Source organism: Centruroides vittatus, unplaced genomic scaffold, assembly GCF_030686945.1.
Source record: "Centruroides vittatus isolate TY-2023 unplaced genomic scaffold, ASM3068694v2 contig_357, whole genome shotgun sequence".
Lineage (NCBI taxonomy): Eukaryota > Metazoa > Arthropoda > Arachnida > Scorpiones > Buthidae > Centruroides > Centruroides vittatus.
In genome coordinates, this window is record NW_027122180.1 from 390,198 (window position 1) to 534,376 (window position 144,179).

The following is a 144,179-nucleotide window of genomic DNA, read 5'->3' on the forward strand; positions in this document are numbered from 1 at the left end:
ATCTTACAAAAGATTAGTTGATGCGAAAGAAAACGAAAATCACCAAATTGTTCACCGAGCGGAAGATGGTCCGGTCACTGCACATATCTTTAGTGTTACTTCTCCATCTTTTTTAGTGTCAATATTACAATGACCCTTACAATATAACAAAACAAAAATTTTAAGAACATCAAAATATTGATATTTTTCTTTTAATAAAAATAATAACTATTAAAATTTAGAAAGTAGACGTCATATAGTATTAACGGTATTGAGTTAACTATAAAAATACTAATACAGTTGAACCTGTCTATCTCGATTCTTACGGAAACGAGAAAAAGTTCGGGATAGACAGGTTTCGAGATATAGAGGTAAACACAGTAAACAGTAATAGGTTTGATTGGAAGTACAGTACGGTATTTTATTAATACAGTAGTAAGTACAGTACATAACTGTATTAGGTATAAAAACATTTCGACATGTATTAACAAAAATAGTTTGTCGATAGTTTAATGCCTGACTTTCTTTAACCAATAAGACGTAGCCTAAGCAAAACTCTTAGCCAATCGCGAAAAGCAGCGTTAATTGTAATTACTGTATGTACTGTATTGCAAGAGATGAATTCTCAACTGCAATTTATGCTATCAAAATGGAGTCGCTGAGCTTTGAATCTGTAATTGACACTTCAGTCCACAATTTGAGATATAGGGGTTTTGGGAGAAAATTATTTGAGATAAACATGGAAAATATATTGAATTTAAGCCGAAAATTCAGGGAAGAAAATAAATTTCGAGATAGAGGTTTTCGAGATAAATATGTTTGAGATAAGTTCAACTGCATTATTTATAAATATCTTATATAAAACTTCAATTATTCATATTAAAAGTTATATATAATTTAACTAAATGTTAAGTAGAAATAAATATAAAATTATCTATTTTTAAATGTAATATTGATGTAAATGATATGACGTGTTATAAATTTTATTAAATGAAATTAGCCGCACCTAAATCTAAATATAATACGAGATTTATTTTATTATAATTAAGAACGTATTTTTAATGTAACGTAATATATGATATGATATAAATGAAAGTGATTATTACTCTAAAAACTATTTTCTTAAAATATTTTTATTTACGTAAATTTTACAATTTTATAACATGTAAGATACATTTATATTATTATTTATTTATTACAAGTGTTTAGTGCAATTAGCCTAATTCAAAGATAAATTGCATAAATATATAGGCCTATTTTATATTTTAAAAAATGGCATTATTTTCTCTTCTAATGTGCTTTTAATTAAATTAACTTTTGACTGCACTAAGAAATGCAGTCAAAAGTTAATTTAATTAATACTATGATTACAAATGTATCGTAATATAAATATCGATATGCTCCTAGCATTAATGTATTGTATAGTAATGTATGAAAAACGTAATTTTCTTTAAGAAAATTAAAATATTTAAAATTTATACATTATTATTTATGGATATTAATTCATAAAAAGTGAATTTTAAATATGTAAAAATTTATAATTAAAATTATACTCTTGAATTTGTATAGAGCTGTATAGCTTTCGTTAATGTTCAACACAATTTTTGATAACATCTTATAAATGTTATATTACTTTTTTGCATATTTATATGCTTTATTACTTTGATAATTGTAGATATAATATGGATCTATAAAAAATGTAACTAGATTACTAGAGCAAAATTTATATAATTTTATATAAATAATGCATTGCATAAAGTTGATAGGTTGATAGATATGCGTAATGAAAACTGCGCTTAATATTAAAATAATCTAGTTATTTAAAAAGTGGTATAAGCAATTAATAAGCTTTTATCAAGCAATTTAAATTTTAATATTAAAAGAGAGAGAAAAATATATGGAGGAACAATTCACAAATCAATAATAAATTTAATTCTTTATGAATTGAATGAAATTCTACGCATTTCTTGAATTAAAAATTCATGTTGATGTAGATATCGTTTTATGATAATATGATGTCACTATATAGTTTATATATCATAGAAAATATAGGCCCTATATCTAAACTACACACTAAAAACAAACACTGTACTATTTATACCTTTTGCTTATTTAGTTATCGATCATAGAATTTATAAAAATGAAATTATAACTTGTAATTATAACTTTTTTCTTCATCTTTAGTGAAATTATATTATAATATAAATTATGTAATACACAAATTTATAGAATAATAATAATAATTAGATTTATATAATTTATATAGCATATATAGTTCATAGGCATACAAGCTAATTATAAAAAATAAGAATTAGTCGAGGATCTAATATGCATAAAATATTGAACTAAAATTTTTCCAACTCTGAATGATACCGTTAGTTATCCAAATAAAATTTTTATTTAAAAAGTTATTTAATATTTTGATATAGAAAAACGCAAGATAATAAATTGAATGAAATGAAATAAAGAACAATATAAACAGTTTGCAGGCAACAAGAAAATGTTGGTTATTGTCATGATTTCTGACTTCTGATGCAACTTATGTAAACATATTTTAAACCTATACATTATATATTTATTTATTTTATTTATATACAATGACATATCTACAAATCTTAGTTTTTGTACATCTAATTATAGCTAAATACATTTTTTTCTTTGTATAAGAGATCATTAGGATCTATTATATGCTAATGAATAGATCCTAATAATGGCAGGTTTCTGTAATTTATATGACTGAAAACTGAAAATTCTTTTATATATTTTTACATAAATTTTGATTTTAGAACAGTTATTTTTAATGGTCATCTCCAGCTACTAAAAAAGATCTTAGGTTCCGACTCTCAACCTTTGTTGTTTTTGAAATACAGTAACAATAAAAAACATATAGCCCATATGTTAAAAATTATAATAGTTATTAATTTAAATAGCTAACAATTAATTCAAAGATAAGTATTAATATTTACAATAACTCATTACATATTAATTCAATATTTATCAATTTTCTAATATAATTAAGATTGGAGTGTCTAAATTTTGATAATAGTTTTAATGAAACAAAGCTTCTATTTGAAATTTATCTTAATAATTTAAAATAATAAATCGAATGTTAAATAATGATAAATATGTTTTCATAAATATGTATATTAAGCATATGAAATCAAAATACGCATGATAGCCATTATTTTCTCTTTGTTGTCTTTTCTTATAAAGTTACACTTTATTAAATATTCTTTATGCGTTAACGTTAAGTGAGTATATTTAATATGCATAAACTCTCGATTATCCGGGATAAATGAGAAAAATGTCTTTCTAGGTAATCTGGTATCTGGTCAACAGAACAGTTAAATTTTTAAAGAAACGTAAAAAGAACGAGCAATTATTTGTTTTTTAATATGCGTTGTTAGGCTGCAATTGTTAAACACATTTTTTTAATTTATTGAATTTAAAATATATGCTCTTTACCCAAATTAGTAGTGCTTTTTCCCCCTGTACATCATACTTTTCCTGTTACAATAGAGTTGTTCCGGCTCTATCTAACTTCTTTCAGGAGAGAATTTTGAATTGAAATGACGTGACTTTTGATGCAAATCAAAAGTTCATATATAGTTAATCGGGCCTCCTGTCCCTAAGGTTTCCATATCTGTTCTCAGATTACATCTATCTAACTCCGTTCTCGAGATTAAGAAAGGACAGACAGTGGGAATTTATAGGTATAAAACTTTTTCAAATTGCAGCCTAACAACGCATATTATCATGTTACATAAATTATCATAATAAACTGGACACTTCAGCAAAGCAGTAGTAGGCTTATATCATTCTTTATCACTTCCGCTCTCTTTCTTCTGATGAATATCCAGCAAAGCAAGAGTTATAAAAGAACTTTGAATAATTTAATGACTCATCCATAGGCATACTTTGTCATACCGGTTAATTCGCTTCCCGGTTATCCCGGACATCCCGAATAATCGAGATTACTGTATTCTGTTGTTTTGACAATATTAAGTGAAACAATTATCAAGTCAGTACAAAACATTTTTTCAGAGATATATCATGTTTATCGCATTTGAGAATAATTGTTATTACGAACATAAATCTTGTATTCATTGAATAGAAAGTAGGCCAGTTGTCATTTCCTGAGATTGAAAATTAACAATGCAAATTTTATAATATATTATTCTTTTTACTATGTATAATTATTTGTTCTAAACGGAGTTATTTCCTATGATAAAAATGAAATAAAAAAAACAGAATCTAACAATTGTGACGTAAGTCTATCTCGTTTCCGTTATCTAACAACTTTCTATCTTATTGACAGAGTGCATATTTTATTGTTCTTTTTCTTTTTTCTATATTCTAATTACGTCAAAGTATGTTGTGCCAAAATGTCATTAAGCTGCAAACACATGGTTTTTCGTTACTCAACAGATTAAAGTGGCATTTTTTTTTAACCGTCCAAATTTTAACCATTTCCGCTTTACTACCATAAAAAGAAAAAACAAAAAGCTAAGATAAAACATTCAACTCAATTTGTGACTATATATATAGGCCTATATAATGTATAAAATTAAAAACAATAATTTAATATTGTTTTTAATTCTATTGTAGAAATGTAGAATAATGTTACGCCTATTATGGTATATAAAATAGCACTCCAAATAGGAAAAACAAGCTTATTTAATTCCATTTATTAGAAATTAATTAATTATTAGTTATTAATAATGTAATAATAATGTATAACCAATTACTTTTAATACTACTAATAATAATAATTTAATGACTGGCATTTTTGAATTTATATGAGAAATGTGAACCTTTTTAAAATATTTTTTCAAAACAGTTTAATAGAAGAAAATAAATTATTAATAACTTCGAATAACATATATCTAAGCTTTTTATTTTAGATAACTTTTACTTAATCTAATAAAGTTAAGTAACATATGTCTAAGTATACGCTATAAAATGTTGGCTTTATACACCAAACTTTACTAATAAGAAATTAAATCAACATCGTATTTAGGTGTTGTTAATAATTTTTAATAGAAAGTTAACATCAAAAAAGATAGTTTTCTTTAATTCCTTTATTTATTAGATTGTTGTTAAATGTTCATCAATGCTTAGACAAGCAGACTTAATAAAAATGAAAGTTTTTCTTTTGTTATTTTTTTAACCCGGTTAACTATGATTTATTACAGCCTCAATCATATTCTGAAAGTCGCCTGCATTTGTAAAAAATTCAGTTCAACAATTTATATACTGAAAATTTTTAAAAAGATCAATTATTTGTTTTAAAATACATATTTTTAGTGTTAAGGCGTAAAACGTTTCGTTACTAAGTCAAATATTAGTTCGTAAAATTAATAGTTAACAACTAATTATCTAATTTACGTCAGATGAATTTTTTTTTTTTTTAAGTGTTTAAATATTGCTGGGTTGAATAAAATCAGTGTGACAATCTGAAACTTTAAGATTTCAATGAAGAATATAATTCGTGTCGCTGAAATTCTAATGACACTGTGCTGATTAGATTACAGATCATTACCTAAATATCAATTCTTCGTTTTTCTGATTCCAATATGATTTCATTTTTTAAAATATAATTTCTAGATAATATGCAAATTATATACATTTTTATATACAGAAAAATATTTATTTTAATTTAAAATATTTTTTTCTGAATATTAATTGCGTATATTATTTCCTTTTATGCAATAATATCTCAGAAAATTGTTGTTGTTTGTATTTAAAAATCGTAACAATTTCATCGTTTAAACTTTTCTGGAAAATTACTAATAAATTGAAAATCTATAAAAATTCCAATAGTAAATTTATTCTGGCGTGTTAAAATACTTATTATTAGAATAAAGTAAGTTTTTTTTCCTCCAAAACAAATACAAACCCCACAGCCACAGCCCGGAGTACTTTATTTTTCTATGGTGCCACTTTTACGAAATGCATTTCGGAACTTTTGCACAGATGCCCCTATATAATACATTAATTTGTATCACATATTTAAGATTTTCTTTAAAATTTTTGAACAGGAACCGCTGCGCGACTGACGAGAGACTTGGAAAGTTCTATATGTGATTTTTCTTTCTTTTTTTAATTCACTTCTGTAGGTAATATTGATTATCAACACGGCACGGGAAGGGGATTTAAAATGCACTTATTACACAATAAAATATATTTCATTTAAACCATTTATTCTAATATTTCCATCTAACTTATTTCATAATTGCTTAATTGAGATTATGTGGTATTAAGCTGACAAAAATATTTGGTAAAGTTTTCTAATAATCTTTAGAGAATTTCCAAATTGCTTAATAATCTTAAAATATTTTCTCACTTAATGAAACAAATTTTTATCCATTTTTGATTTCCCTTTCATGTGAAATGAAATTTATTGTTTGATATAGTAACTGGTTTTTCTCCTTTCTAAAGCAAAATTACACGATACTTTTGCTTACGTAATATTAAATATGGAAATGAAATAGCATTCTATGCAATTTATATTAGTCTATTACTCTTTATTTTATCTATATAACAATAAAATTCCAAAAATTATAAATTATTAATTAAATTATATAAAAAGTTCAATATTAAAATTAATCTGTAGAGATGCAAATAAATGATAATTGCATTATGAATTGTTTATATTAGTTAACCTAGCTACATAAATATAAAGGATTTGCATAAAACAAATTATAAATTAGGCACACTTAATTTATATGAGATATTAATAACAAACTTACATCTTTGTTATTAATATCATACACAAAACACGATTTATTACATAACTATATTTCAATATCACAAGCAATTTACTACTAACTTGTTAGATAATAAAATAATTAAATAAATGACATAATTAATCATATTATTTTCTTTGTGTGATTTATTATTTTATTTTTTATTCACTTCACTTTTTCATTCGCCTGGTATTTAAAATAACGAAGCTTGATGTTTTATAAAATTTACTATATTATTAAATAGGTCTAATATTAATAATAAGTAAGGTTGGAAAACATACATAGTACAATTATGGTATTATATCATATATAAGATTCATTTGAAAACTCTACTCTTTAAACAAATGCTTATGAAATAAATTTTGTTAAACATCTTTTAATTTAAAAAATATTTGTAAAATTATTTATAATAGTTTATAACCGAAATTAATTAATTTTCAAAATTCTGTGATCTTTTTGAAAATCCTATGTCAGGTTAAGTGAAAGGAGTGTACAGATGACGTGTACTGTACAGTACGTTTAAGTCAATTAGGATGGATTAGATTTCAGATATATCTGTAACCAGTGACGCACTCAGGATTTAATCTTGGGGGAGACGAGTTAAACGGATAAAAATATTTTATTTATAAAAAATAAAATTTGAATACTATGCTATCGCGTCATATAGTTACAGTCGCGATCCAAAAAACCCAGAGGGACTAACTCAAAATTAAAACTATTTCATTTAAATAGTTTTAATTTTGAGTCAGTCCTTACTTGCCAATAAAAGATACTTATTAATTAATAAGTATCTTTTATTGGCACATGTTCGAATGCTTCGTTTCGTAAATAAAAGTCTGCAATTTGTGAAAATGAGAACAATTATTGATTAATCTACTGCAGTTAAGATAAAAGTACCTAAAAAGAAAGCACTGGAACTCTCAAAATGTAGTTTGAAGTTTCATTTCTTGGGGGGAAAAACAATTTACTAAATTCTATTTTATTAATTTATTAATACAGTGGAACCTCGGTATACGACCTTAATCAGTTCCTGATGTTTGGACTTATACCGAATAGGACGTATACCAAACCAACCTTTCCCATAAGAAGTAATGTAAAAATGATTAATCCGTTCTCATGTAAAAAAAAAAACCTCCTCTTGATATGGTATATTAATGGGGTTGTAAAATAATTGAAACACTGAGCACATTAATAAAAAAATAAATTTTATTATAGATTTTTAAAATTATTACAGTAATAATCGCAAATAATTGCTTCTGTTACGCTGTCGCCAGCACACTGTTCTTCAGTTATCCAAAGCAAAAGCAATTTCTCAGCATGATCTAATGTCTCCGATCTCTGTTTAGAAATTTGTTTAACCTCTTTCGCAACGTTAGCAGATTTAATGATGTCTTTATTTTTCACGATTGTCGATATCGTCGTTCTTGGAATACAGTATGCAACAGTTACATCTCGAACACCCATGCCACCTTCATATTTCTCAATCTCTTTTTTCAGTTCCATTGTGATTCTAGTCATTTTTTTAGTTTTCTGTTGCTTTTCATTTGCATTTTTGCAATTCATGATTAATAAAAAGTTTTACTTACAAATTAAAATCAGAAGAAATTTATAGACCGTGGCACCGCGAACGTCTAGTCTGGTCTAGAACACCGATAGTGCTACTTGTTCATAGATGGCGCGTATAATTGAATTAAGTCGTATACCGAGCAAAATTTGTTTCGTCCAAACAGGACGTATTCCGAATTGGACGTATTCTAAAGCAGACGTATACCGAGGTACTGTACCACTGTATATCGAAAAAAGAAAACAATTTAAATAATAAATATTAAATGAAATTATTAATTAAATAAGTTATAACCTAATTAAGTTCGTACAATATTCGAAGTATTCGGGTATTCGAGATCCGGTTAATATTCGAATTCGACAAAAGTGATATTCGTCCATCTGTAGTTTAAATACAATAATACTGTATAATTCTTTTGAAAACAGATAAAATAAATTTATTTTAACCAGCAAATAATTAAATCTAATTAATATAAATATTAATAAATATTAATTTTAATATTAATTTAAACTAAAATTAATTTAAAATTAACTTAAATATTAATTTTTTGATCTACTTTTTTATTGGAATGATTTGTTAATTTTAAAAAAATACTTAATTAATAAGTAGGCATATGTTAATAAACACTGTATTTTTAAAATCGACGCACTTTAAAGCTGGTCTGCAATATTAATCAAATACGAAATGGTGGTGAAAAAAATAAAAAATTTATTACGATATTACAGCACAAGGATACATTATTAAAAAATAGTTTCGTCGGAAAATTGCAAAACTCAGTCTGGCAATTAATGCAAACTAAACAGAGATGGAAATGTTAGAGCTGGATTTACAATTTGCTAATAGGTAACACTTGCAGTGTAACTGTCCTTCAATGATCTAGCCTTAGACCAGGAACACACATGCGTAAAATTCGGCGTAAAATCTAGCATAAAACAGAAAGCGTAAAAATTTTTCTGAAATTTTGGCTGAAACAGAACTGAAAAAAGAGTAGAGCATGTCTCTACTTTTTACGCCATAAAATTTTTACGCCAAAATTTCTCCAATAAAGAGAAGTCTTTTCGTGACGTCAAAGTAGACACGTGGTTTTTATTCTAACAATGGCGGAAATGAGGGTTAACCCTATAATTGTGACGGTCTCGAAAAAACGAAAAATAAATGAAATAGAGGGGTTTATTGAATCCGTTCGACCACATCAGTGTCATGTATAAAGACACTGTATTTAAACAACATTTATGGATGGCTATAGATGCAAAATTTCAAATAACAGGTAGGTCTAGTAGAATCGATATATAGGCCTAGTATTTAGATCACACATTCTTTATTTGAATTCGGAATACAAGTGTATTAATTTAAATTTTCTATATTATAGCAGAGGAAGCAGAGAAAAAATGGAAGGTAGAAAGGGATAAATATATGAGAGGAAAAAATTAATAAAATTAGCACTGTTAGTGGCAGCGGTGTTTCCTATTCCGCCAGAATTTTTACGTATGTGTGTTCTGGCATAAAAGCGTAAAACAGAAACTGAACTGAAAGCTGATTTCTGATTGAGTTTTCTGCCACACAATTTTACGGATGTGTGTTCCTGGCCTAATTCTTATATTGTTTCTGTGAATTTATTAAATTAAAACAAGTTGAAACAAGCGTCAAAGTCAAGGGAAGCTTGTTTATCTTTATATGAACTTATATATATATATATATATATATATATATATATGTATATATGTTATATATATTTTTTGGACATTATTTAGAAGCGAAGTGCCTATAGCCTATTCACATTATTATTTTCAATGCTTGTCTTAATCGTAGAGGAAATTTTCGGAATTTTTTTATTTGTTATTTTTATTTTTGCATCTTTTTAGTTTTAGAGCGATTTTTGGTTTAACAAATGATGGTATAAATATATTTAAGGCTTTTATATGCATTGTCAAGAGGAAAAAAGGCTATGACTCGCTTTAGGGTGATATTCGCTGGTCTGGAACCTAATCCGCCTTATTAGCTAGTTATGCTAGTATCATTAAATATTATCAAGCTATTAATTTGATATAAAATCATATTTTATAATAATATAAATTGAAGAATAAATGAAAATAAAGAACATTGAATTTCCAAAAAGATTATAGTAAACAAATAGAAATTTTTTTTTATTAGGATATAAATAGGATTTGAATATATTTGATTTGTGGGAAAAAGATGGAGAGATTGAGCTTCTCATTTATCTAGCATGTTATTTATTACATATAAAAATATTCGAAATTCAAATCAGAAGTAAAGCGTACAAGTAGCTCATATGGTTCGAAAATCATCGACAATATTAACGACAATGATATTAGAAATAATTTATGTAAATTATTCAAATGAAATTAAAGTTACAGTTAATGTGTTATCAATTTAAGCATTATTTTGTTTGTTTAAAAGTTTGTTTAGATTTAGATCTATGTTCTGATTATTCCCTTGATTAACTTCAGTCATATATATATATAGATACGACATATTCTATTCTTCTATTTTATTACTCCAGATTAAAATTTATTCTATTTGCGTAGGAACATTTTCTGTTATTTTGTCTGAAATGTCATAATGTATATTCTGTATTGTTTAAACTAAACAATTCTCTATAAATAAATTTATTTATTACGTTTTAGATACGCTACTTCTAATATCGTTATTCTTCTAATTAACAAATAGTCTAAATATTGCATGTTTCAAATGATTGTAACACACGAAAATACATAAAATTATTTTGATTATTAGTCAAATACCTAATATTAACACGTTATACTCTAAAAATTTGTCTTTAAATTAATTTCATTATGAATGACGATAATAATATCGAAATTATTTGATAAAGTCATAAGTTACATTACCTTTGCGATTAATTTCGGATTTGTCTTTCTATTGTTTTAAATGAATGTGCTGCAAAATCTTATTTGACTATTAATATTGGCATTAACGTTTTACAACTTAGATTTAATAGAGTTACCATAATAGCTGAAAACAAAATATGGTCAGATTAGCATTAAAAGTACTCTGACAGCGAGGCAAAATATAAAAAAAGATTATTCATATTTTTCAGTCTAGTAAATGTAGGCATATAATATAAATTTTCAATTTACAGTTTCCTTTGAGGCACAAAATGTAATTTTAAATATAAGAAAACTATTTTACCACTTACAAGTTTGATAACAAGTACTATCTTAGATAGTACAGTAGAGAGTCGTTAATCCGAACCCCGGTAATCCGAATCGCCGGTTATCCGAACGATTTTCAGTCGGACTGTGTCGTGCTGAATCGAACGTTTTTGATACTAGATTTACTTCTAAAGTATAATTTTCATGTTTTTATATTCTTCAATATATTTATTTTGTTTGTACAAAATAAAGAAATAATTTTTATCGATACAATAGCCTCGATTATTATTATAAAAATTTTCGTTAGGCTTAAAATCGACGAAAATTCAACACGAAGCGACACGTAACGGAGAAAAATTCAACACGAAGCGACACGCAACGGAGAAAAATTTGAACACCGGACAGGTTAATATATTTTTTCGTACATAATCGGTTATCCGAACAAACCCTGTCCCCAATTGATTCGGATTAACGACTCTCTACTGTACTTGTTATCTAAGTGGTAAAATAACCATTAGTGTTACAATCGTCACAATGAATATTTGAACGCATGTTCTCTAAGCAATAGAGTCATTACATTTGCTTATTCATGTTGCCACCTAGCCGACAAATACAATAGTAATTATCGAAAATTTAGCACCTTTTGTCAGCTTTAGATCTAAGTGGTTATGATTTAACTATTAACTGCGCGAACAGTTAAAAAGTGAGGACATTTTGTTTATTTTTTCTAAGTCGGTACGGACACGGACAGAGCCTTTTAAGTACGGACGTATGGTAATCCTAGATTTAAACCAATGTTGTAGTTTTAACGTATTTTAATTTTAATGTTGACTCAGGATAATTCGCAAAATACTCTTATTACATTAAAGTTTTTATAAATAATAAAATATTTATTTTTATTAATACTAAAATAATATGATACTCCTTTATTTTTTGAAGATATCTATTTTTTCTCGAGTAGGCCTATTTAATAATAATTTATTCTTTTTTTCAATATCATATCTGATCATTTAAATAGCTCTATAAACGAACAGAAATCTTATCGAAATTTCAACAGATATTTCTGCTTATTTAGATACGATTAGATTTCATCTGTGAACTATAAGGCTCAAATGCATAGGCTAAGAATTCAGAGATAATTTATAACTAATAAATTAATTCGATTATCAAAAATTTATCAAATGGTGATAAGTAGTTTCTCATTTGTCTCAAATCAGGAACAAACGTTATAATGATTAACTAGGAAACATAACATTTTTAATATAAAAATAATATTTTTACTTAAAATGTCAGACACGTATTCATTTAAAGCAGGACTTGTATTAAGTTAGAATTTGGAAATATTAGTGAAATTAATTTGTTACATATTAAGAATTCTTTTTTTTATAAATACACGCAAACCTTATTTATTAAATAAGTTTTTCGTGCGTTCAAAAATAAAGCTTAGTAGAGTTTAAAATAGGCTATAGAATCGTCATGATTAATTTTATTGTCCAAATTCTTATTTAAAGATCTAAATCTTTATATACATGAAATTCCCTAGGAAGGTTATAATTAAATTGTAATTTACAATAAAATTTATTTAAATATATGATGAAATATTTAAGAAATAAAGATCAGTTCATTTTTTATATTGTTTTCAGACATTATTTTGAAAACCATAGACTCGGCTTGTTCGTAGAAGATTCTAGTCACTGTATATGAAAATCAGAATTTTACCAAATCCTTTACATTTAAAATATCTCTTAGTCTGCATTCAGTGGCGCGTTATAGCTTCATGGGCCCCAAGCGAATTTGAATTAGAGGAGCCCAAGTATAGTGTTGATTTCAGACAGTTTTCTTCAGGAGAAGTATTTTCTTATAAAAGATTGATTTGGGGCCCCTGTTAGTGGGGCCCCTGTTAGTGGGGCCCCACTAACAGGGTTTCTGTTCTTGCCTCTAACAGATAGTTTCTGTTCTTGCCTCTAGGATAACGCGCCATTGCTTGTATTGTTAGTTTAAAGTTTCCAAAGTAAACGAATTCGCCAGAAGTCGTAAACTTAATCGACTAAATGGTAAATGGACCATGTATGATGTAATCTGTGTAATTTTCGTATTAGTGAATTGTTTCTTCGATTAATATAAGCTTATAAATTAAATAAAATATTAATTTATGTAGCCGTTTGGGCATCAATGGCTTACATTAAAATATGTTTGGAAGTTAAAATTTTTTATCGTCTCCTATCGTAGGAAGTGTTTTTCAGCAGTGTATCCAGCAAGGATATTTTAACTATCCTCAATGACGCCTCTGACTCAGCTTTTTTTCCGCATAGTTAACCAAATTCTGCATAACTAATTAGTATGTTCGTTATTTCCGGTTCTTATTGTTTCTCAAATAGCACTGTTTATCTGTTGGTAAAGGCATTAATCACAACCCCTGAAATTTTCGGGGGGTGGTCCGTTCTAATTAAATGCGTGAATATAGTATTTGATGTTAACATCCAATTATATATTTAGGTGTGATATGACTTCAATTAACCACGAGAGCTTCCCGTTGTTATTAGATGCCGAATCTTCGATATTGAAAGTAGTTAAACTCTGGCACTAGAAGACACAAACAATGAATCTTCTAATGGAAGGTCTTTACACGAAAACACGTCTTAAGTTCATTGAACATTTCAGATAAATATTTTCAAAGATATCCGACCGTTACCATATAATTTACTTTAAATAAAATTTTAATAATTTGATTTGTTATTGATACAATTTTACAAATAATTCGATTTGAATAGCTTTGCTATAGATTTATCTGTTTAAAATTTAAAATAAGGATAATCCCGGACAATTAGACGTTTCTAATAATTTTCAAGCGTACTGAAAATTATTTTTGGTTTTATTTCATTATTATTATTTTGAAACTGCGTTGTCGTTTATTTTGTGTCTTTTATAACAACGCATGTCTTTTTATTTCCCATCTTTATTTCGTATTCATATCCGCGTTTTTCGAAAGTTTTATTTCTCCTCATCAATATGGTACCCGTTCATACACGTATTTATTTTAGATTCTCTTAATTTTACATTAATTCAAGGCACCAATTACTAAAACGATAGTACAAGCCTTTGAAAACAATACCAAGCATATGGATGTTTCGAACTGAAAGAAATGTAAGCAAGCACTATATTCATTGTAAAATTACTAGAACTAATATAAAATTAAGTAAATGTAAAATAAATATGTTGTACAACTGATATGAAGAGACGAAACTTCTAAAACGTGTATAAGTCTGTGGAGGGGATAACAAAGATGGGGAATAAAAAGGCATGCGGCGTTGTTACGGAGCATTAGTTTACATAAAAAGGAACAAAAATATTATTTTATATTTTAATAATAATTATTATGTAAAATTCTTTTATTAATCTTAATAAACAGTTTAAGTTAATTTAAACTCATAAAAGAAAATTACATTAGTGTGAAATTAAAGATTATTTTTGTTAATCGTGTTATCAAGACGATTAATTTGTCTAATCTTTTCTTGACATGAAAATTAAAAATTGTGATCGCTATCAATGATTTTATGAATTAATATTTATCAGATATAGTTTGCAGAGTATAGCAAAGATAAAACAATTCAATTGTTAAATTATGATTTTATATTTTATTTCTATCTTTATAAATTATTTAAATTAGGACGTGTTTCGAAGAGCTTAGTGTGTTAAATATGCTTTGTTTATCAAGTAGCTATTGTCTGATTCATTCATAGGCTATTGACAATGTAGTTAACTTACGTTTAACTTCTAACGATTTTTTAAACATCCGTAAATCTAGTTTATTATTCAGGACTAAGGACCATAAGCTAAGGACTTAAAATCCATTAAAGTTGTTTTAATTATTATTTAAAATTCTTTGTATCATTAATTTAAAAATGATTTTAATATCTAAATTTTTAAATGATTTAATTAATAAAAGACGAAATTTTATTACTAGTAAAAATAAATTGAAGTAAATATAACATATTATATTCAAAAAGTAAGCTTATTTGTAAATGTATTGATACTTGACTTTTGTTCTATTGATTTGTTGTTGAAATTGTAGATATTTAACACTTACTTCAAAGCAAAACAATATTTTATATAGCTTTTCGATTTTTATAATGTGCTAAAATGTAATTAATGTTCCCTCAACTCTCGGTAAACATTCTGTACCTAAAATCAAATCATTTCATTTGATAACAGCCATTGTTTACGGCAACCAATAGCGAGTGGCAGCCGACACTGTGACAGTAACTCGACGAACCACAGTTTAGGTCATTGTTTGCTTTCAGTCCTCGTCTGTCATGAACATCGCGCTCACGTTTTGCAGCTTTCAGATTATTTCGCTGTATCACTTGAACATTGGATAAATAGTGCAAACCACCAGGGTCCTATTACTGATTTTTTGGAATGGCAGCAAGCGCCAGCGCCACCGCAAAGTCATCGGGTAAGACTTTTTATATTCAAAAGTTAAATTATGGTTAGGCCTATATTACACGAAACACGTGTTACATGTGTGTTTAGCCTAATTTTTATAGATTATCAAGAAACTTGAACTTAGTCCAATTTTCACCTGAAACAATTACAATTTTCATCAAAATCAAAATAAGATGTGGGTTAACGTTATAATTTGTTCTTTATTGTAATTTATTGTAAATGGTATAGTTGAGGATAGTGAGTGTTTGCTTAAATTCTTGTTTACATTTGATCTATTATTCTGGTAACTTTTATTTACCAAATTTATGTTAATATTTAAAATATTAGCTTAGCAGTTAATATTATAGCAGTTATAAAAAATTAGCAGTTAATAAATATTATCATGCTGTCTCGCGTACCCTTTAGACATTAACTTTTATATAAATGTTTAGTTTGGTTAAAAATATAAGTATGTGGCAATTCATAATTAATGGATTATAAATTGGAAATTGTCTGATGCCATAAAATAAACTAATAAAAACAAATAATAATTTATATTTTCCTTTAATGCTTAAACGCTACGTAAATAAAAATTAGGCTTAACGTCAAAGCGGCTAAACATGTAGCTTCACTGCAATGTTTACGTATATGACAGTAAACTGTTAAAAGTTAAATATTCGTTTTTTAGGTGTTCAATTAATACATAATCCATTCATAGTAAACATTTTAAACATTTATTAAAAATTGAATATAAATTCCGTGTAAATTGATCATAGCTAAATCTTTGTTTTACGTGTTAAATCGAATTATTTTTTGTGGTAAATCTAAAGAAATTATAAATTATAAATCGACTATCTATAAATATAATAATTTAATGAACTAAATTCATATTAAATTCGTTTAGCATATTGTCAATCTTACACTGATTTTTTTTCTTTATGATTAGAATACATGTATTATTTGTTGTCCAAGATTTAATGTTTTAAATATACGTGTAAAAATCAAAAATAATTTAATTTTTAAAAATATTTTACTTGAGTTTTAAGTATTTATGATAATGTAATTATTGTTGTTTATTTGAAAGTTTGAACAAACAAAATTGATTTTTTTTATTTAAACAGAAAATATTTACATTAAATATTTTTATTAAACATTTCATTTAGAGATACAAAATTATACTGTTTAAATCTGATTTCTACAATGGAAATAGTGATTTTCTACAGTAAGAAATAATTAATGAAATTATTAATAAAACTTTTTAAAGCATTAAGAATGTTTTAATTAACTACATCTTTTTAAAATATTACATTAAACCATTATAGTCTATAAAAATTAATTCGATTTTATCTTATAAAATTCTTAAATTTGGAAAAATATTGCCTAAGCTAATTATATGGCATTTTAATTTTATTACCGAAAGTAAAATTTCTAATATTAATAAAACTTTTATTAAATAACTAGAACAAATGAAAAAAATTATTTAAGAAAACACTAAATATGAAATTTTATATAAAAATATTCAGTTTTCTTATTTTAAAAAAAAAGTGTTTCAGGCTATAGATAGGCAGCAGTTGTTGACTATTAGTAACATTTTCCCGCAATAATTACCAACTCTTGATTTCAAAGGAAAAAAATCAAATATCGGAAATCAGTTCCCGTATCTCCGGACTAATAGGCGCTCTGCCCCATTTCTGCTAGATGAATTGAGCAGATGGTCATATTTAACCATCCGAAACTCTTCTTTACCTGACTGTGTGCCTTACCGTGAAACGTCAGACAGGGAGTAGCACATCTGTGCGGAAGTTGGTAACATCCCGTAACATCCGGTAAAAATTAATGAAGCATATTTCATCAGATGCTTTTTTTAATGAAGCTGTTTATTGATATTCCGAATCTGAAATTTAAGTAAAAATGCTTAGAAGAACGTATCCGATCCTAAAGTTATCATCTTTGTTTATCTCCAGCATCAATTTTAATTTAATTACCCGTTTTTCCATTATTTAGTAAAGTTATAGGTCTAAATGTTTGTTTTAACTAATGAAATATATCGATTTATTTATAAATATTTAATTAGAAAATTTGTTTTTCACATAGCTAAATTAGCAAAATATAATTTAACATAATATAATTTAACATAATATAATCATTTATTGCATTTTTATATTTAAGAAGAAATGTGTTAATTTTTTAAAATTACCTGGCTGTAGTTTACATGCTAAAATTTAAAATGTGGACATATCACAATCCTCCTATTTTAAATCGGGGGGGGGAACCTCGAATTAGAATCTTTCATGATAATAAAAACGCTATAAAATATTTGTGTTATCGTTCTAAATATGTAATATTTATTATAGTTGATATATTTATTAATCGTTAATGAAATTTGAACATATATTTTAGAAAATAGTAAGTTTAAAAAGTTTTTAAGCTGTAAATTATCTTTAAAGATTATTAGTCATTAAAAAATATAAACTAGATTCCTATAATAATCATAACCACAGGCTATTTAATTATTTGAAATATTAGAATATATGTCGAAGCTTATTTAAAATTCCTTCTTTCCATTTTCAAAATTCTGATAGATTGTGTAGATAACTTCATTTTATTAAGAAAGCATGCTTTATTATATTTTTTACGTTTTTATAGAATAACAAAATATAATCTTTAATCGTATTGATAGATAATTTATAAAATATTAACTTTAATAAAACTATTTGGAATTATTCCAATGAAATAACTAATATGACTGTTCCATTTTATTACAAAATTTCTATTTAAATAAAGTAATATTTACCTAATTTTTTAATATTGTTATCATAAATGCTTATATTTCCCATATGAAATATTGTGATATAAATATTAATATAGCTTATCAAGCTGTGACTGTAGAATATTTCAGAATTTTCACTTATGACAAATTAGTTAAATTTCTACTCGGTTTTTTTTATAAATTATAGTAGAGCTATTTGAATTCAAATTCGATAAAATCTATAAAAAGTTGTTATTAAAAATAATCATTTTATATGACTTATAGAAGGTTAAATCTATTTACATTTTATTAATTTCTTCAGAAATTATATTCTTTTGAATGTAGGCCTGTAAATACATCAGAAATTAAGTTCTATAAAATACTTAGACTTTAAGTTCGATATTTTTTCTAAATAATCTTAACTTTTTTAACAATAAATATAAATTATATAGTTTAATTTATAACAGCTAATACCGAAATTACTTTCTAAAATTAGGTAGAATATTACTAGATGTACCCTGTAAAGTATGCCAAGATCATTCTTCTGGCAAACATTATGGAATATTTGCTTGTGACGGGTAAGCTAATTTATTTAAAATTGTGGAACGAGAATATAATTTAATATTTAAAATATTAGTGTTACTTTGATCTATCAAATGTATTATAGATGCAATCTAAATTATTTTAGTAATTATATAATTAATTAATCCTTATTTTTGAACGATTAAGCCAAAAATAAGAAATAGGCCTATATATATATATATATTTCTTATTTTTATTAGTTTGATCTGTGTACAGTACCAAATTATTGTACACAGATACATAAATTTTATGTATTTTAACGACAAAAATTATTTAATAAAATAATCATTTTTTATTTAATTGAAAAATTGAACTGTTTGGAATTATAATGCGTGTTTTTTTAAGAGTAAAGCTGATCCTTATCTCGAAAAGTTAATTTCTCCAAGACGTGCTTAATCATATTCAGATCAATAGATCTGTCATATAAACGGAGACTTTATGATTATTATTATTATTTAACAATTTAACTTGCCGAAAATATTTTATATTTATCCATAAAACTTATCTACGCTCTATTAGGCTATAAACTATAAAATAAAGTTTGTCATAAATTAGTTTAAGACTCAATCTTTACGAAATATAGAATTTAATCCAAATAATTTTTCAGTGTACAGTAATATTAATCTAATGTTATTTTAGAAATTTAAATTTATGCAATATTATGTAATGTATTTATAATTTAATAAAATTGTTTAATTTCTTCAACTCTAGGTGTGCGGGATTTTTTAAAGTAAGTAAATATGCATATTAATATGAAAAACATAGTTTATAAAAACGTTTAAATATTAAATTACGAAAAATTTTAAAAATAGAGATCTATTCGACGAAATCGTCAATATATTTGTAAAGCAAGAGGTTCTAATTCTAACAACTGTCCAGTTGATAAAACACATAGGAACCAATGCAGAGCGTGCAGGTTAAAAAAATGCATTGAAGCAGGAATGAATAAAGATGGTAACAAAAATATATGTAACTATTTATATTATTAACTTTAAAAGACCAAATTAATCCCTTTTTATTTGTTTCTGTAAAATATAAAAAGTTTGTAATTTTAAAACTGTCTGAAATATCTAGAGATGGTATTGACTTCTTTAGATATTCTATAAACTTTATCTCAGGCCTAAAACGCGTGTATTGAAATTAAGAGATATTTACGTTTTGCTATGAATTTAAATATTAATAATAACGATCAAAGAAGGCCTAAGATAAATGAATAACTAAAATGTAAGTTAAATTTTTTAAAATTATTAATCTATCACTCTGAGTTTTGTACAGTACAAGTAGAATCTTTAGAGAATGCATGTTTTAAAATTATTTGAAACAAATTCGTAAACAGGAGTAATTGACTTAAATTAATTGCCTTCCTAAGATCATTAATAATTTTATGTTCAAAGGCCAAAACATATATAGTAAAAATATTCCTTTTCATTTTAAGTTAAGCGAATGGCAAAAGAAATATAGCATGCTAATTTACTAACATCTGTTTGAGAGTTTTTATTACTTTAAATTAAAAAAATTAATAAGCTCTCGCAGAATTTGATGTAGCTGTTAAAATACGTTTCTGTTTAACGTACTAAGAATTTTAACTTTTAAGTCTTATAAATGCAAGTAGTCCAATTATTTTATTGCATTAGGTCAACCGTTACGACTAAGCCTTTACTGCTTCGTTCATACAGTAGACATTAGTTAAGGCTTATAAACTTACAATAGACCTCCTATAGTCTATTGTTATCAGTTTCTATCATTTAGAATGTTAAGTCTCACACGGTGTTAAGGTGCAGTCTCTTTCAAATACTAGTTACGACTCTGTAGAATACCAAATGAACAATTGTGAATGACTTCAGATGTATACAAAATCTTCAATTTCGATCCTTTTTCAATAGCTTTCTAAAATCGAAATTTTAGATGCGATTACTGTGAGTTATATCAATAATAAATAGATTAAATAATTTTATAAAATTAAACTTGTTATCATCATAGCTGTTCAGCATGAAAGAGGACCAAGAAATTCGACTATTCGACGTCAAATGGCTTCTTTCATGTTCTACAAAGAAACCTCAACTCCGGAATCATTGCCTCCTATTCCTACAGCCACTTACACGGCTCACAGTCAACCCATTACTCCGACTCTAACGAACGAAAGTAGACCGACTACGCTTCATATTCCAGCATTTCGACCAGCGGGATTAATTCATCCTACGCCCAAAGTAATTTTCCTAATATTGAAATTAACTTTTAAGACGATACTTTAATTAATTAAAGTTTTATATTTTTACAGTATGCGTACGAATTGCCAATATTCCAAACTCCATTTTGTGATTCAGAGACAATTTGCGAATCAGCAGCGAGGCTTCTATTCATGAACGTCAAGTGGGTGAAAAATGTTCCCGCCTTCATTCGTCTGCCATACAGAGATCAGGTAGGCGGAGTTATTCCCAAGATCAATAGCGTCTATTGGTTTATTTTGAATTAGGCGTGGATACTTTGAAATGGACTAAAGTCTATGATTAAAGTAACTATAATAATAATCTGTTTATTTTTAAATTTTGAATTAAATACTTAGAAAAATTTTTAATATTAATTGAACTACATATTTTCAAATCCGAATTTTTTCGATTAATAAACAAAATATGTACTGTACAATTCTGTAGTGTACTGTAAGCACTGTACTGTACATGTAGTTTTGAATATAAAATTAAAAAATCAATGTAAAAATAAATTTACAAGCACTTAATATTTATAATAATTAAATTCTGTTCAGATTTTCGAATATCAAAAATACTAGCGTAATTAAAAAAAACAGTACTGTACTTATTTAACAATATATAGGCTTCTCGCTCATACATTTTCGAATGAGTTTGGAATTTGGAAAACATTGGAATTTTGCATAATTTATATAGGTGTTATATATATACACATACATAGTATATACCCTATTTGCAATACTTTTTGCAATATTACCATATCGTCACTTAAAACTGCTGTAGTTAAGAAGAGGTTATGTTCCTTGTCATGGTATATTTTTATATGAAAGTCTTATCAAAATAGTTCTTATATGTGATAGAATACATTGTGTTTTATCTAAAATCTGTAATCGCAGTTTTATTTATTTTAATATTATACTTATTAGAAGTTTGTATTTTTTATTCGCGAAATGTTAATTGGAAAAATATTTGTAAACAAATTAAATACATAAACAAGACAAAATTTATTTTTATCTTCCTTAATGTGTAAGATAAAAATTCTAAATAAATTAAAAGTATTTTAAAAATAAAAGCTATATTTATTTTTAATTTATTATGTTAAAATTTATTTATTTATTTTTAATCGATGACGAACTTATTGAATTTTTCATATAAATTACGTTTAGCTTATAGAAGTTAACTAGACTTCAAATTAAACATTAAATCTATTTAGTTATAATCTGAAATTAGTGATAATTTGAAATAATATATTCTATCTTAAGATATTTTGATAGTTACCGATGTTTGGTTTATTAATAATATCAACCACTTATTAGCACATGATCAAAACTTTGTGCTCAGTTAATAGTTTTATATGCTTATGTATTAAATTGTTTTAAATATTCTAAATTTTACTATATTTTGAAATGAATTAAATTAATTATTTTAATCTTATTGAAAAAACTTTTAAGGAATCTTGAATATTTAAATAATTTTTTATTAACATGTACAGTACAGTACGTCATTTGAATTGTCGTTATATATGTACAGTACCTGTACAGTAGTACAGTAGTACAGTAACATTACAGTTTAACGAAATAACGATATTTTACTTTCTTAATACAGTAATTATAATCCATAATTAGAGGTATTAAATATAGCCAATTCAACAGAATTTGCTATATTTAGTACCTATATATTAACATACTGTACTGTACTATAGATCTATTTATCTAATAAATTTATATTCTATGAGTTCTACTGCAATAAGTCCAACATTATCGAAGTTTAGACAATGAAGAAAATTATTCACATTTTCAAGTCTATATTTTAATCCATTTTTCACCAACCACAGAAGTAACAGTTAAAAACGTTTGAAGATAAACTTCACGAAAAAACAAACAGTAAGTAGAAAATTCACATGATTAAAACGATATCAACGTCAGCCTTTCTATGGAGGATCTGACGTTTTTACATTAAAAACGGAAGTATAATCTTCTTACCATACCGTCAAGTCCTTAACATATTTATAACTGGTCTGGCCCTCTAGTGGTGGTTCTGAGTATTCCAATTTCATTTACATGTCGTTACATAAATAATAGAAGATATATAAAATAGAAGATATAAAGAAGATATAAAAGAAATAAAATAGAAGATATAAAGAAAAAGAAAAGATTCGAAAATAGAAGATATCCAGAGTTATGTAACGACAAGTCCAACATTAGTTCTTTAATTTTTTTTTTTTTGTTTTAATTTTTCCTTCGTAAGGAATACATGATATTTTCATCGTTCAGCGACGAAATTTAAAAGGCATTTATTTAAAGAAATATTTGCTGTTAATAATAATCAGCTATGTTTTTGCATTTATTATACCATTAACTTATAATAAAGAAAAGAGAAACTGATTAAAGTGATATTTTACTAAAAAGAAATAAAAATAAAATTTGAATTAATAAATTACAAATATATTTTTGTATATTGCATATTAATAGATTATATTCTGAATGTTAAATTTTTTATTTACTGTAGATATTTAAAAGTAATATAAGCTTCTTCTAGAAAAATACAGGCTTAAAAAGTTTAAGAACAGGATTAAAATTTACAGATTATAAAAGATTATTACAAAAATTAAGCTATTCCATTCACAGCTTTTATCCAAATATTTATCTTAAGAACCCACCATCCTATTCATTCAACTCTGCCAAGAGTTATTGAGTACTTATACTCTAGACTTTCATAAAAACCAGTTTTATTCAGTCATACTCTAAAAATGCAAGTTAGGCTTTTTACATCTCGTAACATCTAGCAAAACCATAAAAATATTTTGTTTATAATGATGGATGGTATTTTTTATTATAATTTGTTACATTAGATAAATATATTGTCAATATTTAGATAAAAAGAGTGTAATTTTAAATAAATGAAATTTTACTTTAGATATTATTACTGGTAGAAGGGTGGAGAGAAATGTTTGTATTAAGTGCTGCCCAGTTTAATCTTCAACTTGATGTTAGTTTGATTTTGGCTGCTGCAGGTAAGCTATTATTATCAATATATTATTAAAATATAAAAAAGTTTATAAAATATATGCCAAAGCTGCATGTATAATAAAAATCTGTTATATATAAATTTGAATTTTTGGTTATAATTTTCATGTTTATCTTTTGATTAAGAAAAATTTTGGAAAATTGAATTTTTCACTGTATCGATGAGTCTGACACAAATCGTGTCGGGTACAGTCGAACATGGGCATAATGGTTGTCAAAGCCATACGGGTATGGACAAAAGTATTGTGCTTAGGCCTTAGCTATAGCCTACTACCTCCTACAGAGGAAGTGGGGACATCGTGGGAATAAACGAAACCATTAGATTATCCGTTGGATGAATCCCGAAGAGTAAAAATAACTATTTTTAACTAAGAATGGATTGATTAAAGGAATTGAAGGTTTTGTATTTATAATGCATTAAACGATTCGTATTATTAGCTGCAGTAATAATAAATTCGTTATTCTATAAAATTTAAAATTAATCATTTATTTAAGTGTTAAATTGGGCTAAAATTTAATTAATAGTTGTAATCCATACAGTTAAAAATGTCGGCTAATCATCTTTCCTAAAACTAGCGAAAGGAAAGTGTCTGATAATGTCTGAAACATTATAATGAATAACGATCGATCTTTTCATGTACAGCCTATTGAAAGATTGATGTTATTTATTATTATACTTCAGACTTTAAAAAATCCCACAATAACATAACTCACTTAACTGGGTAAGTTTTTCATAATATAAATTTAGAGACCACGAGTGACTAGAATAGTTTTCAAAAAAAGGAACAGGACAGAATGGAAAGAAAATATGAGTAAGTCAAAAAGACCACGGGGGTTCAATTAAACGCACTATCAATGTCTGTCTGCAAGAGAGCAGAGCAACTGGCGTTTCCAGCAGCGCATAGAAAAATACTAAACCAACAGGAGACAGAGTTCCTGCTTGGTACTTTAAATGTTGAAAAGAGATGACTGGTATGAAGCTAAACTGCAGCTAATAAGTTAAACTAAATTTGAATACGTCTGCATTTTGCACCCCACAATTTACTTAAGTAGACTTAAGTATAATGATAAATCAAAATTTCTAACTGGTTATAAATTCGAAAATTAATAATTTTTAAAATATTTTGATTCTGATACGCAATAAATTTTTATAAAATATTATCTTCGAAAGATACTAAATCTGTAATAAAATTGCATCGTGCTACAAACATACTTTAAAAATAGATTTATCTCAAAGTATAATTTTATATAACATCGGCAATATCGTATTTTAAATTCTGAATATGGTTTATTGCATTAATAATATAAAAACTAAGCTAACGAACTCAATTATCTCTATACACAGATTTTGTAGATTCACTTGTCAGTTTAAAGTTTCAATTACAGTACTTTGATTCGTTAGATGAACTAATTTTCTGGAGATTTAAGAAAAGGTGGGTGTTCCAGTTGCATTCCAAACACGATTATGTTCACTCCTTTCTGTACTGGAAAGAAAAACGGTGTACGTGTCAATCTTCAAATTTCCGCTTCACCGAACTCTCAAAATCCTCGTGGGAATACAACTTATGTACTGAACATCATAGTTTAAAGCTTTAAACCATCATTGAATTTGTTTCAGGTTTTAACCTTTATGGTAAATATAATGTTTTTTTTATTTACAGCTAAAGAAAACTACTAATGTGCTATTATAATTTCTTTGTTAAAAACAAATTTTTGAAGATTTAGATTTTAGTTTGCAACAATACAAAAAAATTAAATTCGTTTCCATACCCAGAAGGCTTTAAAACATTTTAATGAGTGATTTACTTATTCATTTTAATCGATAAATAAAGATTTAAAAAATATTTGCAAATAACCAAACTACAGACAGAAAATAATTTAATCGGAATAATGATTTTTTAAAATTTAATAAAATATGAATGAATTGTTCTATAATTATAGATTTAATTATATTAATAATAATAATTATTATTATTATTATTATTATTAATTTATTTATTTATTTAAATTGCTATATATTAATTATTTAATTCCTCTCAATTTATTTGATTGTAAAATGTAGATCAATCCTGGACGTTTTATTTAAAAATTTTAAAAGAAATTTTAGAAATATGTTTGAAATATTTTAGCGAAAAACTTAGAACACCATCCAGTAATATACTGTGTTTTAAAATATCATTTATCAGAGAAGCCAGATTAAATTCAGTGGAGCATCTATTGATTATTCCGTGTATATTGTAGCAGTCTGATTCATTGCTGATTTTGACTAACTTGTAAGTGTTAACATGTGTAACTTAACTGAATGAACAACTGTTTTATTTTTGTTAAAATGAAGATTTCATTATTGAAACTTATTTTTTTTAACCACAAAATTTTCCGAGAATTTTAAGAACAAGTAGAAATAAATGTATGGAAATCAAATTCGATATGACCATAGGAAGTTGGTTGGCGGACGTTTTTAAGATATTTTGTAATATCATAAACCTGTACTGTAAAAAATAATGTCATATCGCATATTTGAATTTATTCCTGCTGATACTAAAAGTTTATTAAACAATATTTTTCACAGTGTTTGAATATACTGTATATTACGGTAAGGAGATTTTTGTTAGCTTTAACGCCTAGATTTGTCCGTGGATTTGAACGAATTAAATGTTGGCAGATAGGGGTGTCCTTGCAAATGTGCAATAAGCTTTGTTTTCGGATCCTATGATCTATCTGTTTCAGAAATATAGGATTTCAAAGTTATGAACAAAATGATACGAAAGGTATCAATTTGTATAGGAAATCGAAAGAAATTCATTGAAACAATTTCGTGTCGTGTTTATCTGGTTTACGAAAGAATATGTGCCCTTGATAGATAGCTCTGACCGGCGTGAATTTCCTATACTTTGTAATTGTCCACTGGTCATTTTGTAATATATATATTTTTTTATGTCACTTCAAAGTTGCACTCTATCTCATTTATTCTTTTCTTAACGAGAATTGTGCAGCATTTCAGATAATCTGCATTCTCTGCAGATTATGAGCTAAACATATCAACATCAGAGCCGCCATTATAGAGAGAATAGGCGGGACGTACTGTACTGTACGTTATAATGTACTATTTCTTTTATAAAAGTAGCGATGAACAGTACCATGTCACTGAACATTATCTTGGCATATTGAGCCATGCATATTATGGAGCATTTGATTTCTCTGCGGAAACTTCAGCGCAGTGTTGCCGCCTCATGCATCAGTCTGCTATGCTCATATCCTCTCCTGTCTTTGTTCATGGACAACTTTACATTGCTACAATTTATCTCAGTAGCCTCAGAGTCTACAAAAACACTATTAAAACAGAAAAGTTGTTCAAGTGGAGCAAGTTTTGTACGACCACCTCGAAGGATCCGTGGGGCTTCGTTACAAAGATGTGTATGAATAGATTACGCAAGGCCCAAATTATGACAGATACAAGCGTTAGTGACCAACCACTAACCATAATTCAGACTTTGACTAACCAGTTTAACAAATTTTGCCCTGAAGACAATTCCATGACCGACAACGACTGGCAGCGTAAAATCCGTGCTGGAAAGATAATCTAGTGGACAGCGAGAACATACCGCTCTTCACTCAGGAGGAGATATGAATGGCATTTTATACACTAGGAAAACGCAAGGCCTCTGGCATGGATGAAATTAACGCAGAGATTGCGACCAATCTGTGGGAAATAATTCCAACGCACCTCACCGATCTTTATAACAACTGCCTAAGTCATGCCATATTCCCAAAGGCCTGGAAAAAGGCCAGAGTAGTTTCCGTGCCCAAACCGGGTCCTAGCAAAGATGTCAGACCCATTTCCCTGCTCCCTATATTAGGGAAAATATTGGAGAAACTAATTAAAACTAGATTGGAATGGCATGTGGAACACTACCGTCAACTAAACGACAATCAGTTCGGCTTCCGTCACCAAAAGTCAGCGGAGGAAGCCATAAACCACACAGTTAACAACATAAATAGCCTCCTGCAAGTCAATAAATACGTCCTAGGGGTCAGCTTTGACATCTCCAAGGCATTTGACAGTGCCTGGTGGTCCCTAGTGACATTTCAGTTGCGTAATATCAGGTGCCCACGCAACTTACTGATTCTACTTCAGGATTATTTTCGGGACCGGATAGCCGTCCTGCAGTACGGGCAACACGAGGTGCAAAAACAGATAGCTAGAGGCTGCCCGCAAGGGTCCGTGTGCGGGCCCTTGCTCTGGAATATCACCTTCAACGCCTTCTTATGTGAACATTTTGGGCAAGAATCCTGTACCGCATATGCGGACGATGTCTTTCTGTTGGTGGGCAGCAGGTCGAGAGCAGATCTCGAATTAAAAGGAAACCACCTCCTCCAACTAGTTAGCACTTTGGGCACCAACCATAAACTGGACTTAACCCGGCCAAAACAAAGGCAATAATAATCAACAAACCGAGGGAAGGCAATCTCTACTTCAGGCCGCCCGTCCTGAGGATGAATGGCAACTCCATTAAGGTGGAGAAACACCTCAGGTACTTAGGTACCACTCTGGATTTCAAACTTTCTTGGGCTCCGCATATTGAGCATATCTCTAACCGCACGGGCCTTATTTTCCAGGCGTTTGTCCAGGTGGCCAGGAGAGACTGGGGCCTCTCTCCTGAGGCCCTCTCGACTATATATGACGGTATCTTTATCCCAATCGCTACCTATGGGTGTGGCACATGGGGCAGAGCCGTCTCGAAGGTTCACATCAGAAGAAAACTGGTTTCCGCACAGAGGCGAGCTCTTCTGTTATTAACTAAGGCCTATCGCACCACTAGTAATGTTAGCCTACAAGCGATCGCACGGAAATTACCTATAGACATTGAGATCTCTATGAAAACGAAGATGCAGCAAGCCAAATGGGGAACGAATATTCAGATAGGCGACATCACAATTGAATCTGCGGATATTGAAAGGCCTCACCCATTCGGTGATACCATAACCCCCACTTACAACTTCTCAAGTAGCTGTAATAACCTAAACAATGCCAGTATCCAAATATACACCGATGGCTCGGGTATTGACGGTGGTGTAGGCTACGCTTATGTAGTTTATGACAACAGTGAGGAAATTCACAACCAAAAATTCAGATTACATCCGCAATGCAATGTATTTCAAGCGGAGCTTCTGGCAATCAGCAAGGCCACGAACTGGATTAACAACACTTACTCGAATTTCAAGATTGACATCTACACTGACTCGTTATCTGCCCTTAACATGATCTACAGCATCAAGCTCCATCCACTTGCAGTGGAGATACGGAACAACATCAGCGTATTCAATAATAACATTCAAATCTTCTGGGTCAGATCACATCAGGGTATGGAGGGGAATGAGCGGGCGGACGCCCATGCGAAAGAAGCTGCCCTCGACCCAAACATCTCTTACGACTACTGCAAAATCAGCCAAGGGACTCTTAAACGGCTTCTGTGGGAGGAACCATAGATACATGGCAATCTTACTGGAACGAGCTTGGGCACCACATTACTAAGCAATTCATTCCTGACCTCCGGCAGCACAACAAAATAAAGTGGTTTACCCCTGACCAACTATACTACTCAGTTTTTAGTAACCACGAGAAATTTGCCCACTACTTGGCGAGGTTTGTCGATAGAACGTCTGACGAGTGCCCCACCTGTGGGGTTAGAGACGGAGCTAACCATTACCTATACGACTGTACTATAACTGCGAAAGGGAGAACTGAAATGAGTCTTCTCCTGAATGAAATTAACATAGACTGGCCCTGCGGCCTTACCGACATTTGGAAAAGTCAAGAGATTTTCCACGCCTTCAAAAGGCTCGCAAAAAAGACGATTCTTTCTAACAATCAGTTGCTCCAAGATGGGGGCAGTTGGGGTATCAAATAGTTCCTGAGGGGTTACGATTTCGGCTTTTCCTTTCCCCTGCTGGGCGGCAATGCCGCCCTTCTCCTTAGGTACAGGGGTTGTCAACTTGTACTTTCTCCATGCGCTACAAGCTGTAACGCGGTGATTTCGTGAGGCTGTATTATATTATTGTTTTATCCACTCTATGTTTTCATCTTGTCTCTTCAATGTAGCATTCTGTAACGCCAATTATATTGTTTCCTACGCCCTGGTTGTGCCACTGGCAGGTACAGGGCATGTAAAAAAATCTTTACGTTCAATAAACAATGTAACTCTAATTCGTTCACGATATTTTGTAATCTATTTTTGTAATTGATGTTAGGAGTATAAATCGGCCTATATTTCATGTAGTCCAGACTACAAGTAACTTAATAGATGAGATTCCAATTTTTAATCCTACATTAACTTTTTACTATTTAATGCCTTATCTCGCGAGTCCGCTAGTATAACCAAAGGTTAATGTTGCAGATTTTATTTGTGACAGACTGAATTTTTTTGAATAATGTGATAGGTTTATTTGTAGACATCGAAATCTTTTGATTTGATTTGTCATAATTTATTACTAAGTAAATTAGAGATAATAGGTGTTCGTGAAGTACAATTGAAATGGCTTAAATCTTATTTGAAATGTGTCAGTTTACACACAAAAATGGTAGATGAAATGTGGTGTATCCCAAGTATCTGTATTAGGTCCATTACTTTTCTTGATTTATATTAATTTATTGAAACAAGAATTTAGAGGTTATATAAGGGTATAATATGCTGATGATATGTCCATACAGAGAATCCTCGTTAGTTCAAAATTCAGGAAACGAAATATTCGCGACTTCGAATTATCGAATTTTGAATTATCCGAGATTTACATATTTCTGTATATTATGCAAAAGTCCATGTAACTGATGTAACTTATTAAGCAAACGGAATACTGCTACCTATACAGAACGCTATTTTCGTTAATTAATAATAATATAAATAAACTGTAGTCAGTGAGAACCTCACAGGTCGCCACATAGGTTTTATCAAAAGTAAAGCAGAAATCTTCGAAATGTAGTTCAAATTATTTTTAAAGTTTCCCAAAAATAGTAACCTAGAATTCTACAAACATCTCTATCTCCAATTTTGCAATTCCGAAAACCAGCCTTATTTTATGAGATAAGAGAAAAAAAATGGTAGTCCATGTGTAAGGTGACACACGAAAATGTGTTTTTGTAAAAGCAAAGCCATATTGACCAGATTAGAGTTGTTCTTGGTCTATTGTTTTCTTATAATATGGAGTCAGAGATCTAAACGAGTTAGCATACGCATATCACAGTTCGGACGGAATTTTCACTTCGAATTTCGAACTAACCGAATTTGACCCTGGCCAGAACAAAAGTAGGGGAGAGCGGGGCTACAAGTTCCGTTTTTTAATCAACCTTATATTTTGTTAAGGAAACATAATTCTAGCATAAGTATTAAGAGATTAAAATTTAGTATTATATCTAACTTTGCTATAAATACAGTTTTTGGGGTTGATTTTTTGTAAGTTTTTTATAATTAATAATACAATACCTAAAGTCGGAAAGTAACAACTTACCCCGGTTCGGGGCTAGTTGTTAACAGGATGGGGCAAATTGTTACAAGATCTATGGAAGGTGTAATATGTAAAAAAAACAATAATTTATTTAACTAAGTATGTATTTAAAGACTAATCAATAATATCTTATCAATAATTAGTTGTTTTTCTTAAATTTATTATAAAGAAAACATTTTTACGTTTCAACATTTATAACTTTTACTTAAAGAAAAGGGGAGAAAGGAACATCCTTTCCAAGTTCTTGTATAACACCAGAAGTTGCAGGCAAATTTACAACTCCTGATGACCCTGACTGATCCAAGATTTGTCTTTCGTCAGTAAAGCTTACATTTAACAAATACTCTGCTAACTTGTTTTCCTGTTCTTCAATAAAGACCAATCTTACTTTTTTGTAGCCAATCGCAGCGTTTTCTACTCCAGATTTCAACTTCTTTACAAATCTATATAACGTCATATGACAAATATCTAATTTTCTGGCAACAGTTTTTATTTTTTAACCATCTTTAATAACTGCATCTGCAGCTCTTTGCATCAACTCCCGAGATACAGAACCCCGCGTTGTTTTTCGAATATAAGTCCGCATACTGCAAAAGGAAAAAAACGTTATTTTTACTGCATTACCGGTACAGATGAACTGGGGCAAGTTGTTCCAAGGTCACAACATGCCCCCAAAGAAGGGAACATCTAGCCCCGATAACACATGGGTTCAAAACAGAAACTACTAGATTAGGTTACGAGACATTACAGTTTTAGCGTAGTATATCAAGATACTCGATATATTTTTGAATAAAAATACCAAACAACTAATCGCTAATTATTTAAATTCGCCAGATATACCAAAAATATCAAACACGAAAATATTTACTTATGTGGATCAGCGACGTACAGGCTCTCTTTCCAATGTACCGGACGTCACTGGCCTGATTAAGATAGCTGCCGTCGGTGCGCAGAAACGTTCGATTTCATGACATATTTACTAATTATATATATATTTTTTCCTTGTGGAGCTATTTCAATCGGAACAACTTACCCCGGGAACTTTTAGCCCCGCTCTCCCCTACGGTTACAAACTAATGGGATTTCGAACTATCCGAGTTCGAATTAACGAGAATTTCTTGTATTATATGACTATCAAGAAGAATGTAAATATATTAGAGGCAATATAATACGATAGAAACTTAACAAGTTAAGAAATTGGTTATTGAGAAATCATTGTTGCATTTTTATGTAGCTTAAATAAATAAATTTAGTGTAAAATATGATGTCTGTTCTAATGACTGATTGTGTGATTGTAAGCCTCTGTTAGAAAAGGTCAAAGTTCTAACAGAGTTAAATATTTTGGAGTATTTTTTAACGAACGAACTCGATATTAGAAATTATATAATAGATTAATTAACTGTTGAACTATATTGTATTTCTCGGGTCAATTTTACTCAATAACGTATGTTCTGTATTTAAGGCAACTTTTCAATATGTACTATCATATGGTATATAGATTTGGAATGGAACTTATTATTGCTATTTGTCAAAATGAATACAGTTGCAGAGGAAGATTGTTGCACATGAGGCTCGGGGACAGTGGGAATAGAATGATTTAATAATAATGAACAATAAATCGGATATTACTTTTTTAACATTTGTGTATTTATTATGTGTTTAAAAATTTTTATATTTGCTTGGATCTTATAATTCTTTAATTAAATACGAATCCAGATAACTTGCTGAATCTAAATTATATGAACAAAAAATTTGTTTTCAATAAAATTATAGCTCGATAATAATAAGTATATTAAACTTCTTCCTGTTACTGTAAGAAAGTTATATTTAACAGAAGGACTTAACAATAACTTATAGAAACAGATAATGATTTTGATTTTGTCAGTTGACAATCTTCGTATAATTTGTTTAATATGTAGTACAGTACAGTACTAGCACTACATTGATAGTCGATGTAAGGTTTAATATTTGTTATTAAATTAATGATTCCATTGTAAATATTTGTATTTTTGCTAAATGATTGTTTAATAGCAAGGTTATAGTAATGCTGTTTGAATCGTAATTATATTAATACTAATAATGTGCTTCTTCGATTTATCTATAAAATATACATTTTTGCATTATAATGCATGAAATTTAGCATAACGTCTGTGTAATGGAATTCTGTTATTTCAGACAGAATTATATATCGTATAAGTGATTTTATTTATGATCAGTATAATTTGTTTGAATGAGTAATAAATCTTGTTTTCTTCTAAATATTCGTTTGTGATTGCTAACATCAGTCATACAAAAACCTATAAAATCCAGATTCGTGGAACTTTAACCTTTCTGGCTTAAGCAGGTTCTCCTTAGTCAGATTAGAACAAGAAAATTGTCACTGCTTCAAAATGAGGACATACTCTCTTACGAAGTTTCAATCCAGATAGAGAATTTGCTATATTAACTTATACCCGTATAGTAATTTATATATAGCAAATGCAATAGTAGAAAATATTACTATGGGTGTACCAAATACACATGTTTTAACTGAAACTTCTTTACCAAATACGTTCTAGCACAAAGATACAAATTTTAGACGCTATCTTAGCCGATTTATTTGCTCAAATTTGAGATCGATACTCTCGAGCTCTGTATTTGTCACGGGATCCTATCTCAATTGGAAAAATTGAAGATACTCTTCGCTGGCACGTGAAGAAACCGAAAAGTGTTTACTTAAGTCTTATAATAAATTTAGATTTAATCTCGATATGCACGACGATTTTTAATATGTTTTATTGCGACAAGAAACTAAAATCGAACAACGATCTTTATTGTAGTTCAGCCCATCAATGGCCGAGTGGACAACAACAACACAGTTAGTCTCTCGCGACAAATTGACCGCGTGAATTTCCGGGTTTTCTTCACGTGTCTAACACCTATATAGCTGTCAATTTCCCATAAAAAGACCTCCCAGGAAACATCTTCCCCTTGACAGATCATCCACGTGTTACATTGCCTTATGCTATTAATCCTTAAGTGTAGTTCGTGTATAAGCGTGAAATTATGCTTATATTATGTATATTATGGTGTAGTATGTCTTTGAAACAATTTACGAACGCGGTGATGGCAATTATAAGCGAACAGATCGTCCAAGCGAAAAAGGCGTCAATTTACCGCTCTAGGAGGCCTGGAATAGAATCCAAGAGAGCAACTCCAGGAACTTATCATGGGCGGTCTTGTTCCGGGAATGTCTGTCCCGGTCTCTCACCATCAGGTAGCCCCATTGTGGGCCTGACGAAGTAATGATAGCATGGGGAAAAAGCCTTCTTAGTGTCTACAGGGCGGTGAGACAAAAGTGAAAAAAGATCAATTATGATATTATATAACCAAGTTATTTCCATTATATACATCATTATATACAAAATAAATATTGATAAATTTGATTTCATCTCTAATGTTTTGTGTCAAGCTTTTGATTCAATACTTAAGTTTCTACCTTTTAATAGGTTTTACTACGAATTAATAACAAAGGTATAACGTATAGGCATAACTTTTCGCTTACGTTTTTCAGTTTTCGCCATAGACAGAGTAGCTTGTGAGGAAAATTTGACTGTTAATACCGAATCACTGCAAATTTTTGGCTTTCAAGATTTTTCCGCTTCTTGCGGATTTTACTCTATTATATCTCTCTTTTAATGAATTTCGAGCTTAATATACAGAAACTTGTGTTTTTATGAAACTTTCTAAGTGAACATTTACAATTTTGCATTTAATGTAGGATGGAAAAAAATCAAAAATTTCCAAGTAAAGCACTTAAAATGGCATCTAAAAGCCTACACTTTTGCTGAGAAAACCCAAAAGTTTTTTAGAAGACGTGTGGTTGACGTGCATACATAAGTATACATAAACTTTCTTTTTTTTGGTTGAGAATTGAGGCCCTATATAAATGAATGCAGATTTTACTTTCTGCGCCTTTGTTTTCGTTTCGTTTTGAGATCTTTACATTTACTAAATTATATTAATTTGAAACTTCGTTTAAAAAAAGTGTTTACATCTTAAAATAATACAGCATTTTCTTGTTCCATCCTGTCTAAACGGCAAATTATAGAGTCCATGCAATTCCGGTTTTCGTGATTTTTACTATACAGAACTATTTTTAGATTTTTCAGATATTTTCACGCGTTCAATTTTGTCAACAAAAAAATCAGCAAGGAGTTGCGTAACTTTCCGGGTAAAAATGTGAAATTGCGAGTAGCGCCATCTGTTATGATATTTTACTAAAAAGACTTTTAATAATAATAATTGTTATGAAATAGCAAAAAGGTTAGTTTTGACAGCAGGAATGAGTTTAATAAAACAAATTGTAAATGTTAATAATGAGTAAAATCTTCATTAAGTTTGACCCTACTCGAGATAAAAAATGTGACCCCTCTATCTCACCACCCCCTTGATTTTTAACCACCAAAATTTAATGACATCAATCCCCTAACACAAATCTCCCTGCAAAATTTTATTTAAAAAGCACAGAAGTTATTAAGCTTTAAAGTGGATGAACAAAATCGTCCCCCCACATATTCACACACAGAAAACCCCCACCTTGAAACGTTTCTCGACATTTCAGTGTCCTAAATCCAAAAATGTAAAAACTTGGAAGAGGGAAGTCTTTTTTTTTTTTTTTTTTTTTTTTTTTTTTTTGACCGATTGCCATACATTTTCTCTGTTATATCCCTATATAACAATATAACAGTGTATAACAGCCGGGAAAGTAACAATGTCACTGTTAATTCTCGATTTAATTTAATAAAATTTAATTTATATTCATTGTTTAAATGAAAATTGAATTTCACTGAACTTTAAAATTATATTATTAAATCTTTGGTATTATTTTTTAAATTTTGATACAAATTAAGTTTTTACTACTTCCAAAACATGCAAACCTATTTCATTCCCAAATTTTGCATAGTTTAATAAGTAATATATGTTAATATAAATGACTGTATAGAGTAAAATCTTAATTCCAGTAAAATATTATTATTAATTGATGCTTATAAAAACAACAAATACAGTACTTGCAAAGGAAATGTGTTAAAATTGAAAAAATCCAGATTATTTTTCAAAATTTCATTCACATAGGCCCATGTAGAAAGTAATGCTTGAAACGATTTATTAAACCTTATACGTTTATCAAGATTTTATAATTAATATTAAATTTAAAAATAAATTAATCGATTACTATTTTTGGGTTAAAATCGATTAAATATGACGAAACATACACCAAATCAGTAGCCTTGTATCCTACTTATACTGTATCATGAAGGACTTTAATAATACATCTCTTACGCTATTGACAGCATTAAAGGAATCCAATTAGTAAATAGCTTTCGTCAATACAATGAATTGATAATTAAATTTACTAAAATACTCATGGGAATCCAGTAGCTAACAATACGACTTTCAATCTCTCCTGGCTATCCGATTTTGACTACTTGAATTTCCCCTTTCAATTGATTTTCAGAGTAAATAAATTTGATCTGATTTAGATTTAAAAACTTAAAATAAGCTTCCTATATTTAAAAATTAATATTGAATAAAAGTTAGGATATATACAAAGTACAATGGCACAATGACTACTTTAAAATAGTGATTAGTTGCAAAATAGCAACTTTTTCTGGATGAGGGAAGGCCTCAACGAAACTTCGTAGGCTACAGGCCAGTGGCGTAGCGTGGATGTCAGCCGCCCGGGGCGGAAGAAAATTTCGCACTCTCCCCTTAAATAAAATGCGGGGAATCCCTACAAGTCAGTACAGACGGTGTTGTCAGTCGCTACAATGAGCGAGATGTCATTATTATACATTCATTTAAAGAAAGGGGATTCCCTAGTTTCGTCACAGAATAAGTAATGAAAAATTCCGTGCTCATTTCAATCGGTCCGAATCGTAGGTGCGACAAAAATATGAAATGAAATGGTTCAAATTTTTACAAGATATTATTATTATTTATTGTGAAAAAATGCCGTCCCCTAAAAGTGCCGCCCCTGCCGCCCCCACTATGCTACGCCACTGCTACAGGCATACTTTTCTCTTATGGAATTGCAGACTGAGTATTAACACATTTCATAACTGCCAGTATACTAGATACTAAAATAATGTATTCTAATGATAAGCAAACTAGTAATATATAGTTTATTCTCATCTTTTCACTAGTCAAGTTTAGTTTAATGTTCTTTGTCACAAATATCAGCTTAATTAGGGTTGCATCATGGCAAGAGAAAGAAAACAGAATAATAAAATTGCTTTGCTACGTATTAGAACCTTGCAAGTTGCTCGTGACTAAGGAAGGGCCAGGTTTAAAATCGCAATATATGCGCAAACATGTGCATTTTAAATTGCTCGAAATATGCATTGTACGTGTTAAAGTAGCCAGTAAAATAGACTAAAATATGTAAGTTGAAATGCGTACGTACTGTACTTCTGTGTGAGCAAATCTTATTAACGTCTATTACGTCACACTTTTCAAGTAGGGAGGGATAAACACGCGACAATAGATGATACAAGGATTTCAAATGATGACGTCACAAAACACGTATTGGAATAATGTTTCATGTAGGTGACAATCAAATCAATTACGAATAAAATTACATGTTCAATAAAATTTTATAACTTCCTATATTATCTAATCAATCATTATTGAATTTATTTTTATATACAAGTATACAATTGTTTATAAGATGTTTGAGAATGAAATGACTGGGTTAACCTAAAGTAGTCGTAAGTCGTATACTTTTGTAAGAAATGAATAAACACTCGTAATACTATATTCGACCATTGAAGATTTGAAACAGAGAACGAGATTTATTTCAAAGCTAAAACTAAGAATATTTGAAACTCAGAATAGGTTTTTGGACAAATAAAGCAAAATGTCCTTCGGTGGTCTACAAAGCATTTATTTATTCCCGAAAATGGTCAAAGCGGCAAAATATGTAATAAAATCATAAACGCGCATTTTATGTGCTTTTTTAAATACGTGTATAAAATATGTATTGCCGGACAACCTTAATTTTATCCACTTGGACCCAACTATTGAGATTTTAACGTTATAGCATCTAAAGCAAGGGTCGCCAAACTTCTTTGATTGTCGACCCCCTACAAGTTTTCGAAACCTCACATCGACCCCCACGAAAAAGTTTGTGTTACAAGCAAAACAAAGCACTTACTATTTTAATACATTTCTTTTAATTTTGCAATTTTTTTTTCATTTATTGTATATTTGTTAATAATTTTTGTAACACAATCAGTGAGACAAGCTTATCCTTAGCTTAAGCTTGATAATCGACCACTTTGGCGACCCCTGATCTAAAGAAAAGGCATGCACGTGCATCCAAATTTGCATGCTTTGACTCGTTTAAAGCTTAAGGTTTCTTAGAACATAAAAGCTATTTAACGATTTCAAAGAACAGTAATAATACTTTGGGGAGTAACAAAAGAGAATTTAGAACTTAATACCAGCGACTTCTTTTGTGAGTTTATCTTGTCAGTAAACAGGTTGACATCACTAACTAATCTGGCATCAGGGGACTTGTAGGTGTTGGGTTAGTTTTTCCGGTCACATGGAGTCCGGAGTTATAATATATTTAACCCAACAGCTCTACCTCATTCTACCTTTTAAAATACTAGTAAATCAGTACAGGTTGGTTAAAGAAAAAAAAAAAAGACATTAATTAAAAATTCCTTGTTAAATTATCGTACATCTGGCAAGTCTGAGCACCACCAAACCGTAACGGCAGGCGACCCCCGGTAAATTTGTAATTGGAGATGGTCGACATGTACTTAACTTCTAGCCTTAACTTAGAAACATGTCACAACTAACAATGAACTAAAGGTAAATTTATCATTACAGATAAGGACTTCGGGCAAAATTTATTTTTACCTTACCGACTAGTCCGTTAATGAACAAACATAGAAGCACTAAAATATTTAAATTTCAGAATGAGTCATTAGAAGTAAGTTGTAAAAACATTCATTATCCATCCTAATTAATGATAAACATTAACGAAAACAAATACAACACATTTCTTTTAACAGCTTAATGGGATTTTAAAACCGTTTGAAAAAGCTTAAATCAGTAATTTCTCAAAGTTTCTCGGACCCCTAAAACCTCCATACCGTGAAGGATCACGGACTACCGGTTGAGAAACGCTGAGATAGTAATTATAACTTTCAAAAATCCAAGATATAGAACTTATTCTAAGTATTTACTTCATATACGTGTTATAGAATAGATTTTGAGATGCTGTAGCTACGATTGTATATCAATTTCTAATCATCCATTAATTGTTTTTGAAGTTTAGTATGCTAGTCATATTAAAGTATCATAGTCAAATAATATCTCGATAAAATTTTGAAGTTATATAATGGACATAAATTTATCAAACAGTACAATTCTTTTAATAAATCTTCACACGTTCAATATTTTATATTCCTTACTCGCATCTAACAGTCAAATGATAATATAACAAAATAAACTATTTCGAATGATTAATTAAAGACTGAAAACAGTGTTAAGTTTAATATTTGAAATTACAGAATTCCTTTGGGTGTTATAAATAAGACATTTGTTTTAATTAGGCACAATTGTACACTAGGGAACAATTCAACCACTTAACTAAAGTATAGTCATTTACCTGTTTTATGGAAGTCACACCTGTATTCCGTTTTTAGTCTCTAAACTCTTAAGAGTACACCATAAATTCCTGAAATTTTTAGAATGTACTATTAAGACTGTTTTAAAAATTACGTAAGAATCAATCCTTCATAATTTTTAAATTCAGGGAGAATAAATTCACGATTTTGATTTACTATTTTTTGTTTTTTTTTGTATTATACATTTCGATTTTCTTTTCAAAAGAAACTGTTTGTTTACACTGCATTATTCTAGTCCATTGAACGTATGTAATTACTGACGATTTTTAATCCAGTAACTTAAAATTTTAGTTTGATTCGACATTGTCTAATGTTGATTTTACATAAGAATTATTGAAATCTTTATCTGCATTATCTCTACCATTTTCATTTGTATTAGTTATGTAAGATTTCTTGTCTAAGTTATTTTTATTCTTATACAAAATACTTTTTAATTAGGTCTAAAAGCAGATACGTCTCCTCTTACCGAACAAATGACGAGGATCATGAATGAAATCAGAAGTTTTCAAGAAATCATAGAAAAATTCAAACAAATGCAAGTCGATTCAACAGAATACGCTTTCCTCAAAGCCATCGTTTTATTTAAAACCTGTAAGTAACTTTACCATAATTAATAAATTTCATAAAGTAAAATATATTTCATAAACCAACATTATTATTATTTTGTAGCATTTCAAAATACTTCGGCAGATGTTCGTGGACTTCATGATATTACGGTGATTGCTTCATATCAGGATCAGGCTCAACTTACCCTGAATACTTACATCCAAACAACTTATCCTATGCAAAAATTTCGATTTGGGAAATTACTCTTAATGCTCCCTTCGCTTCGTTCTGTTAGCAATACGACTATAGAAGAATTATTTTTTCGAAAATCTATAGGTCATTCTCCCATGGAAAGGGTTTTATGTGATATGTATAAATCAGGAGATTTTTAATATTAGTTCGTGTTTAGACTTCACAAGTCTAAACACGAATTAATATTACGTTGGTCATATGTGCAATGATTATAAATGTGTCATTGCTAAGCGAAAAATGTGAAAACTCAGCTCGACGTATTATGGATCAGCAAGATGCCCATGGCGCATTGGCCCTCTGCTCTGGGGGCCCGGAATCGAGTCCGGGCTGCAACTACCTGGATTTTCCACGAAGCAGCCTAATTTGTGTGGCTGCTGCTGGACCCAATTGAAGAGGCTGCGACTTCCTCCCACACTAAGCATAATATATTTTAGAAGCATTCCATCACGCATCTTACACGTAAATGAATATTTTTTCTTTAACGAATTATATTTGGATAATAATTAAGCACACTTTAATTGAAAAAGTTATCAACTATAAACAAGCAACTTACCTGGAAGACATTCAACTTGGGCGAATTTTTCACTCTACGATATAATGCGAATTATGTGAGAATTGCACTTGTAAATATATTTTTTTAATGATTTAAGTACGTTAACTGAACCGGAAAATGTAAGCGAATAATTATTCAAACTAAATATAAATTATAAGGATTATTATTGGATAAAATATCGGAATTTATTGTTTAATACTGTACCTACGAGATATAATGTTCATTTAGATTTTTAGAGAAAAAAAAAAATATTACATTCAATCAAGGGAGTAGCCAGGATTTCGTTTGGGGGCCCAAATTAGAGCTGACACATCGGAGCAGTGGCGTAGCGTAGTGGGGGCGGCAAAATTTCACAATAAATAATACAGTAGAATGTCGTTTATCTGAATCAATTGGGGACTGGTGTGTTCGGATAACCGATTATGTACGAAAAAAATATATTAACCTGTCCGATGTTGAAATTTTTCTCCGTCGCGTGTCGCTTCGTGTTGAATTTTCGTCGATTTTAAGCCTAACGAAAATTTTTATAATAATAATCGAGGCTATTGTATCGTTAAAAATTATTTCTTTATTTTGTACAAACAAAATAAATATATTGAAGAGTATAAAAACAAAAAACTTATACTTTAGAAGTAAATCTAGTATCAAAAAAAACGTTCGATTCAGCACGACACAGTCCGACTGGAAAGCGTTCGGATAACCGGTGTTCGGATAAACGACTCTCTCTGTAATAATACAATACACAATAATGATGCTTGTACTTGCCGAAAAATTCTTTAGTATTACTGTATATTTTAGTCTTAAATTGAGATACCTAAATAAGGGGTCGGCGAATTTTCCTTCGCTCCGGGCGGCTGACACCCACGTTACGCCACTGCATCGGAGACTTCGAACGATATTACTATTCTGGAAATAGTTGGCGGACATTGAATTTTGAAATTGCATAAATTTATTTTTAAATTTACGGGGCCATCCCTTCCGACTACGCCCGTGCATCCAATTGCTATTTAATTTATGATACAACATAAAGGGCGGTGTACAATACAGTAAGTTAGAATCCTGTTCTCGTCCGCAGAGCGGAAAGTCAAAAAATTAAAAATAGTTAAAACTATTTCAAGAAATATAATCTCAATTTAAAACATTGAGTCTACGTAACAGGGCCGGATTATCGAATAGGCAAAGTAGGCAAATGTCTAGGGCCCGTAAGTCGGAGGGGCCCCGGCTTCAGTGCAGAAAATTTCTCTGTTTGAAAATGAGTTAAATTTAAGAAATTCGATAGGACAGAAAATGCTGTACTTAACTATTCTTTTGTTACTAAGCTCCTCTCGACTAGCCATTGCCAAAAAAAAAAGGTCAACAGTTTCCCGTGGGTCAGAAGTAACGCCACGGGATCTCGCGCCATCTAGATATATTCCTAGGTCCGCGTCTCGTGGTAGAACCGATGTATGGATGGTTATGATTTATTTTCTAAATCTACACCTATACGTCGCGACATCGCATATTCGATATAGCGTTCAAGTTGTTCGAGTGCGAAGATATTACAATTCAATAGTGTTTTATGAAAGAGTTTTAAAGGGTGATACTACAGTGTGACTTGGGGTGACACCACGATATCCGCACCACCGGGTGTCACCCATGCTAGCTACGCTAATGTCACATTATATAAGATTTGTTTATAAGCAACTTATTTAAATGGGGCCCCAATTTAAATTTTGTCTAGGGCCCGCTAGAGGCTTAATCCGGCGCTGCTACGTAAAATATGACAGTTCCTTAACCGATAATTTCCAGAAGCCAATTAGATCGTAAAAGCTGGATTCTAAGTACAACTTTGCCATAGAATATACAAAATTAGTGGAGTTTAAATAATGTACAGATGTGAATATGACTTTCACAATATGAAATTTTTGCCTTTGTTTTGTATCAATAATTTTAAAAATTTATTCGTTTATAATTTCTGGTTCTGTTTCACTAGTTTAAGTACAGATGTATGAAAATTAATGTAAAATCTAAAAAGCGATATTAATGAAGTATGGAAATTAACAAATTTCCAATTACAGTGGAATCTGCTTATTGTAATATTACATGGCTGATGATAATATTAATTCTGATAATATCAGAATTAATGTCGAAAATATGTGTATTTTGATTTAATCAATGATTTGGCTATAATTATCATTAACTTCACGTAAATAGATATATTTTAGTTATTTTTTCACATTACCAACCACTGATAACAAAATTATTCAGTTATATTTACAGTTTTAATTGTTATTTTCTCGCAATTTAAATTTCTAGTTTTCTTATTTCAATTGTACGCTGAACGAATTACTAATAATTAATAATTATAGTTAATTAATCTTCAAACTATACATTTTTAATTGTAGTTTTATTTACTTATCCGGATAATTTTATTAGCCAGTTGTTACCAGTATAAGAAGTTACAAAGTGACAATGATAAGCAGATTCTACTACATTGAATAAACATAAAAATCGAATAAATGTTATGGATAAAGTTCTATATTTTTAAATTGTAAAAATTGTAAAATGAAAAAGAATTTATATACTCTAGCGAAAAAAAAAATGTTTTGATGATTTAAATTTGAAATATGGCTAGAAATGTAACTTATTATTTATTAATAAAATAAAAAAATTAAATATAAAATGGATTAAAAACGAATGTGTTCTAAATTATGTTATATTCAACAACAAAAAACATGTTTAAAACTTTTTATAACAATTTAAAATCTAATTAAAAAGTATTTGTTTTAATAATAGGCTTATGTATTATGAATATTATAAAACTTTACTTGTATATAAAGCACATGTTAATTGTATTGAATGAAATCAAAAAATCGGAAGGAAACATGCAAATAATTCATTTTAAGTAATAATTGACGAATTAAAAAAATTAGAAACTCAAAATTCTCGAATCTTTCAGGATTTTTGCGATTTTTTTTTTTTTTTTTTTACCTATTGGGGTCGTATTTAATTTGACAATATATCTGGCCTTAAACTATTTAAATAATGACGTTTCCATCATAAAAGATTTCCGAAATATTCATCTAATAACGATGCGATCTATCTATCAGGACACAGATGTTTCGTTTAGCTGGTTAGAATAATTGATACGTCATTGAGAGATTTTGTTTCATTTCTCATGTTGCATCACTTATTTTGCCTGACTCGATTTATTTCGTTGATAAAACACTTGAATTGTTTGTTTTAATTTATTCTCTTATGTATGCAAATTAATAAGAGTCTTTAAATAGTTAATTTTCACAAAGAAAATGCAGTCATAAAATATTGTTTCAGTCACATTCCGAGATAATATAAACATTTTAATGATCTCTGGTTATACTCGATATGCTATAATAATCTGTTTTATTTATTAAAAGCTTATTTTACTTGGTTTATTCTTAGCTATCCAACTGTACTGTACTTACTTCAAAAACGTTGTTTACCGACGTTCGTCTTAAAGTCACGTTAAAAAAAAAGAGGACGAATTAGCATTAAGACAAATTTTTATAATGATTTAACCAATTATAAATCCAAATTATGTTATTACCATATTTATATTGATTAGGTAAGAATTTATCTAACATAGAGGCGATTGGCAAAAAGCTAAAAATGACTATGCTTATAACTAGGATTACAGTGGAGATTTTATCGGTTCGCGCAGTTCACAATAGAAGAAGAGTACACTTAAAAAAAGGCTTTTTCTTTACAACTTTAAAAAGAAAAGTTTAGTAACCGGATATGTGTAACAAAAATTAAAGTAAGGCTCATTTACTTAGTATAGGATAGAGTAAAATGGAAGTAAGTCAAAGGGCCAAGATGATTTCGGTAAAGAATCAATTTTGATTTTTATTAGCTAAAATGTTTAGAAAAACAGAAATTGTAGTTTCAGTTTTTTTACAAAAGACACTTATTATTGGCAGTGAGAAAGAACAATGCCTCAATTCCATTACAATTGTATCCCTGTATTTACAGTATAAAAAACATCATAAGTGTATGTTCTTCGCGTATAATGATAGTGGTTATTAATTAAATTAAAAATCGTAATATTTAGATATTAATTAAGCCTTTTATGAATTCTTTTATGATATTCTATTTCCTCTTAATTTACTACACTGCAATTCGTAACCAAACATTAATCTATATGGATGGAATTTTTAACAGAGTCGTATAAAGTTTCATATTAATCATATTTTAATACGAGAATACGCTATAACTTATATTACTCTTTAATAGAATATAATAAATTTATCTTTTTTATTATTTCATTTATATTTTAAATAAGCGGAGGCAGCAATTTATTTCTTTATTATTTACATTTTTAAATGATAAGAATAGTTATTTAACACGATAGAAATGAAGAGTGATAGACGAGTGAAAATGTTGAATGAATACCAATAAATTATTTAGGTAATTTAATAGCATTGGTATATATTGAATTCTTACTCTATAAAGTTATAATAGTCACTATATAATGATTTCTAATATAAAATTTAAGTTGAGAGAGATTTAAATTATAATTATGTCTATATCTTAAAGTTGATTAATAATAATTCAATATGAAAATTCATGATTTAAGGATTTAGTCATCGCTTGATAGCTGCAGATTGTTATTTGAATACGAAACCAACACTTTTCCAGCTGCTGCTATTGTAGTTGCACCATCTGTAGGACAACGCTCTTATTCGTTCTAAGCACTAGATAATCTTTCCAAACGGATATAGAGTTGGGGTGACTCGGCTCAAGAGACGTTGACACATCAAAAGCATGAATGAAAATGAACATTTGGGATCATGGGGCTAATGAACTGATGAAAATTGACACTTTTGATGATATCTACAGTCGCAAAACATTTTTTTTTCCATCGGTCTATCAAACCATTGATATAAGTCATTCAATAGGTTAATGACTTTATGTACATTTTGAAATAAGTCAGAATTATTTAATTAACTTGACAAAATAGAATACATCAATTATTTTTCGTAAATTTGTACTTACAATAGTTATTTCATACGTAAAAAAACAAATATTGATAATTAGCCTTAAAATGAAAAATCCATGTAAAGAATGATATGATAAATAGCATTTATTTTAAAAATAATTATTGTATATTCATTAAAATTCGTAAATGTATAAAATAAATAAATAAATATATATATAGGGCCTATATAAAATACATTTATAATATTTTAATATATATAAATAATAATAACTATAACAAATAAGTACTAGTAAATGATCAATCAAGTATATTGTTATTAATATATACTGTATTAATTTCAAAACAGTTGAATTTCAAATGGATAACTGCAGATATCATTAACATAAAGTAATTCTTAAAACAAATTCGCAAAAATTTTTAGACTTGTTTTAATTTAAAATATTTAATTATTCATCTCCATGCTGAAAGCTGGAACTTTTAATATTTGGTAAAAAAAATATTCTTTCAAAATCCAATTAATCGTTAATAATCATTTTTCCACTCGTAACATCACATATATAGTCTAACATTTTGACAAGAAGTAAGTTAAATAAAAAGTTATTTCGATTTTGACTAATTATTTCAATCCATTTTTATCATTATAAATGAAAATTTTTGAGTAATAAATTGTTATTGTATTTATATCTTATATATTTATTTCCATTCTTTTCAAAATTGTCAAAATTGGGGTATTAAATTACTCTCCTTTTTTGCAACAGTAGTTGTTATCAGTCTACCAAGCAGCTTTTATCAGCTAAGTAAACAACTAGATATTGTAGACGTGTTTACTCGTCTTCTAGTTTTGCCAACAGACAACTCTTCTAGCTGTTTAGCCCCTTGGTCAAAGAAACTAATAGGTTTTCGTAATGCTATATGCTAAACGCATAAACAAAGTGAAACAATGTAAACCGAATGTGATGATAAAATACTGTATAAGGAACAACCAGTATTTAGTTAGATTTATGAAAACACATGCTAAGTTGCTATCGTTTTGTCCCTATACTGTACACAATTATGTCAATTTGACATCATTCTTAGTTTTCTTATTAAAAAAAACGTATCACAATTACGTCAGTTTGACGTAAAAGTGTATATTATTTAGTCAAAACGAGTGCATATCTTACGTCTCCGAAGTAATCGGCAGTGACGAAGACAACGAAAAACTTATCCCCCTGAAAATCTGGCAAATTATATTATAAAATGAAATAAAACCTAAATTAATTTTTTAGATTAATAAATACTTTAATAAATAAATTTTTATATAAAATAATTAACTTTTTTTAAACTTTGCTTGATTTTTCTTCGTGAAAATTAGAAAAATTTTGAGTGAAATTAAATGTAAAACACATATACATCATCCTTTGTCGTCTCGTTCCCTATAAGAATTTGTACTATAGCGTAAACTTATTGAAGGCACTAGTCATTAAATCGTCATCATCATCGAACAAATTCTTTATTTATAAAACTATTTAATTTTAAAATAAATTTCTATTTATTTCATTTTCTGTTTAAAACAATAATAAGTTATATCACTTTAATTTTTAAAAGTAGCAATAATTATATAAGTTAAGTGTTTCAATTATTGTTTAGAAATGTTTTTTATTTTAAAGTACAACAAGATTAGAAGTTCTAACAGTTATAATCTCGATATAAATACAATAATAAATTTATTTGTTGATCATTTGTTACTTTATCGATATTACAGGATACCACAATGCATTGTTTACTATTCATGAATTTATAATGTATAAATATTCTACATAAAAACTTAATTAAAAATTATTCAGATAGATTATTTAGATATAACATATAGGCCTATATAAGTTGCATATATAAAGGCATATAGATGAATAATAACTGAAAAAATCATTATTCAACATCTATAGATCAATTTCATCTATAAAATCTGATACAAGATCTGCCTAAAAATTTATAGTATGCCTATGAAATTATGATTTCTGGATGAGATATAGAGTTACATATTGGTCTGTTTAATCTATTTAGATTATCTATTCTAAAAATAAAACACAATTCGTTCTTCCTTTCTTAAGGCTGAACTATACAATAAATAGAATAAAATGAAATGTGAGTAAGAAGAGGAAATTTTTGTTGTTGATACGATATAGAATTCCAAAAGTGTTTTTGAATCGAAAAAAGCATTATTTATTCTATGGAGAGAAACGAAAACGAAACAAAGCCATCTAGAAGTTGTTGTCCCTTGTATCCACAGATATGCAGATAATGCAGTACTATAAGAGCTGGCTGATGTATCACACATGTTCAAAAATATTCCTAAATGCCTTTGTTCGGTTTTTCCTTACATCTATTGGGCTGCGGTCGTATTTCGCTGCCGTCACCCCTCCAACTTTAGTTGAAGGATGGGACAGGAGATCCGAACACAACGACCGATTTTCACAGCAAAAACCAACCCACTGTCCTCCCTATTTGTCGCGATCTATTGTACTAACCGTGGGGGTTTACCCCTGGTTGGGTGCATAAGGTGGGGGAGCCATGTCAATGGAGACCAACGTTCAGTCCCTCCCCTGTCATTTGCGATCTCTTTGTAGACGTGTTTTCATTCTTTGGAAGACTTTTAAGGGGATTTTGATGAAGTCGTGTTGAAAGGGAACCTTCACAATACCCGGCGAGTCAGAAAGGTACATAGTCTCTCCCTTCTTTCCCCTCTGATTCCCCTTACAGGAGGGAAGTGCGAGACATATTCTTCGTCACAAATGGGCTAGCAAATCCAAAGTCTCACTCCCTCCGACTCACTAACCACTCGAACAGCCGGACGTTTGTATCGCGTTTTGTAGCTCTCAGTAATCCCAGCACCATCACAGCATTGACACGCATTGGTGGAGTTGGTTAGTTAGACGGGCTCTATAGAGAGTAAGCAGCAGAGACCAGTTAGCCAGATGGTCTTCAGATATTCCATTGTTGATTTGACGTGTATCCTAAGTCAGTAGGGATAATGTTTTCGTACCGGGAGAGGTTAAAAGAAAATAAACTGACTGAACGTTCAGAATCTTGATCTCAGAAATTTAAACGCTCTGCTTAGTTAAGTTATCAATACGATTTAACTTGTAAATTCTCTTTGTTTTTGGCAAATGATTGAAATATAAATCAGAGATTAAATTCACGATTTTACATAGAATTGTATCAACTGATTAGCAGAACATTCTATGAGCTTGGTAAACTTATCAATTATGGGTATGTATTAATACATGTCATACATTTTTAACATACAGACGACGAACGATTCACAAGTTACGTGTAATCTTTTGCTAGTTAAGTGAACAACGCAACTTTACCTGATGAACTGTTAGAAATTCTTCCATAATTCACTTTTCCCACGCTTCATCTACGCACGAATAGCGCCAGATGGCAAAATAACACAGAGTATGTGTCAGATGATACAAAACTGGCTAATCAGCGGATAAATCGTCAGCGATTTTCATATTAAATTTCATCGATTGGCGATAACACTCAACCGTAAATGTCGATTTGACAAATCAGATAACCGTCAGCTGCATTTTTACTCCGGATATTGTTTTCTGGAAGACTAAATACATATAGACCTACAAGGTAATGTGGGAAACTAAATGTGTGGTTTGCATCGCTGATTGAGAGATTAATTATTACGTTGAATGCACGGAAGTGATTGAACATTCTTTTTTTTGAACGTCCATTCCGACAGATGGCCTCCGTTTGTTACGCATCACACTCATAAACGGTTGCATCAAGTGGGAAATGTGGTGGAATCGATTTGTCTAATCGGCCTAAGCAGAAAGTTTATTGTAATTATATTTCCTGTATAAAATTCGCATCTAAACAGCTTTGTTTATTTAATAAAACTCCTACTTTAGCATTTTTCTTTCTTTCCAAAAATGTGAATCTTTAGTGAAATTATCATAAGTGTGTATTGAAAGTGTCATATATGGAAAAATTTGTATATTAGATTCTTTGTTAAATGAAATTTAAGATAAATCTGCACAAATTTAATCACTTTATTCACTTTCATCTAAAGAAAAATATAAAAATGACATACCGACTTTTCGTTTTAAGTTACTTGATTATCGGAAAGTGATGAAAGTTCTACATCCTTCCACACAAAAAAACTTTAAATATCCTCTTGAAAAATAAAAAATAAACTTTTAAAATGAGGAAGCGGAAACTAACAATTTTTAATTTTAAATTTCTTACCTCCTAATGAAAGTTTTATCCAGTTAGAAAGCGTTCTTAATATGTAAAATGCTGTAATGTCCCTTGGTGATAAGGTTAACGTAAAATTCATCAATTAGAAAAAAAATCTTGAAAAAGATATTTATATTAACTTTAAGAGTAAAATTTAAGAGTATTAGTAAAATTAGTAAAATTTAAGAGAATCAGCGAGCTCGGAGTTCCAAGAGTAAAAGCGAACAAAGGAAACTGAGTTCGTGCGAATTTTTCTTTAATTCTGCTGAAAGTATATTTGAGATTAATCAGAAAATCTATCACCAGAACAATCTAAATTTCTTCATTTTTGGCACCTTAATTTCAAATATAATTATAATGTAGTATTTAATATTGTCATTTAATTACATATCAAAATAATAATTAAACAATAATGTTATGTTTATTATGAAAAGCAGAGACTATATGAGAAAAATAAAGAAATGGTCGTCAATATTCGAAATTAGACAGTGAATTATTTAATTATATATAAATAGGCATAATTACAAATACAGTACTGTACATTCGAATTTTTCATAATGCATATTTTTTAATGCATAATCTGTTAGTATATATTCACGGGCATCCGAAGAGAGAGTCAAACGGGTCCTTCGCCCCTCCTTGGAATAGAGTAAAAAATTCCACAAATTATAATTGTAAAAGTAATCGAGAATGTCGACTAGGTACTTCTATTTTATTTGCTTTATTGATTAGCAAATTATCAAAATCATAAACAAAAGTTCTTGCAATAAATAAATACATAAAAAAATCTATTGCTTTGAAATGTGATAAGCATTAATTTATATACATTAAGTCAAAAATTTTATGATAATGTGGTGAAAGAGAACGGAAGGAGACAAGAGATAGACAAAACTTATCTGCTATTACTTAATTTTAGTGACAATTTCAGAACTAGATTTGGATTTACAAAATGTTTTTATAGCTTAATCAATCGACAATCAAAAATAAATAAGATTAAAATATTAACTTTATTTGTTCACTATTTATTTTTTGCCTGCGAAGTATAAAAGAAATGAGATGAGACCAGCTCACCCCTCTCGATGAGTTATAAATATAAAAGAAATAAGGAAATTTTTCTATTATTTAGCAGAAAAAAACTTTAATTTACATATTTTACTATAATGTCAAATTTTTATAATTATAAATAAATCTTAATAAATTAAATCTTTGTAAAGTTTCATATAATTTATTTCTAAATTATATTGTACAAATCCTATTAAAGAAGGCAGTGAATTTTCTCCAGTGCAATAATAAAATTATAGACATTAATAAATATTTTAAAATATTATTTTTTCATGTTTAAACTCAGGTTTTATATTGAAAAAGAAAAAAAAAAGAGCTTTTGGACTTCATTATAATCCAACCGTAAGTTCGAACTGTTGAGTACTGCCATCTAGTGAAAAATTAAAAAAATAAAATAAAAATTAAAAACTTAAGAATTATTCATTCATCTGTAAAATATAATTTTTATTTTGAAGCTTCTAGTTTAAAAAATATTGTTTGTAGAATAAATTAATGAATAATAATAATTATGATTATTATTATGAAAAAACATTGTAAATAAAAAATAATTTATATTGCTTTTTATTTATTAAAATAAATTTAGTTTAATGTAAATATCAATTTGCAATTTACTTCATTTAATTAAACGTTCCAAAACACAATTTAATAAATTTTAAATAATGAAATGATATGTTATTCATTATGATCAGCAGATGGCAATGTTGTTCTCTTTCACGAAGTTTAGCAATAGTTAATTTTGAATATTTGAATATTAAAAAAAAATTTATTTTAATTTTAAAATATTTAGTTTATTACAAATAATGAGAATTCAATCTAAAACTAAATATTAAATTTTATAATATAATTGTAAAAAAGTCCAAAATCCAAACTTAAAAAGAAAAAGACTACTATGTTGCCCTCTGGTGTCAAAAATAAACATTAAAAAATTATTTTAAATGTTTTTAGATTTAAAAAAAGTTATTAAAATTAATTATTTTTATTGATTATATATGTTATATTAATATTTTAATATTTTATATAATAATATAATATAATAATATTTTAAATAACTATTTATAATTTATAAAAACATGCGTATATTTTTTTAAATTAAATATATTTCTATTTAATTTAATAAATTATTTTAAAAAATGTATTTATATTTTATTATCAAAAATTATTTTTACATTTAAATTATATTAAACGTCGTAAAAAAGAGTTTTCACTTTTAAGAACTTATATACGTTATAACTATTTATATTTTATAAAGAATCAAACGTATAAATCAAACGTATCAAATTAAATAACTATTTAGTTTTAATAATTTTTAATTAAACAATTAATTAATTAGTTAACGTTCTTTGATTAATAACTTCTTAATAAAACTACTGTATTATTAATTTCACTTTCTCTAGAAATTTTGTTGATGTTTTTACTTATTTATTTTTTCCACTAAAATTATTAACCTAAAGAGAAAAACCTAATAAATTATAAGAATTTAAACAGCTTTTTAATTTATATAACTTAAATATTAATTTATTCGGTTTATATAGCGTATTTATCATCATAAAAAATTATTAATTGAGTTAAATCCTGTAAAACTGGTCTATACTTTAATGTCAGATAAGCTACTAGTTTAATATGTTTGTTTGGAATGCTAAGCATTGTGTAGAATTAAAGCTAAATTATCTGTTATTTAAATACAATTTTTTAAAATATTTGTTTAATAAAATTCATTTTCTTTAATTCACGTTTATATTGATTGGATTTGATGCATGGGTGAAGAGATTTTAAGATTAAATGAAGCAAAAATGGAAGTTATATACAGTGCAGTTTCAAGGATATCTCACTATGTACGCTTTTTGTGTAGGAAGAAAGTTATTCAATTGAGAAATAGAAAAGAAAATATTCTTAAAATAAACATGATTTTCAATATCCAAACTACAATAAAAATATATGTAAAATTTGATTCGGTACATTCACGTGGTTCTTTTCTTAAAGAAGATAATCTTTACTTGGATTGGTTTTCATGACAAAGTACAGTGTATAACTGGGTAAAGCTGCATCATTCGTTTCGAACTTTCTACATCCAGTCATTCTAAAGGCATTCAAATTGTCCCCAGTCAAAGACTTATCCCATATGCTCTTTTTTATTACCCATCGACAGCCACAATGACTTATCGTAGAGTGGGGTGAGTTTCTCATAATATCTACTCTCCTATATGTCACCAATTGATCGTGTAATGAGATTTCCTGTAATCAAACAAGTATGTGAGGGACCTATGCACATGCAGTCTCTGTGATAAGTGAACAGATGAGAATTGGCACGCGCTATTTCGCCGCCTTTTTATTCTCTCCGTCACCGTTCGAATTACTTGCTTGAATGAGTTTTAATGCCTCTCTACTTCCCGTCCACCTTTCATTTTTACTATCTATTCATGAGAGTGATAGATGTTCTCAAGTCAGGCCCACCCCTTATAGACATATATATATATATTTATATATGTATGTGTATATAAATATGTTTATTTTATATACTATAATTCGCATTATTCGTACGATCATTTTATCATTGACATATATTAGTATGAGAAATAATATTTCTGAAAGTTTTTAATACTTAAAAAGCATCCTTTAGATTTCCACAAATGGACTTCCTGTTCCTGTCCGTGGCATAAATGTATAAGTTATATTCGGATGAGGTAGAAGGCCAAACATGCAAAGGCTTTCATTCATTGGACCATAAAAATATCATCTAAGGTTTACCGTGAGCTTTACAGGACGGGGATTTAGCGAAAAACTTTCGATTTAGTAACTTATAAAAGAGGAAATCCCGTATGTTTTGTGTAGTGAACAACTAGTAAGTAGTCGTCCTTACACTGTCTTGCACATGACGTCGATAAATTTTCTTCCCGAGTTAAACATACCCCCCTTTTCTCCTAACAAACACATGACAGTTATTTTTCATCCAAGTCAACTCATCCTGACCGTGTTCACTTCAAATAACAGCAAAAACGGACAACTGTGTTTTTCTAACTTTCCCCGTTTTGAAAATACTGAAGAGTACACTGTATATGTTTTTGATAATATAATCTTTAAAGCAATATATCTTCATATATTCGACTATTTTGCATTACGCGAGAATAGCTTACACAGCATTTAACCGTCTATTCTGCAGGCAAACGCCTCAAAATCTTCGAACTGAACAAAAATTTCCAATATATTAATTAAGTCACAACATTTTTTTCTACGAAGGAATTGGTAAAGCTAATCTAAGCAATTTCGAGTTCGGTTTAAATCTTTGTATCCTACGAAACTCGGTGTAGCTTTTAAGAATGAGGAGTAAATCCGAAAATTTGTCATTGTCCATTGTTTTCTGTACAAACAATATAGCTTAGAATAATTATAGTGTTAGTGTATTTCCTATTGTTCAAAAAGAATCAATGAGTGCGCTCATAAAACTAGGAATAGTTTAGTGGGTTATATCACACTTAACTCCTACTTCTGAGGAATTTTTTAAAGACAAAATTCGCACTAGGCATAACAACATAACGGGAATTTTCACATTGTTCTTTGTAGTTTTAATGCTTTTTTCCCCCTCTACTTTTAATAAACCAGTAGAAGTTACTAGGAAAAGGCGAGAATCTTAAATTAAAACAGTACTAATTGGATGTGCAAAAAATGTAAGAGAGGTTAATTTTCTATATTTAACCGTACACTAATTAGGCCATAACTCCTTTACCGGATTGACATATTGATCTTTTTTTTATATCAATTAATCTTTCAAAATGAACCTCTAGGTGACTAACACAGGCTATTTTCCTTCCTATAACGGTTTTCATTAGACCGTTCGGTTTCAGCTAATTAAGTTTATATAAATTAGATTTAATTGAAAAAACTAAATTAAATTATTTATTAATGTTTTCATTTTTCATTTAACCAGAAAATCTATCCATTAGAATCATCGAAATATTTCATTAATAGAGCCTAAATCTTTTTATATAGAATCGCCCACATTTACGTTGATTATAACTTTTAAATTTTAAAGTAATTTTTTTTTAAAAATAGATATTATAGATTATTTTCTAATTTAACGAAGATCGATCCATTGAATATATTTTAAATCAGAAACCGTAATTAAGTATTCATTACATGGTTAGAAATTTGCATTTGAGAAGTGCTAAAATGCTTTTTTATTAATTAAATTTGTTTTATTTACACAGTCAAACCTCGGAAAAATAAAAATGGCCGTTGTTCGGAGGTTATTTTGTATGCATTTTTGTTCATTAAGAAAGTTCCTGAAAAATGGCTACTGTTTAGATACGGTCGTTGTTAGAGGTTAGACTGTATCAAAAAATGTAGGTTTATTAAAGGAAGAGCAGAGCGTATTCTCTTCTTTAACCAAAAATTAAAGATAAAATGTAACAAAACAGTAATTTTTTTCTTTGTAAAATAGATTTTTTAATGTATATGAGTCTCGAGATTTATGTAAAAAAAAAAATTGTATGCAGAAAGAGCCTATGACATCTCACTTAACCGGATACCCCCGATAGCCGGATACGCTACTGTATGAGAATGTCATTTTCGCTGTAAATTATAGCATTTTATAAGTTCTCCGTTATCTTCATTTCTATTTATTTACAGATTCTATACATTTTTTTTTTTATTCACTAAATTGTGTAGTCGTTGCTAAATCAAACTTAAACTAAATCAAACTGAATTAAATTATATATTGAGTGCGATTTTATTTATAAATTAAAAAATATATATACATTAACTCATAATATTTCATTTTAAACCGTATATTTTTGTAATTGCACATCTAATTTTAGGTAAAAACAATTATATTTTTCTTTATTTTAACTCTCTAATTTTTAAAAATTTATTATCAATTTTCGACTTTTTCAAGTAGATTTATACTATTAAAATAAATAAAATTTCATTATTATTTCTTGTGTGATAATTTAATTTCTTTCAAATAATTTGCTTTTTTTTCCCTTCTTCTTCTTCTTTTATAAAACCTGAAAACAGCTGTATTTTGCGGATAAAGTGATTAAACTTTATCGTAATTATACACAAAGTGAAGCCAAAAATAGAAGAGAGAAAGAGGGAAAAAACTATATAATTAAAATTTCTAACATTTTCTCGAAAATTGCATAAGCTAAAATGGAAAAAGGAAAAAAAAAATATATTCAGAAAAAGATAAAAAGTAAAATATTAGTAAGAGAAAAAGATTAATTTAAATGACAGGAATGAAATAAGAAAATCAATTAAGATGTTTCTTACTTGGGGAATTAATAAAGAAGAGCATTTTATGTAGTTGCCATACAATTTATTCGGAAATATTTGAAGATCATTTAAAGCATACTTATTTTATTAATACCAAAAAGATCTCAGTTTTTTTATTTTATTTAAAAAAAGCATTTTAACATATTATTACAAATTAATGAGTTTTGAACTTTTGTATATAAAACACTTCAAATAATCCTCAATTAAATTAAGAATTTTTAATTAAAAATATAAAATAATCATCAAATATCAAATGTAGTTTATAATTACTGAGATAATTGTTATAAATATAAGATTGTCTTTTCTTTAATAACAATACTCGTTATTTACGTTCATTATTTTGATTATAAAATACTCTAATTAATTTAGGATAATCCAAGAATAGACTTCAAGATAATTGTAAGATGAAATGGAAATAAAATGTGGAAATAATATAAAATTTTCTTAAGACAGTTTTTAATTATAGTGTAATATAAGCTGTTGTGTTATTATACACCATATTAAAAATATTTGATGAGAATTATTTTTAAGGTTTTGAAATTTATTTATAAAATTTAGTCATTATTATAATAATTTTTCAGGAATAGAATTTAAAATGTTTATTTTTATTTAAGAGTTTTGTATAAGAAAATTTCCATTGAAATTTATAAGTTTAACTTGTTCTGTCAGTAACTTACTCCTAGTACGGTACGTAAGTATAATGATAAATAAGTACTGTACAGTATATATATATATATTTCAATGACATAATATATTTGTATTCAGCGTATAAAAAATAAGCCAGAAAATGCTTAAATGCATTAAAAATATAATTAAGAGCGGGTCGTCATGAAGGGAGAGCTGGAACTTTTTCCCTGGTTTCTACCCCTATAAAATTAATGCTAATTCTGTTAGTAAAAACAGAAAATAAAATCTTTAAGACTGCTTTTTATTAACAAAGAAACGTTATACACGTTTCATTTGTTCAATAAAGTGGTAAAAGGGGCCCGCTCTACCCCGCGACTCGTAAAAGCTCTCGACGGCACTAATTAATAGCAATAAATTTTAACAAAATTAAACATTTTGTTGATTTGATTTATTTAATTATCATTAAGTAAACTAAATCTTATTATTTTGTTGTCAATTTTGAAATATTTATTTTAATAATGTAAAGAAATCGTAGTCAGTTCTTATTCTCGTTTCGTCCACATTATAGGCGTAGGCCCTATATATAATATAATGTAAAACTCAATACGACGCTAACTAAAAACGAAAATTATCGTTTAATTCTTTCGATGTACAAATTGGCTACTTAAATGAAACATTAATCATTTCACATTGACAAAGATGTTCATTTTACGATTCTTATCTACGCCCGGAACCCATTAGTCAAAAATCTTATCTACGGATTAAATGTCTTTTAACATCATCCTTCTATTAAAAATTGTAGAAGATATTAATTTTCTTAAGCTTAATTTTTTCTTATAAACTCCGAAATAATTTATTCTTTAGTAAAACGAGTATATGTTTAAATTCAATCTCGTGTAATATAAAGAACAAAGGTTTAAATTCTCTAATTTCATTATTTTTTAATGCTGATAATGATTTACTTAAATTACAATTATTTTTTATTATATTAAACTTAATTACTTTAACAAAATAATAATAATAATAATTTAAAAGTTTCATATCTCTCTTACTTTTTGAAAAATCTTATTTAATATGATTAGTTATTTAAATATTATTACGATATTTAGTAAATTAGTAAGAGTGAAATTAGATATTTTTATACTTTAATTTGCCAGTGTTTAATCAAAATTATTACAAACTGAACGAATTGTCAAACACTTAAATAGCCTTCAGCCTATAATGTAAATTAATAATTGGGAGCTAATTTCAGATAGTGTTTTATCACAAAATTTATTTAACTCCTAGTTTAAACATATGCAAATATTTAGTAATGTAATATAGAAATAATACAGTTGAACCTCTAAACAACGGCCACCGATGGGAACATAAAAAGTGGCCGCTGTTCGGAGGTTATTTTGTGTGCATTTCAAAAGAAACATACCTAAAAACCTGGCCGCTGTTTGGAGGTGGGCGTTATTAGTGGTTTGACTACGATTATACGTTACTTATATTAAAATAAAATTCTATTCTTTGTAGTGAAGTTAAGATAAAAATGAACGATATAAATTAATTAAATAAATGCGAAATGTAGAACTGATTACATATGAGTAATTATGGAAACAAAATAAAACTTCATTTAAAAATCTAGTTAATATATTCATCTATTTTTTAAATTTTAATTTCCTTTAATTCTATAAACACGCGGTAAAATAGTTCGCAGTGAATTACGACTGTATTCTACTTATTGTGTCGAGAAGAGAAAATACCACATTAACAATTTTAATGTGGCACAGGTTTTTTGTATTAAAAATAACAAGTCTATACGTTATCATGTGATGTGACCATCCTTTCTACTATAAAGTAGAATTTAAAAAGGACACACTCTTTTGATTTTTTTAGTGTGTAATAAGCAATAATTTTTAAATTTTAAACTTTAAATAATAGTTTAAACCTTATTAATTATCATTTTAAAAGTTTTGCCATATTAATAGATTTAATTTGATTACAACGCAATGCAAATGAATGTTTCTAGTAAACTAAATCTCACGGGTTTTGGACCATTCGGTTATATTAATCGAGTTTACTGTTTTATTTAATTATCGATCTGTATATAATTAGAAAATACTGTATATTTATTGATGCCAGTTCCTGGAAAATTAATATTTAAAGTGAAAAATACTTTTAGTTAATTGAAGTTCGTTTAAATGCTAGATTTCCTAAACAGAATTGCATTTAAAATATACATTTGATGAACTAATTTAAGTTAAATTTAATTTGAAGTGTTTACTGAAACTACTCTAATCAAGCTCGAGAAACAGTTTCGCTATCAATTATCATTTTAATTAATGTAAAGTGGATTGTTTTCAAAAATATAAATACGAATTACAATGTCTTCTGTTTAACCTAAGCAAGGATAATCTTTATTATTGTTTACGCATTTAAATAAAAATCTATTTATCAAGCAAACTAAAGCTTAATTTATTATCCACACAACTTTCGAATTTAAAAAAGAAAAATAACAAAATGATTTTTCGAGTGCCATTTATTCGGCTTTACAACGATTCTTTTGAATGCCAATTTATATTCAAAAGAACCATTCTTAATCCTATCAAAGTGAAGGATAACAACATTTTAAAAATAAACAACGCAATTTAAATCTTAAAACAAGAGCTGCATACTTAAATTATATAGATAAACCCGGAAATAAGAGTTTACATATGTATGATAATATTTTCTGTTAAATTTTTAATAAAATTCTATAACCTTCAAATATATTAATATTTAGGATATTAATATCAATTTGCTTTTCGTTTTTATATCTTAATTCCGTATATTTAAAGGTTAGAAGTTATTAAATATGAATTTTTATGAAGCGATAATGTAAAAATGATGATAAAATCAATTTAAAACTATTTATTTTTAAAAAATTGAACGTTTCTTTAGACATTTATTTTGTCTGTAGATAAAAACTTGACGTATTTGTTATCATTGTCAAAATTATTACTTGAAAAACTGTGAACTTATAGTTGAAAGATAAACTTTATAAAATAGGAAATTAGTACTCACTCAAATTCTTCTGCGTGTACAAGGATAGACTCGTGTTTAGTTTACATAACAAAAACTATTCTTCTTCTATCAACGTGGCAAAAAAGAAAAAAAAAACTTTGTCAATCTCGTTATCAAAATTTTAATAATAATAGAGAAAGGCGAAATGATTTGATAAATAAATTTAAGAAAAGTAAGTTATTATTTAGCGTATTTTATAGGTATAATTAAAGAGAAGAGTAAAAAATCATTAAGTCATTGAAGGTTACATCCATCTTTATTTACAACATACACTGAGGTAGTGGTTCTACAGCAACGTTCAAATTAACAAAACACTTGCAATTTTTTCCTTTGCTTTATATTTTCAGAGTAAATGGAGATGCTACATAAAAAGATCATCTAAGAAGGTTTTACAAAAGGCTCCAATGTAACCATTCACTGAACACAAAGTACAGAGATTATTCATATCATACAGTATCAGTTATAGAGGCACTAGTATTTATTCTTCCAAAATGAAAATTTCTTGGATGAATTTAATTTAAATTCGTTTATTAAAAATTTCACTTTTAGCCATAATGCCGACCTACAAAGGAACAAAACTTTTAGACAGGATTCTTTTGAATATTTTAATCCATGGGAATTTTATAATAAATCTATATTTACTGCATATTTTTCTTAATAAAAATCTTTCTTTTTTTAAATAACAGCGTTTATCCGTTATAACAATAATAATGTGCCAAAAATTAAATAAAATATAAACATTATTTTTAAAAAATATTTTTGCAAGCGAATTCCTTACATTATATTTACATATTATAACAACATAAAACTTTAATTAATAAGCCTTCCTTCATATTTATGCAAATAAATTGTCAAGATAGTAAATTAACATTGCAAAAAAGAAGATATCTACACTAAATACATGTCATCGAATAAAAATATTTAATTTAATTATCATAATTTGCTGTTACATAGACTATAGTCCAATGTTTTTCTTCTATTGATTCTATTGCACATCTCAAATCAAGACTTTCATGCGAGATTTTACCTCAAAACTTTTATTAAAATTGGTCTCTCTGTGGAAAATATTTTTTAAAATTGGCTTACAATTAAACGGTTTAATTATCAAGTCATTTATCAAGTAATAAATTCTTATAAATTTCACAACTAACTTAATAAAATGAAACGAGGAAAAACAATTCAATATCATAATTTTGTAAGCTTAAGACATTTTAAACACTAATTTTCTAAGCTGGAATTTAAAAGAAAGCTAAATTAAGATGCTTGGAATATTTTTATAATTAATTTGTTGTAAATCAGTTGTGAATTTTTAAATAATGCAAGTTAACCGATTTTCTTTCTCGTTAATTCACAAAGCTGTTATTCTTCGCAAATTATGACTTTGTTAGCTTCTTTGTATCCTTCAAATATGAAAATTTGACTCCAATTAAACTGATTTAAGTAAAAAAGAAATTAATTTTAACCAACAGATATTAAATTGTTTTCAATTTTATGAAAAAAAGGGAGAAACGGAATAAAATCGGCGTTTTAAAAATAAATCTTTTTTGCTAAAACAATTTAAATTACTCTTATCATTTCTCAGTTTACAAATTAAGAACTTACATATTCAAAAGCTAAATTTAATTATATCTTAAAATGGCATAGTCCTATAGTGGCCTACATAAATGTGAACGTTCTAATGTTTAATAAATATTAATTTTATGTCTAAAATGCCAACTGACATCCTCCAAAGCATTGTACCAAGTTCCTGAATAATAATTTTATTATTATCATCATTATTATTATTGTATTATTATCATCATTATAAAGAGTTATTATACTACAAACAATAAAACTACGTCTAAATTGTTGAACTTAAAAACGTGGCTTATAGTCTACCTTATTTAAAATCTCACAAATTTGTACAAACCAAACTTAAAAACGAATTAAGTCGTCGTCGGACACAAAAATTAAACACGGATCCAATTATATCCTGTGTAGAACGTAATTATATGAGTCAAAAAATTATAAAACAATCACAATTAAGCTACTTACAGTGCAGAATTATTTTAACATTCACGGACATTTTGAAAACTAGCCAAATATTACAGATTTAAAAAATGCAGGTCGAACTGGTATACACGAAGGACATATACCATCGAAGAAACTCTCTGAGGAAACTCCCAATTAAAGTCCAATTCAATTCTATAATCTCTTCAAGTTTTGGCAGGTACCTCATAATAAATAGTTTTATATACAACGAGATAATTTGTGCATCCACAAAATTCCATTTCAATGGCTAGAAGGGACATGTCTTTTCCTCTCGTGCACTCGTTATCATTAAAATATGTCACCCTCCGTTTTGTCCGTTTGTAATTTCGTTGGACGTGTCGAATTTTTGAAAAGCACTTCAAAACCAATATAAGTCTTTGCTAGTATCTTGCACTTGACTTTCCAGTCCTGTAAAAAATATTAAAAATAATTCTATATTTATATTTATATACAAAAATTAAAAACATTAACTTGTTAATTAATAACCAATCGATGTTAGTGGTTAATAAAATCGAAGAAAATCTTTTAGAAATTAAAAAATATATATATGTTAATTGTTAACGTTAAATCAGTTTATTGTTAATACAGTACTTCGATATTTTCAATAATAATGTATATAATATATTTATTTATTTAAGTGCATATTGCTATTCTCAGGACGAATTTGCTTGGTTAAATACAAAAAGGTAGGCTACACACCAAAAATTTATTTAATTTTGGCTAATATAAGTAGACTAATATTTTTTTAATGCGTGCATTCCAAAGATTATCTATCAGTAAAACGAAAAAAAAATTGATATTTATAAAGGTTTTGATCAGGCAAGTGCAGCGATATCAAAAGCGAGCCGCTATCCTGCTTCGGGGATAGTTTTGTTGAGCACACACAACTGATTGTTTATTATTAACTTTTTTCCCATCAATTAATATTAACAAAAGACAAAACACAAATAAATAATTGCCAATGAAACCAGGGTGGTCTACGATAAAACTTTTACAAAAATCCCTATTTATATTCTTTTTATTTACATATGCAAACACCGGTATAATACATATTATTTGTAAAATATAACATTTTTTAAATATTTAATACATGTTTAAGTATTGGCTGCTTTTTTGAATTTATTTTCCGTTTTGATTAATTTCTTTGTCAGAATAGGATCTACGGGTAGTTTTTATATAATAGAGTAAGCAGGGGAGCTCAGAGGCTAGATCTTCCATACTATTATAAGTAAATAAATTAAGAAAAAATCTAATAAGTACAGTAAGATTTGAACACATTTATAAATACGTGTATACAGTAACTAACAGTTTATATCCACAGGCTATATCCACGGTGGTATGGAAGGGGAATGTAGGTTTACACGTTCTAATTTAGCCGCCTAACTTAATATCGGTTGTAATTACGCTACTGATTTTATACATTGTTTTAATATTTTAAATTATTAGCTTAAATAAAAATGTCTAATATTCAGCAATTAGCATAGAAAATCAATATATCCGAAAGTAAAGGAATAACAACGTATCAAAAATGTTAAAATTATTCGATAATTTATGAAAATGAAATGAAATTTGGTTGATATTCTATAGTTTTTCGTTCTATATCGGCGACTTCTTCAATTTTAAGAGCCAATTTTTTATTATATATAAAAAAAATAATTTAATTTTTATCAATTTAATCTACTTAAATATATTTTTAAGCTCATTTTCCTAAAATGAGCTTAAAAGACTGTTTTAAAATTAAATTCAAATAAATATTATTGTAAGAATGCTCATTTAAAAGTTTCTGAAAGGTTTCAATTAATTAAATGATGACAAATAAAATTTATGCAAAATATAGTTTTTATTTAAATTTAATTAAATAAAATTTATTTAAATTGTAGTGGAAACTAATTGAATGATCATACGAAATGACCATAATTACATTTTATTAAAATGTAATTAATCTAATCTATAAATAATTAAATATTGAACTGAATAATTAATTACCTTTGTTAATTTAGTAAATTTTAAAAATATATTTTAAAATTAGCTTTTATGATAATCTACTGTTAATAAATTATATATAATTGAATTGCAGTTTAAGTTCATTAGAACGTATATCCAATACTGTATTTATTCCTTAAATTTTTTGATAATATCGAGAATAAAATGTATTTATTTATTATAAAATTAACGTGGAAAATATTCTAAGATTAATTCCATAGCATAAGACATTAGTCATAATTTAATTTTTTATAAGTAAGTAAGTAATTTTCATAACATTAATCGGCCTATTTATATATACAGTGTACAAAATCAAATATATTTGTCTAATATATTGATACTTTCTGTTTTGTTTATTTTAAAATTAATGGTTTTAGATCGTGTTTAAATGAGCTTTTAATTGATATAAATAGTTCTATTATCGTCTTATAAATTAACGATAAACGAGAGATTGAAGAGATAATAAAAGAGAAAAACATCAAAAAGTGAATCAATAATGTAAAAATTAGGTTATAGATCCACTTTAAAAATCAGGCTACAAAGTAATATTATTTATAATTGTTCTGTAATTGATTATAACGAATTATTTACTATTTATTAAAGTAGAGTGTGTTCAAATACACTTTATATAAAAGCCTATGATTAAATAAGCAGTAAATGCAAGATTTTGCAAAGGTAATTTGGAAGTTAGATTGAAAAGAAAAATATTTATATATAATAAAATTTATAGTAAACAGTCTTAAATATGTTATAATTTAAATATTCCTGTTAAATGCCAAGAGACATTAGATTGTAGTTGGATTTAATCGGAAAACTTTGTACAAGATCACCATTGTCATTTCAGATCAAATGACTAACGTAATATGAAGAAAATTAACATTGATAATGACAATTTAGTGAATATGCTTACTTTAAGAAGTAATTTTTTCAAAATACGTTTATAAAAGCATTGTCTAATTATTCTAATTATTCATAGTCTACAAAGTTTATGAATAAATTAAAATATGTAATATTTCTTAAGAATTTTTTATTCACAAATTATATAACTTGCAGAAATTTCTTTAATATTTTTCAAAATATGAAAGAAATTAATATAAAACTTTTCTAATTGAAAATATATTAACATTATTTTGGGGAGAATCTTCTATAATTATTACCATGCAAATAATTCGCATCTAGAGTTTCAAAAACTCGAATAATGTTTAATTGTACACCCTTAGCCTATTTGCATCATAAATCCATTTAATCTTAACAAATTTGTTAAGGGCCTATCGGGTGGCCGAGTGGTTCGACCCATTCTTATGAACAACTTGTTAAGGGCCAAGTGGCCCTTAACAAGTTGTTCGCGTGGTTAAGTTGATAAGGTTCGCGCCTGATCAATGGGCTGACCTCATGGAGTTTTGCGAATTTCCTTCGTGTTTAACGTCTAAATAGGGACCAGTTTCCCACAGAAAGTCCTCCCTGAAGGACTTTCTGTGGGAAACTTTCTATGGAAAATTCAAGGAAGATCCATTGACAGATGCTGCATTGCCCATCCCATCAAACTAAATTAAACCAGAACAAGCCAAACCTAAATTGTTAAGTTTTGAAAATAATATAATTTTTAATAATATAATTAGCCGCTTAATCAAGAGTTTGTATTACTTTTCCTACTGCATAATGAATAACGTATTAGATATATTCACTGAGATATTAATAACTTTTTAGATTTATAAGATTACACGAAGAGTGATCATTCATTTAACAACGAGAATAAGTAAAAACAATAAAAATTTTACGTAATTTATAATTCGCTTTATATGATTTTAATTTTCGAATAACGATTTCTTACGAAACACGTTATATAAGAATTTAGTCATACGAATTTTTATCTTTAATACATGTTGATTTTTAAATTCTTTACGTTTTTCCTTCGATTAAATAATAATATTTATTTTATAAATTCATTTATTTCAATTAAAAACAGAAATGAAAGCATTCAATGTTGAAAATTCGAATAAAATAAGATGCTTAGAAACAAGAAATTTGTGAGAAGAAAAATTTGTTCAGTCATTTTGTTCATTCATGCATTTATTTTTCAGGTTCTTTCATGCGCGTATCTGTTCAATAGTAAAAGAAAAATGTTGTACGTGATAAAGTATTGCAATTAATGAGTGAAAAATCGTTCTTCGGATAAATATCATTTTATAACTTAAAGAAATTTATTATTTCAACTAAATATTATTGGAATTTATGACATTAGAAAAAAATTTTTAATGCATTTAAATTATCTTTTATTTATTTTTTTTATTAATTATTAACTTCATTGTACTATAAAATTCAAATTTATAATTAAATTTACACATTTTGTTATAAAAGTTAATACATTTATAAATCTATATTTTTCCACATTTTATTTTAAGATTAAATGGAATGGTTTAAAAATATTTCGTAATGTTAATAATAAATTTAAATGTATAGTAACAATCATTTTATTTAAAAAATATATAAATATAATTAATTTCGTATATACTTAAATTTATTTACAGGCTTTTATCTGTAAATAAATTTATACAGTATAATATATAAACTATAGTTTTTATCTTTATAAATCTATCAAATTTACTGTAAGTTTTTATGTAAAATTTAAATTCGGATAATTTATAAAGGTAAATTTACGACATAAGTTATTATAGTAGTTAGAATTATTCTTAGAAGAGTTAAAGAAAGCTATTATAAATTATTGTCTTCAGTATAGGCTATAAAACATTCTCTCGGAAATTTAGCTCTTTCGTGTAGGCCTACTATATTTTTCTATTTTTTAAAATTCTTTCTGTCTTAGAATTTTATTGTATTATTACATTGTTCGAATATGGTTAAATTTTTAAATAAAAACTTAGTATTATCAGTTAATTTTAAGTTATAAATTGCAATTTAGTACGTAAAGAATGCTTATTTATTTATTTATTTCTAGTAGTACAAGATTATTTTATTCTACTATAGAGAAAATACAATCTGTTAGAGAGTACTGTTAGAGAGAAATACAAGAGTACTCTTTACTCATATATGCTAGAAAATCTGACATTATTCTTTCTCAAACTGAAAATAATTACATTTTATTTGTATCAAAATTGCCACCAGTAGCCGAGTGAATAAAACCACCGAATGCTGGGAGTTAGTCACGGGTTCGCGTCTGACCAACGGACTGGTCACGTGGAATTTTCCAGGTTTTCTTCACGTGTCGAACACCTAAATAGGGACCAGTTTCTCCAAATTCCTCCCGGAAGACATCCCCCTTGGCAGACCGTCCATGTGTTGCGTTGCTACCTCCCATCTGTCTTAACCCAAACTCTTGTACCAAAATTCTTCGGTTCTCATTCACGTAAACATAGCTATTTCAAAAGCAGATTTCTTTTTCAATTTTATGATATTTTCTAAACATCAATAATTCCCCCTTAACTTCTATATTTTAGTTATATATATATTTAAATAATTCATTAAATTCGAAGTATTTTTGCGTAAAAGAGGAGTATAAATTTAAAAGGAATGATAAGGCTATGTATATAATCAGATTATTTAAAACATTATCATTTTAGTTTTTATTAAACTTACAAGAGTTTACGTAAAGGGTGATAAATTTTTGAATTTGATGTCTTTCTTGGCAATTGCTATGACGGAAAATGCCATTCTGTAAGAATGACTATCAGAGCTACGGATATTTGTACTTCTTTTATGATTTGAGGACGTTTCGAAAACGGTTGAGTTACTCTACTTTGTCGACAAACCATGAATTGTAATCAATATATCAAGATGTTGACAACACATTTAAAAATTCGTGACACTCTTTCAGATGAACTTTAGATTTTTCAATAGAAGCTGGCAATGTGCCATAGGTCTACTTCGAAAATGATAAGTAAAAATTCTATTTTATTTCTCGCATTACTTTTTTTTTAATCCATCTTTTTCTATATTTCTATCATAAGAAGAATTTTAAAGAATTCCTCAAAGTATTGATATAATAAAATCGAAAAAGTTTTATTTTAATGTAATTTAAATGATCTTGGGAATGAATTTAATAAAAATAAAAATGTGCTAAATTAAATTAATCGAATAATTTAATTATGGTTATTTTAATTAAAAGTTAATTCGGTTTTCATTTTGCAGTTAACTATATTTTATCCATTTGATACAGCTTATTTTTCCAATGTTGAAATTATACTTTATAAGTCTTTAGACTTTCAAACGTTATAAAATTTCTTTGAATTTCTTCAAATCTTGAAATGTTGCCAAATATGCAAAAGAGGAGTAATAATAATAAGACAGCTTCAAAATTTTGAATTTGCAAATATCCACACATCATTTTAAGCATATATTTATAGAAATTTAAAAAATATTAAGAAAAATTTTGAATAAAAAATAATTTCTTGCACGTCATAATAACACTCGTATTTACAACTTAACACATTGAAATTTTTTTTTCATAGACTTATAAGCTTCTGTACGTAGGATCAATTCATCACGAGTGATGTGCCGTGGTACAGGTTTGCACAATGAAGTTCTTGTACACTTCTTGTTTTATCTAGACCTATCGCTTTACTGAAGACTATTCTTCTTTAACTTTGTGCTGTGAACCGTCTCACTACTGTTAAACCGTTACGCAAAATCCATTTACTATCTACTAATCTTCATGCTTCTCGGTTTGTTCTTTTTAAAACTAAACATTCTGAAACGAAGATGAATTTGTTTACTTTTTTTTTAATGTTTAAGCGCATTTACCGCAGGCTATTTAAGCTTGTTTAAGAATTTTAAGATATTAATTTTATGCGTGTTTAGGATTCGAAATTGCCTTTAAATAAACCTATAGGGTTAATGTAATTAGGCTGTTTTTTATATTTAACTCGTTTTCCGATAGTTTGTTTACATCTTTTTAATATTCACAAATTGTAAATGCCAAGAGGCAAGTTATTTAATTGAACGAATGCTGTAATAAGTTTACAACAAATTCAGTTAAAATCCTGTAATTGTATAATTTTTTTAGAAAAAAATAACTTAATTCTATCTTAATTCTAGATAATTCATTTAACAATTAGTAGAGAAAGTGCTATTAACTTCTAAAGTCTACATCCTTCTGTTTACATGTTATGTTTATCATTAAATACATTCAGGCCTATATCTATCCTTTATTAACGACATTCATATTTATATTTTATGACTAAATATGGAAGTCAAATTGAATATTTTGTTTATTTAAGATAAATTTTAAAAAATGTCTAATAAAATTCGGGCAAACAAAATCATCGATAAAGCCTGTTTTGCAAAATAAAACATACAGATCGTTAGTTTTTCTCATAAAATGTTTAATTAAAAGATGTAACAGAATAATAAAAGATGAGAAAATGTTTTACGAAAATTTTTAAAATAATTAATTTTTTTTAACATTATTTAATTCTGGGTCTATTAAATTACTGCAGCTTTTTAAAAATATTTTAAAAGCTTATAAAACTAAAAATAACTTATTAAAGTTGCCTTATTAAATAAATGAACAATGTGTTTTAATCAATATATAGAGTTAAAAATGTGCTGTAAAAACTGTGGTTTTAAATTACAAATAAAAGCCTAATTGCATGAATTAAATCTTATAATATTGGACTTTTAGAGATATTTTGAACTAACAATTTTATCTGTATTAAAATTGAAAACAAGGTAATTAATTAGCCTATATATTAAACATCCAAATAATGTATTTGATTCATACTAACAACACTAACTTCATAAACAGCATATAAGTGTAATTAATCATTTTATCCTATTTTACTAAATAATCATCATTTAGTACTTATAAAAACTTAAAATAAATGGAAATAATCTTTTTGTGGTTATTGTATATTCTATTTATTCCATAAATTTAGGACATAAAAACTTTTATTATTAATAATTTCAAGTAGACAAGAAAATACATTATTACTTTTGTGTAATGAAGTATAACTTTATTCATACTTCATTATATATTTTTCAAATTAACATCAAGCATACGTAATATATTCTTGTTTGTCTATATTATTCCACAGAAGCAAACTGAATATGAAGTTCAAAATTTTACCTATATTAATTGAAACTTTCACTAAAATGCAATGGTTCAATAAGTTACATGGGTATACAACCTATGAAATGGTTCATTATAAATAACTTTACAATATTTACTAAACTTAGATTTAATCATCTTCAATTATGATAGAACACTTTAATTTTGATGGAATTAAAGCGTGTATAACCTATTAAACATTATTATTACTTAAATTCTTAATAGGCCTACTGATCATTGTCTTTAAACTTGATAAGTAGATTTGACTTACATTAGAAGTTTATTAATCAAGCTAAGGCTACTTATTAGGCTTATTTAATTTAATTTTATTAACTTGAAAATTCAATAATGAGATTGATATCTTATATAATAAGATGATATATTAAGATAATTAAGTCAATAACATATAAATTAAAATGAAATAAATTATGAAAAATATAAGTTCGTTTAAATTTAATTTTCTTATTTTAATAGATTGCAGGTTTCACACTCATCTATAATTGATACAAAATTATATCCGTTAGAAAAATTCTTCACATAATAAAACTCAATTTGCAAGAACTATGACAACACTTTTTACAATGTTAGAGGCTTAATGAAATTAAAAACTGACTACTTGACTGCTTTAAAATTTAATAATGATCAGTTTATAGCTAATAAATGGTAATTACGGTATCTCAATTCATACTGCAAATTAAATACTATTTCTAGTTCTAGTAATAAAGACGAATATAAATTTTTTTCAGAGTTTTAAGAAACTTTATACGCGTTTGGTGTGTCAAAATACGTCTTTAAAGATGTTTGATAACCAGAGCCGCCGAGAGGCATGGAGTTAAGGATTTTTCCCTGGGGCCTGCAGTGGTTAGTGGTAGTGGGGCCCTATGAATAAATATTATTTTTACTGACAAAAAATAAAATTTTTAAGATTGCATTTTATTAACAATGAACATCAATCACTATGCTGAAATTTAAGACACAAGTTAAAAGACTACATCCTAAGCACTATTAAGGAAATAATATATAAAATAATTTGAATACTTGATATTAAATTGTTATATTAAAATATTTTGATGATATTTTTCAACAGAAAAAAATTGACTGATTTTTAGTAAGATAAAAAAAAATTTATGAATAAATAATTCGATAAAAAGTTGATTAAAGCTTTAATTTTAAGGTCAAGAATTGCTTCAAATATATAATGATTAATATTATTTTTTGAAATATTATTACAGCATTGTACAGTACATTTATATTGTAACCTGTATCTGAATAGACAATAGTGTCTTTCAGGTAATAATGCTTTAAGGATGAAAGATAAGTCAGTCTCCATTTTCTGGGCTCGGCCGTCGGGAATTTGTATGAGGCCCGCTCTATTTATTTATTTATTTTTGAACAAATGAAATATGTTTATTAATAAAAATCAATTTTAAAGACGTTATTTTTATTACTAAAAATAACATTAATTTATAAAGGTAGGAACCACTACGAATCTCTAAGTTTTTTTCCGGGACCGGAGAAAAATCTCCAGCTCTCCCCTCTCGATAGCCCTGCTCATTTCTTTTATTCTTTTCAATTAAAAAATTCTTTTAGTTCATCTAAAAATGCAAAAACCTAAAATTTGTATGATTTTTTATAATATAGTTAATACGATTCAACGAAGTTCAATTTCGTGTAGACTACAAGCTATTTTACTGTTTTATTTAAGTTAAAGCAATTTTCAGAGAAACTAATGATTAATAAAGAATTATTTAAGCTATTAAAATTTACTTTGAATTAGGAAGAAGTAATTTTATAATTTCGTTTATTTTTATGTTGCTATTAAAAAATTTGAATTTTCTAGTATCAAACTTCCATCCTTTTTGTTAATGTTTTTAATAGAATATGAAAGAATTAATTGATTAAAAATTGATAACTTCTTTCATTCTTCGTTTATATTATTTAAATACCAACTTAATTATTGTCTAAATAATCGGAAATTATTAATTTGTATTTTCATCAATATTTTATAAGCATTCCTATGTTTTTAATGCTGACTTTGCCCTATAATAGAAATAAATTTCTTAAATAATGTACAGTACAGTACTTATTTTAATTAATAAATATTTAGTTTTATAAACGCACGAAATGAAAGGTAAGAGCTCTAATAATTAAAATTAAAAAAACAATTAGACAAATTTTCAGCAATTTTCACTTTTTAATTAATCTTCAAAAAGACTAAATTTATTATATTTTTACGCTAATATTTTATAAAATATTAAGCTTATGCTCTGTTAACATGCCAAATTAATATGTTCTGTAATTAGAAAATAAAGTTAAGAAATTTTGTAAGTATAAAAATATAAAATTTGAATTTAAAAAGTTAAAAATATCTTATATATAGGCTTCGATATAAATCTACTTATTAAATTTCAGTACCAGATACAGGCCTAAATAAAATGTTTTTAAAAAATAATTGTTTTAACTAATAATGATTTTTATCTGCGATAAGAATAACTTGTTGGAAGTAATCTTAATATACAAATGCTCTTCAATATCGTTATTATACTATATTAAAATATATTTTTATTAAATTAACACTATTAAAAAATATTTATATTTTCAGTTAGTGTACTGCACTATACAAATGATGAATGTATAGGCCTAAATAAGCTTTTAGATTATATAATTAGATATTTATTCCCTGGAAAATTTTAAGATTAATTAATAATTAAATTTTATTTCAGTTATTTCATATATATTTTCTATACTTTTATATTTTTAATAGTCATTGATGTTTATACAAATCTGTAAGAATTTGTTAGATTATGTTTCTAACGAATTTATCTAGGCTTTTTAAATTAAAATATATAAGATAATCTAATTTCTTTTAATTCTTTTATGCTTTTATGAAAGATAAGAAATTAAATTTTGCATAATTTAAAATTTTAATAGTCAAAGAAAATTAAGCTGTAGATTAGTGATTTTATTAACGCATCTATATTGGTGTATATAAACAATTTTCAATATGTTTCTATAGACAATTAACTAGTATACCATTCTCTTAGGACTTTGGTACATCAATAAAAAATATCTAGGCTACATTTAATTTTTCTAGTAAAGCTTTATAAGACAAATAAAACACACATTACTAACTTTTACTTTGTTTCGGAACTCGTTTCGAGTTCCATCTATTATCAAAAACACGATAGCCATCAATGAATGAGAGAAAGAATCGTTGACATGCCTCAGGGACTGATTCACTGCTGTGAGTTTGCGCAATAAGCGTTGATCGACATCCAACCAGTTTCTGGATGGCTTTCCTAATGAAAAGGGGTGAAGTGGGGAGGAAGAACGGACGAGAAAGCGCCAATCAACTGCCTCTGTGTCTAATAACAGCAGCTGGATCGATGGACAGATACGGTCTGTCTGCGAAATTGAACAGACTCTTCCAATATCCAGCAAGAAGGAGATGTAATAAACGCTTTAATCTTGTTTCCGATATCAAGTACAGGGCATGCTCACTTTTTTATGCCTTCTACACTGAAAATAGAAGGTATGCTAATGCGAGATATTCCCATAAAAGATGAGGGTGTAGCATTTATTTGATTAAACATATTTTATGATTAATGAATTTATTTCTCTTTCTTATATCAGGAGGAAAAAAGATTCCAGAGGCAGTTTTAATGACTCGCAACATCATAACTTTTATTAAATACAGAATAAAAGTTTGTGGTGGTATTTATAACTTTTTCGGGTACGACACTAAAATAGAAGATAATAAATCATTATTTGAACTCTTTCTTTCAGTAATTCAGTAAGTTATCAGAAGAATTGAACTAAGATATATGAAGACATTTTCTCTTCAAATTAACATTCTTAATTCCTAATCAGAACAGACGGAGCGTGAAGCTCGAATAGAAAAAAACAATACAAAATTCTTAATGTAATTTTAAAGTAAGTGGGTTTTGCTAGCAGTGCATTTCTAAATATAGAAAGTTATCAATCAAAATATAAAGTGAGCATAAATTTAGTCGAGTTTACATTGAGTGCTTCATAAGTTTGCTGGTCTATAGTAAGTTCCCAAGAGCTATACTATTCTTTTTTCATCTTAACAAAACTATCAGACAAATGATTTACAGTGTGATAAAGTTTCTTTGTCATAAAATCGGCACAATGGTTTGGTGGTATGTCAGCTGCTGTTATATTGGGAGGTCTTACATTCCGTGCAGCAGCGAGGCCATTAGCTTTTCTGTGGTTTAACTAAATCAGAGCGTTAGTTTGAAATTATATTTATGAAATTATGTAGCTTTTAGATATTTAAGTCTCGAATCGCTTTCTCTTGTTTATTATCTTACATTTATTTTATAAATAAATAATTATGCGATAAACATCAAATGTAACTTGCACAAATAGAAAAGTTTAAATAAATTAAATATATTAAATACATTCAAATCTTTTACATTAACATACGAGATATTTATATACGATACATTAATATACTTTATTAATTTTTACAGAAATAATGATGAAAGTCTATTAATAATCACCAAATGAATTGTAAACCAAACTTACATGAAACCTACAAATACATAAGCGCAAGCATTTTTGTCAAGTTAGTTTTTACTTTATTAAGACAAAAAGTTAAATGACTTAAATAATTTAATTCCGAAATCGTGTAAATACTATTCTTTTTGTTACTGCATTCATATTAACAGAAGAAATAAATAAATAAATGCGGGCAAAAACAGGAATTTTTTTGAAAGAATCATTACTGTATTTCTAGCGAAACTGTTGTACATCTTGTAAGACGAGCTATTCATGGAGTGATGACACATTCTTCCCATTATTTTCATGCTTGAAATGATGTAGCTAAATTGATTAAGTCTAAATATCATCCCAAAATTATCATTATTTTTTTATGCTGCATGGATACGAATATGTGAATGTATAATACTTTTATCTCAACACATTTTTTAAAAAGGAAGTTATCTATAATACAATTAGCTTTTATCTACATAAGCGATGAATGCAACTTTATATAGAGTCTGTGTTTTTAAATAACACGTGAACAACACATAATCAGATACGATAAAATTGCTATTATTTTAACATATTCAGTTAATTATACTAAATGAAAACTAAATTTTTATCTTTCTAAAATAAATAAGCATCATGTCTATTTTAAATTATTTCTTATTAAATTTTTCGAAATCGGAAACAAAATAAAAATGGTTAATTACGACATATTAAAAGTTTAATAATTTATGAGATTTATTAAATCATTGTTTCTGTTAGTGAAGTTAAGTTATTATTTAATGTATTCAATTTGAGAATATTCTTACATTAAAAAGGAAAATATGAGAAGCCATCACCAGACATAAAAAAGTTAAGTCTGTTGTGAAAGAAAGATGTTTACCAATAGTTTTATAAAAGTGGTTAATGCTATCAGTTTTCCGACCACACCCTCATTGACAGCTTGTTAGTTGGGCCCACCCACCACCGGAAACAAAAATGCATGTGACGCCATGACTCGAACATTTACCAGAAAATCGCTTGGGAAAATTCGTTCATTCCATGTTAAGATTTATTTCCATTATTTTTCCCGCTCTAGTTTCATTATTTACATTCATTTATATCTCAAATATATTCAGAATATTTAACATAAAAAATTGTTAACATGTTTCAATAACCTACGATATCGTCGAGAATCATAAAATAAAAAAATAAGCCTTAAAAATATAAAAATGTAAATTAATAATGTTTATAAATAATCATTATTCTAAAAGAATAAGTTAAAATTTCAAAGATTTTTTCCCTTTGTTTTGCGTGTGTCTTGTGTTTAACAATTTCCTTTTTTTTTTTTCTTTACTTTCTAAAGAAAGGAAAAGATTTGCGGAAAAAAAAGATTGAAATTTTCTGGTAAAATTTTCTCATAACGTCACATACCGAAGATAGTTGTTCAAACATACTCATTGCAAGGCTGATGTGCAGATTCACCGGTACGATCGAGGAGCATGTATTGACTGCAGCTTGTAGAACTCATACATGTACCCACCATTGTTGTGATCTGATTGGATAAAGATACATCGTCATTCACATGTTTCTAAACTTATTTTTAAATATATTTCTACCCCGACGGTAATAGATGAATATTTATTTAAAATATTAATTCTTAAACAAAAAAAAATAATAATAATATTTTAATAATGCATATTACGACTTTCAATAAAATATGATGATAGATTAGAGATTAGATTGTACAATTATGGAAGACGATTAGAATTTAATCAAATATTACTTTGTTAATGATTAATTTCTAAATAAGTAAATAAAAAATCATTTTAAATATTAAAACATATTTTATACATAACATTTACTTTAATATTATTTTTAAAAAATAGAATAAAATTCGATACCTTCAGCGATTGATTTAGAATATATTTATATATTTAATAGGCCTATTACATCTTTGAAAGCTTAAGTTTTAACAGTTCATAACTTAATATTAATTTTTAATAATTTAGTTTGTATATGTAATAAATGAAAAAATATAATGAAATGTTTTATTAGTCCTAATTAAACTGAAAATTATAAATTTAAAGTAGATATTCTAAGTATTAAACTTGCTTGTAATTGAACATGTGTAAATTTAATGTACTGTACTCTAATTATAATTCAAATTGTTATAAAAACATATTTAATAGACTTTTTAACATTATAATCGACAAAAAATCTGGTCATTTTAATTAAATTAATATTAATGCGTTATTTAATAAAAATATTCATAAATAATAATGTAAATACATTAAGATTGCGGCAAAAAATTCGATATAAAATAAAATACTTTTACATGAAAAAGTTACTATAATTAATTACGAAATGTTAATTATATATTATTAAATTTATTAAATTTTTTATTTAAAAAAAATCAGTTAGTAAATTATAACTTTTTCCGATGTTATAAGTCAAAACATAATTTTACGGGTAAAATAATAAAGTAAAAAGAAAGGCCTTCACATTTTAATAAAGCTTTTTTAACTTAAAATATGATCAATATCTCTTTAGAAAAATAATAATAGATTTATGGATGAAGGGCGCATTAAATCCAACAAATATGACTTCAAATAATGGCTAAAAGTTAGCTCTTGAGAAAATTACACGCTGATGTTTTCGGATATCTTTGTATCCGATTTGTATTTGTGGAGAAACAAATATAGACTATTAAATTATGAATTCAAGCTTTATAGTTAGTATTTTTAATAGTTGTAAGTTATTTTAATTAGCTAGTTAGACAAACAAACATTCTTATCTACAAAAAATAAAGCATACAAAATTTATCCAATGTAAAGTAAAAATTTATGTATAAAAGTCAGAGACGAAAGACAAATAGATAAAATCTTTTTGACAAATATCAACTGCTCTTTCTGCAATTTTCCTTAGAATCCAATATCAAATTCCATAGGCACTCTACTACTTCAAAACACTTTTCTTCGACTATAAAAATGCAAAATGAAAAAAAAAAAGTAAAAGGCTTTCGTAGCTGAATATTAGTGTTTTGAATACATAGAAACGTGCGGAATAATAAGAATATTTTTAAATTTTATAAAGAGCTATTTTTCTTTAATACGTAGAGTAAAATTTATTTTCAAATGCAAATCACTTATTTCATGCATTAAATCAAATTTCGTTCTTTATAATTGAGATGTAACAAAATAAATAAATAAATAAATAAAATATGTTTTAAAAAATAACTAAGCAGAGAGGCATAATACAGAAAATTCGTTAAAATTTAGAATATTGAATCTACATTTAATTTGTTTCGGATAAAATAAATTTGACTGTCTCTTAAGCATTTTATTCTTTATAACGAAATGATTCGTTGGAATTTGGCAAAATTTCTAATGTACTACGTTTTAACAAATAAGTTTATTCCACTTCACTTTACACTTAAATTTCATATATTAAAAGACGATAACCCTACATTCTTTTATTATTTACTTTATATTTTGCAAAGTATTGTGTTTTTGAATATAAAAAAAAAACATTTCTACAAGAATAGAAATGCGTTCTTTTTAAATATAATTCTTGTATTTGTTTTGATTTATCAAAAATTTATGTAAGTTTACTTTAAATTCTTAAAGAATTTCCACTAATGCTGGGCCTAATAAATTTAAATTCTTTAGTTAATAAGATATCTTGACAACTCAGATATTTTTACTTCTCTTCAATTTTAACGATACTATTATACTAATAACGTATTATGTTTATATTTCGATATGACAGAGTCTATTTTAATATTATATATAGCTATAGAATGCGGTATGATAAAAAAATTCTTGTGTCTACGCTCATATATAAATACGTTTTTAATATTAGATTTTCTATTCTTTTAATTCATTATGGTTTCATATCATCTTGGATACATTTTTCTTTATCTTAGTGAAAATTATTCGAGAAGTCCGAAATTATTTAATGGGCCTTCCTGTCAGATAGATATTAAGATTAAATTCCGGATACTTCTGGATAATATTTTCACTAGTAAAAAATGATCCGAGAAAGAATGAAAAACGGAAAAATATGATAAGCATGAAGGAATTTAAGATTTTAAAAAGTCGTCTAATTTGTTTTTAAGCTATCTTATACCAACTTGAAAGCTTAATTGACAAAATCTTGTTCGGCAGTTTTTATTAATTTTTTAAAATCGTCATGTCTGTATTTAAAAAGTCCGTATTAAAATTTTTAGATAAGTTTAAGTCGCTTAAAAATTCGTTTAAAGATTAATTTTCCTCTATTTTATTTGATTTTACTTGATTTCTCAGCTATTTTATTTCTGTAATGTTAATTTATCGAACATAAAATAACTAAAATAAATTTGTCAAATTTTATAGTAATAAAATTAAATATTGTATCAATTTTTTAAAAGATTAGTTTAAAAATAAAATAAAGTAAAATACATTGGCACAAAATAACTTTTAATTCCTTAAGAATAGCTTATAAAAAAATCTTCGAGATGCTGATATCAAAATTTATATAAGCTACACTCCCAAATTATAGAGGAAAGAGATCTTGACATATGGAGAAACATAATTTGAGATAAAGACTGCTTGGAGGAAAAAAATTGCCAAAAAAAAAGTAAGAATGCAGATAGAAATAAAATTCATATGAATATAGTCCATACAATCGAGCTTAATATCTGTGGTAAATGTAGATATTCAAATATAGAAAACAACTATAGTTATAGTTAATTGAAATTATATTATAGTTTTATGTTTTTATAATATAAAAATTTTTTAAAATTTATTCTAAATTCGATACTAATTTTCCGTATAGTTCTATAATTTAAATTAAAGACCGTGTCAATATTTATAGAATTTTCAAGATATTTTCAATTCGATAAGCATAATCTATGATAAGTTAAATATTTTTATGATATAGCCTATTATGATCTCAATCTGAATATAAATTAAGTTTTAGTTAGGCTGAATATATAAGCGGAATTACAAACGGATATTTACATAGCTATTTATAATTCAAAATCAGTCATTATCCACAACAGAATAAATTAAACGAATGAAACATTACGGGAACGGCATATAAAATATCTGCAAAATTTCGACATAAATTATAATAAATTCGCTTGATATATTTTATGTAATATTTTAATTATAACAGTTGTGAACTCGATAAATATGTTATTTACAAATTTTTCTTGTTTTAGATTTTAGCGATAAGAATCAATCCAATGACAAAAAGATCTCTAATCTCATGGCAAAATGTTTTTTTCAATACGACTTTTCGATTTTCTGTTTAAATATTTTTTACGCTATTATCATAATTAATTCTAAAATAAACGTTTGTTTTGATTAAATTTAATTAAAATTCTATTGAAAAATATTTCTGTCGTTTAATATTTAATCATTTAACATTAAATCTAAATTATTTTTAATATTTGAAATTAAATAAACTACTGAAACAGCATAGTTCTAATTAGCTCTTCGGTTGACTTGTCTTTATTTTTCTTATGCCGTTTCTTCAGCCAGTATCTATTTTCATTTAAACCATTAAAGCTATTGCAATATTTATGAAGTTGAAATAAAATAATCTTAAACAGATTTAATTGAAGTTGATAATCTTAAATTTATATTAAAGTGACTACAAAAAGCAAGAATTATTTATCCAAGAAACAAGCTCAAATAACACGACTTTGCAGATTGTTTTTCGATTCGTATATTGAATTGTATAGAATTTTAAACATGTTAGTTTTTTTTTATTGAAACGTATAATATTCGGAATTTTTAAAATTAATTATTTTAACTTCATATTTAGTTTCGTAAAGAAAAAGTTACGATGAAAACACTGATATTCTAATTAATCATCGCAACTTTTATACTATGATTTAAGATTATGGCATATGTAATGTCTTTAGGACTATTACTATCTTTCTTCATAGGCCTTGTGTAAATCTCAGCGAATTTCACGTAAACATATCAATATTACTATCTATTATTATTAAATCTATCAATATCTATCAAAAATTTAATAAATCAAAGTAATTTTAATATTGGATATTAAAAAGTCAATACAGTTTTTATATTTTAAAGTATTTATTTATTTTAAAATATGGAAATTTTGGAAATTTGCAATATTTTTTAAACTCTTTTTTTTTCTAAATGTGTAAAATTAAATTGAAAAAAAAAATTATGAGATAACTTCTTCGTTTAGGCCTATGATTTTACTCAAAAAACCACGAATCATTTATTTAATAAGTGATTCTTACGTTTATTATTTTAAAGTGATGTGATTTAATTTGTCTAGGCTTACCGTAACTAAATTTGTAAACATTAGATACAGTGTAAGCAAACTTCAAGCTAAATAAACATAAATCTATTGTTGTGGAAATTTAATAATATTCAAACATATTCATATGCCATACAATATTTGTTGTTATAAAGCGTATGAGAGAATAGTTTCACAAATATAAGAATGCATTACAGATCTACCGAATTGATTTGCATTATGATAGATAAGCGCTTTCAGTCAATCAATCGTCAAGACAACTTTATTCCACTTGCATGCCTTTGATCTTTTCTTCGAGTGAACGGTCTCTTCGCTTTCGATCAATAACTACTGTACATTGACTTACAACCACTTTCTAATAAAATATCCAACTGCATTTTTGTTTTTAAACGCTTCGATTTCGTTAAAGTGAAATTCAATATATGTATCTAAAACAATTTTTTAAAAACCTTATAAGTATATATCAATAAATATCTAATTAAAATTTTATCATGTTCTTCATTTTTTAGGATAAGTTTATATTCGATCAAACCGACATATTTTATTTTTGATAATAATTATAATTGATATCGAATTTTAAAATATTCGGAAGTTTTCCTTCCCGAAAAATCTAATTTCGCTTATTCTATATATATATATATATATTTTTTTTTTTAAAGTGAAGAAAAAATTATTAGGTAAGAAATAAGATTTCTAAACCGAAATATTGTAGTCTATACAGAACAATTAGCAAATACATTTTTACGGTTCATTAAATTTTATTGCTTTTCCCGCAAAACTAAAAAAAACTGCAGAAATAACAATTATTATAGTACGTAGAAAAACGACATGTTCTATTTTAGGAGGAATTTTATTTCAAAATGAGTTTCTAACTTATACCACTATAGCAAAATACAGTATACTTAGGCCTATATGAAGAGAATAGCAGTAAAAAGGATATATATATATATATATATTTTTTTAAAGAAATAATATTATGAAAGTTAATTTGAAAATTTTATTAGGCCCGCTCTTTAATATAAATTGTTATAATTATAATTAATGTTTTACTAACACGAATAGACATTAATAAAACACTAATTTAAACACGAATAAAAAATTATTATATCTATATATTCTAACAAAAATCTAATTTTTTTTAACTATTAACAGATTTCAGATTTAAATGTAAAGCACGTTTTTTAGTAATAGACCCTATAAATTCGTAGAATTACGCATCATTTTACTATCGCTATTATTATAAATACAAATTAATGTCTAATAATCTAATGATATCAAAAATATGATTTTGTTCACCGATATTGTTATTTCAATTTCTATTTTTTAATGTGTATATATTTTTTCACGAAACTTATAAATTTCTGATCACCAAGCTTGAAAAATATTTACTGTTAGATTTATTTACAAACTAAAAACAAAGAAAATATAAATATTACACTGAATATTTTTATTTTTTATTGAAGAATCCAGCGAATATTGTTTAGTGAATTAATCTTAAATTTATAATAAATAAGTAACAAAATAAACATTTTATTTGAAAAATATATTCAAATATTGAAATTCTATTATCAATTTAGAAATACAGAATGTAATTTTCTATATTTATAACGTTAAAGTGAATTGAATTATAATTACCACACAGACTTTGATTGTGTAATGATTAATACGAAATTTATAGACTTGTTATGATACAGTCCATAAGTACAGATAATGAAAAAGCTACATTAACATTAGAACATTAATTATTTATTAATGGTCTAGAGATTCAATAAAAACGCTATTTTATAAATTAAATATTAAAAATTATTGTTTTATATATTATTTTTTAAGCGATTATTTTTTTAAGAAGAATTTTTCTTTGCAAAAGATTATTTAATATTTTTATAAAATATAAATAGAACTGAATCTATAATTATTTTACAATACAGCATTTTATATTTGTATAATATCCGATACTATACTAAAGCTAAGCTTACTTTAAAATTATTTTTGCAAGGAAAATTTAATTGCATTTTATTCACATAGAAATAAGCTTATGTACTGTACAGTAAGTACAACAGGCAATAAATTCCACACTTCCATATTATATAAATATAAAAATTTATATTTAGGCGGAGCTAATACTCATTTATGTATTTACAAATACGTTTGATCTAATTGGCTGAAAAATTTATAATATAGAAAATTTCTACCAATCAGGAATAGTTCCAAAGTCAATCAATTTCAATTGTTTTAAGAGAGAATTGAATTTAAAATGTAAAAAAATAACAATTTCAAAAGAGTTTATGATAAAATTTATGCAGAATTAATTATTATTAATTGTAATTTTTGGATCAAGCCTATAAAAATATAAAATGAGTAGAATGTAATGAGTAATTTGTTGAATTTTTTATTTAAAAAAAGAGAAAAAAATAAGATTTTAACAAAAAAAATTTATGTTATAGTTTACAATCCTGAAAATTTATTTGTAAAACACAAACTTCTTAAATAATAGCCTATTTAGTAAATTTAAAGCCTTGTTTTATTTCACTGAATCAAAACAGTAAGCAATTCATACGCTCAACAATTATTAATGTCAAGTTTTTTCGAAAACTTACCTTTTTGAGAGTTTTATCATTTAAAAAAAATTCCAAACAAAATTTTACATATTTTCTTTTTCTTTTCGAAGTTTTATTCATTAAATAACAAAAACTTAAATAATTTCTTTTTTAAAATAAATTTTCGATAAATTTTTATCAAAACACATGTTACTTAATAAATAGAATATAATTATTTTAAATAATAAGTTTTAACATATTTTGTTTATTTTTTAATATTTCAAATTAAGTAAAGAAATTTCTGCTTTATATAACTTAATAGACGTATTTCTTTTATTAAATGAAATAAAGAATTGTAAAAAACAAATCTAACTATATGAAGTTTCTAAAATTTGTTATTTAACAATATTCTAATATTCTACGAAATAATAGTCTGGGAACCTCTAGTATAACAAACTTATCATTAATATTTTGTATCTTATTATAAAATATATTAAAGGAATCTTTATTATGAAAATACAGTTTTATTCCGATCTATTGGCCGATCTTTTCTCTTTATTCCAGAGAATGCAGTTTTTATATATAATAATAAGCGTAATAATTTATTACCTTCTAGACATAATCTCCTATACTTCAGAGAGCACATAAAGAATAAATTCAGGCTAAGTATAAAAAATAGATAAGTAGAAAAAGTTTTTATGAAGAGTAAATCAATTCTCGAATTATCAATAAAATTCAATTTAATTTACTTTCGTTTTTTCGTAATTTAATTCGTTTCGTAATTTAAAACGTTACTTTCAAAATGAATTCATTTTGAAAGTAACGTTTTTTGATAAATTATAAAATTAAATATTATAATATTTACCGGCATAAAAAGATTCTATATAGTTACATTATCTTTATAGTTTGCAATTCCACATACAGTATATTATATATAACTTATATAACTTACTGTATACAGTAATACATTTCTAAATATGTATTTGTTTAGATTGTAAGTTTGTCTAGACTCTTCCGAAACTTTTAACTATTAATAACGTAGGATTAAATATAAAAGTAAAATTATAGGCCTAAAGGTAAAATACATTTTATGTCTGATCTATAAGTTCGAGTAAGATAAATTGGAATAGTATATATTAACAACCTTTGATTATATTCAAATGCTTTCCAGTTAATTGATTTAAATGAGATGTGAAAAAATTCATTGGTAAAACTTTTATTTTTATTTAATTTATTTTAATTATTCAATTAAGTTATTTCATATTTAACTTATTTAATTTCAAAGTATGTAATAGGCCTTTGTTTTTTCAAGCTTTTTCATAATAATAATAATAATACTGTTTTGAAAATTTGATTAAAGCTGAATTTTTTAATGTACTTGGAATAGGAAACGATTAAAAATAATTTTATATTAAAATTTGTTATTTTAAACATATAATAGAGGAAGTAATATACCTGTCATAGCACCCATTGGACTGTACGTTGCACCATAATTTGTATCCATGTGACTTAAATTGTGAGCTGTGAGAGGTTCGTGGTACCTGCTAGTTCCCCAGGTATCTGTAGCTTTTTCTAAACCAGCACAACCAGGTGTAACTGGCGTCAGTCTTGTGGATCTGACTGGAGGTTGGAGGAATAAAGAGCCGTATTGTGGATTGAAACGATTAGTCGCACTCATATTTGTGTATGATAAATCGTGAACAGTTGGCCTAGCACCGTATGGACCTGCCGATTGTGCATGTCCAGTGAATGTATAATGCCATGGATCTCCTTGATGAATTGTAGCATGCAAAGTGCCAGAATGATAAGAGTCTGTTGCGTAACTGATGTCCGGATGGTTTGTGCTGGTAGCTGACATGGCACCCAAACTTGTCGATGTGGGCTGATAGTTGCAATTCCAGAAGGATGGTGGAAAATTTCTTTGTGACATAGGTGGACTATCTAGAGAAAAAATGATAATTACAATTATTTTTGCAATAAAATGATTTTCCTATTATTTATATATTATTATTATTAAAACAAAAAATATTTTTATGTTTTAATATTATTATAGGCCTAAGTTAATAATACATTATTATATAAATATTCAGCTTTAAAGCTTATTTTTCAATAATAGAAACATCTCTGTTTGACTGTAATAAATATTAACATTATTAAACTTTCAATTTTGGCAGCGTTTTTCAAAAAATAATATTTAACAAATTAGTTATAAAAATATCTTACTTTCTAAATAAAGAAATCGAAATAAAAAATATCCTTTATTTAAAAAAATATCTGATTTTATCGTCCTTACTTTATTAAGTTATGGTTAAAAATAATGATAGAGGTATTTGAGAAAAATAAAAATCCAACTTTAAACTATAGTAGCATGTCATACAATTTTTTTAATCTTTAGAATTTCGGCTTAATGCCAACAATAGCTTGCTTATTCAACTGTATCATATTCAATGACACTTTTTACTAGGTCATTCATAATTGTTTTTGTTTCTCAAGATATAATTGGCTTCAAAAATTTTCAAATTTTTATCGTTTATATAGATTAAACTACACTGTGTCGTTTATTTTAGTCTGTGATATATTGTAATGCAGATTTAACTTAGAACTGATCTATATTAATGTAAACAAAGTAATAACGTATAAAGCTATTTAACTTAAATATGGTAATTACATATTTATTTATATATATATCGACATTTTTTATTCTATTAAATAAATTCTAGAAAATATCTTACTATTGTTGAGAAATTAAACACTAATTATAATTCGCTTAGTGTCCTCTGGGCAGAAAGAATTTTAAAAAAACTAAATAATAATTATTATTATAGTTAAAATTTCTTTTAAAATAAATAATCTTAATTAAATTATTTAAAAATTTTAAATTTATTATTATCTTTATCAGTTATTTGAATAGTTTAATGTTTTACAAGTAAACGTTTTTAATCGCAAAGAAAAAAAACGAGTTTAGGAAACGTTAATTAATTTCATTGAATCATTTTGATGTATTTTCTAAAATTAACAGTTTGTAGATCAAGTGAAAACGTAAAAATCAGAGAAATATTCTTAAAATTCTTGTTTAACAAAAATCTACGAATTACTTTCTTTCATATCTTTCTTTCCTTCTTCACTGTTGTATATCATGAACCATCATTTTACAATATATTTTCTAAATTTAATACTTAAAAGTCCAGCATTTTTTATGTATTAATTTAACGAAATTGTCTTTAATATCTTTTTAATCAAAAATTTCACATTTACAAAATTCCTAAATCCGAAAATACTCAGTTAATTTGATGTAATTCACAGATTAAACCTATTATGAAAATCAGAAAGAATAATGGAAATACAATTTCTTAGTTCATCAAACTCATTGCAATCAAAGACTGTAAAATTTCATTTTACCAATAACGAATTTCGAGTTCAAGAACATTAAATCTACCAGAATTTCAGATATTAATGAAAAAGAGGAAGATATGAAATTTAGTTCCATAATAAATTTGTTTTCTCTTATTTTATGAGTTCTTTCTTTTTATTATTATTTACTATGGGATATTGAATGATAATGATGTATAGTCAAAGTTACTTTAAATATTTCTATTATATAACCATGGTGTTGTTAAATTTTAAGCATATTTAGAAAATAATATTCTGTGTGAATAATATAACCTGTACGAACCCGAAAAGTAAACCTGTTAACGGAGTTATAGGCCTACTGCGCAAAAAATTCTTCTCTATGTTTTCTATAGAAATTATTCCCCCATCTCATAGTTTCAGTTAAGTTACATCTATCGAAAGCAACTATTTATTAAATAGATTAATTTAAACATAAGACTATAAATAATATCTCTAGAGTATACAGAAGTTTGATATTTCACTTTATTAATCGGAATAGTCATTATTTTTCACTATTATTAGTAAAAACGAATCTAAATTTAGCTTATAATTAACCAATTTACAGCTAAATATATTTTCAATATTGATATATTTGAAAAAGTTGAAAAAGTGAATAATAAATTTTTTATATAATAAAAATTTAATAATTAATTAATAGATAAATATACCAAAAGCTTATCTGTATTTAAATATTTCGAGAAATTCTTTAATGACTGTAGAAAAAATACACTTAAAATGTTAAAAATAATACGAATAAGTAAAAGTAAATAATGTAAATTCATTTTTATAATTCTTTTCAGTTAATAGATAAATTTTGAACGATATAATTCAGGAAAAACTCTGCAGAATTTAGAGGCCTAATATACTAATATTTAGGCCTATTTATTACTTATTTGGTTATTATTCTTTAGTTAACTATTATGCATGCGGCTGCTATTAGAGCACCGTGCATAAAATTTGTCATTAATCACTTTAAAAAATTTTAAGTAAAAATTTAAAATAATGATAAGATCCTTCTAACACTTTGTATAAATTTTATTGGTAATTAATTTCCAAACGAAATTTAATTATCTAAGATAAACTTTAATGAAATAAACGAAATTACTTTATCTACTTTCTTAATTGAATCGGAAATATTAAAGTGGAGTTATAAAAAACTGGAGAAGTTCATTTTATTAAAAAAAAAAAATTCCTGAATGGTTTGGAATTTAAAACTTTAGACTATCAAGTTAGGAGTAGTTGCTTATAGTTTTTGTCGACATGACGACGTTCGGTCACTTAATTACCAACAAAACAAGTATTATTTGAAGTCCGAAGAAGTAAATTGAAAGAAAGAAGAGGATGGCTAAGAAGCATGTGACTATAGTCCGTGTTTTAATTTATCACTTGGGCGGTCTGAACTATTCGACCGTTCACGACAACTACGACAAACATTCCCAGTGGCTGTCTCCGTCTGTGGTATATAGATGATGATGGGATGGGAGTTATTTCGGTGAACAACCTCCTCTACCAAAAATCGATTAACTTCTACATTACTCTTAGCTCTATATGTAGATTCTGCCACACATTTTTTTCTTGTGTTGTTAATCTTGACTTCTGTAGTGTTATAACGGGAGAATGAACGCATATTTTAAATAACAGTTTCGTATCTCATCCTTTCAAAGTATAGAAATTTATTTGGATTAAGCTAACTATTCACAAATTTGAAGAAAAGCATTTCTAAAAGCAGTATAATGCCTATATTAAGGTTTGCAAACGCTATCTACAAGTTGTTTTTTAATCTAATTTTAACATTTTACGAAGGAATCTGTTGCTTACATGCAGACTTAGTCCGGTCGTGTGGCAATCTGCCAAAATGTTATCAATTTTGTTAAGCACTTTTATCTTTTTCGTGGTGAGAAAATTTTATTAGGTAGATATATATCATTAAGTTTGCACAGATGAAGTAGTCTAGTAATTCACTTTTCTTAAAGATCATAAATTCGGTATAATATAGGATAAACTTAAACATTTACTACCGAGTTCCATAAATTCCAAAAGTTAAGTGACGAAGAGAATCATTATATTAAAATCGCGGGTCTTGTTTAAACCTTTAAACTTCAGTTATTCAGTGTTCTTAGATCTAACTCATTTCGAAAATATATTGCTTTTTAAAGTAATTAAATATAATTCTAAGTTTAGATCTATGCAGCGGCCCATTTAAACGCTTTAGGATCTTTCCTAATTCTAAAACGCTTTCATAATTAGAACTTCTGGATAACTTATATTTTCTAAGTATCTAATATTAACTTAATTAAAACAAAAAATTTCCATTAAGCAATATTACACTTACAGGAATAAAGAAACTTTGCATCATCTTTAAAAATCTTATTGCAATTCTATTTTTAATTAAATTAATTTTAATTATTATCAATTAGTTCTACTTCTGAATGATCTGGGATAGACTTTTTCTTATTAAATGTAGAATATTTTATATATATTCTACATTTAATAAGAAAAAGTCTGTTCCAGATTATTCAGAATATTTTATTCTTAACAATATTTGGAAGGAAATAACAAAAAACCGCTTAAAATTTTAATTATATATATTAAATCATTACGTTCTTATCTTATATAAATCATTAAATTAAGATATTTACAATAATTTAAACATTTAATTAATATTTAAATTATTGTGATTTAATTGAAAGGAATCAAAAACAAACATAACTAAATATACAAATTTCTTCGAATTTAATTTAGTTATTTGATCTCTTTTTACCTAAAAATTTTACGTAAGTTTCAAGGAATCCAAAATAGTTAATTAGGCCTATCGTATAAAATTTCATAACTTAAAAAATCTGAACTTGATGTTTTAATAGAATCAAAATTATTTTAAGTTTTAATATCATTTAAAAGTAAACACTAAAGTTATTTTTAATACTTCATAAATTGGGTTTAAGGCTTATTTCATGAATAATTTTGAAATCCTAGCTATGTTTAGATATATTTTCAATTGTTCTGTTTAATTTAACTTGTTTTGATTAAAAAGACGAAAAAAACCGCGGCATATTTAATGAAATTAAAATTTTATTTTCATTATAATGTACTAAGTTTATTATTCTTTTAATCCAAAACTTACATAAATTATTCATAAGTATAAAACAATGGCTTAGTTTTAAATTCATTATTTTTATAAACTTACAGAGCTATTTAATTAAAATTTTTCAGATGTTAGCCACTATAGTATACATAAAACTGGGATTAATTCATGTTTAATGTGAATGATATTTTTATAGTTACGTTTTCTAATTTAACTCTAATTGAGGCTGGCTATATTTTATCGCCCGTAGAACATATCACTATCAGTAATGCCTCCCAGGCAAAGAGAGCCACTTATCTGGGCGGTAGCGGGACTCCCAGACTGCATGATTTGGACAAAGATGTGCTAATAGTAAGTAAGCAACGCTGTGTGAGGCCCATTTAGTCAGCATATATCCTCAGATTTGTGCGATAGCCTAAATTGTTTGCCTTCTCTTGTAAAGATGCAAAAACTGACAATAACGAGTTACCGATAAAGGCTTTCACTATCTTGATTTTTTATTTTATTTCATCGTATCGTGGTAAATATTTTAGTTAACAAGTAACCTTAAAGATTAAATTATTACACGTATGTAATCATTTTTAGGACGAGACAATTTTTTAAGTCGAGTTATTTGTGACACTTATAACTAACTGCTATTGGATTTCTCCAGAAATTGCTCTTATAAACTTCCTTTCGTTTTTTAGAAATAAGCTCTATAAATTTATAAGTTCATGGTTTTAAAACTTTACACTTATAAACTTTTTGGGGTAGAAAAATGTAGCAAGTTCAAATAAGTTCTGTTGTGTAGAAAGAAAATTCAAAAGTAACGAAATAAAGTAAATAATTATGTTTCTTTCGCATGTTTTTCCATTGTATTTACTTCTAAATAATTTTAAAGTAGCTTATACCGAATTACACAGCTTTACAAAGTTAATCTCTGAAGCTAAATTTTCTTGCATATTTAGGAATTAATTTTGCAGCAAATCCTTCTGCATTTAACTGAATTTTGATTCAGTTAATCCCAATCCAGATCGTATCGTGTTAATTTAAAGCTGTTGAAATTTCCAGTACATTTCATTAATGTACAGTACTAGAACACAAACTAATTACAAACGTATTCTTTGTTTTAAACTGTGAAATTCTCGTTTCATCGAAAACATTTTCATATTAATGAATACAGTTATTTATTGAATATTGCCATTAGTGTAGTGCTGTAAAGTTATTTAAAAGGTAATTAGCATTCTAGAAGCAGTTCGATATTTTCGTTTTCACTGAAAATCGTTTAGAAATAAATCAATGTAAAAGAATGTTTAAAATTAGGAAACGAATTTTTTTGTGTCAGATAATATTCGAAGGAAGTTTTGTAATAAGATTAAAGGGCTACCATAGTTACCAAGAAGGATTACAACCAAACTATTGTATCATAAAGTACAACACGGTTTATCCAACGTGTCACATCAATTTGAGCTTCCTAATGTTATTCAGAGATAAATGGAATGATTTGCATTCTGTAAATGCAAGATATTTATCGATAATGTTAAATTCTTTAACATGTCAATATTTAGTCGTTTGTCTATATTTAACAGTTCATGATAAAATAACTTAAGAATCTAGCAAACAAACTTATTTATTATGTAAGTTATACATGTAGGCTTTTACTTTATTTTTAAAATTTAATGATATAAGGCAAACAATTCTAAAAATTCGATATATTTCAGTTTAACTTTTTGTTATTTTATAGGCCTTTATATAGTTTTGGTAAATTTTAGAACATGCTTTTTAAATTCTCTTATGGTTTATTTACAAAATTTTCATATAAATCACGCAAACTAGAAATTATTAAGTCTAATCGATTAAAAAGCTTTGTATTTTAAGATGATAATAAGATTACTTTACAGGTTATTCTCAAAAATATTATTAAACTCAAATATATTTATTTAAATAAAATTTCTTTTTGTAATATTTTTCTTTGGTAAATGAAATAAGAAAATAATAATTATTTTTAAGCTAAAATTAAATATATTTTTATAATGTAATTTACGATTCCAAATGAAATAATTTTAATAATTTTGTGTTGTAAATGATTTAAATTCCCTAGGCCTGGTTATAAATTGATATATTTTCTATAATATTTTGTATTATGACTTTTTATATATTTACTTAAATTTTTTTTTATACTTTAACATTTAAGAAGTAAGCTATTAACTGTTTTAAAAATATATTTTAAACACTTTCATAATTTAAAAAACTTAATCTGACATAAGTTAGTAATAAAATAATTTTGAATATCAATACTATTTTAAGATACAAAGTAACAAATTTCAAAATCACGACTTATCAATACACCTGAAGTAAATCTAATAAAAAAAATCTATTAATACTTAGAAAATGTATCGAAATTCGTTTACTACGACAGAAAGTATTGCTTATAAATATAATTAAAAAAGAAAATTATGTTCTATAGTTACATCGAATGTATAAATCTGTAAATCTAAGTACAAATTTAAACAATAAAATCATTATTAGTACGCCTTTATCTAAACATTATGTCATAAGAATTATCTTCAAAAATGTTCTTCTAAAAAAAAAAAATCTCAAATAGACAAAAGCTAAGTTTTTCACTTACAACCACCTCGTTTGTATCTGCCGACTCCATATTAAAAGGAGAAGAAAGACAGATAAGATTACTTCCTTTCTTAGCTTAAAAGCCTATCTGCATTCACCGACAGCTCTTTATGCTATTCAATGCACACAATAGAAGCTTGTCTTCGTCTACATTACTTTTTATTTAACGTTGGTGGTCCTGCACGCAATCCGTTTTATACCTATGGTAGTAAAAAAGTAGGATCACGATTACGACAATATGGTTCGATTAGCAATTAAATTTATTTTTCTAACCATCTTCGAAGAAATTTTGACCATCTTCGATACTCTATTCAGCATAATATTAACGATTAATACAATGTTTTGTAGGTAAATTTGAGCAGATGGAGTTTCGGGCGATATTAATAACAATTACATTTTTGCTGCAACGTTTATAGAATAGAAATAAATAAATAGGCTTCGAGTTTGAGTCGAAACTTCACTTGAATGAAAAATGGTTAGTGTGACTAAAGTATTGCCTCGGTGAATGCTTTTTCACCATAATAAGTCGTCTCTCCGAGTTGTCATGGCAACCGGTTAAGGTACCACGGAGAGAAGGCATAGAAGAGACGACAACGTTCTATTCTTGTCGGACGTTCCCAGAATATTGGCTTCCGAGAATCTCCTCATAGCTTTGCATCGGTCGACTCCAGCCATAAAGTCGTCCCCTCTACCACCCCCATCCGATATCGATCTGATAGTTCTCTATGTCAGCTTTGCACTGGTTCTATTCTGTTCAGCAATACATAGAACAAGAAATACCAGTAATTTCTTGTATTTCGTCATCTATAATTATATACTAAATTTCAACTTTAATTACTTTATTAACGAATAAAAACGTAATACTTTTTAACGACTGTAATAAATGTAATTTTACTAATGAGATAATTCTTTAAACGTTGAGAATGTATTAAATTTACAGTTCGAGTTTACTGTCTCTTTCAAAATGCCGCAGCATCAAATGAAACTAACTTTAATATTGTTTAGAGATTTAAATATTTAAATAAGGAATCTATAGCGCTTTTTAAATGATAAAATTAATGTTTAAATATATTAAAATTTATTTAAAAACAAGAGAATAAAAAAACAAAAACAAAACACAACTAGACTTGATTGGAATAAAGTAAAAATAAAAATATTCCCGTTGATCTTAAATTGTCGAAAGTTAAATGTTTTCTTGGATTGTTTCATAATAGTATATTATCTTCCTTAGAAATTTTACAAAGCATACTATTAAGTGATAAGAACAGATTGTGTTTTAGGTTTTTTTCATAGTATTATTGAGTCCACGATGACAAATCGCGTAGTTTTCTTCACAAACAATAGAGTAGCTTGGTTACTACTACATTCGGTCACGGTGAAGGGACAGTAATTACATTATAACACGCTAGACTCCTGGCAGGGTGCAAGATAAACAGCTTTAGGATTATACATAAATATTGCGGTTGACCGTTTCTCTTTGAGTATCTTTAGAACTCACTTGTTAGGTCAAGTGGTAGGTCTAGTGTCGATGTTTCTGCATTTACGCTCGTATTTCGAAATTGTCTTGCATGTTTTATATTATTTTAGACACTTAAAAGGTTCCTCAATTTAAAATTATCAAAATTATATTGACGAATTTCTTTAGTTTAGAAAAACAGTTATTTTCAATTTTATATTTCATATACAATAGATCTATTTTATCGTAAAAAAAATATTAAATTTATTTTATTTTTTATTTATATTCGAATACTTCGTTTAAGCATTTTTATAAAATAAAATTTATGACCTTCTATTCAATCAAATAATAACAGAATTGGATTTATAAACATTTAAGTTGAGTTTTTCTAAGAAATTAGGGTACGGTATGCGTGCCCATTTCGTATTTTCTCGCCATCTCATGTTTGTCTACAGACATTGTAACTCAAAAATAAGAAGCATGTAACACGCTATCTATAAACATAAATGATAGCGGTTCTATTTTTAATATTTTTATGCCAATGAGTTAGTCGATTATATATATAGGCCTAGGTTAATCAGAACAGTTTACTTTATCACCAGAAAAACTTTAAAAATTAAATATAATGGCTTTGGATTCAAGTTTATTACTTTTATAAGATTTCCTAAAACTGGTGAGAAGAAATAAATATTATATAATAAAAATAATAACGATAGTAAAATATAATTACACACAATTAAAATCTAACATTAAACACTTTATTCAATGACTAAATTTAATAAATATAGCAAGAATTCACCTATATCAAATTAAACATTGATTTATCATGCAAAAAATGTAAAAATATAATTTGCATAATTTTTACTTACTCTGTGTTATTGCTTTTTTCATATTATTTAAAAAATAAAAAATAATTTCTTCTATCGTCAAACTTTGATGCCAGAAAAAAACAAAGGGAAAATAATAACAAAGGCATTAACTGTCTTCATTACATCGGCCAGAAACATTAACCATCTCATTCATATGCTAACATATTCTATTTATTTACTAAGCTTATTATATCTGCATAAACACATTATATCAATATCAATAAGTATAAATATAAATATCAGAAAATTTAGGGAAAAAATGAATAAACAGAATTTCCATCAAGGTAAGTTTTGTTGTATTACAAATTTTTTCCTATAGACTTAACATTTTTTCAAGCCACTTTTAGATTAATTATTAAATGTAATAAAGATTTCTTAAATATTAAATCTGCTTTTACAAATATATGTATAATATATGAAATTGGTAGAGAAAATATGGAAAAGGCCTGGTTATCATGTGTAAAACTATTCATTCATTCATGATATTGGAGAAGGCCTCTGACGTCGTGTCTAGAGCTATGTAAAGAAACGAGTCAGTTATTCAAGGGGATGAAAACTTTATCTATAGTTTCATTACTTTCTATTTTTAGAATCGACACATGCGCTGTTTATGTAAAAGTTCACCTGGCTTCCATTCAACTGATATACGACCTATGGTTGATGTGCGGTCGACAACTATGTTTTGATACTTCTCTACTTGAGCGTGAAAGTGCTTTGCTAGGATTGAAATTACATAAGACATTTAAACAAACAAAGAATATCTTTAATCGAAGTCAAGGTAAATCCAATTACGAAGAATTATGGGACAGTTTAAATTTTCATGTAAAATAAACCCATTTAAAACCTTTTAAATAAAATAATTCGTTTTAAAATGTAATAACATATTTATTTAAAATTAAATAAAGTGTATCTTACGTAAAAGCTGTTATTGTACATTTAGTAAAACTTATCATCTATCAAAAATATTTTATTTTTTACTTCTAGATTTAATTTTAAATCTGAACACGATAGTCTGTTGGAATGTACAATAAGATATATATAAATAAATTACATAAATATGACATAAGTGGATAGACTGTAGTTATAGGCTTCTTTAAATATAGGCCTAAATTTAATACTACAACATCTATATTTTAGTGGATTTTTATATAAATTTAACCTGATGTTGTCAAAGATTTCTTTGTTTAATTGTTATATAAGTTCAGGATAACAAAGCGCTTTCAATTATAAAGAGTGCTTATAGTTGTAAATGTATTATTTTGCTTAATATTAATTTTTGAATTAAAATTTTAAATTAAGCAAGTTATTTTTATTTATTTACAAACCAATTTGAATTTAGGATGATTAGAAAATAAATATAATGACATACCAGACAAGTTAGATCTTTAAAAATCACAAATGTATTGTTTTAAGAGGTGTCGTTAAAACTTTTTAAGTTGCTAACTTAATTTTTAATAGTTTAGAAAGGTTGCATTTTAAAGGTTTTAAGCTTTAGCTTATTTTATTGCAAAATAATGAGTCCAATTGGCAAAGGTATCAGAATTTTTTTTATTACCACTATATTTTTTCCTTTAAATTTAGCACATCTGGAGAATAGTAAAGTATTTAAACTACCAAAAGAGTTTAAATATTTTCTTTATTTTTAAAACTTAAAAATAATTTCTAATTTTAAGCCAATTTTTAATGATATAAATGATGGAGTCAATCATCATTTTAAACTAATAGAAATACATCAAAATTGTTTTTAGCAATTATGAATTACGTATAATATGTAATTTTAAATAAACTCTAAATTTTTATGCATCAAGAATAAAATATAATCATTCAAGCTTACCTTAACCTACTAAAAAAAATGGAGTTATAGATGCAATTAATATAAAATAATATTTTATTAATTAGAATATTGAAAAAATATTCATAAACTTTTATTAAGTTTTGAATATTCTAGTAAAGTCCACTAGAGTTAATATTCTATTAAAAAAATTTCCGCTGTTATTAACTTCCAATTTTCTACAGGCTAATATCTAGACATTCCTTTGTAATGGACTAAAGCTAATAATAAAAGAAGTAAAAAATCGTTTTAATATAGGATAAATTTAATATATATTATATTATATATATTTATACCCTAATTAATGTCTATAAGCATTAATTAATGTTGATAGTAATCTAAATTACTTAATAAATATAATAATTTACGTCAATTTTAAGTAATATTGAAAGTTATTAAAATGAACGAAAATTGATATTTTACTTCTAATTTTCTTAGAAATTTTCATTGAAAAATCTAAAACTTCATAATTTTCGAACAGTTAACTAAATTTAATAAAAGATTTTTGAGTTGTAATATGAACAAAATATTTGAAGTTAAACTTTGTTTTTAATATAGGTCCTTAAAGAAATTCTTATAGCAGTATATTTATTTGATTTTTAAGATATAAATTTCGTTTAACCTAGTTAAAATGATCTGAGACGGTTTCATAATATATATTGAAGATCGATAATTTAACTGAAAATAAATTTCTGTTTACAGATCGAAAATTTAACATTGATTAGTTATGCATATACATATATCAAAAATGGCCTTGAAAAAATCTGAAGCATAAGATTGGTCTATATTTGTAAATTAAATATCTTTAATACCCACTTTTATTACATTTCTAGGAGTTTGCTATGCAAGTGCTGAATAATTTAGTTTATCCTACACTTCCATAGTTCTAATTCGAAATCACTTTCAAATAACTATAATTTGTGATTTTTAAATAATTTCCCTGTTAAATATTAACGATTTATCATCATCAAATTCAATTTTTTAATCCTAAGATCAAATTAAAATAAAAATGAAAGCTATTTATGTAAATTTTTTAAGTACATCAATGTTTTATTATTTTAGATATTTTGTTGTTGTCAAGCTCGTAAATAAAAATTCCCTTCATATAATAAGATTAAATATTTCAGAAATTCCTTTAAAATTCTTAAGAAAACCGTTAACACAATAAACGGAATTAGTAATTCAATTAATTAAAATGCTAATTTAACTATATCAACATCATAATTATTACGTTAGACTGAAAAGTGGTTGTATAATGATTCCATTGTAAGGTATATCAACATTGGAATGATAACCTGTTTCGATCCTTCTGAGCTAAGGAATGTTTATGTACAGATGGAATTCTAATCATTGTCCATACAACTATGTATATGTAAACACTGAGTTGATATAGTAAAATGAATACGGATAATGTTATTGATACTACATATAATATAAGTCTATGCTAACCGTCCGGCCATTTATCACTTTCCGAATTAGCTCTGTTGATGTTTTAAATATATCAAAAAGTTTTAAGTGATAATTTAATTGTATACATTTGTATTATTGTATAAATTGTATTAATTTATATTGTTAATTGAATATGATAAAATAAAAAATATAAAAATTAAATTTATGAATATTATCTTTGTTGAATCACATTGTAAGATTAGATACATAAATCAATTAATTTAAGACAAATCTACAAATAAGAATAACGTGAATGTTATTTATGTGCAATTTAACAATGATTTTATCTATGTCTATTTGCACAAATAGTAATCCATATAACTTATAGATATTGATATATTGTATTATATTTTAGTAAAATTATAATAGTTCGATTAAATATAATAAGAACTAACCCATATAAATCACAGAGTCTACAGACTGTAAGTAGGCCTATAGGTATACTATAGATAAGATTTATACTATATATAGGAGTACAGTACCTAAATACTTAATTGGACTACTTATATAATTTGAATTAAAAATGATATAGGCCTACTGCCTAATTTATTTCATAATATAGTATTTTTTAAATTCTGTTTTTATTTGACAAAAAAAGGCTTACATTTGCAGCAGCAAGAAGTCCACTAAAATTAGGCCTAATTGAATTTTTAAGCTTCTATTTTAACATCCTTTATCTATTCTTGATATAATATGAACAGATCGGATTTAAATATATGTATAGAATTAAAATACAGTTTATATAAAATTAGTTAACCTTAGGAAATCTTTAACTTATATTTCTTTTCGACAATAGAAACAGTTCGCATCTCAACGTTCCAACATATTGCAGCTACAAAAAGGACACGTATAGGCCATTACCATACATCCGAGGAAGCATGAATATAGTTTCTATGCGGATATTCAATGGTTTGTATGTCACTTAATCTTAAATTCACAAAAGAGACAGTCTTAAAAAAATGTTACTTGAATGCAAATAATGTTTATTTTCCTGCGATTAGGATTCGTTGAAAACATACATTTGAAATTCGATTATTATCAAACTATAGATTAAGATCACATATTTACTCCTTTTAGTTTATTCTTGATAAATGGTTCCCAAATTTTATGTTTACAGTATCTTAAAATTTACTTTGAATGCTTATAATCTGTCTCAGGTATTTCAGGTAAAGTTTACAGTTAACCAACAAAAATGCCGATATTTTTGCTAGTTTTTTATATATTTGAAATAAAATATAAATATTCATTTATCCAACTAAATAACAATAATGAAGTAAATTATAAATTTAAGTTATTTCGGAACTTGTAGGCCTAAGCCTTTAGCGTATTATGTATTCAATTTTGATTAGAAGATAATAATATGTATATAAAGTACTGAACATTAGAAGTTAAATAGCAAGAAATTATATTGAAATTGTATTATAATAATTGAGATTTCATTCATACAGACTACCTATTCAATTTTTTAAAATAAGAGATAAAAATTAAACGTTTTTTTCTCTCAGGATTTCCACATTATTGTGAGTTTTTAAGCGAAAATTTCCCATAATTTTAAATTACTACTAAAATAGGCCTAAATCAGGTTACTTGTACATTCGCATTTTATTTTCATCCGAGTGAAATTTTTGTAAAATCAAGATTTATGTCGATATATATCAAACCGTTATCTATAATCAAATTTTTTGCTTTATAACTTTTAAAACTATAGTTATTATCAATATTTCTCAATGGTCAACACTTTGTCATTAATATTTATTAAAAAATAAATTATAGGCCTAAAATGGATAGACTTAAAATAGGCCTAGATTAAAATACATTCTAAATGTTAAATAAAATTTTTATTAAAAAGAATGTAGTCATTATACAATTATTTTTATGAGTTTTAGTCTAAATTTATTGAAATCTCTTACACGAAGTCTATAAGTCAGCGGCAAGTAAGATCTGTACATTTTGTCATGTAAAATATTTAATTTGATTTTTTAATGGATTAAAGCCACTAAAAATTAATTTTGTAATATTTGAGTTTTTAGCGATTTAAAAAAATCAAATATTATATATGTGTAAATTTGGTTTTTTCTATGAATTTAAGCTCAACAAATATAACAATATGCTACTAAAATTCTTATAAACTTCTTGTTATTTCTATGAAGGCTTATTATTTTTTCATTTAGTTTTCAAACTTAATGTTAAAAATCAAGATAAACGCAGTATTTAGTAGAAAAGACTACGTTCAATTTTTCTGAAGGTCTCCTTTAAGCAAAAATTTGCCGCTCTTATTTCTTTTCTGGATTGCATTTGATATAAAGTATTTATATCGTATATCCAATTATACCTTTAGAAATATCCGTATTAAATAAACTTCAAATGAGAAAGTGTTTATTTATTTCCTAAACTTTTTATCTAATACAGGAAAACGATATTAGAGAGAGAAATTACAAAATGCTATCCAGAAAACAAAAAAGCAATAGACTTTTGTTTACAGGAGCTTCTAGGAAAATTGAACATAACCTTTTTTGATAGAAGCTAAGCTTATTTTACATCTAAGCATCATCTAGGCATCATCTAGGCATTTTACTGCTAAAACTTTATATGATAACATTCGATTTATTTTATAATAGCTATTTTCAAGATTTTTCGAACAGTATTATTTATAAAAATTCTTCAAACGTATCTAATCCAGCATCAAATAAATAATAATTATATATAAAACAATCATGCCGACAAAAATTAGAAATATGTTATATTGCTAGCATTCTATTATATAGCCTAAATGAAAATAATAATAATGAATTTGAGTATAAATTAATTTAATGATAAGATGAAATCTTATTGGATTTACGATCTGCCGTTAGATTAGATTTATAACCATTTAAGGATATTGTAGACTCTACAAATAGATCAGACCTTGAGTAATGAGTTTATCATTAAAAGCAACATCCTCATTTATTAATAGATGTTTTTAGTGTGAAAACTAATAATGCTTGCAAAATATTAGTCACGTAACTTACTACATATCATATGCCATGTAATTTACTTATATAATATAATATAATACAACAATAAATGTTTACAAACAATTATTGTAAATAGAAAAGGAAATCGCGAGAAGAAAATCAGAAAATATATATATTTGTTAAGCATTTAAAGTATTGTTTTGTGTTAGATACGGTACATTTAAGTGTATGAGTGTTATAGAACTTACGGTTAAGCTAAATAAATCTTAAACTTTTTTTGAAAATTAAAATTACCTACTTATCTATTTACTTATTTTTAAAATAAATTTATCAAACTTTAATGTGTTTAATAGCATATTTTATCAAAAACTTAATAATAAAGCATAAAAAATAAAATCGAATTATAAAGAGTTTAAACTTATAAATCATAAGTATCCTTGAGAGTATGAAATGTCCAATCTACTAACAAGGCAATAAATTTATTCTATCTCTGGAGACGAAATAAATTGGCAACAAAAAATTTCAAAATTAATTTTTTCTACACTGATCTTATGTAATGGTGTTATTGAATACTTCGGCTTATTGTAGAACTGTTAGATTAGAAAATTGTTTGTGAAGTATTTTACTTGATTAAAAAACAAAATATAAAATAAATTATATTTTACACATTATTTATTTTATCTTTGTTTGTTAAATACTACATTTATTTCGTTTTTTAATATGCTACATTTTATATTTGATTCCGTGAAATAAGCAGAAACACAGCTTCTAAAACATTAAAGTCTGAATGGATTCAAAATAGACTAAGTCATTCATAATTAATTAACAAGTTTCATGCGCAATTAAAAATACTATATTGTATTAAATTATTATAAATTTTAATACAACTTAATTTAATTAACTTTTCTAATTCTAGATATTAGTTCCTCAAAAACGAACTCTAATTTATAACTTTTTTTTAGTAAATATGAAGAAAATAGGAAATAAAATTAGCAAAAAATTATAAACTTAATGTTATTTATTATAAATTTAGTATTAGCCTATACATTTTATTATATAATATATTCTTTCTTAATGAAGTAAAAAACTAATCTATTATATTTACATTGAATTAGATCGCCATCATATATATTCCAATATCTAATTCTATGCCTTATTTAAATACAGTTTTAATATGATTTGATGTTTATAACTTCAATTCTCATATTGTGCGGGTTAAAATTAATATATAAATACACATAACGTAGCTTGTAATGCATAGGTGTAAAATACATAATTCTAAAATAAAGTTAAACCAAGAAAACAAATTGTTCTTGAGGAATCCTTGACATTCCAAACATATCCTTCGTATCATATTGAATTCGATAAATTTATAAGTTAACAAATTAGACATTTAATTATTTTACGTATTTATCTCTGGTAAATTGATAGACACTTTAATCTTTTACTTTTTAGTATATTAATTTAATTCTACCATAAAACAATGATCAAAATAAAATTAATTTTACAGTTAAATATCAAATATTTGTACGAATGATTACAAATCGTAATTTTTAATTATAATTTATAACTTTAAATTTCAAAATAATTTTATTTTTACAAATAAATTGATCAGAATATTTCAGTTAAATAAATAAGATATTGAATGCAAATTATTGATTTCAGCAAGGACATTTGACTTACCCTATAAATTTAATATATATTGATTATAACTTAAACTTAAGAATATTGTATAGTCGTAAGGTTAAGTTATAGATTCTAAGTAAATCTTAAGTCGTATAGGTTAACATATTATGTTTGCCTATACGACTTAAGACTTACTTAGAATCTACTATAATTAATATTATTTTCAAAAATATAAATTTTATTATTGATTAAAATTTATTTAAATCAAATAAACTCTAATGAAAATGGAAATTAATAGTTTTAAAAGTTCATTTTTTTGAAGATAAGATGTTAAATAAAATAATTAAATTGACAATATTACATATTGTATGTATATGAATTTTTAAAATATAAATAAATACACAGACCTGAAAATAATAAAAATATCGTTATATATCATTTGCATTTATTTATTTATATTTTCAAAAATCATAGTCTAAATATAAGACTTATTCCTCATTATCATTATTGTGGGAAGAGATAACTGATTAACATTTTATTCCGGATTACAGTTCATTTATATGCGTGTAATCATGATTAAAAGATTATCAGGATTATATAAAATATATTTTAAAATAAGAAAAATTGAAAAAAAAAGTCAGTATTAAAGGTAAATAAATGGGTTACATCTGCCACGCTTTATGTTTCTAAATTAACGAGAGCTTTTTTTATTTCTGGTTAATAGCGAGAGCGTTACTAAACCCGATTGCAAAATGGCAAAACCTAAATTTAAACAGATTTAATAAGAACTATTAAGAATAATGTTTCATATAACACCCACAACCAATTTACCGTTATAAGGACTGAACTACGACAGCTGTATGGGTATCATCTTTCTAGCTAGAACTAAGATCAGATAAGAATAAGCTTAATGTTGCACTATACCTTTAAAACTAAACTAGACTTACATTCTGTCTACATTACACTTTATATTTTTATAATGTTGAACGTATGCTATTAAATTTCAATTAATAGTATACGTTAAAAAATGATGTATTGTAAATGCTTAAAAATATATTAAAGTATAACATGTCTAGCGTACAAGCTCTTGTTTATGTAAATTTATAATTATTTATTATATGGCATGGCTGAAAAAATAATGAAAACAGGTAAACAAATTTAATTTTTGATTACTTCAATAAAATAAAATATCGTAAATGTAACATTTAAAAACTTTGTTTACCTTAAGAGCATTAAAATGAGAGCTCTACGGTATTAATCAACCGGCCAAACATTGAACGAATAATTCGTTATCGTTTTACATGTATAAACGAATAATAAACAAATAAATTTAGCGTATTTCATCTAGGTTTAATGTAACAATGATTCATTCGCTACATAATATTGTTAATATTAATGACGCTGAAGTTATACTTTAGCGTCATTAGCAAATAAATCTAATACGCTATGGATTTTAGTAAAATAATGATATTATAGATTTCATGTTAATACTAAATTGTTCCATTTAATAAATATTTATGGGAGAGACATTACTTTATGATACAAACTAATAAATTTTCAGTAATTATTTTCCGACATAGATTTATTTTAATGAAATTTAAACATTATAGAAAAACTTATGTTGCGTACTTATAAAAGTATCGAATTTCTTTACTAAATAGGAATATGAAAGCGTAAAGAGCAATTTTATATTGTGAAGACAACGATAAACATAGCAAAAAAAATATGAATAGAAAATGTTATTCTATTTTTTACGTGTAGTTGAGGAAAAAATCTATTAACACTACTTTTATTTTTATACATGGGAGTTATTTTTGAAATTAATATTCCAGAGGAGATTTGCTAGCGTGACAACAAAAATGTGCTTAAGTCATCAACGCACAAATTCAGAACACATGATATTCAATGTGAAGACACCGTAAATGTGACGATACATTCGTGCTGACAACCGTGACGCTTTTCAAGAACAATATCTTGCAACTCATCAATCTATCAAAAATAAGTTTCTCTTTATAATGTTTCCCTCGAAGAATGCAGATTTATCATATTTATCATAAAATTATCTTTTTTAAAATCTTTTGTTCTGCTTTCAAATAAGAAATTCAAAGAGAAAATAAATATATATCATAGTAATTAAATAAATAATATATCGAACAGAAACGGTAATGTTAATCTAATTCTGATTGATCTTAATATCATAATTGAGAAGATTAACGCAATCATTTTTTCCATTACATATCACTAATTAATATGTAAATTAATAAACTTTCATAAAATAGTTTTAAATTATATATATATATATATATATATATATATATTTCATTTAATGCAGACTTGCGTACTTTCGATAATTTTTGATAATAATGATCTATAAATTTTAAATTGGATGTAGATTTTTAATTATGTTTGATCTAATATGTTAATTCGTTTTTGACATGCAAATTAGTTAATGATATATTTAATACATAAAGTATCAATTTTTAATGTAAAATTATTAAACATCATTTGCAAAAAAGAAAGGGGAAAAAATGAAAAGAAGTTGCGAATCAAGCTTAATAACTTTTTCTTTGACAATGTTACAATTTTAACAATATTATTTACTCAAACCGTTTTTTCTGAAGGTGTAAAAAAGACAGTTGACTCATTTCTTCAGCATGTCAATTGTATTTTAAGTGACTATGTACTGTACAGTATATAGACAAGCAACACGCACTTCTTTCTTATAGCACTAACACTAGCAATCTTTTCTGGATAATGCTTTTAAGTAACTAAGAAGCATATTGATAATGAACACATAAAAATCTAACCTAATTTATTAAATATGCTAATTGATATGAACTAAATCAGTTTAATAATTGTATTGATTATCCTGTTAAATTATTACAGCTTGTATTATATTGTAATTTGTAGACGTATTGATTTACTCAACAGTTTAATTATGTAAATTTCTTTTTAGTGTTTTTAAAACGAATAAGATGTTCCTGGGTTTTTTGTTATAAGCGTTTAAGTTATAACGTCAACAATATATTTCAAAAAGTCAATTCGAGATCTCAAGGCTTATTAATAGAAAATATTGCATAAAAAATTATTAATATATTATCGCCATCTGTTGGTTAAAAGCAATACTAAATAATAAAGGGTTATTTTATATTTGCATATAATTTCTCTCCCTTAGTTGTAGCAACCTAAAAACCTTAGTTTCTTTTATGAAGCAATTCGACTATAATTAAAAATATCTTTGCAAATTTTACAATTTTTCAAACTCAATTAAAATTTTATGTTATATCTAAGAATTATAATCTATGGCCTAAAGCATTTTGTTAGCCTTCAAGTTTTGTGCATTACAAGAATGAGTTAAGTCTTTAACATAGTCAATCCGTCTTTGTCTTCTTCAAAAAGATCCAGACCAATAGCAAATAAAAGAATGATTTATAAGAGCATGCATTCCAATGACAATCTGGCATTATTAAATATTGGAATTTTATAGAGAATTTCGTTAAGTTAATAAATTTTAATATTAATATCTAATAATAAACGTTTCTTCTAATAAATCTTAAATTACAGGTATCAAATTTAATGTAGTCAAACTGCTGTGAATGAGTATTACAAATAAAGAGTAATATAAATGTATATATTAAAGATAATGAGTTTTTGATTATATTGATTTAAGGAAAATAAAATATTTAGTAGACAAATATTTAAATACTAAGTTAATAAGAAAATCACTTTGAATATTACCCGATTTTACGTGTTTTACTACGAGATAAACTATAACTAGGCATTGATAATTTATATATATTAATTGTTAATAGTGCTTGTTTAATTTAGCCTAAACAATGTTATAGTAAATCATATTCAAAATTAGTGATAGGCCTATAAAAATGATGATAATTATGATTTTAATATACATTTAATTTGCTTTAATAACTTTTAAGTAAGATAATTTTAAAAACAAGATTAATTCAAAGAAATTATATTTCATGTAATTTTTCTTTTTTTTTAAATATTTAAATGATTTATATGCATTTATATGTATACAGTACCACAAGTTTACTTTTATAATATGCTGTTCGTACGAAAGTATTTATTTTTGACTGAATAAGATTTTTAAAAAGCTAAACTTTAGACCAGACTTTTTCAATTTTTTTGGATTATTATTTTAACTTCTAATCTAAAAAGATATTTATTATTTATTTAAGAGTCCGATGCTTTAATTTGGCTTACTTAAAAGTTAACAATTTTTAATTATTTTAAATAAGTAATGAAAGTAAACTCGGTTCTCTGTAAATAACTTATATTAATTATTCACTTTTAAGATTTAATATATGAAAAGTTTCAATTTTAATGCATTATAGTGAATTATTTATAATGAAGATTATAAGATATTTTAAATTATTTAATTCATTAATAGAATTTATTAATTTTATTGATATTTTATATTTTATGGAAATTAAATTTATTTAATTTTTTTAAGTTGTAAAAAATATTCTTAATATAAATGACATAAATAAATGTACAATATTTTAAAATAATTTGTTTTGAAATTACGTAATGTGACAGATTAAGCTACATTGAATAGTTCTTGTATAGAGCTACAACCGAAGATGATTAAAGTTCTATTGTTTTTCTAGTTCTATTTGTACTCATGTTTATGTAACTTAGCGAGAAACATGTGTTCTTATATAGACCCAACTATAAATCTAGATCATGCAAACTTACGATGCTTACTTACTACTACTAAATTGATTTAAATAGCAAAACACTTTTTAATTTCTATTTAACGGGATAAAAACCGAATTTAAACTATGCATAATTTGTAAATAAAAATAAAGCAACAAAGAAAAAAGTTAATAATTTATAAAGCAATTGAATATATTAAACCAAGAGATGACAATAAATATAGAACACTCATCGGTTATACTTCAGTTTATAAAATTTATTGATTAATCGTAGAAAATCTAGATCATGATTACGAGGCTTTTTCAATATAATCATATTTAGGTAAATGGTTATTCAGGAATCATTGACCTGATTATTATTTATTTAATTCATGTTTGCATGGATTTTAAATTAATATATTATTATTTAAATAATTCAATTATACAATCTAATTTCATTATTAATTACGTGTATATCAATCAGGTTCAGATAATACTTTATTATTTTATTCTCATATTATATTTTTTTGTGTCATATTCATTGATATATGATCTTTTCTTTCATTCTCAAAATTACATTTAGAAATGTAAGAATGATTAATTATTAACAAATGGGATTAGATTAAGACCAACATACTGTAATATTTCCCGGAGAATAAGAAGAAAATAAAATAATTACAGTTGTTTATGATCGTAAGTGTAAAATTTAGATGATTTATTTGAAATAAGATTTAATGACAATTTTATAAATATTTTTGAACTATAAATATTGCTATTATTTAGTGTATAAAAATAAATAAATAAATTTTTTCCTATTTATGGGAGTAGTTGACCTTTTAATAATACGATATGATAAGTACCATTTATTAACAACATGTAAATAGTAGACAAGATTTATTATAATAGGAGAAACTTGTTTGTTTACGTTAAGACATTAAGCCTAATGGAAGAGAGTGGGCCGGCCTATGGGCCAAGAAATATATGCTCACCTTTCATCACCGATCCTCTGTCTGTGTCGGGGGAGTAGCTGCTGGGTTGACTTAAAGCTCGACTAAAATGTTCGTCTACAACCGATGCTAAATCACCAGTGTAGTATGTAAAGACAACGCAATTGGCCGATAGATATTGGGCATCGGCAGTTCCTGAGGCTACTCTGCTCTTCTCCGCGTCGGTAGCAGCATGGCCTACAGCACAATCGCCGGTGGCTCTTGCTGCTGTTGTGCTATAGTCGCTTCCGCTAGCGGCAGCTGTAGAAGCGGCAGCGTGTTCCAGAACATCGTTTGTTTTGGGCATTCCAAATTTCTGAAACGAAACACGTCTCGATATTAAATACATCGTATCGGTTTGGCATTTCGGTACTTTTATTTATTTTGTTCGCATTCTTGGAGGTACGGAAAGAATACTTACTTTAGACAGTTGAGTCTGTGGTATGGGAGGAGGTGCCGCCGTTAAGGTGACGGGACTAGTTGCTGCTGTAGGAGTCGAGGCGGCAGCAGCCACCGCTGCAGCCGCCGGCCTCTGATACGGAAAGTACGGCGAGTACGGCTGATACATTATTTCTGCACAACTCATCGCGGAAATAGTCTCTCCGCTACCCTCTTCACTGGACTACTCCGACTACTCGAACGCAGCCAACACCCCGCAGCAGTGTCTTTACGCTATGATCGATGTGCTAGTGGGATAAGACCTAGTAGGTGGGCACTGCATTTAGGCAACACCTACTGCTATCGCTTCGACCAATCGCGCAAAGGAGTATACTTGGCTCGTATTGAACATCAATAATGGTTGCTTCCAGATGCCTTATTGTCTTAAATTCGTATAAATAAAGGTGTTAAGTCAAATTTATGCTTACACCTGTCAATGGAAAAATAATAATTTAATTTTGAAAATTGCCTATGTTCTAAACTGAAAGCCATCTGATCAATAAAATTACTTTTCTTAAATGAAATAAAAAAAAAAAAAAAAAAAAAAGTTAGAATTCGTAACATCGAAGCCTAAGAAAGTAATCACTTTTATGGTATTTCTTTAATATTTTATGTGTTGTAGCGGTGGTTCTTTTTTAACATCCGGTTCTTCTCTCCCTCTCTTCGTCCAGATCCTCCTGGAAGTGTCTTTGGTGTCATCCTCTTACACATCTCTTACCTAATGACCTGGAACTCCTGTGCCAGATGAAGATTTGTCAAATGACAGCAAGAAGATAGGGAGTAGGTTTAGCTGTTTTTCCATCCTGAAAAGACTTTATGTAAGATAGCTTATATCATATGCTATCTGAAAAGAAGAAAACGATTTTTATTACGCTTAACTACTTAAAATATGATCGGTAATACATTTACAAATTCAATCATTAGCATTTTATTTTAAAAATTTAAAAAATAAAGGCAAAAATCGACCAAAACAAGCTTGATTTATTCATTTTAATTAATCAAAACTCATTGTATCTTTAATTTTTTATAAAAAGTCATAATTTCTTTATTGATTAATTTTTTAAAATATTTCTGGAAATGCTTAATATTATAAGCAAGATAAAAATGTGAAAATATTTTTAAATAACTAATTTTTTAAGAAACTTTTTCTACATTCTGAAAATAATTTTTAGTTTTATTTTTTAATTAAAATAATACACTTTCTTTAAATCTAATTTAAGCTTATTTGAAAAATAAATTAATGCTGTGACTTAGATTACTCCAATAACTTTCATACCGTTTAAAGCCATTTCGTAAGATGAATACAAAACAGAATAAAAACTGTCTTTCTCTAAATAAAACAAAAAGGAAAAAAGGAAGTGACAACTGAATAGAAGTGAAGTTTGTACGGCAGTATGACAAAAGCAATTATGTAGGTTAAACTTAGTCCAAAAAGTCAAAGAAAACACGACAAAACTCTTTTATTTGGAAATCACTAACGAACTTCAGCTAGAAACAATGTTAATCTTATCATTGTCTTATTTATGTTATATAAACTGTAAAAGAAAAAAATATATATATATTGAATGTACTGTATTAAAACTTTTCAAAATCTTTTTTAATTAATTAATTTCTAATTTAAAGAAATATAATGATACATTTTCTAATTAATTTCTGGTTAAAAATTCAAATTATTGTATGAAATATTATACTTTGATTCATAATGTTACATGTTAAATTTAATTCATAATTTATATAAAAATAGAAAAAATAAATATTATCTCTCCTTTTTAATATTGGATATTTTCCAAATTTTAAGATTTTTCGATAATAAAGAATTACACTATTCCTACCGAATTAACTGTAATAAATTCAGTTATATGACATATATTATAACGAAAAAATTAAGAGCTTTTAATGTTTAATTAAATTGTTTTAACTTTAATTTTAATCTTGCAAGAAAATATAAACAGAATTGACGCGTGGATTATCATACTACCTCTCATAATAAATTATTTAAATTAAAAAAATTAAATTATAAAAAAGAAACTGTAAATGTGAAAAATAACTTATAAGAATTTTAGAGTATAAAAATTATTTATCTACAATATAAAGATATCATAAAAAATAATTTGGCATGATCTCAGAAAGAAAAATCCAGTTGTCATTCAAAGATAATTGACTTTCTTTCTTCCTAAATTTTCAAAATATTTAATAAAGTCGTTTTAGGGCGATATTTTTACGTTTATTTATTGAAAAATCTATCAGAAGTTTCTTAATATAGATTTAACTGATTAATGGTTCAATAGTTGACATCGTATGAAACAGTTACAATAGATTTTACAGGGTTTGTTTAAGTGTATTGAGTTATCGATTATATATGAAGATTTCTAATATTTGTACATTACTTTCAAAACATATCGATATACAGTATAATGAAAACTGTTTATTGTTGAAATAATAAAAATAAACCATAAATAAACTATAGTATCAATTCTTTATAAGATTTTTATAGTCTATTTACAATTTTCATTAACTTATTTTCTTTTAAAAGTTAGTAAAACTAAAATTTATAAGAAGTTTAAAAGACTTATTTCTATTTTTAACTTAAAAACATTTAATATCTTACTTATTTCTGTACTTATATTTATGTTATTTATTTTATTAAATACATCTATAAATAAACTTAAAAAACAAAATTAAATTATAAAGTAATTTGCTGGAAAGCTTAAAACAGAAATCTATATTTGACATAGTTTAAATATGAGAGACTTTTGATATTTTATTATACATAGAACAACGTTAACTGTTATTTAAATTACAGATATATAAAGAATTTAAAAAACTATTTGACAAATCTCTTACTAGAATTTAAAAAGAAGGGCACTCTGATATATTGTGATATCAGCTCGTGAAGGCCCAGATATTAAGGTACAGTACAGGCATTTCTAGAATACATCTATCTGAAAGTTTGAAGCTAATTCAGATGTATGTATAGATTTATCCTATGTAAAAGTCGATTTATAACATCTTGTATACAAATATAATAGAATAGATTATTATATTTTAATTATACAAACGATTAGTCTGTAGGCTTACGCTAATACTGTACAAACTGTAGATTAATTCTAGTTTAAAATGTTACTCAACTTTCAGAATTTTAAATTTAATATTTATAAAACTGCATTTGGGTAAGTTATACATTAATTTATGAAAAATAATTAAAAACTTCTGAATTTTATATTAATGCAAAGTGTAGAACTTTATATGTTAAAATAAGTTACATGGAAAGAAATACATTTGTTCAGTATATGGATAGATTTGATTTTAATACGTAATAAACAAATTCAGATATATCTGATATAAAATCAAAGTATGTCATGATCTGACGAATAAATTAATATATTATAAAATTAAATTTAAAAATAAATGAAACTAAAGGCTTTAGTTTAAGCATAAAATCAAAATAAAATTAGAGAATTAAATAATTTTTATATATTAATAACATATGTTTTTCTTTAATTGACTTATAAATAGTATCATATTTAATAACAATAGATTAATTTATATTTATAAACAAAAAGAAAAATGTTTATTCAATAACTAATATTTCTTATTAGTTAATTAATATACATATATCAAAAATTATAATATATTCAAAACTTATTTTATTTAATTAATTATTTTCTGTCCAAAATTAATTTTTAAAAACTATTTTATTTAATTATTATTTAGGCCTATAATAAATATTTAATTGATGCTAATTTTACGTATTAGATCCTATTCTTTAGAGTAGTTCTAATCAGACAACGTGTATAATGAAAAGAATTGTTTATTATTTAGGCTATAATATTACAGAATAAAACAAAGTTATTTTGATATATGCATAGAAACGATCTAATATTCGAGTTTGTATAGCTATTTTGAAGTCGGGATTATTGCCTAAGTCTTATTTTTGTTCCTTATTGAAACTATAACTTAACTATAAACTCTTTAAACTATGATTTTTAAAATTTCTATTATTATTATTAAGTTAAAAAATTCATTTTATAAATTTTAAAGATCTTAAAATTCTTTCTGCAATTTTAACTTTTTGATAATTTATTTTCCATTAGAACTTTTTCAATGGAAATTTTAATACAAAATAAAATAATATAAAATGTTTTATTCTTACTTTTTATAAGAACTGAATATTATGATTTCAATTGTGAAATACTGAATAATAAATGACTCTAGCCATAAAATATTTTTCTATACTTTAACTAATAAAATAATTTCCGTAAGAAGAAACGTAGAAAAATTTTGCAATTAAAATTAAATTTAATTATAATGTGTAACACACTAATTAATAATGGAAAAACTTTTTATAATATTTAGAATATAGCTTATCTGATTAAAATTAATAAAAATGTCTCGTGTAATTTATGTTAAACTGCAATAAATTACTTATTAACCTTTAACAACGAATTTTATACAGTAATAAAATTTAAAATGATTGAATTGTATTTTGTAACTTTTATTTAAAAATTTTAAATTTATTATAGAGCTTTTATCAATTTAATCAGAAATTTAATTTAAAAAAATTCTTTATTAATTTTCTTAACTTACTCTTTATTACTTTTAATAAATAAGTAAATAAGCAAGGATCTGCTAAATAAAAAAATGTTGTTACATAAGAACATATTATAATTTAAATTCTAAATGTAAAGCCATTTATCCAGTGTGTAAAATTGTATATTTTAATTAAATTATAAAAAACAATTGTTTTTTCATGTAATTATTCGGTTTAAAACTAGGAATAGGAGGAAAACAGCAGGATATTAAGACACAAATACGAATTCGTAAAAACATGTTACAGATTTATAACAAAAGATCGATTCAGTATAACATTGCAACATTCAAAATTCTTAATTATTAAAACCTGTTTTCGAATATTTAACCAATGGTTTTTGTATTGTTATCATAAAAAATTTATATAGTTTGCATAATAATTAAAAAAAATTTACCATTTTGATTTTGAACTAATAATTATTAATTTGATTTATTATTAGCATAATTATTGAAAAATTATAAAGCAAATATTTGATTTTATTCCAATAAAAGAAAGTAGCGAAATGTATACGTATTCATTTTACATATTGTATTGTACTTTATATCTTTTAAATCTTTGTTAAGAATCCAATTTTAAATATATTTTTTTAATGATAAAGTGTGTTTTTTCTTCATTTGTCTACATTTTAAAACAAGTCTTCTTAATTAAACTGTTTCGTAATTAAGATTCATTAATTAAAATAAAATTGATAGTTATGAGTTTTTATCATAAATAAAATTAAATTCAGACTTCAAAAGACGTTTCCAAATTCATTCTAAAAGATCCATTTCAAATTATTTTACATAATCTTTTTATAATATTAATATTACTGTATTTTAAAATATAAAACACTTTAAAAATAATATATTTTTATTAAAATTATCATGAATTAAGATCAGATCTAAAAATCGATAATAAAAATTATTTATCATTATTATTTAATCTGTTTATTAATAAGTCTTAAATGCAGGCCTAATTAGTATTCAATTTAATATAATAGTAATTATAGATTTATATAGATAAATATATATATCCAAAAATTATTATTTTATAGTTTTTTACATGAGGATATGTATGTCTAAACAAAGACTTACTACAAAAAAATTAAAAATTTAATATACTGTATTTCATTTAATTTACAGTTAATGAGGTAAATTAATACTACAATTCAATCATTTGTGACTTTCTGCTAATTATTGTATATTTTAACATACAAAAAGTTCAACCTTAATTTTTGATTAGATGTAATTGAAGTTATTATTGTAGATTCAATAAAACATGATTTGTTAAATGTGGATATTAAGGTTTGGCAAAGTGTTTGTTTAAGTTTTTAAATTTTAACAATTTAATTTTTTATTAGTTATAATTATTATTGTTAATTATAATTTTAAGCACGTTAACGTTAACCAGTTAGCTTACATTGTAAATAACTTTCTACATGAATTGAATAAAATTTTAATAAGTTTGGTTTTTATTTATTGGTTACAGAAATTTTAATTGATATGATTAAGGTTTTCCAGCGTATTTTTGTCTTAAAATTTATTTAATCTGCATTTATTTATCAGTGAAAATCATTAATAGTCTCGAATTATCCATTGTCTTTTATAATTTATATTTTCATTCGAAATATTTAAAAATGTGTTAATTAAATTATATAATTATTTATATAATTAAAACAAATTAATTTTGCAATTGCTAATATAATTTATATTGTATTAATGTATTATTTATATTAAAATTAATTGTCTAGTTATAACTATAGATTTAGTTTTATATCGAATTTTCATTGATTAATATTTAATGAATACTATGATACGCTTCTTGTCTAGTCCTCTGAACGACTTGTGAGCACTAAGATTGGCCTTACTTTACTATTAATATTTAAAGTTTTGAATGTAGCTTATTGGAATGCAAAGAGTTTGGTTTGTGTAATATATTGGAATCGTGCATATATTCAATAGATAAATATTTTTTTACTTAAACAGAAAATAACATGTTATCATTATTCGCCTAGGCCTGAAGAGCTGAGAAACTTTAACTTTTTTCTGAGCTCTCTGTGTCTACGTAACATATATATGAAAATGCCAGTAAACTTTCAATTTAATGGCGTTATTTTGTAATAATTTTATAAGTTATATAAAATTATTACACAGAAAAAAATATATAAGTTACATATAATTTAAATTCAAATTCCACGTTTTTAATTTATTATGAAATACTAGAATGTGTAGACTTACATTTCTATTCAGAAAGAGAAAATATTAAAACATAGAAAATCATAGGAGCTAGCTAAATCATAGGAGTTTGTTTTAATATAATATTAAATTTGTGAAATCTATAGCCTTAACCAAAAGCCTACAAATTTGATAAAACATTGTAAATGAAAAAGTTTTTCAAATTACTAAAATGTATTGTACTTTACATACTCTTTAATACAATTTAAATTGTTTAACATATGAAGCAGAACAATAAAAATACTTATGTTACTCCTATAAGCATATTTAACTTTAGCAAAAGATTATTATCAAGGTAAACGTATCCTCTTTGTTAAATTTTTATTACTATTTGTTATTTAAATAACTATTATTGTTAGTTTTGTAAAATTGTAATTATTAAGTATAAAGTAACTAATGTAATCTGAAAATAACCTGTAAACACGCGATAAAATCAAACATAATTAATTAAAATTAAAAAAATTATAATAAAATATTTTTCAATATATATTTGATGAGTGTCTAATCTAGATTAGGTTAAAGCCACGTAAGAGTACGCACTTTTGCGATTTTGTTTTATTAATACTCTACTATGAGAATAAATTTGGATTTGATACTGTCAATTGACTCTTAGAAATGTTATTAATGAAAAAGGAAAGCACATACTCTTAGAAATAGGATTGTAAGAGTGCTCATCCTTTGTAAATGGTTACTAAGTTGTAACTATACTTGGCCATTGATTTTTATGACGACGTTGTAACAATAGGAAAATAGTTTTTTATATAAATTATTTTTACTTCTTTTACATTTCAAAATATACGTTGTTTACAGCAATCAGATTCACATTTTCTAATTACTAAAGATCAGAAAATTTGGAAAAATCGGATGGTCTTTATTCTGTTGAAATAATTTGATTGATATTTTATGAAACATGACTTTTTTGCGTGTGGGAAAGTGCTTGTTTAGATAGGAAGAATAAGATAACAAACAATTACAGTATTGAAATGATAGATTTTATTAAGGTAAATATTTTACATTAAAAGAAAATTCTTGGGATGAACTGGTATGGAAGCAAATTGTAATCAATTACCTTGAAACACAAACTTGTAAAGTTATCTGGTGAAAGTGAAACATGCTTATGGTTGAAATAACTGAAGCACATTTTTAATAGAGAACAATTTTCGAACAATTCAATTATATAATATACAGTAATTATATAATTTATAAAAGTGTTCGTTGTGATTTGAGAAAAACTATCTCAAATCACAAGAAACTTCGAAACTCAATCTTTTCGAGATTTTTCGAAATTTTATGAAAAATAATTTATGCCGCTTTTTTCTTAAAACCTCCCTTTTTATAGCTGAAGAAATAAAATAGACATAGACTTAACACTTTTTTCAATGATGACTAAGATTATGCATCATCAGGGCCTCTAAGAGTACGTGCGTGCACTTAAAAACCCAATTCGTGCGTACTCTTGGATGTATCTATCTTAATTCAGAAAAAAAGTTAGTTGGCAACATACTCTATGCAAGATCCAGCAAATTCCTGCAAAACCTACCTAAGAAAACAATCTAACTTTCTGTCAGCAAACATAAACTATCACTACCACTTTAAAGATCTGAGAGCTCATTATTTCAAAATGTAAAATACTGTACTATATTTTGGAAGAACGTTGAAAATTTCACATAGCTATTAAAATCACAAAGTTTAGTTTAAAGATTTACAATTTACGGAAACACAACCTTCCTCCACATGCTTTGTATAACATCAATCAAACAATTAACTTTATTGCCAGTATCGAGAAAATTAAAATTTCTACTCTTATGAGTTAGATACCCGTAGTCGTATATGAAATTATCCTATTCCTCTTTGATGTGACGATTCTCTGTTATCTCCATTAAATATTAGATTTACTACGACTTAAATACAACTGTTTAGATAAACTTATAACTATATATTTTTAATGATTGTCAATAAAAGTTTGTTCGATATAATTTTCGAATAAAAACAATAAAAAGTCATTCAAAATTTAAAAGAAGTAATAAATTTTGCGTTTTTCAACTTATAATCAGACCCATAAATATGGGGGACTATGAACCGGCTAAGCCCCTTCACTTAGTCATATATACATTCGCGTTCATCACGCAAACTTAAGCTGATGTTACTTATTTTTACACACAAACTGAAGCTAATAGGCCTAGTGCTGGCTGGAAAAAAAATAAAAAATACCACTCACAATTTTTTCAATTTGCTCCTCTAGCCCCCAATTATTTATTCCTGGTTACGGAACGTAGTTAGAGTAAATAATTGGGGACTAGAGGCAAATTGAGGTAAGTAGTCCCTGCTTATAATACCAACAATTTATTGAGAAATTCAAAAGTTTAAGAAAAGTAAACGTTAATACATTTTCATAGCTATAATAATGATAAAAACAATAGGAAAACTCTATCTACTTTTAGTAATATTAAAAATTTCGCTTATTATAATTAAATCTATAATTTTAGAAAATTACTAAGACTAAAAAAAAAGGCTGGCAAGAGTTCTTGCTCGACTTCCCCGGCACTCGAATATGAAATTAAGAGGACCAGAAAGGAAGTCCGACAATTTTCAGTTATAGGTATATTACTTAAATTTTATATTATATTATATTTTTATAATATAAATTTTAAGTAATAACAAAAGCTTCAAATGAGTATTTTTTGTTGAATTATGATAAAAATCTCTATTAAAAAATATTTAACTTTAAAACGAGTAATTATTTATTATGACGCTGTCACAATGCCGGGTTGCAATTTTTAATCATATTTTTAATTTATTTAATTTAAAACATATGCTTTAGTGGCTTGCCCCTGTACATCATACTTTTCCTTTAACAATGGAGTCGTGCCGGTCATTCATCTAACTCCTTTCAGGAGAAACTTTGTGAATTTTAAATAATATTACTTCTGGTTTACAACAGGTATTTATAGATAGTTAATCGGGATCTCCTACTTTTAAAGTTTCGGATTCTGGTCTCATCTTTCATCTACCTAACTGCGTTTTCCAGATTAAGTGAAGACAGACGGATGAACGACAGTGGGAATTTATAAGTCTACAATTTTTTTTAAATTACAGTCCAATAAGCATCAAGACACATTGGCTTAAAGTTAAAATTGTGTAACGCTATCTGTTATATTTTAATTGAAAATAATTTTTATATTATTAATTACTAGCGGGTAGGCCCGGAGTTGCTCGGCCAAAATTAACGATAGTGAAGATTAAGATTATTACATTATAGTCAACCTTACCCGTTTTCACAGAATGCAAGAATTGGGATCCCCTGTTTCCAAACTAATTAGAGAATTTTTAGATGTGTCTACAAAAAAACTGCATCTGCGTCTTGCACGTCGCTTTCTCTTAACAATTCCATTGTTACGTAACAGTTTTATTTTTGACAATTATATTTGACAATTGTTACACAACACTTCCATTGTTGACACTTCCATTGTTACTTAACACTTCCATTGTTGATGGAAGTCTTAAGCCTTATTCCTGTCCCTCTCCCCCGTGGAGAAGAATTTCGAAAAATCCGTTCTTAGTGTGCATTCTCGTGACGTACCCTAACTGTGTGCCAAATTTCAACTTTCAACTCCTAACCATTTGGGCTCTGCGCTGCTTTTTATTATTATCAACTCGTCTCCGTAATGTATTTAGAAGACTTAATCCTGTCCCTCTCCCCCGTAGGAAGGAATTTCGAAAAATCCCTTCTTAGTGTGCGTTCTCGTGACGTACCTTAACTGTGTACCAAATTTCAACTTTCAACTCCTAACCGTTTGGGCTCTGCGCTGATTATTATTATTATCAACTCGTCTCGATTATATATATAGATTATAAAAAAAAAGCAAAAGGTTTAATTTTCAGGATAGAGACGAGTTTTTAAAAATATTGTAAATGCCAATAACGAGTAAAATTTTCATTAAGTTCGACCCCATTGAGATAACATATGAACCCCTTCTATCTCACCAGCCCTTGACCTTTAACAACCAAAATGTAGTAGCATCGATACCCCAAATATAGAAATAATCCTGTCAAGTTTCAAAATTCTTGGTTAATCCAGTCTTGAGATATAATGCAAAATAGAAGTTCACGCACACACACAAATACACCCACAGAATATATAACGGAGTGTTTTTTAAACATTTTTGGGTTTCTCGACTGTTAAAACGTCGAGAAATGCAAAAAACAGGGGGTTAAGATTTTGTCTATATTATGCTCTATAACAGTCGGGAAAATAAAAATTAAGCTAATTAAAAATATCTAATACATCACATTACATGAAATGAATTGTATACAAAGACACTTGTATTTTTCTCTCATACTATTATAATGCCATCTATTGTGAGAATATTAAATAAATTTTTTTATTCTCATTGGCCGAAATAACTTTACGTAATAAAGCTTTACTTACTTTAAATTAAATTATATTGTCACTTATTGATTGTAGATCTTTCAATAATTTTTTTAATACAAATAATATTTTTTGTATAAGTTACTCTTTTTCTCGTCACGTTGCGAGTGTAGTAAATATTTTATAACATATTTACATTTTCTATATTAAAATGTATCTATCTCTTGCTTTTAAGTAAAGTAAATAAACTGTGGATCCTGTGAGAAATTCGTTTATGATTATTCATTTTTCAATTGATTTTATACACGTGATTGATTTTCTCAGGTTTTATTTAATGATTACTAGGACATCGCGCGACTTTGTCGTATCGCGATAGAATTGAAGCGGAGCCGGAAGGAAAGAAGCCATCTCTGCACCTGTTAGGCACAGAAGAGGCGATTCTTGTACAGCACCTGACGGACGTGGACAGGTGAACTTTGCACTTGCCGCCACAAAAGGGGCTATTTTCGTACCTGCAGGCCACAGGACCCTTGCACTTACCAGATACGGAGAGACGATCCAATCGCCATCGATTGCTTTGTTCTTGTGTTTTGTTCGGTTTTTGCGTCTATTTTCCGTTAGGCGCACGTAATACTGTTTTTATTTATGACCTCTAAGCCTAAATTCCGTTAGATGCGCTCGCCCCTCAGAGAGCATGGACATTGTCACTGTAATACCTTTGTATATCGAAACGAAGACATGAACTCCTATTTTTTACTTTCCTGGCTCTGTTATACGTAACAGAGGAAAAGTATGGCAATCGGTCAAAATGACCCCAAGATTTTTACATTTTTGGACTTAGGGGACCTTGAAATGTCGACAAATGCAAAAACATTCAGAGTTTTTTTCCTGTATGTATGGATGTTAATGTGTGTGTGGCACAATTTTCTTTAACCTGTTTAAAGCTCGATAACTTCTATGCTTTCGAAAATTTCTAAAATTTTCAGGAAGGTTTGTGTATTAGAAAGATTCAAGCTATTAAATTTTGGTGGTTTAAGGTTGACAGAGTGGTAGATAAGGGTGGTCGTGTGTCATATCTCGAATAGGGTCAGATTTAATGACGATTTTACTGGTTATTATCATTTACAATTTTTTATAAAAACCCTACTCTCAAAATTAAGTTTTTTGCCATAATTAAAATGTAAACAATTTTTTAATGAAAGATCGTAACAGAGAGCGCCACCAGAATTTTAAATGTTGCCGAAAAGTTAGCGATTCGTTGCTGGATTTTTTACGTTTTAAGTAGACCCACATCATATTTCTGGATTCTTCGTCTCGATTAATAGAAAATCGCAAAGTTTTATGAAAATCAATCCATTAAATTTTGAGAACGAACCCGATTCTATAAGCCCATACAAGACGTGCTAGCGACAGTGAAACATCGCACGACAAAGTCGCGCGATAAAGCGTGCTAGCACAGTGAAACATCGCACGACAAAGTCGCGCGATTTGTGTGATATCGCTTTATCGCGCGCACTCGTGAAACGATCATATATCTCGTAAACGAAGTCATGGACCCCCATTTTTTATTGCATTTTTGGATTCCGCATCGAAATTAATGGCAAAGGCAAAAGTTTAATCAAAATCTATTGAACGGATTTTGAGAACGAACACAATTCTGTAATCCTCATAGATGCTTCGCCAACCCTCCACTTCAATTATCCTTTCATACTTTAAAATGTATTCTGTATCATTATAATATATATTATATATATTATAACTTAATTATTTTAAATTAACTGTTATGGAAATATGTTTGATATTTGAAAAAATTAAATATATGTTTAAAGTAATTGTAATTTTTAAAATGTTGAATACATTATATTTCTGCAGGTCTATTAGCCTACATTATTTTCTTACTTATTCTATATAAAATCAAATTTAGTAGTATAAATATAAATTGCTTATTCATATTCAAACAGCAATTTATTTCTTAAATATCAACACTGATTTTTGAAAATGACATTTAAAGTTTATATAGAATACACTGGTACAGTATTTTATACATCAAATGGTATATGACAGGGGTGGCCAAATCTTGTCACGATAGGAGCCGCATTCTTTATTGAAATGATATTTTATATATACTGTATATATATGTAGGCTACTAGTAGAAGGTTTATGGGTTGTAGTTGGGATAATAATTGTTTAAAATTCGGTTCATACGAACGTACTATACAGTACTGTAGCTTTAGCTTTCGATTGTCTCTTCAAGTCGCGTGTTATGCTTACAATCCATGTGTGTATCACACTATATAATAGTCAGAAAACTTACAAAAATATTACATATGTGAAAGTAGCATAGGGTATAGAAAAGTCGCATGCGGCTCGCGAGCCGCAGTTTGGCCACTACGAGGGTATGACATGCTTGATAATAATTGCTTTACAAATGAGTGTGAATAAGAAAAATAACGAATTCAGCTTAGTAATGTTAGTTATCGAACCAAAATATACAGAATTGTATCTTTAATCAATAATAACAAACTACAGTATAAAACATGTAATTTTATAATAATAAAATTGCGCATTCTATATTTTAGAGTCCTTACTAGTAACCGAGTGGATCAAATCACCGAATACTGGTACTTGGGCGAGGGTTCACGCTTGACCGAGTTGGCCACGTGGAGTTTTCTGGGTTTCCTTCATGTATATAATACCTAAGTAAGGGTCAGTTTCTCATAAAAAAATTCTCCCGGAAGGTATCTGTATTATCAGATTGCCCATATGTTGCGTTGTCGTATCCCATTAAATGAAATCTAGCGTTTTTATTATTTCCTTTTCGGAATGCTATGCAATTTAGAATGGAAGATTTTCAAAGCAACATTATTAATCATTTATCATTTAATTTTATTAATTCACCACACAATTGTTTAGATAGAAAAGTCTAAATACCAAACATAAAGTACATTTATGGCTTAAATTTTACTTAATTGGAAACAACTCATTTTGGTTTGCTATAATACCAGGAACGAATCTGGCAGGGGCAAGAGAGGAAATCTTCACCTAAGAGTTTTCATTTTAAACAAAAGTTTCATTATTTCTTAAAAAAAATTCCAGCAACGAGTTGCTTAACTTTCCCGGCAACATTTGGTGGCGCCATCTGTTATCATATTTTGTTTAAAAACTTTTTATATTCTTAACTATTATAAAAATGGCAAAAAGCTTAACTTTGAGGGTAGGGATGAGTTTTATAAAAAATTGTAAATGCTAATAACGAGTAAAATTGTCTGACCCTACTATAGACATACACGACCCTTTATCTCCTCACTCCCTCGACCTTTACTCACCAAAATTTAATAGCATCAATCGCATAATAAACAAACCACCCTCCAAGATTTCAGAAATTTTCGACAAAAAGCATAGGAGTTATTAAGCTTCAAACAGGGTGAACAAAATCGTGTCAAACACATCCATACATAAAGAAATTACCCCGAATTTTTTTTTTTTTTTTTTTTTTTTTTTTTTGCATTTCTCGACGTTTCACGGTGTCCTATGTAAAAATTTGGAAAGGGTCATTTTTTGACTGATTGCCATACTTTCCCTTTTTAATATATAACAGCCGGAAAAGTAATAAAATTTAGTTTAATATTTTTATCGGTTTTAATTTTATTGCATCTTTATGTTGTTTAATTTTATGTGGTTTATTTTAAGTAATTATTAAAACAATATAACTTTCATATATTGTTTATTTCATTACACGAATGAAAAATATCACCAATTTTCTCGTTTGTATAGTACTAAGAACGTTTATAACGCTTGTTTTTAAATATTACTAGACGAAATGAAATTTTTTAAACAATTTGAACATTTAAAAACCAGTTTTATTCCTACAATTACATCGTTTTATTTTAGGAAAAATTTTAAAAAACAAGAAGTTTTTTAAGCTATGGTTCACATTTGACAATTAAAAATAAAATTAAATATTAATGAATGAAAAACTAATAATATAAATACGATTATTTTTAATATAAGAAACTTATTTATTTATTGCGTTAAAAATTATTTTGATTATTTCTTTATATTCATTACATTTAATTCTTTTATAAGATCGATTGCATTTGATAACTCTGTTAAATAAATCGGAAAGTAAATTTTGAATTCGCAAATTTTAATGAAATAAAGGAAAAATTTTAATATGGTCATACAATTTAATTTTTATTTAATTTCAAATTTTTCAATATAATTTATTCTAAAATAAAAAGTTTTGTTGATACTTACTAAAGTTATTGGGTTGCAATTTGAAGAAATTGTAGACCTATAAATTCCCAATGTCGTCTGTCCACTTGTCTGTCTTTCATTAATCCCGGGAACGGTGTTAGATAAATGAAATTCAAGACCAGAAATGGAAACTTTAGAAACAGCAGGACCCAATTAACTATATATGAACTTCCGATATAAACCGGAAGTCACATTATTTTAATTCAAAAACTTTCCCCTGAAAGGTGTTAGATAGGTAATCGGCACGACTCTATTGCTAACAAGAAAAGTATGGTGTACAGGGGCAAGCCATTACTAATTTGAAAGTAGAGAGCATATATTTTAAATTAAATAAATTAAAAGTATAATTAAAAATTGTAGCCCAGGATTGTGACGATGTCACAATAAATAATTGCTCGTTATATTTGGATTTTTTATTTTAAACCCAAATTATCAAAAATCAATTTTATAAAACTCTAAATCAATCAATTCTATATAATAATATTACTGTATTATTTCTTAAATATTAAATATAATAAAAATTTCAAATAAAACTTTACGTTATCAATTATTTCTTATTAATTTCACGAATATTAATTTGATATAATAATAATAATAATAATAATAATAATTTGAACTAATAAAAATCAAACTCGAAAGACAAATCAAGCTGTGGTACTAAAGTCAATTAAAAGTTTGAGAAATGCTTGTAAATTTTATAAATTAAGAAGTGGAAAATATATTTCAGAAGAAAATTTTTAGCTCTAGCTACATTAAAATACAATGAAAATGAAAAGACAGATCATACAATATATTAATAATTGTATAATTAGACAATTGAGTAATTCTAACCATACGAAGTGTCTTATGTCCAAGCAATCTTCAATTTAAATAAATATAACACTAAGCACTGATTATACAACCCCCCACATTATATGGTTAATAATTCTTCAAACGAAAAAAAAAAAAAAAATGAAAATTGATTATTAAGTTTTTAATTCGGGATAACTTTAATTTTACATAAATTATCAAGTAAATATTAACATTAATTTTATATATAGATTGCTTAAATATCATTAATTATAATATTATATATAATTCATATAACTATATAGGGCCTAATTATCACATGACTAGTACATAAGCCTTATTAAAAGCTTATAATTCAAGCCTTCAAACACACTTATCTAAAAAAAAATAAGCCTATTTGTATTGTGATTAATGTGTCGTCACATTTAAACAAAAAATAATAGGCTATAAGAAATATTGAAATGTATTATTTTTGATTGATTTAAAATGTATGAATCTTATGATTCATAAACATTTTAAGATTTAGTTGCTAGATTATAAGCTTTAATCAATGTAATTATAGATTTTATTTTTTGAAAATATTTTAATTATCTTTGTCATTAGTATTTAGATTAATTAAGACATTTTAAAGAAGTATTCTCATATAACTTACATAAATTTGCCATAATTTATCATTATACGCATTAAGTGATTATAAATTTTTGTGTTTGATGAAATTCTGAAGCTAAAAATTTGAATTTATATTAATTAATATTAGAGTATTCATTTACAAATATCTTACTAAAACAGTATATTTTTTGTTAAACAAAATAAATTATATTTAATAACTTCAAGAAAAGGAAGCGTATAAAGAAATTAATAAAACGTTTATAGTTTAATATGTTTATTTCTAAAATTCAATATGACAAATAAAAATTGATAGATTTACGAGAAAGCCAAAATATTATTGGATTTTTAACTAACTTTGTTCAATAAATTTTACAAATAATTCTAAAATGTAGATCGATATTGCCACTGATCAATCTACATTAAAATACCTGAAATATCTCTCATAAACGATACTGCAGTTTAAATGTACTAATAATGTCAATAACGAACAGTGAATAAGTTTTATATTTAGCAGTTTCAATTATAATTTAACAACGATACTAAGTAATAATTCAGTTCTTAACCACACGGTTTTTTACAACTATTTTTGTGTTGTGATGTGATAACAGACACTTGTTCCGCACGCCCAAGACTTGAAAACCATTTAATCACACAACAATCACTTATTAAATTTTTATCATTTATTTTATATACAAAATTATCTAGAATTTTTCTTATGAAATGCTTATGCTTTACGATGTCTACATTTCCGAATGTATTCATTTATGACTGTATTATTAGATACAGAGGATCTGAGGACCAATACAAAATTACAGTCAAAATTACCGTACGGTCAACGTGATTTCGCGTCGTTATGCGCAAGCATGTAAATTTCCAAATACGTAGTATCACACTAAAATACCGTTCAACATAATGGATAATTCTTTACTTAAACACAGTTTCGTAGATTCGTCTGCTGGACATCGTTCGTTCGGCTTGCTGTAGTTCAAAAGATCACCTAAACCAGGGGTGGCGGTACTATGACTGCATTGACGTCGTAATACACGCGAATTAAATTGACTTTGTGTCTGATTCTCACCCCAATTTTTGAGACCAAAAAAGTGCGCATTAGAATCGAGAAAACACGGCAGTTTTAAAAATGTTAACGGAAATAGACAAAGCTAATTTACATATAATTAATCTAAATATAAGAGAAAAATAGTTTCGTCATGACTAGAATAGAATAAAATTTTATTTCTAATTTTTACTTATTTAAAACTTTATGACAATAAGCGATTATTTGAATCGTCTTCATCACATTCCATATATTCTTGTCCATATTTCGATTTTTTCTATATATTTATCAAACTATCGATTTTACTTTAATAAATTTTAGGTATAGAGATGTAATATCTTTAACTATATTGCTGACAACAATCAAAATTTATTGCAGTTGTAGCTTAATGTTACAATAGAATTGTTGATATTTATTTATATGTGATTAGAAAAATAACGAAAAAAAGAGAAGAAAATATTAAACTTAAATTTATTATAAACGAAAAAAAAATAGAGCTAGCTTATGGAAAGATTGCAGTAAATTTAATAAAGTTACTACGATCTAATGATAAACTAACTACTGTACAGTGAAACATCTTGCAACCATTAAAACAGTAGAGCACCTGGCACGAACAAAATAAGGTCATTCATATATCCGTGTGAACAGTGTCAAGCCTATAGAATCTAAAATATATTACAATCGCTCCGACAGTTCCGATTTTGACATGAAATAAATTTGCTATCGCAGTATACTCTAACTGTTTTGAATAGTATAGTTTTACCTTAATCACATTTGCATATTTTAAAGTCATACATGCAACTTTAACAGAACTTATATAAATTATATAGTTAAACCTCGATTTAACGGATTTCGGATTCGGATTAAATCAAGGTTTTATTGTAATTTGATAAATTTAGTATATTAAGATCTAAATAGCCTATATCTAATTATAAAGTAATTTAAAAAGATCGATGTTAAGCTTGGGACGATTTCATGTTATCCGTGGGAAAGCCCAAACTATAAGTTATATCAAATTAAACCTTATGACGAAAATGCACTTTTTTACCTAAAGAAAAAGTGCACTTTCGTGGCATGCAACACTACTATTATGTAAATTATTTCTAATAAATGTAGACAAGTTGATGTTCCCGAGAACCTGTTGTACCAGCAGTCGCTTCTTCTGTCCCTTTTGAAATTCTAAAACTGTATGCAATTGCGATGTTTACGCTACTATTGTAAGATAGAGATGATATTTGCGTTAAGAAAATTAAATAAAGTAAAATCTATTTGATAAGTGATTACTATATCTTTTACTATCAATTTATTACACGTATTTACAAGTCGAATGAAAAAATTAGGTAATCCACGGAGAGGTGAATAAGCGCGATTTTCCACCTGTTCCATCTAGTTCCCCGACTTGAAACTGGCACCACTGTGTTCCTCTCGTGATAAGCTTTAATTTGACGTATAGTTTGGGCGTTCCTCCAGGGTAATCGAAAATCACCCCAAACTTACATTGTCCTAAAAACACATAAATAAGGAAAATAGAACAAATATAACAATTTTAATGCAATTATTTCATTACATTTTTCTGTTTTCTTTTCATCCATTATAGAGTTTTAATATTTTTCAAATTGACAGACTAAAATTTTCAAGTTAATAAATGTTTTTTGTAAAAAAATTTAAAATAATATGTAGATATAAATTAGATAATAGATAGATATATTATAGATACAGTGCCAATCTCTAATCAAATTGTTTATGTATAAAAATAGAGGTAAAAATAATTAAAATTGCTACTAAAATGTTGATAAATAAAATTTTGATTTATTAATTACTAATTAATTACGAGGTTAATTACTAATTTTAAATTAGTAATTAACTCGATGAACTAATATTCTAATTCCAAAATTAAAATTTTAAATATACGAAATTGAATTTTAAGTTGGTTTTAATTTTAATAGACTAAATCGACATAATTACATACACATTAAACTTTACATGATTTTTTAAATGCTAGATTGGGCACTATTAAAATGGTTTAATCCTAAGAAGAGAGTTGGGAAGATAGAATGGAGTAAAAAGGGAGAAGAGAGGAGGTTGGGAGGAGAGATAATAAGAATGGTAAGTAGAAGATAAAATTTGAAGAACTACGTAGGACACGGCTAACCAGTAGAAAGTATAGAAAACTGATAATCTAAAATCTGCAAAAACAAAACAAATATTATCTGAGTCTCTATATAACGACCCTTTGAAGAAACCGAACTGTAGGAAGAGATGCTTGAGTGTCGAATCCTTATTAAGCCCGTAGAGGTAAATAGGCATGTCTTTAATTTTAGCTGAGTAAACCACACACTGGTTACAACACGTTTTATTTTGCGTGTGGTAATAACGTTTAGAATAAACTTATTAGATGCTTTGCTTGTAGTTTCTGTTTTCCAGTGTTTTTACTACAAGAGAATTATATTTTAGTGCATAATCTTCTAAGAGGTCTGTCTGAAGTTCGTTTGGCTAACTTTTCTGCCTCCTTATTTTCAAGTATATACTACCTTATGAGACTAGAGATCATTGATAATCAACAATTTGTGTTCTGGAGATAGTACTGATGCGAGTGTTAATTTCCCTAATCAGTTCAGTATATTTATTAATCTTATTCAGAAAATGAGCAATTTTATCTCTGCAAATATTCCTAGGCAGTTGGACAGCAGTGTTTGAGCAAATATTTTGAGCTTTTAATAAAGGACTAAAGCTCAACTTATGTTATTAAACGAACATATTGTATACATAACTAAAACACATGCATTTAAAACTTACATAGAATAAAATATAATTTTTAGAATAAAATATTTTATGCGTCATTATAATCAAAATAACTCGTAACCATTGACGATATCGCAAAATCTAATTATTGGTAAATCAAAAATGTAGAATGACATTAAATCAAGAAAAAATAATAATAATAATTATTGAATTTTTAACTACCGTTCATGACAAATTAACAGAATACAACGACTAAGGTAAATGAAGTACAAACGAATAGAAAATGAGTCATTTAATACCTAGAAAGTCAAAACATAAACAAGAAAACCGAAAATACAAACAATATTAGAAATGACGGCCATCCTCAAGGATCCAGACAGATAGGCTTTATAGAGGAACACACCACTCTCATTTCAAAATCATTGATATCAATAGCGACGACATCAATGCGTTAGTAAATACAAAAAATTATAGGCTATACTTTTGAACACTCTTATAGATTGATATTAAATTTAAATGTAAAGAAAATACATTATTTGTTCAGTTATATTTAATAATAGCCTATTCTCTATTTAAGAAGTTGCTTATAAAAATTTATCATTCCAATAAAATAATAATAATAATTCAACAAATATTAGATAATTTTAATATATAATTTAACCAACTGTAATCAGTAATTTTAATTTATCTCCATATAATTAGGTTAATTATATAACTTGTTACAATGCTTAAAGGCCGTATAGAAAATATAACCTTATTTTAATATAAATTAGAAATTTTTGAAATTTATTATTAACGTAAAAAACCGGTTTAATTTGAAATAATTAGTTATTATATAATAATATAAAAATCTATTAAATTATAAAATAAATCTCTTATCTATTGCACGTTGTATATTCTGTACATGCTACACATGTCATCCTGTCCTTTCAAAAATCGGTTGATCACAATGAAATATCGATTAAGTGTCTAGCAGCTCTCACTATAAACCGGAGGAGAATTCTAGGAAAATTAAAAACCAGAATACGATAAATATTCGATATCGTGTAGCCAGAAAAAACTTCCTATTAAACATTAATATTTATTAATAAATATTAATAATTAATTTTCGAATAATTAAGGGAATAATGCAGATTTTGTTTTATACACTGATATCGGTATATATGATAGTCAAATTTCTAGAGAGAGGAATGTTTAAGGTAAACTTTATGCTTTATTTAACACAGCTCTTTTACAATGGAGAGCACGAGAAAAATCAGTTAGACAGGAAAAACAGTTAAGGACATGCAATACAAAGATATAACAATTGTGTCTAGAGAAACTGCATTTCTTTCTAGGTATAATAGTTTTAAGAAGAACAAAACCTTTTCGATCACAGTCTAGTTGCCTGAATCACGAGATGGCAACAAATTCATCAATCCGGCCACCTGCCTCAATATATTAATTAAAATTAAAAACATTAATCTGAAAATTTATTAATAAAATCCTTTCAAAACCCTTAATCTACGTATAAAAATTTATCAGCTTGACCGTCATTAATTGACCGACAATATAATAAAGTCAAGGTAAATTTTTAAATATCGGATATTTTTAGTAAAAATATACAGTATTACAATCAGTAGATAGAATAATAAAGTTATTTATTAAAGTAAAAATGCAAGTTATTGGAAGAAATGAAACATCGCATTTGGAAAAAAAAATCGTTTTAAAAATAAAAAGAAGGACAATTATTAAAAAAACTAAACTATTGTTCGAGTTAGAAGCTTTCAATTCTATTTAAGAAAATCAATTTAAATCTTTAATTAGATTTAAGCAGACAACAAAGATGAAACTAATCATAGTTTTTTTTTATTTAACTAAGAAAATTGCTGGAGGATAAATATGTTTCGGAATGATCGTTAAATTATTTTTATTCTGTCTTTTATTACATGACACAAACAATGATTTTCTGTTTTCTTTAATCATCGAGCTGTCATAAAAACTAACCATTTTGTCTCGACGTTGAAACGTCATCCCATTCGTACAGATCACGCAGTTTCAGTACAAAATCCAATCAAGATACTTGTTAACAAAGACAATGATTACTCTAACTACATTTGAGGTTAGTTTTGTTTCAACTTACGAACATTTCCTTCATTTGTCGAAGGATGAGGTCGTTAGCAGACATCTTTAAATTTTCTATGGATTTGCCAACCAGAACGTATAAAATAATATTTTTCGTATGTATTAATATGCTAAATTAATTTTAATTTTTATTAATAATTTAATTATATTAATTTCGATTAAGAAAATTTTCTAGAACTACTTTTCTACGTGTTTGCTATGCGGATGTTAACAGGATTTATCTAGCGCTTTACACCTTTCATATAGCGGTTTTATAAGAAGGTAAGATTTAATAAATATGATTAAATTTGCATTATTTTTGCATATTTAAGTATTTAAATATATTTCTTTGAGGTTTTAAAAGTTAAATATAATTTATTCGAGATTTATTTTGAAAAAATACGCGAAACGCGAGCGAACGAATCCGTTAACAGGAAATCAAGAAACAAAGACAAAAGGTGAGATTTATTTAAATTTCAATTTTTCTATAAAATTTATACATTTTAGAAGGTCATTTTGTATAATTAAACAAAAACGAACAAGTAAATTAAAAAAATTAACTCTTGTCTCTCTAATTTTTCATATAGAGTTATAAAATAATATTTTTATATATTATATTATATATGAATGTAATTTTCTGTTTATAAACATAAACATAGCTATAAATTAATTGAAAATAATGAATTATAATTGATATTTTCATTCAATTTAAAGCTTTATATATATTAATTTAATATTTAAGTGAAACAGATTCATGATATTGATGAAATAATATTGAATAAATTCATTTTAAACAATCTTTATGCCAAACAGACAGGTGTTAATTTAAAAACTATACAATAGCCTAAATTGCTATTTTATAAACAAATAAATTCAAAAATATAATTATTAAGTTTTTTTTTTTTTATTACTTACCTGCATGTTATTCATGAAATTATCATATTTAAGTAAATTAGCTTCTTCATTATTAAATTATTTATGTCTCGAAGATTAATAAAACACAAATTAATTATAATATTTTAATTAATACACAGTACAAATAATATAAATATATCATATGAAAGTATATAGGAAACCATTTACTTAGCATAGTAACTTTTACATTTGCACAGAGAAAATTCTGTATAATTTATAATTCTTGATAATAATATTAGTAATAGTAATATTAGTAAGTAGTAATTTATCACTCTTTTGGTTTATGCAAATCTTTAGAATGAAGGTTTTGTATAATTTGCTAAAAATCTTTTTAAATAAATTAGGATAGAGTACAACTTTTGTCAAATAACAGTCGTAAAAAAATCATAATAATAGTATTTACAAGATTGTTATTTTAAACTTAATATAAATTTTCTATAAATATATCGCTTTTCTTTTATCTATTCTGATATATAATAAAATCTTTATGTTACTCTGTTTAAAGAAAATGTATTCTATTAATACAACAAACTATTAAACTATATTATATTATATACTATATACTATATTAAATAAACTACAAATTCTATTAATACAATGATTATATATAATCATAATGAAAATAACAGCTTAAATTTTTAATTTTTTCCTTGTTTTCTTATCTTTAGTTTGTTTCTTTTTATAAATATTAAAAAATAATATAAATATAATAATTTTTGGCATGTAGTGTTCAGAAGAATATATTTATAGAGTTAATGAAACAAAATTCAGTTTGAATTGAATATATTTTTATAATTGTATTTTGTTTATAAAATATAAACATTCTATTTGAAATCATTATCTTTTAATTGTTATTTTTTTAAATAACATCTGATTAGCTTAATTTAAACATTTTTTAATACTGAAATAGACTTTTTTTAAAATAAATAAATACTTATAAATGTTTTCTAGTTTAATTAATAATATAAATCTTTACATTAGAATCTCTTAAACTTATTATCATAGTTATTTATCCATTAAAGTGTATTGGTGTCAAATAGCAAATTTATATTAATAGAATGGATAAGCCGTGCTCAACTTCGTGTTTAAAAATTAATAAAAAAATAAGTTATGTAGATTAATTTCAGTAAATTGTATATTCGTTAAAGAATTTGAACCAAGTTTCGTATGAAGAATGTAGAGAATAAATAACGATGATAAATGGGATGACTACTCAAAGGGAGTCGTAGCATTTTTAATAAGCGATTTGCATTTACACGCGTGTTTGAAATATCTACTGATTCAGCTGCTTTGCAAAATGTAATCATGTGTTTTAATCCTAATATAGATGTGAAGGAAAGGCACAGATGAAGTCTTGCTTATAAAACATCTTTTGAATTCTTTTACATAGCGTCAACTAAACTATGCTTTCTTATTTGCCAATTTAACCTGTTTTATTTCATAAATACTAAAAATACAAATGCATAATTTATAAAATATTATATTTACTAGAAAGATAAACGTTTATAAAATCTTAAAAATAAAGTTTTTTCAGATGTGATAATTTTTTACTTTCAAACTGTTTTAAACTATAAATTAGAATACTTATTCAGATATATGTCACTCGTATAGGATGAAAATTTTGCTATTTGACTATAATTTTGTAAAATTTGATATATAAAGTCTTTTATGTTCTTATTGTTTTTCTATGGCGGCTTCTTTGATCGTTTGTATAATGACTTGACATGCCTACGGCTACATGTTATATTCACATTGTTTTTAACATGATTGAAACAGATAAGTTGAGAAAATTGACTTGTCGGGTATTTAAAAATTGATAAATTTTTCGTTTTATTATAACACCTTTCTGCTATATTTACTTATTTAAAGTTAATATGAAATTATATTTAAATTTAAATAATCGGAAATAAAGCAATAAAATATTTATTTATTTTACTAATAATTAACAGTTTATTTTTTTTTAAAATAAAAGTTTAAAAAAATTTAAAATAGTATTTATAATATAAAGATATTATAAATACTATTACATTTCATATTAAAATATTTCGATTTTGCCTTATTAATTTTATATTTTAACATATAAATTTATGTTTTATAAATTTAACATATAAAGTTTAATTATAAATTATTTTAATAGGGATAAGCATTTAAAACTTCAACTGAAGAGCAATACATAGGAGCCATGCTGCGAAACCTCATTCGATATAAATTGTTTGTTGAAAGTTCGTTAATATTATTTATCTTCAAAGAATAACTTATAATATATTTAAATAATATAATTATATCCTTAATTAAATTTAAAAAGAAAATCTAAATTGTACGTTTATTGTTCATAAATTTAATATTTATGAATAAATTTTTGAACAATCTATCGATAAATTTTACATTTTATATTAATTATAAAATAAAAATAAATTTAGAATTTAAAAATAAAATACAAAAGTTATACTAAACAATATTTTAATCTTTTTCCCCCCTCAAGTAATATTATTTATAACTTATATCAAGTATAAAATATTATGTAATTATTAAAATATAAAAATGTTTTTGATAATAACATGCCGTTAAATATCATTTTGAATTAAGAATTGATTAAAATAGTTTTAATATATTTTCGTTATTTACTTGTAATTTTTTAAATTATAGAAAATTATGCTTATTGTTAATTTTAAACAACAGAATTATTCAAAACAAAAGACATAAATCATGTAAATATTAAGATAAAGCTACATAAACATCTTCCACACGTCCACCATTTTAGTTTATTTACAGTAGGCCTACATAGATATTTTATAAATTGCCTAGAAAGGCAGTTCTGTAACTGTCATTTATTAGTGAGTTAAGCTAGCTTTCATTGGTTCGAAAGTTGGACAGGCGATACAGATATATCATCAGACTATTGACGAACGACCATGTTTTGATGCAGTATACGCCCAAACAGTCGCAACCTCAATGAAGATTCTGTTTTATACATCAAAGGCTAATTTGTTCTGTCTGCTTTTGTGTCTGGCGAGGTCGTCACACTTGTCTGCGTTATCAGTCACCTGTCTAGACAGGTATTCAAGCATCTTGACTTTCCAATAACGTGCATGTAACAGCACGTATCATACAAAACAGTCATATATATCATACCGCTTAAAGCAGTGTTCAATGTGATTTAGGTCGGAATTATTGATGCGAGTAATAGGAACAGATTGAAAAGCAATCAAGTCCAGTATGAAATTCTTTGAGAAAATTGTTATAATTTAAGAATTAAAATAAAATTTCAATTATTTAATGTTTTTATCCGTTCTCAAAAACTTATTAAATTTTTATGAGTTAAAATTAGAGGAAATTTATAGTTCGAATTATTACATTGATTCAGTGTTATTTTGTTTTAATGTAAAACAGGAGACGGCAAGTAGATCAAAGTTTTTATTGAGATAAGATTACCCTTTAAAGTTTGTTTACTGTATTGGTTCTTGAAATATAAAAGTAAAGGTGTCACTCGGTTGAAATATTATCTCGTAAACTATCAAAAACCGGTTGAAAACGTTCGCATTCTGCATTCGACTTGTAAGTTTGGAATGTTAAATTCCATTGAATATTTCTGTAGGCTGTAAAAATCTAGAACAATCTTGACATTTGTTCTCTCTCAAAGAAATATATTGATGATAGTAAATACAATGGTTAAAATTTATATAAAAGGAAATGTCACTTTAGTTATCATGTTAGAAAAAAGAGGCTGATTTGATATTCAAATCATTGTTTTTAAATATAAAAGCGACTTTATGATTTTATTATACCGATACATCTTTTCTGATTTATTTTTTAGAATTGTTAATAAACAAATTAATGCATACATTAATTTATTTATACATTAACTTATTTAAATAAAAATTTAATAATGTTTTTATGAATAGAAATTACTTTTACAAATTAAAACAAAAAATTATATGTGATATCTAATAAATTTATATATTTTTCAAAATATTACCACTGTTAAATAATTAAAACTATTCTAAGTAGAAAATATAGGAAAAGTATTCAGAAAAAGCATGAAATTTTAGCATTTTGACTCTCTTCTTTATTAAACTTCAGGAGGAAATTGTTCAACCAATATTTCTGATTCTAACGAATATACAATAAGTAATAATAACACCGTTTCAATATATCTTAGTAATATTCAAGAATAGTCAAATTTTTAAAAAATGAAAGAAAAACTTTAAATTATGATAAAGATTTATAAATTTAGTAACTTTTATTAATAGGCCACATGAAAATCTTGTAACAGAGAATTCGAGCAAACGAGATATTAACAAGATGAGATTCTTATATTCTAAAATATATTCATCATGAAACGAATTTGGTGGAAAATTTTAATAAAATTTATGTCTTTTTTTGCAGTATACTTAAACAACTTATCTATAGTAAGAATGCACGAAAATTTTAAAGTTAAGTGCTTAACTAGTCTGTATAACTTACTTTTCAACGCTTACGTTTAGATTAGAAAACCATAAAAATTTTAATTTATTAGAGGATAATTTAATGATTACATTCTATTTTTATATCAATATACGAAAGAACGAATTTAACAAAGTAGGCCCGTATAAAAAGTTTAATTTAGGTGTAGCCTGTAGCTTTTCGGATAATAGAACATTGTAGGCTTATATATTTACGTTTTATTCTGCACAAAGACAGAAATTCATCTTAAATAATGTGAAAGAGAAGGAAAGAATTAAGAAATGGACGAATTATATTAATTTAATGTAACATTTCTTAGTACACTTAATTTTTTTCGAATAAATATTAATCTTTTCAATAGAAATTATTATTGATAAAATTATTACAATTTTTAAGCAATAATTTTCTGATTTATATTATTAATAAGTATACATATTCTATATTTTTATGTAATATCTATAATTACATGTGCGTTTACAAATTAATTAATGTATAATATAAAATAATTAGTACATATTTATTATTCTTTTATAATAAATATAAAGAAATCAAAAAATAAGGTTTGAAATTTTGTAAACTTTTCCCGATGCTAAATAATATAAGAAAAAGACTAAAAACTAGAAAATTTTTCTCTGGAAGAAAGAATATTGTATGAAGATTATAAAAAACGTTTAAAAAATTGTCTTAAATCTTATACATAATTGAAACTTTTAAATCTAATAGCAAGACAAACGCTAAGAAAGAGCCGATTAATTTCTTTTACTCTTCTTCTTCTTCTATCTTTAATGGACATCGGAAATTATTCTGGGCCATGTTTCCCTATCATCGATCGCTTCTAACAACTGAACAGTCCTCATTCCAGTTCACTGCCGTAGATTTTGGAACCACATCTTTAAACGTCCAGATCTTCCTTTTATCATTCCTTGTAAGATAAATTTCATTAAATGATATTTTTCCTTTCTCACTAAATATCCAAATTGCTCTTATATTAATATAGCATGTAGGACTATAATACAAATTAAATGACAATTATCATTTTTTAAGTAATATTAATTTCTAAAGAGAAATAGTGTAAGTCTTATTGTCAGCACATATTCACAATGAAACTATATATCAATATTATTTAGATTTTTAACTTTTTAATATCTTATTTTGTACTAGCTTTGATTTTCTAAAGAAGATACAGTACAGTTCGATACATCTAATGCACAAAATGACTTAAATTATTAGAAATTTAAAAGAATTTAGTTCACTCGTCGTTATATGAAAATCATAAAAAATAAAGTTGCATTTTATGGTTGTAATAAAGCTTTTAAATGCGTTAATTAGGCCTACTAATATTTATTAACTACCAATAAAAATTTTTCTTAGAAAAAAAATAAATGAATAGAAAAATTTTCAAAGATAGCAGTCAAAATAAAACTAAAATAATAGTGTAACGAATTATGGCTTTTGTTCCCATTATTTAAAGTTGTTTTTCAAAACATCAGGCATGTTTACATTTACATTTTTTTTTCTTATGAATATATACTCGAAAACTTGATAAGCTTTTTTTAAAGAATGGATCAATAAATGAAAATTATTTATCTGAAAATTTTAATGTATTATCTTTACATAAATTATTGATCTATCAAACAAAAATGTAGGCCATCAAAAGGAAAGGAGCGTGCCTGCCACGGAACTAACGCTTCGTAATGTTTTTTTGTATAAACAATATAAATGGATAAAATTTTGAATTATGAAATGAAATTGTTTTCTTGTCTGTCTAAATATTTTTTCCTCTTAAATTAATAATTGTTGGGTTATTTACTTCAAAAGGACGGGAAAGTTTGTTCGATGATGAATGGATGGGAAAGCCAGTCACAACAACCAATCAAACTCATCCGGAATTTATCTATAAAATTTTTTAAAATTTAATATAAAACTAACGAAAAAGTATAATCAATAATCAAATATTTAGTTCTATTTTTAAATGAATAAATTAAACTAAGCATAAAAATATACTTTAAAAAAAAATAAAAATATGAACTATATACAAAGAAAGAATACATATAGGCCTATATATTATATTAAATTATTTCTATAATTTCAAGAACAATTGTTAATGTCTAAAATTTAATGAAATTTTTCAGAAACGATGAGGTCAATTAAATAATTCTTCATGAAATATGAATAAAATATTCAAAAAAAGAATATCATTATAAGTAATTTTAATACAAACTTTTATTAACGCAATTGTTTACTATTATTATTTATATATTAAATAGTTGGATATAGGTTATTAAATAAATTTAATTAATATAATTGAAAAATTGAACGTTATAAAGGAATCGTTCATTAATTACGTGTACAGTTTTTGAGCCACTTTTTTCTCTTCCTGTTGTGTACAATAATTGTACAGTACTTTTCGCTACCTCTTTTCCTTAAACTGCACACGCAATTAACGGACATATTTATACAGTATTATATGTCCGTTAATTACATCATACAATAACTATATTTATATTAACATTATATACTATTAAGTTATTAAAATTAGGTATTATATTTCTTATTTAAAAAGCTTAAATACTTTTATTGCTAGGTTCAAGTTATTCAGATGTGTTCATTTTAGAAAGTACGATCGCTTCATTAGCAAACAGTACTAACCGAGTCATCGAATATTCGAAGGAAAAATCATTAGAAGAAAATGTCCAAATATTTTAATTTTTTTTAGATTAAAAAGGTAAGAATTATTTTATATAAACTTACTTTTTTATTATTCATTGCATTTATAATCTTACATTATAGTAAGATTAAATGAAATATTATTAGAAATATTATTTTTAACTTTAAGCTTTATTCTATTCAACTTACTATAAAATAACTTGAATAGAATACAAATTTATTTTAACTTATTTCTCTTATGAACGAAAAGTATGTTAATATTCGTATATAACGAATATTAACATACTATTAAAATTTACACATATTTCTAATGTGAGAAATTGATTTCGATAGTATTATGTACTGTACAGTACGTTTCTCTTATCATAAATTAATGGGATTTGAAAATTCTGATTGTACTTCTTAACAAAATTCCAGCTAAAAATAGCACAGTTTCGAAACGTGACATCTCTATCCTCTAACTAACTCGTCTTAAATATGGTTGTGTTTAATAAGACAATTTGAAATATATAATAAACTCTGTTAACGGTCTATCTTCGTCAAAACCAGCAAATCTAAAATATTTAGATCAGGCGATTCCAATCCTTCTTGCTTGTCGGTTCCCTTTCCCAGACCAAATTTAATTTTCCGACTTTTTTCTATACTGATAAAATATAAAAATAAATTACAATACGATGAATAAAAGCTCGAATAAGAATTAATAATAGGCTATATTTTTATTAAATATAAATTAAAATTAAAAGTTATGTTTTATATTACTAGAATTAAATATATCTCAATTATTATAGTATTACTATTATTACTTTAATTATTGTTTTTAATGTAATAAAAATAAATTTATTCTCCGATCCCCAAACAACCCCTAGTAATTTATCGACCCCTAGATAAATCGATTGACCCCTGCAGGTCGCTAGCACATTGGGAAAAATTCCTGTTTTATATTAATAAATATTACTTATACTATTTTATTAATAATAATAACGATTATAATTGTAATAGTTATTTATATGATTTTTAATCATAAAAATCATACGATATAGAAATAAACGAGGAGTTTATTCTAAGAAATAATTTAAAATTCTATAATTCTTATATATGTTTATAATGTTTAAAACATTTATAAAATTATTCATATTTATATAATAACCTACTTAATATCGACGTTATTATGTTATTGTTATTTATAACTATTATATAAATAGGATTACATAGCAGAAAATACTATAGAAGTTAAAATAAGTTTTAATTAGAAATAAATGAAGGAAATAAAAGGCTACGATTACGATTAATTATTTTATGTTTAGACTTAAACGTTTGATATAGTTTCTACTGATTCGAGTTATAAATAGCTCTGTGAAAACTTTTTATTATAATCTCTTCTTGTAAAAAAAACTTTCTTAATTTATGAAAATAATCATAAAGGCGAACGTAGAATATTATCAGAAGATACTTCTGATAATATTCTGATATAAAACTTATAAGTTAAACAAAGTATCGTTTTTTTCTCCTATTTAAAAATATACAATATTATAAATAAAATATGAAGAGATTAAAATTTATTAATGAATAAAAAATGAATAAATTATTTTAAAAAACTATTCTAAATCTCTTTTGATGTTTTTACTATATAAAAAGATCTTTAGTTTGAATTACATGCATTAGTTTAAACCAGCAGTTTTCAACCTTTTTTTTATTCGGGTATCACCTGAACAGACTTGTAGCACTGGATCCTTCTTGAGTACCACCAGCGTACTACTGCTTGAGAACTGCTGGGTTAAACTAATAGTTTTTACTAGAGTTTCTCAAACAGGATTCCGGGATCCCGGTCGTTTTTTAACCCGGGAAATATCCCGGGAAATCCCGCAAATTTTTTAAAAATTCATTTTTTTCTTATTTTATGTTAAGGTTGAGGAAATTTTGCAAATAGAAAGTATCATTAACTCATAAACTGTCAGAATACATTTGTATTTATTAATTTTAAACCTACTTATTAGTTTTTTTTAACTTTTGTTCGTTATGGCAGGTCACAAATGGTCAATAATCAATACGTAGCTTATTTGTGGCAGAACTCTCAAAATTCTTTACCAGTAATATCTGGAATAAGTGTGCTTATGCTGTCTTAATTTTTAACCATGCTTAGTAGCTTCAATAATTGAGTAACGCCAAGTTGTGCAAATTGGGCAAGGATACAAACGAGTACGAAGTTTGCAAGTATAAAGTTTTTCTTCATAACCTGATTATTAAAGACGAATGAATTGCCGAATTATTTAGCTATGATCTTTTTATTAATGCAGCCGAGGTAGACAAATCAAGAATACTAGAGAACAGTAGTAGTACTACAATCTCAAAAACGAACTAGAAATCTTTCAGGATACAGGTGAAAAACACAATATTTGTCTTCTCTTAAATGCATTAAACACGATTCCAATCACATCAATTGAATCGGTAAAGGCATTCTCGGTAGCAAGACTTTTCATTACTAAAATAAGAATCAGATTGAGTGATCGGAGTATTGACCATCTTTGCTTTTTAATGCTAAAATCTTATAAAAATTTACAATATTTTGTATTATATTTTATTTAAAAAATCAAAAATTACCTTCTAAGTTAGAAGTTTGATCTAAGTTCATTCTTTTTTTTTTTTTTAATTTTAACTCAATTCAAAGGCATTTTTGTCGTTGCTGTATGCAGTTTCCAGCAAACTTTAATAAATTTTTTTCTATTTGTGAAAATTTCTACGTAATTCAAAGGTAATTTTTAATAAATATCTTATACAGCATTATTAATATGATTTTGGAGGATGCAGAACGTATTAAATTACTTTAAAAAACGAAAAATAATTATATTATTTGATTTAATGATATTTTGTATATCTTAAAAGTAATTAATTTTGTCCCGGGATTTCCCGAGATCCCGGAAAACAGTTCACTTTTATCCCGGGATTCCGGGACAAGCAAAAGACCGGGAAATGAGAAACCCTAGTTTTTACCATTGACTAATAGAAGTAGCCTAGTAGGCTAATATAATATAATTTACAAAAAAATAATTAAGTTTATTACTGTTCCTGAAAATCAGTTAATAAACTTATATAGAATTATTTTAAAAATTTGGCATCCTTAAATATATGCTATTTAACGATTTTTATTTAAATAATAAATAAATTCACCTATATACACGTAAAATAGGAATAACAGAGTTCATTCAACAATTTACATTTAACGTAAATGTTGTATCTGTCCGCCATTTTCTTCTAAAACAAGAAAACTCGTCAATGCTATAAATATTGTCTTCGCAGAGTTTTTTTAAACCAAATTTACTCGATGAATTCACAATCGCTGAATTGGTATAAAACTCTCTTAAAAATCACTTTCAAAGTTAAAAACCTGTAGAATTAAGGATCTGAAATCAACTTATTCCAACTGATAACATGATTACCAAATTTTTTTCTTTTAAAATATTATACAGAATTTTACTGAATGTTAGTTTCTATAAGATAATATAAAATAGATTCTATATTATTTTGTTAATTCAAATATAGGCCTACATGACTTAATGGGA

General features: G+C 26.3%; 2 protein-coding genes across 4 annotated transcripts; one reads left to right on the top strand and one right to left on the bottom strand.

Annotated features, from left to right (window-relative positions):
- The first annotated feature begins 15,065 nt into the window (after positions 1–15,065).
- tll (nuclear receptor subfamily 2 group E member tailless) lies at positions 15,066–41,547 on the top strand. The gene is made up of 9 exons (XM_067269844.1): positions 15,066–15,137; positions 19,094–19,175; positions 19,891–19,909; positions 19,992–20,133; positions 21,160–21,386; positions 21,458–21,598; positions 24,300–24,396; positions 41,029–41,181; positions 41,260–41,547. The coding sequence occupies exons 1-9, from the start codon at positions 15,122–15,124 to the stop codon at positions 41,526–41,528; spliced, it is 1,146 nt and encodes a 381-aa protein (XP_067125945.1). The 5' UTR covers positions 15,066–15,121; the 3' UTR covers positions 41,529–41,547.
- Positions 41,548–62,231: 20,684 nt separating this feature from the next.
- LOC136974808 (transcription cofactor vestigial-like protein 2) lies at positions 62,232–110,477 on the bottom strand. 3 transcript variants are annotated; one of them, XM_067269756.1, is made up of 6 exons: positions 110,457–110,477; positions 109,854–110,300; positions 109,436–109,748; positions 85,980–86,465; positions 77,160–77,257; positions 62,232–63,575 (listed from the first exon to the last, which is right to left on the bottom strand). In XM_067269756.1, the coding sequence occupies exons 2-5, from the start codon at positions 110,016–110,018 to the stop codon at positions 77,184–77,186; spliced, it is 1,038 nt and encodes a 345-aa protein (XP_067125857.1). In that variant the 5' UTR covers positions 110,019–110,300; positions 110,457–110,477; the 3' UTR covers positions 62,232–63,575; positions 77,160–77,183. The 3 variants fall into 3 exon arrangements, with proteins under 3 accessions (XP_067125857.1, XP_067125856.1, XP_067125858.1); XM_067269755.1 differs by having other exon boundaries at positions 77,137–77,257; XM_067269757.1 differs by lacking the exon at positions 77,160–77,257 and having other exon boundaries at positions 110,457–110,476.
- Positions 110,478–144,179: the final 33,702 nt, after the last annotated feature.

What these genes read in the sequence shown, in the direction of transcription:
- LOC136974808 (XM_067269756.1), bottom strand. Translation starts at nt 110,018, where the DNA reads ATGAGTTGTGCAGAAATAATGTATCAGCCGTACTCGCCGTACTTTCCG. An exon ending in CAGAGGATCGGTGATGAAAG is followed by an intron (nt 86,466 to 109,435) that starts GTGAGCATATAT and finishes TTTTTTCTCTAG; the next exon opens with ATAGTCCACCTATGTCACAA. An exon ending in TCCAATGGGTGCTATGACAG is followed by an intron (nt 77,258 to 85,979) that starts GTATATTACTTC and finishes TTATCCAATCAG; the next exon opens with ATCACAACAATGGTGGGTAC.
- tll (XM_067269844.1), top strand. An exon ending in AGCAGGAATGAATAAAGATG is followed by an intron (nt 20,134 to 21,159) that starts GTAACAAAAATA and finishes TTATCATCATAG; the next exon opens with CTGTTCAGCATGAAAGAGGA. An exon ending in TAATTCATCCTACGCCCAAA is followed by an intron (nt 21,387 to 21,457) that starts GTAATTTTCCTA and finishes ATATTTTTACAG; the next exon opens with TATGCGTACGAATTGCCAAT.